This window comes from Trichomycterus rosablanca, chromosome 6 (assembly GCF_030014385.1).
Source record: "Trichomycterus rosablanca isolate fTriRos1 chromosome 6, fTriRos1.hap1, whole genome shotgun sequence".
NCBI classification, from domain to species: Eukaryota; Metazoa; Chordata; class Actinopteri; order Siluriformes; family Trichomycteridae; genus Trichomycterus; species Trichomycterus rosablanca.
Genome location: NC_085993.1, coordinates 37,872,407 through 37,981,316, shown reverse-complemented (window position 1 = coordinate 37,981,316; position 108,910 = coordinate 37,872,407). Strand labels below are relative to the sequence as shown.

General features: G+C 39.0%; 4 protein-coding genes across 6 annotated transcripts; 2 read left to right on the top strand and 2 right to left on the bottom strand.

Moving 5' to 3' along the window:
• Positions 1-28,320: 28,320 nt before the first annotated feature.
• On the bottom strand, positions 28,321-35,374 carry rps19bp1 (ribosomal protein S19 binding protein 1). 2 transcript variants are annotated; one of them, XM_062997793.1, is made up of 4 exons: positions 35,040-35,374; positions 30,403-30,558; positions 29,361-29,458; positions 28,321-28,609 (listed from the first exon to the last, which is right to left on the bottom strand). In XM_062997793.1, the coding sequence occupies exons 1-4, from the start codon at positions 35,083-35,085 to the stop codon at positions 28,472-28,474; spliced, it is 438 nt and encodes a 145-aa protein (XP_062853863.1). In that variant the 5' UTR covers positions 35,086-35,374; the 3' UTR covers positions 28,321-28,471. The 2 variants fall into 2 exon arrangements, with proteins under 2 accessions (XP_062853863.1, XP_062853862.1); XM_062997792.1 differs by lacking the exon at positions 35,040-35,374 and adding an exon at positions 32,316-32,474.
• LOC134317096 (3-mercaptopyruvate sulfurtransferase-like) lies at positions 34,925-42,806 on the top strand. Its single transcript, XM_062997790.1, has 2 exons — positions 34,925-35,519; positions 41,634-42,806. Exons 1-2 carry the CDS (start codon positions 34,937-34,939, stop codon positions 41,945-41,947), a joined length of 897 nt encoding a protein of 298 aa, XP_062853860.1. The 5' UTR covers positions 34,925-34,936; the 3' UTR covers positions 41,948-42,806.
• Positions 42,807-51,543: 8,737 nt separating this feature from the next.
• LOC134317302 (uncharacterized) lies at positions 51,544-69,326 on the bottom strand. The gene is made up of 10 exons (XM_062998118.1): positions 69,258-69,326; positions 62,697-62,792; positions 62,136-62,256; positions 60,929-61,025; positions 59,113-59,212; positions 58,424-58,557; positions 56,797-56,971; positions 56,304-56,409; positions 52,738-52,816; positions 51,544-52,300 (listed from the first exon to the last, which is right to left on the bottom strand). The coding sequence occupies exons 2-10, from the start codon at positions 62,767-62,769 to the stop codon at positions 51,608-51,610; spliced, it is 1,578 nt and encodes a 525-aa protein (XP_062854188.1). The 5' UTR covers positions 62,770-62,792; positions 69,258-69,326; the 3' UTR covers positions 51,544-51,607.
• Positions 69,327-88,499: 19,173 nt separating this feature from the next.
• Positions 88,500-103,405, top strand: LOC134316530 (transmembrane protease serine 6). 2 transcript variants are annotated; one of them, XM_062996918.1, is made up of 18 exons: positions 88,500-88,683; positions 90,061-90,190; positions 91,566-91,708; positions 93,160-93,227; positions 93,319-93,506; positions 93,618-93,659; positions 94,423-94,627; positions 95,539-95,675; positions 95,895-96,007; positions 96,260-96,369; positions 96,558-96,700; positions 96,790-96,888; positions 97,306-97,419; positions 98,121-98,237; positions 99,497-99,665; positions 100,777-101,048; positions 102,044-102,180; positions 102,915-103,405. In XM_062996918.1, exons 1-18 carry the CDS (start codon positions 88,615-88,617, stop codon positions 103,074-103,076), a joined length of 2,418 nt encoding a protein of 805 aa, XP_062852988.1. In that variant the 5' UTR covers positions 88,500-88,614; the 3' UTR covers positions 103,077-103,405. The 2 variants fall into 2 exon arrangements, with proteins under 2 accessions (XP_062852988.1, XP_062852989.1); XM_062996919.1 differs by lacking the exon at positions 93,618-93,659 and having other exon boundaries at positions 88,501-88,683.
• The last annotated feature ends 5,505 nt before the right edge of the window (positions 103,406-108,910 follow it).

The window sequence follows — 108,910 nt, the reverse complement described above, 5'->3', positions numbered from 1 at the left end:
GCCGTACTTCAAATTTTTGAATTCAGCTTCAGCATGGGCAGAGCTTGCTGTGATGCTGTCACTTTTGAAAAGTGGAACCATTACACCTGTCCAGAGAGGTAGATAAGAACCTAGTCTTATTAGATGGGGAATAAATTCTGGAAGAAAATGTAAATTATCCCGATCACCGTCGTGAACAGCCAGAATCTTGCTTTCCTCGCAGATGTCAATCACCCACTTCTTAACATCAGTGGTACATTCTGTCACAGGCTCCTGAGTCTTCACTGTGTCCAGACTGTCATCAGTGCATGTGAGTGGATCGTATCCATCAGCAATTCTTTTTTTCAGATTTGTTTTGCAAATCTCTGAGATGACAGGCATGCCCTTTTTGTCATTACCCTCAGACTCACTCAGTGCAACAATTGCAATAGAGTGTATGAGCTGCCTTGCATCCTGGATTGTCACAGACTGAAGAAGCTGTGCCATGGCTCTTAGATAAAAATCTTTAACCCGCCTTGCTTTCTTATGGAGACATTCCCATTGACTAATCATCTTTATGCAGTGTGCAACATCTACTCTGATGAAGCAAGGAGGCAGTTTTGTTGACTTCCAGCTGTTTAGTACACCAAAACACTCATTTATATAGGTCTTCAAATCAGAGTAAGGAGTAAAGGCCTTAACAAGACCACCCAGCAATGCAAGGGAGAAATCAGAAACAACTTCTTTTGGTACAGATGCTCCTGCTCTTAGCCATTCAGAGAGCCAGTTTGATATGGCATTAATGTCATGCCGCTCAGACAGCATTTGCACCACTGGGATATGAACAGAAGTATCTCCATGTGAGGACAGAACTCCTTGATACAAAAATATATGTCCTGATGTTTCTGTTGGTCTAGTGAGCCTTTTGACTACTGTACCTGTAGCATCAAAACTTACACTTGAACCTTGAGTCTTTACTAATGTTTTGTAGACTAGTAGTTGAGAGGGGGTCCAATAATGGCAAAAAAATTTGTCAAGGCCTATGTCATGAATACTGCCCCTATGAGGCACACTGTATTTTATCAGATGAAGGGAAAGGATGGGGTCTTTGTGTCCTAACTCCTTATCCCCTCTCTCTTGTTTTGCTTTTCTTAATGTATTCAGGCTTGGTAGGTGGCTAGGCTCTGGGTCACCGAGTGCCATTATTTTGTAAGCCTCTGCGGCTCGCCACACATGTGGCAGTTTTTTACCCTCCCAGAGTTCTTTAGAGACCTGCAGTCTTTTCTCTCCAGATAGCATGCGTTTTGCCTTCCCAGTATGAAGACTTTCATCAATGTTATCTATTCTGCATTTTAGCACTGCTGGTGTGCTCACCTCTGGTAGACTTTCACTGGAAATGCACAATTTTGCATTGCACTCAGTACAGTGGCCAGCGATGTCAATGCACTTAGATGCACTCTGTGGGTACACTTTTGCTCTTTTAAATCTAAGTGTGCAGGCTAATTTGGTCATGTTCCAGATCTTTTCATTTAGGACATTAGACCATGTGCCATGTTTCAAGATGGTGTAAGTTCTTTCATTTGACTGTGCAGCTTTGTTCTTGTAGACTGCTTCTTCTTGCCAGATGTCAGTCCACTCTTGAAAGGGGATGGTAAGTTCAAAGTTGATGTTATTTGTCTTTTGTGTGGAATGTTTATCAGAATCAGAGCTGTCACTGTCCTCATTTACTTGTATACCTAGGCTTTGCCAAATGTTGTGTCGATCCATCTTGACGAATGTGTACAAGCTTTTAGGAGTCATTTTTCCACCAAGCTGTTCACTAAGTTCTGTCCACACCTTTTCAGAGGGGTGGGCAATACACTGTGCTCTGACAATTGTATCCCTAGCAGCTTGGATGAGTTTTATGACATCATCCTTGTTACAAATTGGCAGCTTCGGCATCTATGTAAAAGAACATCAGTTATTTTTGATGCAATCATTTTCAGGTTTTTTTTTGTTCCACGTGTCTATTAATATATATGTACAGCATATGTTTGTTTTATATTTTTCACAGAACTGTCCAGTCTTGTTTTAAATGTCATTAATATGATTTAAATTCTCACAGGACTATTACAGGGTTTTATTAGAAGCAATAAATTACCTTGAAATGAGAATTATGTGTTTGTGTTATAAAAACACTTTCCTTTTTTGTCAACAGTCGCCTGAGGAGAGGACAAAAGAAAAGTATGCTCAGACCCTCAAACGTGACAATGAACTTTTTGTTGCTGGGACAATGTTCTTTTTTTTTTTTTTTTTTTTTTTTTTTTATTAAATAAAGGTTGCATAAAAAAATTTTTTTTATCATGCCTTGGATTGTTGAAGCCCAATTTACTGGCCAGTGAGCATAATTAAAATGTAGGTATTCATAATGTGGTAATGTGGTGTATAGTGGAGCAGAATGACATTCTGCCAGGGTTTTGGTGCAGCATGCTATCTAGTGAAAGGGTACAAAGTAAAGTACAAAATGAATGAGTGCAGTGTTATTAGACAAGACAGTGCATCTTAATACAATAAATATGCAGGGCAGCATGGTGGAAAGTATAAATGTGTAATCTATGAAGATGTGTGAAGACCTAACAGAACTGACAGCAAGTTGCACAGGGAGACAGATGGATAAATAAGTATAACCTGAATGACTAATATGACGTTATATGGTGAGGGTTATATATTTTTGTGTTTTGTAAGTGGATGCTGCAGTAAATTTTTGCTAACAATGTTAATGATCTAAGGATATTACTTCTTTCTAGTGTCATTACAGTGATACACATATGGGAATACATTGCCCCAAGCAATGACCATGAAAACTTGATAAATTTCCCACAGCAAACAATTTGCTGATCCCCATTAAACTGCATGACAAATCAAACATACATTGCATTTTTCATATAATATTTTCTGTATTTTATCACTGATGTTGAGTCTACTAGAGACTTTTCATTAAGTGACAAAGTCTAAAATCTTGAAAATAGGTTATGTTACTGTTATTTTAGTTATATTTTTACCTGGAAAAGAAATTTTGGGGGTTGGGAAGAACTGCTGTCTGAAAATGACTGCTTACAGTCAACAGGTCCCCACCCCTTTTCTGCATCTCGGACTGGGGTCCACATGGAAACATGGCTTAAAATAAAGATTCCCCTCATAAAGAAGTCACATAGAGAGAATAGGTTTATCACATAAGTTTTGACATTAAAATTATTGATGGTGGTGAATTATTGAAGTGTCATCACTTTACATATTATTTAGCCTATAACTCGAGAATTAAACCAGCACAAATATTTCTTTTAGCAGCACAAACCAGCACAAACGCAGCACAAACGAATGAGGTGCTTTTGATGCAATTTGGACGTTAATGGGGGGCTGGTGATGTCACAGGTGTAATATTTATAGCTTTATAACTTTAAAATTAAACCAGCACAAATATTTCTTTTAGCAGCACAAACCAGCACAAACGCAGCACAAACGAATGAGGTGCTTTTGGTGCAATTTGGACGTTAATGGGGGGCTGGTGACGTCACGGGTGTAATATTTATAGCGTAATAACTTGAGAATTAAAACAGCACAAATGTTTCTTTTAGCAGCACAAACCAGCACAAACGTAGCACAAACGAATTAAAGGGTTTTGGTGCAATTTGGACGTTAATGGGGGGGCTGGTGACGTCACGGGTGTAATATTTATAGCTTTATAACTTTAAAATTAAACCAGCACAAATATTTCTTTTAGCAGCACAAACCAGCACAAACGTAGCACAAACGAATTAAAGGGTTTTGGTGCAATTTGGACGTTAATGGGGGGCTGGTGATGTCACAGGTGTAATATTTATAGCTTTATAACTTTAAAATTAAACCAGCACAAATATTTCTTTTAGCAGCACAAACCAGCACAAACGTAGCACAAACGAATTAAAGGGTTTTGGTGCAATTTGGACGTTAATGGGGGGCTGGTGATGTCACAGGTGTAATATTTATAGCTTTATAACTTTAAAATTAAACCAGCACAAATATTTCTTTTAGTAGCACAAACCAGCACAAACGCAGCACAAACGAATGAGGTGCTTTTGGTGCAATTTGGACGTTAATGGGGGGCTGGTGATGTCACAGGTGTAATATTTATAGCTTTATAACTTTAAAATTAAACCAGCACAAATATTTCTTTTAGTAGCACAAACCAGCACAAACGCAGCACAAACGAATGAGATGCTTTTGATGCAATTTGGACGTTAATGGGGGGCTGGTGATGTCACAGGTGTAATATTTATAGCTTTATAACTTTAAAATTAAACCAGCACAAATATTTCTTTTAGCAGCACAAACCAGCACAAACGCAGCACAAACGAATGAGGTGCTTTTGGTGCAATTTGGACGTTAATGGGGGGGCTGGTGACGTCACGGGTGTAATATTTATAGCGTAATAACTTGAGAATTAAAAAAGCACAAATGTTTCTTTTAGCAGCACAAACCAGCACAAACGTAGCACAAACGAACGAGGTGGTTTTGGTGCAATTTGGACGTTAATGGGGGGCTGGTGACGTCACATGTGTAATATTTATAGCTTTATAACTTTAAAATGAAAAAAGCACAAATGTTTCTTTTAGCAGCACAAACCAGCACAAACGAAGCACAAACGAATGAGATGCTTTTGGTGCAATTTGGGCTCTGATGGGGGGCTGAGTGACGTCACGGGTAATAAAATATAATACTTAATTTCTCTAAAACGGTGCCAGCACAAACGATGATTCCTACGGCACAAACCAGCACAAACGCAGCACAAACGAATAATAATATTTATATTCCATTTCTGACCACATGGGGGGCCAGCTTCACGGAGGTATCACAAACAATGTAAATATCTAATCCAGTATCTTTATTCATACACTCCTTTTTTTCCTCACTGTTAGAGATAGGAACAGTGGCTATATGCATTCAAGTTATTAAGTCTAAATAAATCAAACAAAAGACATCGTTCACATCAGTGCCACCACTGTGAAGATTTAATACCTCAGAATTTGACGTCTCTGACATGAGAAGCAGATACTCAAAGGTCTCCTTGTCCTTCAGTAAAGGGGTACGTGTTTCAGCCTTCACATCTGCTCTATTTGGGGGCGTCAGACTTTGTAAGTGTCGTACCTTGGAATGGTCAGGGGGTGGTGGACGAGCTGGACGTTTGGCACACTTGGGACTTGATTTCTGATAATACATAATTATATAGACATGTGTGATTCAACATGCTGAACAATGTTTTAAAAGAGTATCTGAGAGTCTTTGTACTTTACACTCTCAAGCTTTTGTTTCTAAAATCTCTGTCAGTAAATGATAGTGACTCTCTGGTTTCTGCAGTTGCCAGGAGAATCATTTGAGTTTGTCAAATTCTCATCTTGTTTCCAGTTTTCTGAGATCCTCTCTTTTCTCTCTCTGGTTAGCGGTTGGGTTCTAATTCGCCAGTGGATTAAGTCCAGTGGTACTATTGTGGTGGTCTATCTGGTTACCAGTGGTCTATCTTCTGTTTTCTCAGGTGTGGGGTTGCACCTAACAAGGCACTGTCTATTCTCTGACATTCACATTGTTTAATGATAAATAATAACAAATATAAATAATGATTTAGGTAAAATTACAAGTGGGCTGTCACAGCACAGAGGTGCCCACATTTGCCTAGTGCAAATGACACCCTGGACCTGGATACAGTTTAAAGTCAGTAAGAAGGTTAATAAAATGAGTGAGTGACAGCCGCTCAGGTGGCGCAGCAGTAAAGTACGCTAGTGCACCAGAGTTGGGGTTTCGAATATATCGTATCAAATCTCAGCTCTGCCTTCCGACTGGGCTGGGCGGCTGCATGAACAACGATTGGCTGTTGTTCAGGGTTGGGGGTAAAAAGTCGGATCATAGGTCCTCATAACTGGTGCAACTAATGGCCCGGCACAGGGCTGAGGAATAATGCTGATGGGGGTGTGGCCCTCCATACACAGTGCCCGTCGGTGTATGAACTCGACTCGTGCAGGTGAAAAATGCACTATCTGTACTGACTGTACGTGCCGGAGTATGTCAGTTGAGAGGCATCCTCAGTCAGCGGTGAAGGGTCGAATCAGTATAGAGGACGCAATCAGGGTAAATTAACACGACTAGATTAGGGGGGGAAAAAGTGGGAAAATTTATAAAAAAATGAGTGAGTGAATAAATAAGTACAGAATTTAATCCTCATACTTCATTGTACAAGCTTTGTAGCTCCAGTACAAACTTAAGGAATCAATATGAGAATGCCAAATAAATGTTAGTTGATCAAACACATTTGGGGTAAGTGGAAAACTGGGTAAATTAAAAAATATATTTGTTTAAAATAACATACAATAAAAGGTTATAACCTGAAATGTAAAATGCAAAACATGAAACCAAGCAACTAAGATATAAGATATTACATATATTTATATACAGTATATACCTGCATGGTCTTGTACAGTAATACTTAATTACCTTAATACTTTTTACTTTAACATACCTTGAGCTGATGTAATACCTGACTGTTTGTCTATCTATCTGTCTATCTATCTGTCTGTCTGTCTATCTATGTCTATCTATCTGTCTATATCTATCTATCTGTCTGTCTATCTATGTCTATCTGTCTGTATCTATCTGTCTGTCTGTCTATCTATGTCTATCCATGTCTGTTTGTCTGTTTATCTGTCTCTCTATCTATCTGTCTGTCTTTATGTCTGTCTGTATCTATCTTTCTGTCTATCTATCTATGTCTGTCTGTCTATGTCTGTCTGTTTATCTCTGTCTGTCTGTCTGTCTGTCTGTCTATCTATCTATCTATCTATCTATGTCTGTCTGTCTATCTGTCTGTCTATCTATGTCTGTCTGTCTGTCTATGTCTGTCTATCTATGTCTGTTTGTCTGTCTGTCTTTCTGTCTGTCTATGTCTGTCTATCTATGTCTGTTTGTCTGTCTGTCTATCCATCTATCTGTATATGTCTGTCTGTTTATCTATGTCTGTTTGTCTGTCTGTCTGTCTATGTCTGTCTATCTATGACTGTTTGTCTGTTTGTCTATCTATCTATCTATCTATCTATCTATCTATCTATCTATCTATCTATCTATCTATCTATCTATCTATCTATCTATCTATCTGTATATGTCTGTCTGTCTATTTGTCCGCCTGTCTATCTATCTGTCTGTCTATCTATCTATGTATCTGTCTATCTATTTATCTGTCTGCCTGCTTGTCTATCTATCTATCTATCTATCTATCTATCTATCTATCTATCTATCTATCTATCTATCTATCTATCTATCTATCTAGCTAGCTAGCTAGCTAGCTGTCTGTCTGTCTGTCTGTCTATATATCTATCTGTCTGTCTGTCTGCCTGTCTGTCTATCTATCTATATATTTGTCTGTCTATCTATCTATGTCTGTCTGTCTATCTATCTATATATTTGTCTGTCTATCTATCTATGTCTGTCTGTCTATCTATTTGTGTATTTATGCAGTGTGTAATACTGAAACTAAACAATTATGTTATTTACCCATGTATTGCTACTTCTGTACACACTGGACGGTTCACTCCATGAGCGATAGGGAACATAGCCTTTTTTGGTTTGAACTGCAGACAGGCTACTTATCTTTTCATTATCATCTTCATCTTCTTTATTCTGTAGAATGTAATGTATGTTATTTTTCAAACAGAAACATCAACAAGCTTAGTGCTCCTTAGGTATTTTAAACACGTGTAAATCCAGCATTTCTGCATTCCTCATCCTGTATTTATGTTCATTAATGCATGCTGATTACCTCTGGCAGCACATCTTCTATGAACTCATAAACATGTTCCACAGGCTCGACTATGGCTGACTGGGAAAGGAGAGGCCTTCTAGGTGGTAACATTGCAGACCGAGGTGGAGCAGGAAGAAGAGGAGGTTTTAGAGGTGTGGTACAATCCTGTTGATGGGTGAGACCAAATATAATTAAGTCTTAAAGTTTGCATAAACACATCATGACATTAAAATACTAAATAATATATTTTATAATATCCATTCATTTAGAAATTACACCTACTAATAAAACATATCAGGGCAGTGGTAGCTCACTGTTTAAAGTTATGTACTAGTGATTAGAATGTTGCTGATTCAAACCCCACCACTGCCAAGTTGCCACTCTTGGGCATCTGAGCATGGCCCTGAACCTTTAACTGCTTGCATTGCATTTGGTCACAATTATAAAGTGTCCAGTAAATGCTTTACATGTGTTAATAAAGTGTAAAGCCTTACACATGTAAGCCTGTTAAGGATTTTAATCGCTTATGATTCCTTAAGCCTGATAAACCAATCAAAAGAAAACCAAAATAGGTCTTTTATTTTTATACAGTTGTCTCATACTAGCCAACTAGTCCTACTAGCAATAGATTAAACAATATTATTTATTGCTTTATTTAGATTTTTAAATGCATTTTCTCCCCATTTTCCTCCCGATTTAGTGCACTAAATTTTTCTTCCGCTACTGAGGGATACCCGATTGCATCCAAGGAGAGTACATTGCTGTACACGCCTCTTCTGACACGTGCACAGCCCTCCACTTGTTGCCCCTGCATTCTGCATAGGCATCTCTTCCGCCAATCAGGGTCCTTACACAGCGTATGAAGACCCACCCACACACACATAGTCTGGCCCCAACTCTGCCAATTGTGCCTGCCAGATGGCGCCCAGCCGACCGGTGGCAACGCCGGGTTTTAAACCGAGGAGTTTAGGAGCAGGAGACTTTTACCTAAACCAGTTTTATGTTTATTGGTGGTCTTTAGTTACAGCAGCACTTAATTATTAGTGCAGTATTAGGAATTTATTGGCAATCTACTTTATCTTAGTCACATGATTAAAACACAACCATTAAATACATTTACACAGTCTAATCTAATTAATCTAATTCAGCTTCCCAACTGATTCCCAACCATGTTGCTGCATTTTTATTAAATAATATTGTCATAGAAAAATTATTGAGTACAATATCATGTACATAGTGTTAGATTATATGATCAGCTTCTTTAACAACAGACCTGTGATAACATTTCATTAATCACAAAATAACCAAGGCATAATGGTGGCAACATTACACCTTAGTAAAACACCATCTGAACAGCAAAGAATGGACGTTTGCAGCAGTTTGTGGCTGATTGCAACCATGCTGCTACATTCTTATTAAATCATTTGTAGTCAGGTTGTGTAAGTCAGTATGTGCTTCTGCCATTTTGGATCAACTGTGCATCCTTGTGAAGCACTGACACCAAAGAGGTCAGCAGAACAGATCAGTTGTGTTACTGGTGTTTAAGCCCTGCTGAATTAAACACAACGTATCAAATCATTAACTTACCGTAAATCTTATTTCCTCCTGAAGAACATCATCATACAGTAGAACAGCTGTGGTTGCACTACCATTCATGTTATCCCAAGATCTTTCTGAAGCTCTGATGTCGGGTGTCTTTGCAAAAACACGACAGGATGAATAAATGCTGAAAATCAAACATTTTTACGGCTTATTCAACATATTTAAAACACTCACCGGTGTCTCTGTGCTTTGTGAGACATCCTTTCTCCACATTGTAGAAGCAGTTGGAAGCACAGCAGGAGTTACAGCCTACCAACAACATACATTTCAGTAATATTAATCCTAATGCAAAAAGTTTAGGCACCTCATGCCAAATGACATATATTGTTAACTGTGAGAAGAAAAACACTTTTTAAGAATAAATTATTGTAAATGCAAATGATGTGGCATAGTTACAGTACCTCAACAGTGGGTATCCCAGGCAGGACAATGACATACTCAGGGATGTCCAGGTCATTTGGTAATGGATTATATGTTTGCACTTCTTCTGACTGAAGAGGCTTTAACCTTTGTAAATGTTGTACCTTTGAGGGGTTGGGTGGTGGTGGGCGAGCTGGACGTACATGACTCTTAGCACTTGCTCCCTAATAATACACATTTACACAGTCATGCATGTAATTTTTAGTTGATATAAAGAGTAACTCAAAGATTTGTTGTACTATAGTAATACTAATAAATAAAGTTTTTTTTTTCCATTTTCAGTTTACTCTTATATAACTGCAGTATAATGCTAAAAACTAAATAAAATTTCCTTATTTGGTAAGTCAAATCAAGAACCTAGTCAACCGACAGCAGTTAAGATCACCCAGTCATAGAAGTGACACGGATTAAAATGTTCAATTGCATTTAATTTCACATTACAAAAACAGTTTTCATTTTATTCTAGTCTAGTGAAAAAATTTAGTTCAAATATTCTTTTAGATCAAAGCACAAGTGTCATGAAAGTCTGCATCGTCTTGTACCACACGTGATTTACCCTTGTGTAGAGCTGGGCGGTATGACGCTACATTCGGTATACCGGCTTTGATTCCACATACAGTATGGATTTTTCGCCATACCGTAGCACAGTTAATTCAACAGCTGTAAGCTTCAGTAGGCAGCAAATCATATAATATTGTCTGCTGCTAAAAGCGCTATAGAGCATTGTGCAGATTAGATACAGCTCACTTGTTAACCAGGTACCGTTGGCATAACAGTGTTACAAGATGAGAAGGGCTTCCTCAATACGGTGGAAAAGTCGTCCAGTTTTTACAACAGACCTGTGATCAAGTTGTACAATCAGTGGAGTCACACCTCAGTATAACGGTGTAACTGTGCACTTCATCAGTGGTGACTGGAAGGCTGCAAACTTCATTTTATTTGTTAAAGGGAGAGCTAACGGTAATTGTATAATACTTAAATATTATATTAATAATAAACATCATATATATTGCATGCGTAACGATTCCATCATATAGTACTCAAAACCATATATATATATACATGGTGAAATGAAAATGCTTATATGTACTTATGACAGTAAAATCAGCGCACAGACATATAAAAAGTCCCAGTCATACAAAAAAATAAAACATACCATGATATACCGTGAAACTTTCAGAATCTTAAAAAATACCGTGATACAAATTTTTGGTCATACCGCCCAGCCCTAGCCTTGTGCTGTTGTCTACATACACACTTGACTGTTCTATCATGATTTTATAAAAGTCAGTGCTGGTTTAGGTGCTTTAACCATTGTGTTCTGTTGACAGTGACTTTATTGGCTTGTTCTTTGGGGTCCAAGAGACCTCAGTGTTGTGTGGGTGAAATAAAATAACACTGAGTTCAAAATAAACTAAATGAATGAAGTCAAATCAACTGGAGAAAAAGAAAGAAAGAGAGCGAGAGGGAGAGAGCGAGAGGTGGGAGATTTTGTAAAGTGTTTCAAAGTATTAATACTCTTAATCTAATGATTTTCATCACATATTCTCTGAGACCCCAGACAAAAGTATATAAATTAGGGGGTGTTTGGAACACAATATGAATATAAAAACAACATTTTATTATTTTACCTAAAAGTAGGAAAAGTCATGAAGTTTCAATCTGATTGATAAAGACTAAGGATTTTTTATGAGCTGTTAAAGAGGCTCTGGGCTCTCAGGGACTTCAAACAGAACATAAGGGTTAAACATATGCAGAAAATATATATTCTTATTAACTGATTGCAATACATGTGGCATACCTCTGACAGCACATCTTCTATGCATTCATAAACATGTTCCTCAGGTGCTATTGTGGCTACCTGGGACAAAATAGGCCTTCTAGGTCGTGCAACTGGAAACTGATGTAAGGTAACTGGTTTAGGATGAAGAGGAGGAGGTTTTAAAAGTGTGATAAGATCCTGTTAATGGGTGAGACAAAAAGTTAAGTGTTAATTTAGCATATCCTTAGAATTAAAATACCAAGTAATTACAACGTAAATATAATTCATAATAACAACACATTTAATACTAGAATTAATTAATGTTTCAAATTAATTAATGGTTAAAATTCACCAGGTTTTGACTGCTGAGTTCCACCATTCATTTATATGTAGAAAAAGTCAAATTTGAATGTTTTCAATCAGAAAAAATGCAATTTCTTATAATTTTAGCTACACTGTTGCAATATATAGCTTTTTCTTCTTGCTAAAACAAGCAGGGACATCCCAGATCTTGAGCTCATTTTAAAAACTCCACAATGAAACTCTGTCTGTAACTCAGAATAAGTGTCCAGTTTATTACAGGGAGGATGGAGTTTATATAGAAGAGACAACATGTGTATGTGAGAATATGAGCCTATGTTCAAGCTTAGTGGTGGTTATAGGTGTTGGGGTTGTTAACATTTAGAGGGGGAACCTGCTGAGACAGGTTCTGTTGTTAACTATTACTGAAATGAGCACCTCTGTTGTAACACAGGGGTCAGAGGAGAAAAACAAGTTACCAAAAGTTACTGGACACCTTGATATTTTACCTAACAGTTGTATAAAAAGTAATATTAAATCAAATAAAGAACGTTTTATATATTACAGTACCTTATCAGAGGACGTCTCAGGCACGACACGTACATAGGCAGAGGTATCCTGGTCCTCCAAAGACGGATTCTTTGTTCCAGTCATACAAAAAAATAAAACATACCATGATATACCGTGAAACTTTCAGAATCTTAAAAAATACCGTGATACAAATTTTTGGTCATACCGCCCAGCCCTAGCCTTGTGCTGTTGTCTACATACACACTTGACTGTTCTATCATGATTTTATAAAAGTCAGTGCTGGTTTAGGTGCTTTAACCATTGTGTTCTGTTGACAGTGACTTTATTGGCTTGTTCTTTGGGGTCCAAGAGACCTCAGTGTTGTGTGGGTGAAATAAAATAACATTGAGTTCAAAATAAACTAAATGAATTAAGTCAAATCAACTGGAGAAAAAGAAAGAAAGAGGGAGAGAGCGAGAGGTGGGAGATTTTGTAAAGTGTTTCAAAGTATTAATACTCTTAATCTAATGATTTTCATCACATATTCTCTGAGACCCCAGACAAAAGTATATAAATTAGGGGGTGTTTGGAACACAATATGAATATAAAAACAACATTTTATTATTTTACCTAAAAGTAGGAAAAGTCATGAAGTTTCAATCTGATTGATAAAGACTAAGGATTTTTTATGAGCTGTTAAAGAGGCTCTGGGCTCTCTGGGACTTCAAACAGAACATAAGGGTTAAACATATGCAGAAAATATATATTCTTATTAACTGATTGCAATACATGTGGCATACCTCTGACAGCACATCTTCTATGCATTCATAAACATGTTCTTCAGGTGCTATTGTGGCTACCTGGGACAAAATAGGCCTTCTAGGTCGTGCAACTGGAAACTGATGTAAGGTAACTGGTTTAGGATGAAGAGGAGGAGGTTTTAAAAGTGTGATAAGATCCTGTTAATGGGTGAGACAAAAAGTTAAGTGTTAATTTAGTATATCCTTAGAATTAAAATACCAAGTAATTACAACGTAAATATAATTCATAATAACAACACATTTAATACTAGAATTAATTAATGTTTCAAATTAATTAATGGTTAAAATTCACCAGGTTTTGACTGCTGAGTTCCACCATTCATTTATATGTAGAAAAAGTCAAATTTGAATGTTTTCAATCAGAAAAGATGCAATTTCTTATCATTTTAGCTACACTGTTGCAATATATGGCTTATTCTTCTTGCTAAAACAAGCAGGGACATCCCAGATCTTGAGCTCATTTTAAAAACTCCACAATGAAACTCTGTCTGTAACTCAGAATAAGTGTCCAGTTTATTACAGGGAGGATGGAGTTTATATAGAAGAGACAACATGTGTATGTGAGAATATGAGCCTATGTTCAAGCTTAGGGGTGGTTATAGGTTTTGGGGTTGTTAACATTCAAGGGGCCTGCTGAGACAGGTTCTGTGGTTAACTATTACTGAAATGAGCACCTCTGTTTTAACACAGGGGTCAGAGGAGAAGGACAAGTTACCAAAAGTTACTGGACACCTTGATATTTTACCTAACAGTTGTACAGCGGTGGCAACCTACAATGACTCTCACTGGTGCAAGAGAAGGACGCAGAACCTATAATAACAATACCCACGAAGACAATAAACCTACTACTTGATCACTTGGTACTACCTGTTCCACAATTTACACATAGTACTATTTTATTTGCACAGCTTTAAATTGCACAATGTCTGTAACTGCACCTTTAGGCTCCCCCCTTTTTAGTTTTTGTTCTGTTAGATGTTTTATATTCTTATTTTTTAAAATTATTATATTGTATTTTCTTTTTTTATATATTTTTTAGATTTTATATCTTAGTTTTTATTCTTTCCCACCTCATTGTAATGTCGTTGTGTGATGATTGTAATAATTGTAATTGCTGCTGCTACACTGCAATTTCCCTTCGGGGATCAATAAAGTAAATCAATCAATCAATCAATCAATAAAAAGTACTATTAAATCAAATAAATAACGTTTTATATATTACAGTACCTTATCAGAGGACGTCTCAGGCACGACACATACATAGGCAGAGGTATCCTGGTCCTCCAAAGACTGATTATTTGTTCCAGTTTGTACCTTAGCTTGGTGGAGGGGTGTCAGTGTTCGTAAGTGTTGTACCCTTGAGGGGTCGGGTGGTGGTGGACGACCTGGACGTTCAAGGATCTCAGGACTTGCTCCCTGACAATACAAGTTTACACAGTTATACCAGTGGGTAGCACTGTCGCCTCACAGCAACAAGGTCCTGGGTTCGATCCCCAGGTGGGGCGGTCCGGGTCCTTTCTGTGTGGAGTTTGCATGTTCTCCCCGTGTCTGTGTGGGTTTCCTCCGGGAGCTCCGGTTTCCTCCCACAGTCCAACAACGTGCAAGTGAGGTGAATTGGGGATATAAAATTGTCCATGACTGTGTTTGACATTAAACTTGTGAACTGATGAATCTTGTGTAACGAATAACTACCGTTCCTGTCATGAATGTAATTTAAGTGTAAAACATGATGTTAAAATCCTAAGAAATAAACAAACACATTCATACATGTGTGATGCAACATTTTATACAATGTACTGTTGTCTAAACTGACGTTTGACTGTTTTGTTTTTGTGTAGACATATTTTCTGTTTGTATCTTAATAAAGTCTGAAACGTAAATACTGATGGTCATTAAAACTTTGCTAGATAGATTCTAGATTCTGGAAACAGTAATAAAGATTAAACAACTCACCTGTGACATTCCTTCTTTCCACCATCAAATAATTCCTGTCATACTGTAGTAGACTTAACTCTTCTGTCTTGAATTACTTTATCTAAAATCATTGCTCGCCTCCAGTCGTCATCACCACCAGACGTTTTATTTTAAACTTACGTCTCTGTATGAAAAACCTGTTTAGCTGCCTGTGTCAGAAACTGCGCATTTGTAGTCTTAGCTAGTCTTTTTTCATTTAGAATCTTAATCCTTTACAACTACCAGAAGAATACCACAGACCATGCCCGGAGCTGAAGTTCTACACAATATAAATTTTGAGCAATATTTACTGTAAATTTAAGGTTTTGTTTTGCTGTTGTGTCCTTTAGTGGACAACATGAGTACAGTAACAATGCGGACGAGTCACATTCCAATAGTTGTAACACCTTTTTGCCAGCTTCTTAAGGGAATAAGTCCCTGTTATATGGCAAATAAACCCCCAACAAGACAAAAAGAAACTACACCAACCCCCAGAAAGCCCAACATACAGTTTGTTTGTTTGTTTATTACACTCAAAAAACAAAGAATTGGCATTCGTTCTTGTTAAGCAAACAAATCAAATTGATATTAATTGATTTGACCCATTTTTAAAATGTACTTAAAATATCTGTGTTAATACAACGTAATTATCCTAATTGTTAAATTGACCTAAATCAATCAACTGAAATAAAAGAGAATAAATTGAGTGTATCCAACTCTCGCGAGGTTTTATATTCATTAAACAAAAAAATTACTTTTGATTAACTTAAAAAAGTTAAGTAATTGAACAGAAAACCCCTCCCATAAACGTGTAAGTCCGCTCCTTTTCAGCTGTTTGTGAATCAAAAATGATTTTCGGGTAGCCATTTTTTCTTGTGTTCGGGTAGTCATTTGTTTTAACTTTTGTAACCTGCAAATTACTTTTTACTTTTCATTTAAGGCTTTTTGTAAAAGTAAACGTGTCTTTCTCGAATATCTTTTGGAAAGTAGAACCTTTGTTAAACTAAGTCGACGAACTTTATTCCCCCGACTGTGCTGTGTTTGAGTAGCATGTACACCACCAGTCTGACGGAGCTTTTTCATCTTTCATCCGTTAACCCAACTCCAGTCTAATGTTGGTAAGTGTTGTACTATACTTAACAATTTTGTTTAAAATAAATGATCTTAATGTTGACACTAAATAAATAATCAAACAGCGCTGCTTTATTTGCCGTATTTAGGCTACATGTTAGCATGCTAGCCTTCATACGAAGCAAAGAGTGTGCTGGCTTGTTTTATTGTAATCCTTAAATGAACGCTATTAATGTTGATATTAATATTTTTGTTTCTTGTTTCTTTGTTTTGTTTTAGAGAGCTGCCAGCCAAACGTTAAGAAATCAGCTTGCCGTGTGAAACAGTACAGGTTCATGGTTACTGTAAAGAGCTGTTTGTGCTTTCATACAGTCTGTACAGTTTTTAATGTTTCCTTGACATGTTGTATTTTAAGTAAATACTTCTGAAGTGAAATAAAAAGAGAAGAATTTTATGATTGTCTGTTTTTCTATAAATAAACATTTCTAATTGATATTTAAAATGTGTTTAACATAAACTATTTTTTTAAATTGAGCTCAAGCTAAGTAGAATTATTGGGAAAAGCAGTTGGTATAACAAAAAAAAGAAAGTTTAATCAACTTGCCTTTTATGTGTAATAACTTAATGTTTTAAAATCATAAGTTAAATCAACAAAATTAACTTAATTGTTACATCAATTTTAGTACAATTAGTAGAACCAACGTAAGTAAAATAAGTTAAATCAACATGGTTTGGAACAACTTAAATGAAATAAGTTGCATCAACTTAAGGAAAATAAGTTGGATCAACAATAGAAAATCTTGTCCAGATTACCTTAATGAGTTGAGTCAAACTTAACAGATCAAATTAAGTTTAGACTACTTAAATAAATTGTGTTGGATAAACAAAATTGCTTTATGTCCAAAGAAATAAATACAATTGTGTGGAAATACTTTCCATAATTCAATTAAGTTCAGCCAAATAATTTTTTTTTTGAGTGTAGAATTTTAACGTCATGTTTTTTCACTTTGGTTACATTCATGACAGGAACAGTAGTTACTCATTACACATAATTCATCAGTTCACAAGGTTATACCGAACACAGTCATGGACAATTTAGTATCTCCAATTCACCTCACTTGCATGTCTTTGGACTGTGGGAGGAAACCAGAGCACCCGAGAGAACATGCAAACTCCACACAGAAAGGACCCGGACCGCCCCACCTGGGGATCGAACCCAGGACCTTCTTGCTGTGAGGCGACAGTGCTACCCACTTAGCCAGCGTGCCCCCCCCCCAACATACAGTAGACCCTTCACTTACGAATTAAATTGGTTCCAAAGGGCTGTTCTTAAGTCAAAGTGTTCGTTAGTTAAACCTATTTTTCCCATAAGAAATCATGTAAATAGAATTAACTCGTGCCAGACCTCCCAAACCGCCCCCTTACCTAACCTTTCTAATGTCTTAAATGGTCTTTTTTGTTATAAATACAAGTATATTTTCCCTTAAATCTTAATTATAGAATAGACAGTCCTGTAATAAACAATAATAAACAACACCACACAGTAGTACTGTACATAAAACACACACCACATTTCAGACACAGGGGTCAGAGGAGAAGGACAAGTTACCAAAAGTTACTGGACACCTTGATATTTTACCTAACAGTTGTACAGCGGTGGCAACCTACAATGACCCTCACTGGTGCAAGAGAAGGACGCAGAACCTATAATAACAATACCCACGAAGACAATAAACCTACTACTTTATGTACTTACTGTACATAAAACACACACCACATTTCAGTACAGTACGTGTGCTGTACCATACACCATAACACATGAGATACATTAGATACATTATAAAATTTATCTACCAGAAACAACAATAACACTCATATTTCTATATTATTTCCTTCTTTATTTCAATAGTGTTGTATTTTGTAGGTGTAATTGCAATAAAGAAAGAATACTTTACTGAGTCGAATTCCTTCTTCTCTCTCACTCACTGTCCCCTCTGTCTGACACACAGTGACAGCTACTGGCAGGAGTAATTATACAACAACAAATAGTGATTTTTTTTCATTTTCTCACCACTGCGCTTCCTCTGCACCTTCTTTGGGGACATTTTAATATTGAATTTAACAAAATATGAAGAAAACACTGGAAAAAACGTCCGCTGTCCGAATGTTTGCTCACTGTATATATATATATATAGAGAGAGCAAGACGGTTGGAGTCAACTTGTTTGTGATAACATTAGTCATTTATTTCAGCTTTTTTCGACCCCCTGTGTTAAAAAGAAGGTTTATTATTCTTCTTGCTCATGGGCAATTTGGTGTATATCTTGGTATTTTCTGATTTTGGTTAATGAGGTAAGTCTAAAATGAGGTTCTTTAAAATAGATGAATATAACATCACCAGAGATCTTCCCTACTCCAATAGCCTATTGATTTTCATGTCCCACCCAGTGTTGCCAACTCCTCAGTAAGGAAAGTAGCTATTGGCTGTCCTAAAAGTCGCTAGAAGTCGCTAAATGACGTCATTGCCTAATTTGCATATGATCCATTTGCATGTAATTGACGCTGTAGAAGAGAGGAATAACATCGTGGGAGAGACAAAAAGTGGGTAAAAACACCCTAAATATGTTTAGAACTACAAATGAACTTTCGTCTGTTAATTCGTGGTTTGTTTTTGTTTTTTAAGAAAATACTGAGCTACTCTGGGCAGGGTTGCCAGATTGCGACAGTAATTTTCAGCCAAAGTGCATGAAAAAACGCCCAAAACACAGGATAAGCAGATGGTGTTTAGCATTTCACAAATAATAAACCAGTTAAACCATCATGACCTACAAATTAATATCTTAAAATGTACAGATCAGTAATTATACATTATAAAGGACAAATTTTTAGTAGCCTGCCAAGTTTGTAAAATGCATTATTTGTTAGGACACACAACCCTTTGCATGTAAATAAAAATAAACTTGCAAGCAATGAAAGTTTTCCCTTTCGTACATATGAGAGGTTGTATGTACAAGACTTGCTTACCTTCATATTCAACTCAAATCACTTGTCTAACATATGAATCACTGTATTGATGGGCGTGGCAACAGTGTCTTGGACTGGAAAGAATAACCTGTCAATCAAACTTTTGACAACGGGTTGGATGTAGTGGGAGAAGGTAGGGAGAAGGGAGACCTATTTATATTCCACCTGCTTTAGCAATAGCTTTTTTTATTTATATTTTAAGCTGCCAAAATAATTACAAACCAGCCCAAATTTTGTCCACCTGCCAAAGTGTGTTTTTCCCTGCCAATTTCCAACAAAATCCGCTCATTTTGGTGGAAACCCGCCCAATCTGGCAACAGTGACTGTGATACTGACCGCTCGTGCTTGAGGACAGTAACTGCAGAACAATGTGTGTTTTCACGTTCGAGTCTCCAATAACACCAGAAAAAGTCGCTAGATTTGTCGCTAGTCGCTTTTTTGAAAAAAAGTCGCTAGAGGGGTCTGAAAAGTCGCTAAATATAGCGACAAAGTCGCTAAGTTGGCAACACTGGTCCCACCACGTGTGATTATTTCTACTCCTAATGAAATACAACAGGGCCTCCCTCAGGGCTCAATGAGGCCCCCTAGTGGGCAGCACTAATATAATTCATCTTAATCCAGACACTTGTGGTATTTAATCTATCCATCATGTGCATATATGGCCAGAAGCACATCTCTCTGAACTCAGTACAGACTGCAAAAAAGTCTAAAATTGCACCTTAAAACAAAAGATTTCCCTCACAATGTGTTAATTACAACTAATGTTAAGTATTTAAAGGCTTAAATCATCAAATTTTCCTGTTAAGCTTTTATCTATACTAAACCCATAAAGGCAGCAGCTTACTGAGACTCACTGAAAATACACTTTCTCAAAAGGTATCATTAATACAGAGAAATACAGTAGATCCTTGACTTACAAATTTAATTGGTTCCAAAGGGCTGTTCTTAAGTCAAAATGTTTGTTAGTTAAGCCTATTTTTCCCATAAGAAATCATGTAAATAGAATTAATCCGTGCCAGACCTCCCAAACCACCCCCTTACCTAACCTTTCTAATGTCTTAAATGCTCTTTTATAAGTATAGCATTAAATTAAATCTTAAATTATAGAATAAATATTCCTGTAATAAACAATAATAAACAATACACAGTAGTACTGTACTGTACATAAACACACATCACATTTCAGTACAGTACGTGTGCTTTACCATACACCATAATAAATTTCCTTCTTTTTTTTATACAATGTATCTACCAGAAACAACTCTCATATTTCTCTATTATTTCCTTATTTATTTTAATAGTGTTGTATTTTGTAGGTGTAATTGCTTAAAAGAAAGAATACTTTACTGAGCCGAATTCCTTCTTCTCTGTCACTCACTGCCCCCTCTGTCTGACACACAGCGACAGCTACTGGCAGGAGTAATTATACAACAACAAATGTCTTAGATTTTCTCATCACCACACTATCTTTGCACATTCTTTGGGGACATTTTAATATTGAATTTTACAACATATAAAGAAAACACCGGAAAACTCTGTCCGCATGATCGCATATATATATATATACAGTGTATCACAAAAGTGAGTACACCCCTCACATTTCTGCAAATATTTTATTATATCTTTTCATGGGACAACACTATAGAACTAAAACTTGGATATAACTTAGAGTAGTCAGTGTACAGCTTGTATAGCAGTGTAGATTTACTGTCTTCTGAAAATAACTCAACACACAGCCATTAATGTCTAAATAGCTGGCAACATAAGTGAGTACACCCCACAGTGAACATGTCCAAATTGTGCCCAAAGTGTCAATATTTTGTGTGACCACCATTATTATCCAGCACTGCCTTAACCCTCCTGGGCATGGAATTCACCAGAGCTGCACAGGTTGCTACTGGAATCCTCTTCCACTCCTCCATGACATCACGGAGCTGGTGGATGTTAGACACCTTGAACTCCTCCACCTTCCACTTGAGGATGCGCCACAGGTGCTCAATTGGGTTTAGTCCATCACCTTTACCTTCAGCTTCCTCAGCAAGACAGTTGTCATCTTGGAGGTTGTGTTTGGGGTCGTTATCCTGTTGGAAAACTGCCATGAGGCCCAGTTTTCGAAGGGAGGGGATCATGCTCTGTTTCAGAATGTCACAGTACATGTTGGAATTCATGTTTCCCTCAATGAACTGCAGCTCCCCAGTGCCAGCAACACTCATGTAGCCCAAGACCATGATGCTACCACCACCATGCTTGACTGTAGGCAAGATACAGTTGTCTTGGTACTTCTCACCAGGGCGCCGCCACACATGCTGGACACCATCTGAGCCAAACAAGTTTATCTTGGTCTCGTCAGACCACAGGGCATTCCAGTAATCCATGTTCTTGGACTGCTTGTCTTCAGCAAACTGTTTGCGGGCTTTCTTGTGCGTCAGCTTCCTTCTGGGATGACGACCATGCAGACCGAGTTGATGCAGTGTGCGGCGTATGGTCTGAGCACTGACAGGCTGACCTCCCACGTCTTCAACCTCTGCGGCAATGCTGGCAGCACTCATGTGTCTATTTTTTAAAGCCAACCTCTGGATATGACGCCGAACACGTGGACTCAACTTCTTTGGTCCACCCTGGCGAAGCCTGTTCCGAGTGGAACCTGTCCTGGAAAACCGCTGTATGACCTTGGCCACCATGCTGTAGCTCAGTTTCAGGGTGTTAGCAATCTTCTTATAGCCCAGGCCATCTTTGTGGAGAGCAACAATTCTATTTCTCACATCCTCAGAGAGTTCTTTGCCATGAGGTGCCATGTTGAATATCCAGTGGCCAGTATGAGAGAATTGTACCCAAAACAACAAATTTAACAGCCCTGCTCCCCATTTACACCTGGGACCTTGACACATGACACCAGGGAGGGACAACGACACATTTGGGCACAATTTGGACATGTTCACTGTGGGGTGTACTCACTTATGTTGCCAGCTATTTAGACATTAATGGCTGTGTGTTGAGTTATTTTCAGAAGACAGTAAATCTACACTGCTATACAAGTTGTACACTGACTACTCTAAGTTATATCCAAGTGTCATGTCTATAGTGTTGTCCCATGAAAAGATATAATGAAATATCTGCAGAAATGTGAGGGGTGTACTCACTTTTGTGATACACTGTATATACTGTATATATATGGGTGAAAGACGAATAGTGTGTTCCAAGTACCAAAAAAATAAAATGGTTAAATTGTATAGTTTTTTCATTTAATATTGTGCACAAATGTGTCACCTATGTAAATATGTATTTTTTTTCTCAGCATTTTGCTTATTTGATAATTTTAGTGTTGTTGACACACAACAAGGACACAAAAATGTCATTCAGTTCAACGACTAATTCATGAAAAATTACACACACAAGGAACAATCTTAGCCATTTCAAATTTATAAGTTTAGTATATCTCTTACAAAAGATTTAAAACCTCAGAAGAAACTGTACTTACTCTGTTTTGAATTTTCTGTGCATTGTTTGTACTCTAATGCGTCTTGGGATTTTGTTTATTTGTATACAAGACGTTTTTGCTACACATTCTATTCTATTTGAAACCCAATCAAACTCCGTTTTTTTATGAAGCAGGCCTTGATTCCCTTGCATTTACATGAAAAAAAATATATAATAATTACTTATTACAGTTATTTTAAGCAAATGTTTTTGTTGCACTGTATGATGATTTTATGTTGCACTGAATGACATACTCCAAATTATCCTGTTACATCAGAATATTTGTGACTTAATTTGTTTTTAAGTTCTTTATTGATTGAAGTAGCAGTAGTAGAATGAAAATATGCCACACCAGTGGCAAGTATGTGTTATAATATTACTACATCATGAAAAAAGTAAGGCAATCAAAAACGTAAACTTTATTCTAAAATAAAACAAGAAACTTGCATAAAAGTGATGTAACATAAGATCATTTGAAGTCCTCAGTCATAGCATGAAAAAATGGTTGCTGTTAAAGCATTTCAATATATTCATAAAGCATTTTAATATTAAAACATAGCTAATGAAGCCATCATCACAACCTGTAAGGCACCAGAACAGTGTGGAAGTGTGGAATTTGTGTCATAACACGTGAAAAAGTTGCTGCAGTAAATCTAAATTCATTCAGCAGTAAAAACCATTTGAAGTCACATTTTATTTCATGAACTGAACAAATGTTTTCCAGTCTTTTGTTGTTAACCTTGAGGTTCTTGCTGTACATGGCTTTGGTTCTGCGATTACGATTTTGACATCAGACTTAAGGTAGTAAATTTCATCAGGTGGATTTGGCCACAGGAATTTCTGTTTCAATTTTGTAGCATGCAGCTAACTTGCAGCTCATCTCCTACAGACAGCAGCCAACAAATGGCGAACAAAATCTCAGGGACCGCTTCATCATACTTCATCAAAAACATAATTATTAATATTCATTGTAATTACTGCTCTTATTAAGGAAGCCTAGAATGAAAAAAAAAAGTGGTTTTAATATTTAAAAATAATTTTAAAACATTATAAAGTCAGTATAACAATGTCATTGTCAATTTAGTGCAACAGCGAAATTCTGTTGCACTAAATGACTGTTGTTGTACTGAATGACAGATATTTTACTTTAGCACATTTTACAGTTATCCCAGTGGTTAGCCAAAGCTAACGTTGACCTTAGCTCAAAGACATTTCTACACATATTCACATTTAAATGTTAATAACCTTGTTTGTTTACAAGAGTAACCGTAATATTATGTTTTCTGGGTTGTACTGAATGACACTCAGTTTTGTTCTTTAATGTAGTGTCAGTAAAAAGACATTTTTATCAAATAATGTTAAAATGCATTGACCTCGTGTGTGTGCTGAAGGGTCCCCAGGAGTCTTCTTTTGTTGTTATAATTGGTCACATGACTGCAGTAGCTTGATTGCATATTAAAATAAGGCTTTTTATTAACGTTGTGCTGAATGACAACTGAAGATTGGGAAAATGGGGACTGAAAGTATCCTGAATATTATTAATATTAAAAAACACATCTGATTGAATATTATTTAATATGTCACACATGACATTTGTACAATTATGCCAAAGCAGTAAATTTTAAGTTTTACTTAAGATTAATTTTATTCCTTAAAAAGGTAGGGGGACCGTTGCACTGAATGACATTTTGGGGGTTTCAAGGGTTATTTTTTCAAAAATCATAAATTTTCTGTAAAAATTACTTTAAGTTTCAGTAAACATGTACAAATGGAGTAGATTGAAGGTATATCCACTTATATTAATATAATTGTATATTATATCAAGTGGGGACACTAAAAAGTTACGTCTTGTCTTTGACCCATATATATATATACAGTGCCTTGCAAAAGTATTCACCCCCTTGACTTTTTACCTCTTTTGAATGTTTATTTAATCTGAATTTTATGTAATAGATCTGCACAAAGTAATTTAAGTTGGTGAGGTGAAATGAGAAAAAAATATATATGTATATAAAAATTTTAAATAATAAACTGGAAAATGGCGCGTGCGTATGTATTCACCCCCTTTGCTATGAAGCCCCTAAAAAGTTCTGGTGCAACCAATTACCTTCAGAAGTCACATAATTAGTGAAATAAAGTTCACCTGTGTGCAATCTATGTGTCACATGATCTGTCAGTATCTACACACCTTTTCTAAAAGGACCCAGAGGCTGCAATACCACTAAGCAAGAGGCACCACTAACCAAACAAAACCATGAAGACCAAGGAGCTCTCCACACAAGTCAGGGATAAAGTTGTTGAGAAGTACAAGTCAGGGTTGGGTTATAAAAAAATTTCCAAATTTTTGATGATCCCCCGAAGCACAATCAAATCCATCATCATCAAATGGAAAGAACATGGTACCACAACAAATCTGCCAAGAGGGGGCCGTCCACCACAACTCACAGACCGGGCAAGGAGGGCAATAATCAGAGAGGCAATACAGAGACCACAGGTAACCCTGAAGGAGCTGCAGAGTTCCACAGCAGAGACTGGAGTATCTGTCCATAGGACCACAATAAGCCGTACACTCCACAGAGCTGGGCTATATGGAAGGGTGGCCAGAAAAAAGCCATTACTTAAAGATAAAAATAGGAAAGAACGTTTTGAGTTTGCCAAAAAGCATGTGAAAGACTCCCCAAATGTATGGAGAAAGGTGCTCTGGTCAGATGAGACTAAAATTGAACTTTTTGGCCACCAAGGAAAACGCTATGTCTGGCGCAAACCCAACACATCTCATCACCCCAAGAACACCATTCCCACAGTGAAACATGGTGGTGGCAGCATCATGCTGTGGGGATGTTTCTCAGCAGCAGGGACTGGGAAACTGGTCAGAATTGAGGGAAAGATGGATGGTGCTAAATACAGGGATATTCTTGAGCAAAATCTGTTTCAGTCTGCCAGTGATTTGAGACTGGGACGGAGGTTTACCTTTCAGCAGGACAATGACCCTAAGCATACTGCAAAAGCAACACTTGAGTGGTTTAAGGTGAAACATTTAAATGTGTTGGAATGGCCTAGTCAAAACCCAGACCTTAATCCAATTGAGAATCTGTGGTCAGACTTGAAGATTGCTGTTCACCAGCGGAAACCATCCAGCTTGAAAGAGCTGGAGCAGTTTTGCCTTGAGGAATGGGCAAAAATCCCAGTGGCTAGATGTGGCAAACTCATACAGACTTATCCAAAGCGACTTGCAGCTATAATTTCTGCAAAAGGTGGCTCTACAAAGTACTGACATTAGGGGGGTGAATAGTTATGCACATTGACGTTTTCTGTTATTTTGTCTTATTTGTTGTTTGCTTCACAATAAAAAAAAATTCACATCTTCAAAGGTGTAGGCCTGTTCTGTAAATGAAATGATGCAAACCCCCAAACAATCCATTTTAATTTCACGTTGTGAGCCAACAAAACACGAAAAATGCTCAGGGGGGTGAATACTTTTGCAAGGCACTGTATATATATATACATACAGTGTATCACAAAAGTGAGTACACCCCTCACATTTCTGCAAATATTTTATTATATCTTTTCATGGGACAACACTATAGAAATAAAACTTGGATATAACTTAGAGTAGTCAGTGTACAACTTGTATAGCAGTGTAGATTTACTGTCTTCTGAAAATAACTCAACACACAGCCATTAATGTCTAAATGGCTGGCAACATAAGTGAGTACACCCCACAGTGAACATGTCCAAATTGTGCCCAAAGTGTCAATATTTTGTGTGACCACCATTATTATCTAGCACTGCCTTAACCCTCCTGGGCATGGAATTCACCAGAGCTGCACAGGTTGCTACTGGAATCCTCTTCCACTCCTCCATGATGACATCACGGAGCTGGTGGATGTTAGACACCTTGAACTCCTCCACCTTCCACTTGAGGATGCGCCACAGGTGCTCAATTGGGTTTAGTCCATCACCTTTACCTTCAGCTTCCTCAGCAAGGCAGTTGTCATCTTGGAGGTTGTGTTTGGGGTCGTTATCCTGTTGGAAAACTGCCATGAGGCCCAGTTTTCGAAGGGAGGGGATCATGCTCTGTTTCAGAATGTCACAGTACATGTTGGAATTCATGTTTCCCTCAATGAACTGCAGCTCCCCAGTGCCAGCAACACTCATGCAGCCCAAGACCATGATGCTACCACCACCATGCTTGACTGTAGGCAAGATACAGTTGTCTTGGTACTTCTCACCAGGCCGCCGCCACACATGCTGGACACCATCTGAGCCAAACAAGTTTATCTTGGTCTCGTCAGACCACAGGGCATTCCAGTAATCCATGTTCTTGGACTGCTTGTCTTCAGCAAACTGTTTGCGGGCTTTCTTGTGCGTCAGCTTCCTTCTGGGATGACGACCATGCAGACCGAGTTGATGCAGTGTGCGGCGTATGGTCTGAGCACTGACAGGCTGACCTCCCACGTCTTCAACCTCTGCAGCAATGCTGGCAGCACTCATGTGTCTATTTTTTAAAGCCAACCTCTGGATATGACGCCAAACACGTGGACTCAACTTCTTTGGTTGACCCTGGTGAAGCCTGTTCCGAGTGGAACCTGTCCTGGAAAACCGCTGTATGACCTTGGCCACCATGCTGTAGCTCAGTTTCAGGGTGTTAGCAATCTTCTTATAGCCCAGGCCATCTTTGTGGAGAGCAACAATTCTATTTCTCACATCCTCAGAGAGTTCTTTGCCATGAGGTGCCATGTTGAATATCCAGTGGCCAGTATGAGAGAATTGTACCCAAAACACCAAATTTAACAGCCCTGCTCCCCATTTACACCTGGGACCTTGACACATGACACCAGGGAGGGACAACAACACATTTGGGCACAATTTGGACATGTTCACTGTGGGGTGTACTCACTTATGTTGCCAGCTATTTAGACATTAATGGCTGTGTGTTGAGTTATTTTCAGAAGACAGTAAATCTACACTGCTATACAAGCTGTACACTGACTACTCTAAGTTATATCCAAGTTTCATGTCTATAGTGTTGTCCCATGAAAATATATAATGAAATATTTGCAGAAATGTGAGGGGTGTACTCACTTTTGTGATACACTGTATATATATATATATATATATATATAGAGAGAGAGAGAGAGAGAGAGAGAGAGAGAGACGATCAGTGTGAACTTGTTAGTGACATCATGTGTTTTGTGAATTTCGGTTCGTATTCCGAATTTTTTTTTCGTACGTCAAGTTGAAAAAGATCGTTTGTAACCCAAAATGTTCGTATGGTAAACCGTTCGTAACTCAAGGGTCTACTGATTCATCAGTTCAAGGTTTTAATGTCGAACACAGTCATGGACAATTTCGTATCTCCAATTCACCTCACTTGCATGTCATTGGACTGTGGAAGGAAACTGAAGCTCCCGGAGGAAACCCATGCAGACACGGAGAGAACATGCAAACTCCACACAGAAAAGGCCCGGCCCGCTTCACCTGGGAATCGAACCCAGGACCTTCTTGCTGTAAGGCGACAGTGCTACCCACCGAGCCACCGTGCCGCCCGTTCTGCATAGTTAAAAGATAATTTCATGTAAACAATGTTCTGCAGCTTCACAGCAGATCTTTCCACTCACATTCTGCAAAACCATAAGACCGTTTATTTGCAAGAAAACAAACAAAAAACGTATTCACATTCATGCACACAAATTACAAACATATGTTTGCATTTACTGGATTAATCTATTACATCAGACACAAAAAGCCTCCACAATTGTCCATGTTCATATTAAAGAGAAGAGAAATATTCTTTCTGGAACTTCTGGAATTCCTCTTCTGTAAAAATGGATTTTTCCTGAACGGATTGTTTTTGAACAGGTTTGTCTGGCTGGTTACGGGACTGACGACCAGCGTTCTGATGCAGAATCTGAAAAAGAAAGATTATTATTAGATAAAAACTTTTTGGGGTTTTTGTATAATGCAACACAAATTTGGGACATTGGGACATTTTATAAAACGCCATAAAAGCAACAATGTGTAATTAATTCTCTTGAACCTTTATTAAACTGACTAATTGTATTGTGTGAATATATAAAGGAAAGCAGAATTTGATGCCTGCAACACACTCAAAAAAGTTGGGACATGTTTACTGGGACAGATCAATCACACATTTTAATAGGCGACAGATCAATCACACACTCTTCTGTAGCACATGCACAATAAGGCAGGGCATTGTCTTGCTGAAATAATCATTGATTTCTTGGGAAATTTCCACTGTCTTTCAGTTCACCTGATATGAAGCTGGGGGCTAAAAAACCCAGGTGTTTCTGCATACAACTGATGTATTGCTTTCTCTTAGTTGGTACAACTGCTCAGGTGGTCTCAATCCACTTATTTGCGTACCAGAGCTCAAACGGAATTGTTCACACATACTGTAATGACCTGCACTAACAAAGCAATCGCACCAGAATTTGTTAAACAAAGCTAAGAAGTATAAACACCTCCTAAGTGTGCTAATTTAGTTTTCTACAAACATTATTTGCAAAGAAATTTAAAGCTTTATATTTAAAGCACATTTTATCATAAAATTAAAACACATTAAATCATAAAAACAGCATTCTCAGATTTCTTCAGATTGGAGTACAGATTTGAAGTGTGAACTAGGACTCAGTTGTTACCTTGTTTGTGTAACTGTTCTGTGTTGTATAGCCGGATCCCAGAAAATAGTGCAGGTTTGTGCTGAGCTGACTTTTCTTCTGCTTCTTTCTGTATTCCTCTGCAGACACACAACACACAGAGTGATTTAGTTCAAATCATGTCCTACATGTCCATACACATTTGACAAGTTCTGGAGATGAACAGCCTGACAAGGAGCACTAATCTTTATGTGCTTTGCTACACACAGCCGTTATAAAAAAATGTAGGATTTTAAAGTCATGCTTTACACACTTTGGTTACATCCATGACAGGACAGGTAATTACTGGTTACCAAGATTCATCAGTTTAAGTTTAATGTCAAACACAGTCAATTTTGTATCTCCAATTCACCTCACTTGCATGTCTTTGGGCTGTGGGAGGAAACCAAAGCTCCCAGAAAAAACCCCACACAGAAACAATTCAGACCACTCCGACATGGGAATCAAACCCAGGACCTTCTTGCTGTGAAGTGACAGTGCTACCCACCAAGAATGAAATGATAATCTTCCCATTAGGATTATAAACTGGTGAGTAAAAATGGCAAAACACTGTCAGTGATAGAAAATTTGTCACTCAAGAAAAAGAAAGTGTAATTGTTAGTAATCAGGTATGTCTATTATATTTTATAAGAGTCTGTGGCCTATGTTTGCATGTTTTTTACTCCATCTGACTCCAACAAGAAAACTTTGGACACCCCTGGTTTATTGGATATGTTCTTAAGTGCACAATCAGCTGGTTTAAACAAATGCAAATGCTCCTTAAGGTACAGCTGTGTGCTAGTTTGTGTGATTGATGGCAGCTAAACACTTCTTACATGTTTCCAGCTCTTGCAGTGATATCCACTGTATAGTGACATTGCTTCTATACAAACCTGAACAGCATACCCTGCTATTTATTGCAAGATAAAGGCACACCATTTTAATGAATCAAAAACAAAAATGTTCAAAGTATAAACTTTCTTATTGGATGTGGTGGTAAATGTGGAATTACTTTAGACTAATCCATTTGTTTAACGTCACTCACCTACTGCATTTTTAACGTGCTTGTCCTTTACTGTGGATTTGTTCTTTCCAGCTCTTTTGTGGGTTTGCGACCGCTGGACTGGCTTCTTAACACCTTGCTTATTAGAGCTCATTGCACTGCCCTGCTTGACACTTTTCTTCTTACCCTTACCTACTTCTATAGAGAGAAAGAAAAAAGAGAGTGAGAGAGAAAAAATGTATTAAAATTTGCACTTAAAACCTATAATACCAGCACTCAATATTTACCCTGCAAATTCAAATACTAATGTAATCTGCATTGTATAGCAACACTATATAATGATAAGCCAAAACATTAGGACCACAGGCCTAACATTATTTCAAAACATCTCTTACCCACATACCAGCAGATCCTTCCACCTTGCACTGTGCCATTACTTACGAATGTGAACAAAGCACACGTGCCCGAATGCTGACATAATATCTGAGAAAACAGGATGTGTCTGACCAGTCAACCTTCTTCTGCCTACTGTAGGTGCATTAAACAGTGGACAGGAGGTAGCATGGGGACTCTGACTGGCCTACCGCTTTCGCAGAAAGGTGATACTGAGACCCCATAACGTTTTATGGACAGACAACAGCTGGTGATGGTGGAGCTTGATTGTGGTCTTGGAAACAAAGATACAATAGGCGAACACAAGGCTGAAGTACCAACACGTCTTAAGAAAGCGTAAAGCAAGAAGGAGGAGTTGATGGATTAGAAAAGAAGTGTCTGTGAAGGACACTATGGGCTCTGGGAAAAATGGGGGAAAGGAAAGAACAGTGTTTGAGTGGGTTTCCTCCGAGTGCTCCGGTTTTCTCCTACAGTCTGACATGCAGTCAGGTTAATTGGAGATATGAAATGAAGTATGAATGTGTGTGTGAATTGGATAAAGCAGTGGTAAAACAGACAATTAATGGATGACAACAGTACCATTAATCTGGCAACCTATGGAGCTTGATTAATACTACACCCTGCTTGTATGAAGGTGTCCTTGCCTTGTGATCACTGATCCCCAGGTGAAAAAGCGTAGTCAAAACAACAGGAATAATATCTACCTGTAGTCAACAGGTTATGGGAAAGCAAATAACTGTCTTAAAACGTTGGCACTTGTGCGGGTTATTTGCAAACATTTGTTTGTTTGTTTGCTTTATTAGGATTTTAACATCATGTTTTACACTTTTGGTTACATTCATGACAGAACAGGTAGTTACTTATTACACAAGGTTCATCACTTCACAAGTTTTATGTCTAACACAGTCATGAACAATGTAGTATCTCCAATTCACCTCACTTGCATGCCTTTGGACTGTGGGAGGAAACCGGAGCGACCGGAGTAAACCCACGCAGGCACGGGGAGAACATGCAAACTCCACACAGACCGAGCCACCTGGGGATCAAACCCAGGACCTTCTTGCTGTGAGGCGACAGTGCTACCCATTGAGCCACCGTGCCGCCCTATTTGCAAGCACAGGGAAGGAATAAACACAGTTTGTTAGTTTATTAGGATTTTAATGTCATGTTTTACACTTTGGTTACATTCATGACAGAAACGGTAGTTACTCATTACACAAGATTCATCAGTTCACAAGGTTATATCAAACACAGTCATGGACAATTATGTATCTCTAATTCACCCCACTTGCACGTCTTTGGACTGTGGGAGGAAACCGGAGCATCCAGAGGAAACCCACGCGGACTCGGAATAAACACACAACGTAAAATCGCGGTGGCTGGAAAGCTCCATAGTTTTATAAAGATTAATCTCAACATCACTTCCCTGAAGTTGTAAAGAAAACTGCCTAATGCTGCAAACATGGATCATTCACACAGCGCTGACGGCCATTATCAAACTTCCCAATACCAACTGCTAGCTAACAAATGCGCAGTTACCTGACAAAGTAAAGATTGTTTACCTTTTAGATCATGATTTACCAAGTCTAATCCTCTTCTTAACAGTGAAGCAGACATTGTACACTTTTTCTAAACCGGTTATTAAACACTATATTATGTAAATGTGTATTTAAATATATTTATTCACAGCGCTTCAGAAAATCATCGTGGACGCTGCAACGTGTTTTCTTCTTTGGCTTTTTACAGCATTACATTTAAACAGCTGGCGCCACCTGCTGGCCAGTTTGAAAAAGACGCTTCTACTGTATGTACCTACTACAGTGGATTATGGAGCAGATTTTAACTAGTTTATCTTTTAATTATTGACACCACACGGCTATTCTAACCTTATAAGTAGGGGTGGGCGGATCGATCCAAATATAGATACTTCAGTTTTACTTTTTCTGCGCTACATTCAGTACATTTCTACTGTTTCAGTAAACAAACAGTAAAACCAAGTAAAAGCTCACCTTTTAAAGGTCATTCTGAACGTTTTATGTAAACTGAAAAAAAATCTTAAGGAAGCTGTACATTTCCTTTAAACTTTATTAATCACAACTACCGTGTAACTGCGTTTTTATGGTGCATAAATTACCTGTTTTCTTTATAATGGGTTGTAATGTGATACATTATTTATTTATTTATTTATTATTTTTACACTGTATTGCTACTATCAAATCAGCTTAGCGCTCTTTTCCTGGAAATATGTTGAATAAAAACGTGTTTTCCCATATACTTAATGGGTGTGTTCGAAAAGCTAGTGAGCTCTCTACATAGACAGCATTTTACGTCATCTTACGTGCGCTCCCGAGAAGGAGACTGTTCGAAATCCTAGATGCCTTAATAAGCTGTCTAGTTAGGCATCTTAAAATTTCAATGTCATTTTGACTCAAGAACGAGTGAGCATCGGAAGCGTCCTTAGTGATCAAGGCAATCCCAGCATTCAGTGCGGCAGCTCTTCTCTCACAGAAAAATTAAAAAAACATGGCTGACGGTGCAGAGAAACGAATGGAGTTATGTTCAAACGTAAATAAATTAGTACTGATTTTTAACTTGTATGAACTTGTACACGTGTTTTTATTTGCAAGTTCAGGCTTGTCAGCGAATTTAGCTGTTTTCGGTACACGAAGGGAGATGTTATATTGACATGCTAGCGCGCTGTGCCACCCCATCCCATTGGTTTGAATGCCAAGATGCTAACTGTTAGCTTAGTAAGCTAAACCTGATGTTATCGCTGTCTAAGTAGCGTGTTCGAATAACCTGCCTTATAAATCATTGGCTTATTAGAATCCTCTCTACTAAGGCAGCTGCCTATGTAGGCAGTAAGACAGCAAGGCAGCTCCCTGGGTATTCGAACCCAAACAATATCAGCAGCATTTTAAAGACATTTCGACTTGACATTTAATCTGTACATGTTTATTTTTATAGACCCACAGTATTTTGTTTTTCTGTTTTTTTTATTATATTGGTGTGAGTGTGGGTGATTGTTAATATTCTTAAGATTGAGTCCTATTAATCTGCCCCTCAATTAGTCAAACAAAATAAACCTGTCAAATAAAAAAAAGCTTTTTCCATTATTTTTCTGCTTTTTGTTGGTGAATGTTGTATAGACGTAGGCTACTTTATTTTAAATTTACATTTTTATTTCCATCAGAATGTACCTGCCACAAAATGTATGTACTTTCTCATTTATTCATTTTCCCTGACTGATTCAGTCTGGTCAAACACTTGTGCATGTATGCATTTTACATCACCAGTACATCACAATTCAATACACTTGTATACATTTACTCACTCAGAGGAGCCAGTCCAACCTCTGCATTTTTTGGGAGGTAGACGTGATCCAAAAAGAAAGCTATGTGGACAAGGAGAATACACAAAAAATACAGAACCCATACCCTTTGGACCCATATTGCTTTGCAGCTTCCACACTACCAGTTGCCCTGTGCTGTCCAGTTTTTGTACCTTGAGTATGTAAAACATGACATGCAGCCTATACAGTGGCACATTCATAGTGTAAGTGTTGCACAGCTCAAGGATCCTGGAGACCTGGATTCAAAATTCGTATCAGGTTCAGAAAAGCAAAGTCTGTGTTGAGTTTGGTATGTTCTGTATTTATCTGCTTGCTGTTTCTTTCACTTTCCCAAACATGCCAGTAGGTGGATTGGCTGTCCTCCACATCACTTTTAGGTATGAGTAAGAAAATTAATATGTAAGTAAAGCTCAGCACTAAGCTTAGGATCCTGCCCTGTGCGTATTCCTTTGTCTTGTGTCCGGTCGGATAGGATTTGGACCCAGCGTGACCCTGAAGCAGTTTCGGAAGTTAAATATATTTTAAATATAAATACAGAAAACAGTAAACGTACTGAGCTATAACACCTACCCATCCTTTAATGACACATATTGTTGAGTAACTACATTAATTAATAAATACATTTTAAAAAATCCAATTCATATCAACATGTACCCAAACGCAATATGTGTAATAAAGGCCTGTTTCTGTGTAATGGTTTGCGAATCGATTCCTGAAACGTCTTTAAATGAGTCGTTTTAAAAGAGCCGACACATTTATGAATCACTAGGGTATGTAAGTGCCGGCAGTTTAACACAGGTTAATGGAATTCCCCCCGTTTATGACCCCACAATGTCTCTGCATAGTAGAGCGCTGGTCACGACCAAGTGGCTCTTCGATGCCCTTAAAGCGCGCCCGAATAACCTACGGGTCCTGGATGCGTCCTGGTACTTACCCAAACTGAGGCGCAACTCTGCCAGTGACTTTAGGAAGGGGCACATTCCGGGAGCGGTGTATTTAGACCTGATCCGGTGCTGTGATCAGACCTCCCCGCTGGATCACATGCTCCCCTCGGCTGAAGATTTCTCCGAGTACGCGTCGCGTCTCGGGATTCCCAACAGCGCGCATGTGGTGGTGTATGACGGGAGCGAGCAAGGAGTGTTCTCTGCGCCGCGGGTCTGGTGGATGTTTCGGGTGTTCGGGCACCGAGACGTGTCCGTGCTGGACGGGGGGCTAAATGGCTGGGTGCGGGATGGCTACCCAGTGACCGAGGAGCGCGATAAACCGGAGCCCACCGAGTACCAAGCCGCCTTCAACCGAACCTGGGTGAAAACATACGAGGAGATTTTGGATAATATAGAGACCAAAGAGTTTCAGGTGGTGGATGCGCGACCTGCCGGGAGGTTCAGAGGAACCGAACCCGAACCGAGAGACAGTAAGTGCGCGTGTCTATGTGCGCTTATTACATCAAATATATGAACAATGAGCCTTATGTGTTTTACTTATGAGTCATTCTATAATTTGGGGTACATTCCATGTCCAATGATAACAATTATATTTATTCTAACTATTTTCTTTAAAAATGTCATATTTTACCTATTAATGGAAAACATGTTGTAATATCACACAAACATTATGTGCATCATATGCTTCATTTAGCTTGAAATTTGTCATGATGTTCCTTAAATGAAGTTTTTGCTGTGTCTGTTTTTTAAGTTGAGGGTGCCTTGGTTTCAAAATAATGAATAAAATCATTAAGGGTTTAAATTAGGGCTGTCAAACGATTAAATTTTTTAATCGCGATTAATCTCAGAATTTCATATAGTTAATCGCGATTAATCGCATTAAATAAAATCTGTGTAAATGTTATAGAAAACAAGGTTTTTTAAGTGAAATGTGAAAAGTGGACGTTTCTACACGAAGTGAGTGTGTTTTGACCCTTTTGGGGCTTCCATAGTTCATGGACAACGTGCTTGACTCCGGTATTCAGTGCCGTAACAGATTAAGTTAATAAAGTGTTTTGCTCCCGATAACTTGTGAATATACCGTGTATTTATTTCTTTATTATGCAAGTGCATCCCTACGACGCTCAGTTATATTATTTTAACAAACCGCAAATGAACAACGGTGGCAAGTCCGACATTAAAACGTTGGTTCTACCAGTCAAGTCTCAACATGAACTAGAATTTGAGTTAACGGCACTATTTTTTTAAATCGCGTTAAATTGAGATCGCGTTAATGCGTTATTATCGCGTTAACTTCGACAGCCCTAGTTTAAATACTAAAGAAAAATAATATTTTTTTAAATTGAGTTTCTCTTTTAAATAATTTAAATATCTTTATTTATTAATGTCCGCAAAAGTTCTCCAACTATGTTACTAACAGAACTCCACTCAGCAACTCAAAAATGGTTTGTTCTAAAACTATGTGACCAGCATTACATGATATCATTTTTCTCTGTGGAGGGTATATTGAACAAACTGTGGTGAATGTCCTCTTATTTTTTAAAATATTTTATCTATAATAGAACATTGTCAATGAGTATATTAATTGACCGTCAACTAGGTTACATACATTGTCATGGTTACAATTTTTTTTATAATTTTAATTCAAATGTATGTTCAAATTAGACATTATTCTGTTCAAGAAATGACATGTGTTCAGCCAGGCAAGGTCTACCACTGAAGTTGGTCAAATAGTGATCAAAATAGGGAAATTGTCAACTATGTTACCTGTCAACTAAGTTACCTAGTAGTCTACATCTACTGTCCCTTTAATATAAAAATAAAAAAATTAATGTTTAAGCTTTGCAAATAGTGGATATATTACACTAAAGGAATATATTAACTTGAATCACTCATTGTTTTATTGAGAAAGAACATGTGTTTTTGTATGTGAAATGTACCCCAAATTATAGAATGACCCTTATACTGTGTCACTAGCCATTTTATCATGATCAGGGACGTGGTGGGCCCAGCGCCACTTGGATAAATGTAGTGCAAGGCAAAAAATGCACCTTAACAGGGCACCACACACATACGCAAGCCCACACCCGCATTTACTCACATACTCTCAATTACCCTCAGTTAGTTACTAACACCCTTCTAACAACGTCCACTTTCTAGTCTACATGCAAAGCTGAAAGGCAATTTAAGCCAACACATAGAGACCATGCAAAACTCATAATCAGAGGTGAGAATTAAACCTTGGACTCCCAGATTGTTCCAGCTGAGCCTCCGTGGCTCCCATGAAGATAAATATGTGAAATATTTATTCATTTATTCAATTTTAGTAAGTGTTTTTCAGTAAGTTTCACTATGGTGCATTCTAATGAAATGTGTATGTTCATCAAGTGATAATGAACACACATGCCAGATATTTAGCATATACAGTATAGCATATACTGTATATATATACAGTGTATCACAAAAGTGAGTACACCCCTCACATTTCTGCAGATATTTAAGTATATCTTTTCATGGGACAACACTGACAAAATGACACTTTGACACAATGAAAAGTAGTCTGTGTGCAGCTTATATAACAGTGTAAATTTATTCTTCCCTCAAAATAACTCAATATACAGCCATTAATGTCTAAACCACCGGCAACAAAAGTGAGTACACCCCTTAGTGAAAGTTCCTGAAGTGTCAATATTTTGTGTGGCCACCATTATTTCCCAGAACTGCCTTAACTCTCCTGGGCATGGAGTTTACCAGAGCTTCACAGGTTGCCACTGGAATGCTTTTCCACTCCTCCATGACGACATCATGGAGCTGGCGGATATTCGAGACTTTGCGCTCCTCCACCTTCCGCTTGAGGATGCCCCAAAGATGTTCTATTGGGTTTAGGTCTGGAGACATGCTTGGCCAGTCAATCACCTTTACCCTCAGCCTCTTCAATAAAGCAGTGGTCGTCTTAGAGGTGTGTTTGGGGTCATTATCATGCTGGAACACTGCCCTGCGACCCAGTTTCCGTAGGGAGGGGATCATGCTCTGCTTCAGTATTTCACAGTACATATTGGAGTTCATGTGTCCCTCAATGAAGTGTAACTCCCCAACACCTGCTGCACTCATGCAGCCCCAGACCATGGCATTCCCACCACCATGCTTGACTGTAGGCATGACACACTTATCTTTGTACTCCTCACCTGATTGCCGCCACACATGCTTGAGACCATCTGAACCAAACAAATTAATCTTGGTCTCATCAGACCATAGGACATGGTTCCAGTAATCCATGTCCTTTGTTGACATGTCTTCAGCAAACTGTTTGCGGGCTTTCTTGTGTAGAGACTTCAGAAGAGGCTTCCTTCTGGGGTGACAGCCATGCAGACCAATTTGATGTAGTGTGCGGCGTATGGTCTGAGCACTGACAGGCTGACCCCCCACCTTTTCAATCTCTGCAGCAATGCTGACAGCACTCCTGCGCCTATCTTTCAAAGACAGCAGTTGGATGTGACGCTGAGCACGTGCACTCAGCTTCTTTGGACGACCAACGCGAGGTCTGTTCTGAGTGGACCCTGCTCTTTTAAAACGCTGGATGATCTTGGCCACTGTGCTGCAGCTCAGTTTCAGGGTGTTGGCAATCTTCTTGTAGCCTTGGCCATCTTCATGTAGCGCAACAATTCGTCTTTTAAGATCCTCAGAGAGTTCTTTGCCATGTTGGAACTTTCAGTGACCAGTATGAGAGAGTGTGAGAGCTGTACTACTAAATTGAACACACCTGCTCCCTATGCACACCTGAGACCTAGTAACACTAACAAATCACATGACATTTTGGAGGGAAAATGACAAGCAGTGCTCAATTTGGACATTTAGGGGTGTAGTCTCTTAGGGGTGTACTCACTTTTGTTGCCGGTGGTTTAGACATTAATGGCTGTATATTGAGTTATTTTGAGGGAAGAATAAATTTACACTGTTATATAAGCTGCACACAGACTACTTTTCATTGTGTCAAAGTGTCATTTTGTCAGTGTTGTCCCATGAAAAGATATACTTAAATATCTGCAGAAATGTGAGGGGTGTACTCACTTTTGTGATACACTGTATATATATATATATATATATATATATATATATATATATATTTTAGTGAGTGAGTTAAAGCCGTAATGCCCGATTGCTTGGTCCGCTCTGTTTTTTTACTGACTTTGGATGGTCAGTATTCAGGAGATCGGAATGACCCAATTGTGCCACTCCATCCCTGTTCCCAGGGCTCCAGGGCTAAGAGACACCTGTAAATCGACTTAGTGTACAGAGGAAGCATGTGTACCATGGCCAGGGTATCTACCCATTAAGGGCTGACACCGGGCGGTGCAAAACGTTCCCTTACTGTTCTCCTAAGAACAATCCAGTTTTTAATTCTGCACTATCCTTTTCAGTCCACTTTCTCTGTTGCAGGATGTTGACATTGCATTTTGTTCCTTTATTTCTTTGATACTTTTTACTTATTAGTTGGTCATTTTATTATCTGAAATTCTTTCCATTTAGTTTGTAGCTTTTTAGCTACAGTTCTATTCTACCTTGAATGGAGAATCTGCACAGGGGTTCTATCTTCTTCTCTACTAGTTGTGTGGGGATTCGCCTCACTCTCTCTCTCTAGTTATGGGTGTCCTTGCCTGTTACAGTGTTACAGTAGGTATGTTCCTCATGAGGCTGCTTCAATAAAATATATTGCAGTTGGGTTTTAAACATAAAGCGTGTATTAGATGGCACTTAGGTGGCAATTCTGTTTGACCAATCACAGTCTGCACTGTTTATCATTCATATGGCCCACTTGGTTACCCACTCTGGTCAGGAAGGGTAACCAAATTTACCACAGGTACATAAGTACAGTACGGGTTACTTGAAATGGACACAACCACTAAAATGTGGAATAAAGGGTTTAAAAATATTGTACCTTTGGGTACCATGGAGTGAAAACCAGTATCTGATTCATGTACAGAATCTTAACATTTACATTCAGTATTTAGCAGACACCTTTACAGTATACATTGCAAGCAATTGAGGGTCTTGCTCAAGGGTCCAACAGTGGCAAGCTGGCAGATGTGGAGCTTAAACCAGAGACCTTCTGATTACTAGTTCAGTACCTTAACCACTGAGCTATCCCTGTCTGTTTTTGTTTGGTGATCCCAGACAAAAATCTGCTCAACCGATCTTAATATGTCAGGTTGGTTAATGTGCACCAATCTTAAACATGGCAGTCCTATCTGGACTTTGAGTAAATTAAAGGGTTTAGGATTATACAGACTGAGAAGATAACTGTCAGATGACCAGCCTGAAAATCAGGACACCTCTCTGATTGATTGAAAAGGCAAATCAGCCCTGAAATCAGCCTACTAATCCTGTAATGTGAACCAGAGGTATGTTTTGCTGAACTGGACGATGTTATCAGTGTGAGTTAATGAAACACAGTTTGATCAGATATTGTTCACAGTGTTGATCTGCCTGCTGTCCATCACATGTACGTGCTGCCATGCACTGATCCAGAGTCCAGGGGTCCAGGGGTCATGTGCTGCTTTTTAAATCCGTTCAGTAAATAAATATGAGAACATTGTGTATGGGGTTGAAGTGAACCCAGATCTATTCAATCTTTTTAGTGCCATTATCAGATTTAGAGTGGGTGCATAGCTTTAGGGTTCCAGCGACCGGAATTCCTCAAGTTTGGGCACTGTCTGTAAGCTTTCCTCTTTGTACTTATGGTAGTAATAGATGCTCTAATTTGTCCTAGATGTGCATGAGTACATGAAGGTGTAATCTTGTGTTTGTACAATTTAATAAAACAGTATCAAGTTCAAGAGTTCAAGTTTAAGAGAAGTTGAATTGTCATTTCAGCTACGTATACAAGTACATATTAAAACAAGACAAGTTCCCCTAGGACCAGGGTGCACCACGAGTGCAAGACAATACAATATACACAGTGCAAATTTAAAAAACAGTGCAGTAAATACAAAAACCTACAATAAATACAAAAGACATTTCTAGTCTAAAGGAGTTCAGGGGGACAAGAATAGAGCCAAGTGTAGTGTTGATCAGTACATGGTACTAAGTAAATAGTAATAGAGGTAAAAAACATATTTCGACATACACTATATGGCCAATAGTATGCAGACATCAGAAAACAAGCCTGTTAGACATCCAATTTTAAAAACATGGATATTAATATGGAGTTGCCCCCACATCTGAGGCCATAACAGCCTATATTCTTGTGAGATAGCCCTTTAAAATATTTGTCCATATTGTTAAAAGGGCATTTCTGAGGTTAGGCACTGATGTTTAATAATGTCTGACTAGTATTAGAAGATTAGTATAAAATCATTGATCATCTTAGCAATGGGTGTGGATGACGTAAGTAAGTAATTCGGAGGTGTGTCCACATGACCACATAGTGCATGTCATAGTCAGACAGGATCCAGTTTTGGTCTTTTTAATAATAAATCTGTTTTGCATTAAATATATTATTTGTATTGTTTTGGTTATGTGAGCCGTAAGGGACATTATCACTGACCTGTATTACTCTCTTTTTCTCCCATGTGCATGGACATCAGACACTGAACCTGGCCACATCCCTGGTTCCATCAACATACCTTTCACAACTTTGCTGGCCCCCTCGGGTCAGTTTCTTCCTCTGGATGAACTAAGGACACGGTTTCAGCAGGCTGGCGTGGACCTGCGACGTCCACTGTGTGTAACATGTGGTGCAGCCGTGACAGCGTGCCACATCGCCCTGGCGGCTCACGTATGCGGCCAGCCCAACGTCAGCATCTATGACGGAGGCTGGTCTGAGTTTTACACTCGGGCTGCACCTGAACAGGTCATTTCAGAGGGACGAGGGAAACGCCGGCAATATACAGCAAGATGAAGAACAGATGGTGGATTTAAATACCAGTATATTTTGGTACACAGACAACACAAAACCTCATAAACTTTATTTCTATACAAATAAAAGCTTCTGTTGGAACAGCATTAAACATCCAGTTTGTTACAGCTAAATACTTGATTTTACAAAACTGCTGTTCAGAATTTTGACTTCTTTACACAATTGGGTACTGCCTATATCCCATATTGCACAACAAAAGAGTGTTGTATAATGGGTAGCCAGGAATCTAACTAGCCTGTATGGTAAACATGCCTATTAGACTGTGCTTAACTATCACAATTAGCAGTATCACCATTAACAAATGAGCTCGGTGACGTTATGAATACAGGCACTAACCATAGATTTTTCTTAAACCTTTACAGCAAACCCAACACATCCTAAAACATTATTTACAGATGGATGGACACAGATGCAGTGCCTGGCCTCACAAATGCTCTCTCTTGATCGAAGAGGCACAAATTTCCAGTTTCATTTTTCACTACACTCTTTCTTCTAACACTGTGACTTAGATGTCAAATATCCTCTTTGCTCTTATTTTCCCTTACATTTTTAATATCTGTGCAAATCTGACTGCTTTGGGTTTAAAACTCTCTTTGCTCTCCCCTCAGTGAGGCTTTGCTGCTAATTCTTTATTTTGTTTAAACAAATAAATTAAATCTTGTTATTTTATGGTGCCCCTAAAGCCAAATTTGGTTAATAGTATTTTGATTACTGTAACTCACTACATGCAGTAGGAAAGCATCTATAATATGCTTAATAATTGTAATGAACAATGTGCATTGGTTCATATGTTACAAGTTAAATAAACCATTAAAAGTATTAAACTCACTGTTATCATTCAGACATGATTAGTTTTGATTGTTAGCTAATACATTTATTTTTGTTTTGTTTGTGAAATTGGTACAAGTATTATTTCGTACTAGAGATTAGTTTGTGCTAGATAACACAACTTTTGGAGCAGCCGGGTTCAATGGGTTATCTTGACCCTCAATATTATTGCATGGACTGGCTTTAAGAGATACCAGCCACTAAAATGGCCACACCCTTTTTAAACAAGCACACCCATCCACCCTCCCACCCACCCACTAACCCACACACACACACCTTTTTTCCTTTGTCACAGAAAACTCCTTTTTCCAGAAAACAAGCTAAAACTTTGACTTATCCGACCAAAAAACACATTTCCACTGTCTTTCAGTCCATCTGAGATGAGCTTGGGCCCAGAGAACTCTGTGGCTGAGAAGGCTTTTTCTTTGTGTAATAAAAAAGTGGCAGGTTGTGTTTCTTTATACAGTGGCAGACTGTGTTAAACCACAGTTTTCTGAAGTAACTGTTATTAAAACGGCTTACGTAAAGAAACCGAATCATTGTTGTCATGTCAGTCATGTTGATAAAAAGTGTACCTTTATAGGAAAACTGGTTTCACTGTGTGCATAACCAGTTACAATTTTCTGATAATGGTATACCATCTCACTTCTAACTTCTATTACATATTTGTCATAGTAGTACAACGGTTATAATATTGTCTGAGGTCACGCACATGCAGTGCGACTGAGATTTCTCCAGAGTCCCTTGAATCTTTTCATAATATTATACAAGTTAGAAAGTAAAAGACCTAAATTATTTGGAATCTTGGATTGAAAAATGTTCTTTTTGAACTGATTGATAATTCTGAAATGCAGTTTGGAACACAGTTGTTAGCCTCAATCCATCATTGCTTGTACTGACTGATCCTTTGGATTATCACAATCAAGATTCTCTGACTTGTTCCCAATTCACCTGCTCTTAGTGAATGTTATAAAACACTGTACCTTGAATACTCTATCAACTGTTCATGCTTACTTTGTCTCTGTTCCACCTTTTTAAAATGTTTTGCAGGCATCTAATTTTAGTTCATGACAGTGATGCCATAGTTACCTTGAAAAAGTAATCTGATTACTGATTACTCCTTTAAAAAGTAACTTAGTTACTTTATGGATTACTTGATTTTAAAAGTAACTAAGTAAGATTACAAGTTACTTTATTAGTTACATTCAGCAGCTGCCGTAATGCAACTGGAGCTGTGTCGGCGATTAAAGCGGAATAAGAAACAAGAAAGACGCGGAAAAAGAGTCCTCTGTTCACAAGTGTAAGTAAGTTAAATAACAAATTTTTTTTTAAAGACAAATAAATAACAAAAAGACGATAAATATCCTACATTTTGGCGAGTGGGATTTGTAATGAGTCTGTAACTATGGTGACTATGGTGATATTACGTCATCACGTCCCCGTCGGGCTGCGTCCAAAATTACTACTTTCATACTGAAAAGTATGCAGTTATTAATCATTTTTAAGCATTAAGCATTTATTAAGCAGTACACGAAAAATATCCGAATAATTTACTGCTTGGGCAGCATTTTTTGTGTATGCGAACAAAGCACACTTGCGTACTAATAGAGCTTACTTCTGTACCGGCAAGCAGTGCGCACTACCTCTAATTTAACTATGCGATTTTGGACACAGCCATCGTTTTTCGGTTGTCACTACATTATAAATGTCACCGCGTCACCTGCAGCTGTGGAGCAGACGCAACAGGCAAAACGAAACCGCTAGAAGTATGCCAGCTTGTAAGCTTGCGAAGGCGCGTTCGGCTTCGCGCAACGCTCGCGAATTTAGTTTCGCTGGAAGTATGCTGAGGCCTTAAGTATGCGATTCCGGAGACGCAAAAAGAAAGCAAATATATATCTTTTTACTAAGGAAAATGACAAAAATTGTAACGCACAGTAACTTGGATAAGTAACTTTAATCTGATTACTGGATTGGAAATAGTAACGCGTTAGATTACTCGTTACTGAAAAATGTGGTCAGATTAGAGTAATTTACGTGACATCAGTGGTTCATGAGTGAAAACATTGAAAATCTTTTCTTTCTACTTTTATCAGTTAAATAAAGATTCAAGATAATTAACAAATTACAAATTTGTCTTTGTATTGTGCCTTACAAAACGTCCCAACTTTTCTGGAAATGAGGTTTGCACACCGATCAGCCATAACATTAAAACCACCTCCTTGTTTCTACACACACTGTCCATTTTATCAGCTCCACTTACCATATAGAAGCACTTTGTAGTTCTACAATTACTGACTGTAGTCCATCTGTTTCTGTGCATGCTTTGTTAGCCCCTTTCATGCAGTTCTTCTGCTGTTTCATGCTGGTCAGGACTCTCCCAGGACCACCACAGAGCAGGTATTATTTGGGTGGTGGATCATTCTCAGCACTGCAATGACATGGTGGTGGTGTGTTATCGGTGTTGTGCTGGTATGAGTGGATCAGACACAGCAATGCTGATGGAGTTTTTAAACACCTCACTGTCACTGCTGGACTGAGAATAGTCCACCAACCAAAAATATATCTAGCCAACAGCACCCTGTGGGCAGGGTCATGTGACCACTGATGAAGGTCTAGAAGATGACCAACTCAAACAGCAGCAATAGATGAGCGATCGTCTCTGACTTTACGTCTACAAGGTGGACCAGCTAGGTAGGAGTGTCTAATAGAGTGGACAGTGAGTGGACACAGTATTTAAAAACTCCAGCAGCGCTGCTGGGTCTGATCCAGTTATACCAGCACAACCCACACTAACACACCACCACCATGTCAGTGTCACTGCAGTGCTGAGAATGATCCACCACCTAAATAATACCTGCTCTGTGGTGGTCCTGACCATTGAAGAACAGGGTGAAAGCAGGTTAAAATGATATGTAGATAAATAGATATTCTACAGTCAGTAATTGTAGAACTTTAAAGTGTTTCTATGTGGTAAGTGGAGCTGATAAAATGGACAGTGAGTGTAGAAACGAGGTGGTTTTAATGTCTCCACCGTCTCCATACAAGAGAAAGACCCGACTAGTGTTTATGCAGTAAGTCATTGTTCCACAAGAGGTCAGCACATCACTGAACAGCTTTTAGTTGTTTATTTAATTAGGATTTTAACGTCGTGTTTTACACTTTGGTTACATTCATGACAGGAACGGTAGTTACTCATTACACAAGGTTCATTACTTAACAAGGTTATATCGAACACAGTCATGGACAATTTAGTATCTCCAATTTACCTCACTTGCTTGTTTTTGGACTGTGGGAGGAAACCGGAGCTCCCGGAGGGAACCCACGCAGACATGGGGAGAACATGCAAACACCACACACCACACTTTCTGAAGAAACGAGAGAAATGTACTGAATGTAGCGGAGAAAAAGTAAAACTAAAGTATCGATCCGATACCAATAAAAACATTGGTATCGATAGTATCGATATTTGGATCGATACGCCCACCACTAGTTACAATTCAATGTCAAACACACTCATGGACAATTTTGTTTATTAGGATTTTAATGTCATGTTTTACACTTTGGTTACATTCATGACAGAAACAGTAGTTACTCATTACACAAGGTTCATCAGTTCACACAAGTTTTTATCAAACACATTAATGGACAATTGTCTCCAATTAACCTGACTGCATGTCTTTGGACTGTGGGAGGAAACCGGAGCACCCGGAGTAAACCCACACAGACACGGAGAACATGCAAACTCCACACAGAAAGGACCCGGACCGCCCCACCTGGGGATCGAACCCAGGACCTTTTTGCTGTGAGGCGACAGTGCTACCCACTAAGCCACCACAATAACAGTAGTAATAGAAAACAGAAAATATACAATATATAAAAATTAAAGATATACATATAAACGGCCATGTCCATCTAGCTCTCAATGGCCAGGTTGTGTGCGCTCAGTCTGTACCTCATCAAGGTGTTTCTCAATTTAGGATCAGACACTATGCTCAGATAATCTGCTGCACTGTAGTGTCTGTTTAGGGCCAAATAGCACTGCATTTTACTTTGGACTTCAGTTTTAGTTTCCCAATAACTCCGAGTGTTTGTGTCATTTGGTTCATTCTAACTGGGTTTGCAGATTTCTCCTGTTCCTGAGTCTTTACTGTGTTAGTGTGTGTTAGTGGTGTATCGGTGTGTGTTAGTGATGTCTGTGTGTGTACGTGGTGTGTCGGTGTGTGTTAGTAGTGTGTGGATGCAGTGACTCAGGACCAGTTGGATGAGGTGACTGGTGTCTTTGCTCAGCTCTTGGCGTTTCAAGCTTTATAATGATAAGATTGTGGGCCTTCAATATTCACTACTGTTTTGCTTGTAATAATCAATACATTTACATTTTTGGCATTTAGCAGACACTTTTATCCAAAGCGACTTACAATACAGTTACAGTAAACAGTCTGAGCAATTGAGGGTTAAGGGCCTTGCTCAAGGGCCGAACAGCAGCAACCTGGCAGCTGCGAGGCTTGAACCAGTGACCTTCTGATTACTAGTCCAGTATCTTAACCACTAGGCTACAGCTTGCCCATACTCAATACTCTGAGTAGGGGGCATGTGTGAAGCACAACTGAATCAATGAGCTTTTCCTTGAGTTGTTTGTAAAAACATGTCTGCAAAAGTTACATACAGTACTTCCACTAAGATTAACACTGATTTTAAAGAAAGAAAGAGAGAGCTAATGATTTAACTGTTGATTAGTCAGCTTAAATCTGCATGTAAAATATAAACATACAGTTTTGTGTAAATAATAATGATGTCTCATCATTACAGAGAATTGGAACTGGTTATGCACACAGTGAAACCAGTTTTCTAATAAAGTACACTTTTTATCAACACAAGTCTATCCTAAAATGATTCGGTTTCTTTACATAAGTCGTTTCACAGAATTACAGGCTTTTTTAAAGTAAAACAAACAGTTTTTACATTGTCAGAACTGTTGCTGACGTTGTTGCTTCATTCATGGAAACCCAGAGTGCTGTGAACTTACTGTGAAAGGAAACCAAACCTTTTCCTTTCTTGCATGCTGACTCATTACATGTAGTTTACACTGTTTTCGTTTTAATGAGTAGTACGTAGCATTTATGTGAAAACAGAACATCATTTGAGCAAACAAAACTGTTTCTGAAGCTGTAAAACTGAAGTATGCAATCTGGTCCATTAAGGCGTGACATGGCTGTAGTTTTTTATTACAACCAAGTAGGAATTACAGACAAAGAGTGTGCAGTCAGAGTAAACCCAGCACAATCTTCATAAAGTATGAAGTGTATTGTTCAGGCTAACACACTAGCTTACCATTGCTGAGACCTTGATCTTGAGTTTGAATCTCAACTGTGCTGTCGACCAGACCAGGCTTTCAATAATACAGCCAAAATTAGCTGTCTGGGTGAGGGATGTCTGGATTTCTCATGCTGGCTGATCAAAACACGTCAAAGAGCAGAACATTATACACCGGCAAGGCATAACATTATGACCACTGACAGGTGAATAACCCTGATTATAGTGTGTGGGATATATTAGGCAGCAAGTGAACATTTTATCCTCAAAGTTGATGTCTGCAGTGGTCAGTATCTATCAAAAGTGGTCCAAGGAAGGAACAGTGGTAAACCAGCGAAAGGGTCATGGGCAGCCAGGGCTCAGTGATGCATGTGGGAAGCGAAGGCTGGCCCGTGTGGTCCGATCCAACAGACGAGCTACTGTAGCTCAAATTGCTGAAGAAGTTAATGCTGGTTCTGATAGAAAGGTGTCAGAATACACAATGCATCACACTGCTGCTAACATCTTGGTGCCAGATACCACAGCACACCTTCAGGGGTCTAATGGAGTCCATGCCACGACTGTTTTGGCAGCAAAATGGGGACCAACACAATATTAGGAAGGTGATCATAATGTTATGCTTGATCGGTGTGACAAGAAACAGCTAGCAACAATGCACATTTCAGAGTGGGCATGTGAAAGTCTCTCTTTGGCTCTCCTTAATCAGGTGCAAGCAACAAAAGTATTACAATCAGAGATTGAAAAAAGTGTTCCTTGCTGTTCCCTTCAAAAATAAAAGCTTTTTCTCACTTCAGTTGTTAAAGGAACCCAAAAATGGTCTCTTGTACTCTTTTACAAAGCTTTTAAAATATTTTTACAATTGTGTTTGTTTATTAGGATTTTAACGTCATGTTTTACACTTTGGTTACATTCATGACAGGAACGGTAGTTACTCGTTACACAAGACTCCTCAGTTCACAAGGTTATATCAAACACAGTCATGGACAATTTAGTATCACCAATTCATCTCACTTGCAAACTCCACACAGAAAAGACCCGAAATGCCCCACCTGGAAATCAGACCCAGGACCTTCTATTTTCGCAGTTAAAGGCAATGAAAACACTTGTGTAGTATTATATTGTTTATTAATAATCAATCATTTTTAACTAGTCAAAGCTTTCATTGACACATATTACAAAATGGTACACAATCAGTTCTTTCATTTGGAAGCCTGACATTAATCAGATTTAAAGGAAATAAAATAGTAAAAAAAGCAGCAATATCACACTAATGGAAAATACTGCAAACTTTCTATTCAACATTTAGACTGTCGGTGTTTAGACGCACAAAAATAAATAGCAAAATTCTTTGCACAAGATTCAGAGGCAAATATCAAGTAAAATGTTATATGAATCGTAGACTTTAAATGCAACATAAATGCAAATACACCCTTTAAAATGTTAAATATATACAAAATGACATTGTAACAGTAAATAAAACAAAGTTTGGTATAATTTCTATATAATATGTTAATATAAGATTTGTAGGCCTATAAATACTCATGTATTCTATTGGCAGTGTTACTATAGACCTACAAATATTTAAAAAGTAATACAAACATAAATGCATTTTTTTCCATGCTTAAATACATAAAAATATTTTCTCCCCACTGTGCTTTTAACAACCATTGTGCCTAGAATGCCTTAATGCAGGTAGTAAGTAAAGACTTGGTCCCAGTCTGTATTGACCTGTATAGACATCTGTACAGTGTAAGCTCAGATATTGTAGAGATGCCAGTAAAGGGTATCATGCCATACTCAGAGCTATCAGTGACCTACAGAACTGTGATTTTTAAAAATGAGATTGAAAAAAGCCTTACTTTTTATTACTTCATAAAACATCATCACAACATTAAAGGTTTAATTTTATTACATGATTTGGGTTAGGTGACGTGTAGTACTAGGGCCCATAGAATGAATCAAATTCCTTTGTTATAAAATGTACAAACTTTTACATTTGCAACACTGTGATAAACAAATGGTTTTTTTTATGTAGTCATTGATTTTTTTTTTAGCTCCTCCAACATTGTGTAATAACACTGAATAAGGTAAAATTTGAATTTTAATCATAAACATTCCCTTCTAGCCGAACAGCCTACTAGTAAGCCTTGATTGCTAAAAAAATAGGTAAACAGGTACACTAATACAAATTGGCTGGTCGGTAGCACTGTAATAGACTGCTGCCCCATTCAAGAGTGGCAAATATTCACTCACTCACTCACTGTCACTGTCTTATCGCTTAACGCTTATCCAATCAGAGTCGCGGGTTTGGGTGCTGGAGCCTATCCCAGCTTTTCAATGGGCGCAAGGCACACAGTAACACCCTGGATGTGGCGTCAGTCCATCGCAGGGCAGACACACATACATACTCACACACACATACACACCCATTCAGTGTCTCCAATTAACCCGACTGCATGTTTTTGGACTGTGGGAGGAAACCGTAGCTCCCGATGGAAACCCACGCAGACACGGGGAGAACATGCAAACTCCATACAGAAAGGACCCGGACCGCCTTGCCTGGGGATCGAACCCAGGACCTTTTTGCTGTGAGGCGACAGTGCTACCCGCTTAGCCACTGTGCCGCCTGGCAAATATTAATATATATATAAAATATTTGAACACATTTTCATATATAGATATTGAAAGGATTGGCTTAGCAACCATAACCTTCACTGTAAATGTTATGGAAGCTCACAGTACAGTATGCAGGTTTAAGCGTTATAATGTAAAACTATGTTACTAGCGCTTTGTGCATTAGTAAAGATTACCTGAATAAAGTGATGTAGCAGAAAATTTTCCCCCAACAATTATTCTCACTGGGCAATAAACTACAGCTGGAGAGAACTTTTTGGAGAGGCATTTTACCAGAACAACAACTTGAAGTGGCTTCCTGGCTTTTTTTTTTACATTAGATGTAATTGCAAACATGGCTTGGCAACAAAGAACTAATGTTACACATTTCTGGTGTCTGAATAATAATAAAGAGTCTTTTAAACAAAGCAAGTATATAAAAGTTAGCATTGGCGTAAAAACTAGCCTTATAGCTTCAATTTACACTGATCAGCCATAACATCAAAACCAGCTCCTTGTTTCTACACTCACTGTCCATTTTATCAGCTCCACTTACCATATAGAAGCACTTTGTAGTTCTACAATTACTGACTGTAGTCCATCTGTTTCTCTGCATGCTTTGTTAGCCCCCTTTCATGCTGTTCTTCAATGGTCAGGACCACCACAGGGCCACCACAGAGCAGGTTTTATTTAGGTGGTGGATGATTCTCAGCACTGCAGTGACACTGACATGGTGGTGGTGTGTTAGTGTGTGTTGTGCTGGTATGAGTGGATCAGACACAGCAGCACTGCAGAAGCTTAAATATTGAAATTTAATTTATTCCACTTAAGGCAAACACCACATAAATCAGTCTTTGCACTTGTCCTATAATCGATCATCAGTGCTAATGATCATTCCTGTACCTTCTTCACAGGCGTATAGTCATCACTACAAGGCTCCAACATCCCAGAGCAAGCCACAAGGTCAGAGTTTCCAATCAGTAAACTAGAGAAGATACTATGGGGCAGATTTGGAGATGTTTGGTTATTCCAAAAGTTCCACTCCAATTTGGGTTGGATCAACTGGTGATGGAATCCCCCTAATTGAGGAACTGGGCATGGCAGGACACGGCCGATGGGCAGAGTGTTGTCTACCACAGGCGGACTGGGTAGTCCTTCACTCCCAGACTCATCCTGGCTTTCATGGTCGATGCTGCTGCCAGCAAATCCAGAGTCTGGGCTCTGAACTTCCAGTCTGAGCTTCTGTAGCTGCTCGTCAAAGGATGATTTCTCCAGAGGGCTGTTCACATCACTCTCTGATTCTTCTTCATTATAAAGACTGACTGAAGCAGTTTGCTTCTGTTTATCATTGCCTCCCGCTGGCCCATACGGACTCTCTGAAGAACATGGCTCCAACTGATCTGTAACAAGACATTTGGAGCTCTTGGACAAAAAGTAAGTGGAATTGGAAAAACTGGAGGTGTCACTTGAAGTAGCAAATTTGTCAAACTTTCTGGAGGGTATATCAGAGTCAAAGACTTTGTAGACCTTGACAGGTGAAATGGACTCTTCAGGCTTAAGCAGCAACCCAGGACCCAGGCACATCTGAGGAGGAGAAGGAGACAGGATTAACATTGATGTCTGACATCCTTTTCTTTTGAAATAGAAGCCAATACACAGTGCAAATCACTGATCTTTTTTAAATTATTTTTGTTTATGCATTTTCTCCCCCTTTTTCTCCCGACTTTTAGCGTATCAAATTACCCAATTGCATTATGCTTCCTCTCTACTGATGCCGATCCCCACCCTGATTGAGGAGAGCGAGTTGGATGACGTAAAATGCTGTCTATGTAGAGCACTAGGTTTTCGAACACACCTAAGTAGTCCATGACTTATTAGAATCCTCTCTACTGAGGCAGATGCCTATGTAGGCATTAAGAGAGCAAGATAGCTCCCTAGGTTTTTGAACACACCTGTGAGTGTCTGTGAGTGGTCTCAGGCCAAGAAGTTGACTATAAAGTTTAGAAATTCAAACAACTTACTTTTAAATCTCCTTGATGGGGAGAAAACAGCTTATCAAAATATGTAGAGTGTTTGGGTACAAATATACCCTTTAGAGAACTAAAAAACAAACAAACAGGGAAAAAATATTAGTTGTTTTAGCAGAATGTTTGCAGATGGACACATGAATTTAGCATAAATAATGTCATTATACTGTACAATTCTTCAATATACTGCTGTCCAATGTACATTTTACTTCATGTTTTGAACGCTGAATCACCTCAGATTAATAAGAAAACCATGCTATTCCTACACAAAGGAAACTTACACAACAAGTTCCTTTATTTAGGAGACAGTAATTAAACACCTATATCAAACTTACTATATCACTTATATCAAGATAACTACTCTTCTAATAACTGGTTTCATCACCTTTTACTTACTACAAATAAGCCTTTTCATAAAATGTATCCGACTGGTTTGAAACCACTATAGATACATAGCGCACTTATCATTCTAAGACTTATTTAATTTAAAATTAGAAATTAATTAAGAAGTTAATTTACACTAGAAATATAAACACAATGAATTACTACTTAGAAAATGTAGATTACTTAGGGCATTTTTGCCAGTAGTCATATTCCAAGAATACTGCTACAATAGAATCTTACTGGATGTCTACATGGTGTACGTAATAAGAAGTACGTCAGTTGCATTGTATGACCTCCAAACCCCAGTTCTAGCTAATTTAGACCAGTTCCTGTGTTAACTGTGGAATCTTCCTCTGTCCTAGAAGGTCACTGACAACAGTATAAAAAGATGTCTACTACTACTTCTCTTTTGCATTCAAGTAAGAACCTTGACTAGACCGCGCAGAATGTTAGTGCTGTTTATTTTTAGCCATTTAAATGTAATCTTGCTGTTATATTTTGCTTAGTTTGCAGTCTGTATTTAGTACTTGTGTTACAACTTTGCTTCAGCTCATAGAAGAAAAAGTAGAATTCATTCTTTTCTCCAAAGACGTGCAAGTGAGGTGAATTGGAGACACTAAATTGTCCATGACTGTGTTAGATATAACCTCGTGAACTGATAAACCTTGTGTAATGAGTAACTACCGTTCCTGTCATGAATGTAACCAAAGTGCAAAACATGATGTTAAAATCCTAATAAACAAACAAACAAACAAACATCCTTTTCTCATAAAGTCCTGATGCAGCAAAGCACCCCTGCAAAACCATAATTTAACCACCGTATTGGTAGGACATTTTTACTAATACAAGCTATGCTTTTCCAGGCTAAATAAGACAATTGCTTAAAAAATCTACTTCCAAGCAATAATGGTTCTCTGTGTTAGCAGTAGTTTCTTTTTTGCTCCCCTGACATGAATGTATTGCTTCTTAGTCTTATCTGTACTGTAGATTTACCAGCACTGAGTCTAGCTAGATACATCAACAGTTTTAAAAACATTTTGACTGATTTGTCACTAAGCTCTGCAATCTTTTGTAAATTGCTGCATGAGTTGTTGCTAAGTTTTGAGAGAGAGCAGGCAAACAAGGGAGGATTTACCACTCTTCTATTTCCCCCTATTTAGAGATAATGGCTCTCAATTAGCGCTTTTCCACCAAAAGAGCTCGGGTTCTTGAACCGGTTCTGTTCAGGTTTTTAGTTAGAGAACCGACCCGCGTTTCCACCAGTTTTTGGGAACCAAGCCTGCTTCATCAACGGTGGGTGTTACATAAAGAAAGTAAAGAGTATTATTATGATGGTGGAGCGTATAGATTATGTGCGAGCATTTGTGCTGTTGTTACAGATGTTCATTTTTATGCAAAAAGCATTGCTCAACTATTGGTGATAAGAAGACGTAGACGTGTTTGTCACAGTTGTTGTTTTCTTTAGTTCATTGACGTGAGAAGTGTTTTGCGCTTCGCTCTCTGCGCAAATAGCCGATTTGCTCAGTGCTCGGCTTGAGCGATAAAACATCACTAAAGTTCCATGACACGAACAACCATTTGTGTGAAATAACCATCAAATCCACTCTAAAAGCTCCACATGTATTAACTTCATGTGTGGTGTTTTTGCGGCTCGGGGTTCTGAAAAACTGCTTCGGGAGAGTCAGAAATGCTTTACGTAAAAAAAACGTAATGTGGCTTAATGTACTACAAGTACGACACAGAAACACTAAATTTCTCTCCATTATTACTGCTTATATGCGCTCTGTACTGCTCAAATTCATCGGCCATTGTTCTAGTACAACAAGCCATGTTAAGCTTTATTTTTCACGTTAAGCATTTTTCGTATTGTCAGGGTCACTTTTACCACGTCATATCACACAGTTCATCTCTTTAAAAATATCAGCGAATATCAGCGGCAAACTGTATTAAAATTTAATCAGGTTATCTTTAAAAGATGGAAGTTTATGAAAGCACCCAAACCTCCACACTGTGACATGCCCAGTAGTGGTGTTAAATTCGGTTCATTTTATGGACTCGGGTTAATCTGAGTCACTCAGTAATGTGATCCGGTTCACTTGGGTCAATAGAGTCACTTGAGTCACTTGTACTGACATTCTGATTGCGATTGATTTACTGCATGAAAATGCATCCAAATATCACTTGTCTTCCGTGCACTCATCTTCTGTAAATAAATCCTTCTCTCTTAATTCTCTTGGCCCCTCACACTTCTCTTGTCAGTGACAAGTTGACACTTTTTTCTAAGTGAAACCTTGATCATGCGGGAGAGGGGGGTGGACTCACCTACCAATCAGATGGGTATATTAATGGGTCAAGGGTTTAAAATTACCATGGGGGCTATGATACTCCTTAAGTTGTACAGTACTAAAGTAGCCTGTAAGCATTTGCATTTTAATAATAATAAAACTATATTTTGTTGTTGTTTTGCTTACAAGAAAATATGCTGCATTACTAATCTATACCACTACTACTACTAATAATAGCGTGTATAAAATGTGCATAAAATCAACCACATAACGAACACCAGTAAGTTTAACCACTTGTTTATTGAAATATTTAACTTGTTACTTAGATTCACAGACTGGAGTGAAGTCGGTTCAGCCAAATCATCTGAGTCTGCAGGGTTTCCAGTGAGCCTGCTCACCTGACTCGTAGGATCCGGGTTAATTGAGATTTCGGACTCGTGATTCCCGATTCAGTACAAAGATTCGAATCATTAACCCAGGTGATTCAGGAACTGGCCAGCTCTAATGCCCACAGATGAAGGCACGGTTCGTGCTGAAAAACCAAGTATTCTGTGGTGCCAGGTTAGGACGCAAGTTTGCTGTCTGGAACTTCTTTTTTTTCAGTGGAAACACGCAGAACCGGTTTAAAATCAAGTTTGCACACTAGAAAGGAGCCAGATCCGTGTCGGTGGAAAAGGGGTAAATGTGGTTTGGTGAAGTTTTCTTTTTCTTTATCTTAGCTTTTCTGTAATTTCCTCAAACCATGCACAACAGTGTTCCTGTAGTAACATTAATGTGACAGCTTTAATGTTATAAGTTTTATGTTTATGAGTACTTGGCAAAAGGGCATTTTTTTATACCACTGTATATTGATTTACTGGTATATAATCATGGATCATGGACACTACTCACCTTTTATAGTGACGGATGCAGAGGAAAACTAGTATGATGATTATAGCTGCTATGAATACTGCAATGCTCGTCATACCAGTGATTCCAAATAACAGGTCTTTGGGATCTTTTAATAAAATAAATAAATAAATAAAACAATGAAGGTAAGAAAAGAGATTATGCAATTAACTTAACAATTAAGTTAAAAAAAACAAACTAAAATTAAAAATCTAAGTAAAACAAAGTACAAATTTGAAGTAAAAGACATTGCTAAAAGAAAAACAACACTAAGGAAAGAATAGAAATGCCAAACAACTCTAATTACTTGGGTTCAATCATTGCCTGTGTGGAGTTAGGCATGTTTGGCATGTGCGTGAAAGATCTGTTTAATTAGATTTTTCTTTTTTCTGTACAGCAGTTTGTTGGTTATTGTTTCAAAGTCAACACAAAGCTTTTAGTTAGATACATTAAAACAAATCCATCAAACCAAAGTGTCTTGGTGTTCAGTACCTACCAAGTGAAGCAGAAGGTGAATCCAGTGTAAACCGCGTGATGGGACTCCACTCGCTCCAGAACTTTTGATTGTTGAAGGCAGTGGATCGAACTCTGATCTCATAGGTGCTCCCTGAGGTAAGGCTCTCAATGGGTAACTCCCAGCGTTTCTCCTGTACCAGCAACCTTTTCTTAACCTATGGACACACAAAAAGAGGGACAGTTGTAGCTCAGCTTAAGGTACTGGACTAGTAATCAGAAGGTTGCTGGTTTAAGCCTTAACTGCCAAGTTGTCACTGTTGGGCCCCTGAGCAAGGCCCTTAACCCTCAATTGCTCACATTATATTCAGTCATAATTGTAAGTTACTTTGGATAAAAGCATCTGCTAAATGGATCAAATGTAAATGTAAACACAGACTTCAGTACCAGGTAAAATCCTGCAATAGAGAAAAGAACTGGCAAAATCACCAATGAAAACTCTAAACTCCAATAGGTTGTTATTTAATTGAAAACAACACAAAACACAAGATTTCTTAATTTAATGATTTTGATTGAATTTCCCAAATAAGTTTTTTGAATTAAATAATAAGAAAGGCCATGCCAAAAAAAAGCTTTAGTTTAAGAACAATATTTCTCAATGCAGGATTGCAAAAAATAAATATTTTACGATAAAGTCCATCAGAGAAACCTTGTGAGTGAAGGGAAAGACAAAATCAACAATAAATGCTAGTGTCCTTCGATCTCTCAAACGACACCATACCATACATTTTTTAATGACCACATGGTCTTGGGAGTACTTCAAACAAATGCATTGTACTTTGCAAGGATGTAGTTAATCATTATTAGTATTGAAATAATAATAATAATAATGATAACTTTTACTTTTAATAATTTGTCACGAATCAAGCCTCTTTGTGCCCCTGGAGCCATGTTTATGTACCACGCCCCTTTCTCTTCAGGAGCACATGTTAGAGGTGGTTTGTTTAGGTGGTCAAGTCAACACCCCCTTATGATGATTGGTCCACAGCCAATTATCCACAGCTGCACCTTGTTTCAGGGACAATGCTCATAACATAGGGTTCATGTTTAGCGTTAGCATTGTTCATGTGTGTTTAGATTAGCATTTAGCTTAGGGAATTTGTTAGTGTGTCTTGTACTACTGTCTACTTCTACTACTTTTTACCTACACTGTTTCCACTTGCAATTATGGTGCTACCAATATCACCACTACTCAGAGCAATGCTGCTCTATATATTATTGTAGTACTATTTTATATATATTTATTTTATTATATATTTTTTAAAATTTTCTGTTATTGCATTTTCTGTTCAATAATTGTCCTGACTCTTACAGACATACAGCCTATCAAGTGTCTGCATAGGCATCTGGTCGGCTGACAGCACAGCTGAGATTCAAACTCGAGAGCGGTGGGCTAGTGTATTTTACCATTGTGCCACCCAAGCACTTATTTTATTATACAAAAATTATTTAAAATATACTTTAATATATTAATATAAATATATATATATTTATTACAACCACCTCCAGAATTATTGGTACCATATAACTACTACTACTACTGACCCAGTAGTAATGTTATTATTACATCACCCTATTACTACTACTGCTTGATGGGTACACAGGCTTACCTCCCAGTTGTCCACCAGCTTTCTCCATTGCACCTCAAACAAATACTTCTTGATGTACTCTGGAAAAGGAGAGCCAATTTCCCAGGTAACATTTTCTTTCTCAACCAATGGCTTACTAGGTGGATACAACTTAACTATCAAACACACACACACACACACACACACACACACACACCCACACACACACACACACACACACAATAAGAAAGTGTACAATTTCTTAAAATAAAATGAAAAGTGATATTAATAGCTATTATAATTGTTAGATTACTTTTAACCTCATTGTGTTTGGGTTTTTTTGTGAATCAGCTGTTGTCAGTATTTAAGTGGGCATTGAACAAAAATGAATGCTTTAAATTTTAGAGAAGAGAAGTACAGATTATGAGAAGGCAATAAACACAAACAAGCAGTGGCGTAACTAGGAGCTCATGTGCCCCAGTATATATATATTTATATATATATATATATATATATATATATATATATATATATATATATAATGTATCTGTATATATAAATGGTATATCAGAATAAATGAAAGTAAAATTAAAATAAAAACAATGTGATTTATTGTAGTTTCTAGTTTTTGGACAATCTCTTATTAAAAAATCAATCAATTAATCAATCAATCTACTGTGTTTATCTATCAACATTGCATAGTCTAGTTTAATTATAGTAAAATTCCTTACCATTCTTCATTGGATAATATTTTGGGTCCTCCTGCACTGGCTTAGTCATGTTTCCACAAAACACTTTCAGTGGTAGACTTGGGGAACCATAACTTAAAGTCTAAAGTGGTCAGATTAAATTAGATTATAATTAGTTATTATAACATAACCACAGTGTTCAAGGGTAGAAATACGGAAATGTACATCTGCTTATTACTGGGTTGGTATCTTAGTATGTCTGTAGTGAAATATGGATTGCAGTATCATGCCCACCTGCCATGCCACTAATTGGTGAATGAAGACAAACAAGACTGACAGTGCCGGTTCTTTTAATAGTCAGTCTCTGCACTTCATTAAGCATTCATTTTGCTTTAGCTGGAAGAGTCCCTTTAAATCCTGGCCTCATTGCCAGATCTTTGCAGGCTTCTCTGTTTACCTACCCTTCATCTCTCACTGATGCTGTCATGCTGGGCTTGAACTGGCCCTGGTTTGCTGCCTGCATGTATGTAGGCATACTTTTATCTTATTCATGGGGTACTCAGTCAGCCATGCGGCACTAATTTTGGCTTTGGTCCTTTTTGCCGCACCATAGAAACTGCTTTGAACATGAGCTGCCTCCAGGGGAGGTTTGACAGCATTCCTATTAGTGGACTGCACACAGAAATCTATGCTTGATAAGTGGTGTCAGTAGGTGGAGAGGCTGTTCTGCTCTGTCTCTTCCCTTTTGTAGCTGCTGCCAGATTTAATCAGTTTCCTCTTTTTATCCTTTTTTTAGAGAACATAGCGAGGCATGCTGTGTCCAATTACAGACTTATATGATCTATTTGAATATGCACCTTCAAGATTACCACCACAGTGGCAAGCAAATATACACCGATCAGCCATAACATTAAAGCCACCTCCTTGTCTCTCACTGTCCATTTTATCAGCTCCACTTACCATCTAGAAGTGTTTGGTAGTTATACAATTACTGATTGTAGTCCATCTGTTTCTCTACATGCTTTGTTAGCCCCCTTTCATGCTGTTCTTCAATAGTCAGGACTCTCCCAGGACTACCACAGAGTAGGTATTATTTGGGTGGTGGGTCAATTTCAGCACTGCAGTGACACTGACATGGTGGTGGTGTGTTAGTGTGTGTTGTGCTGGTATGAGTGAATAAGACACATCAATGCTGATGGAGTTTTTAAACACCTCACTGTCACTGCTGGACTGAGAATAGTTCACCAACCAAAAATATATCCAGCCAACAGCACCCCGTGGGCAGCGTCTTGTGACCACTGATGAAGATCTCAAAGATGACCAACTCAAACAGCAGCAATAGATGAGCGATCATCTCTGACTTTACATCTACAAGGTGGACCAACTAGGTAGGAGTGTCTAATAGAGTGGACAGTGAGTGGACACAATATTTAAAAACTCCAGCATTGCTGCTGTGTCTGATTTACTCATACCAGCACAACACACACTAACACACCACCATCATGTCATCGTCAGTGCAGTTGATCCACTGAGAATGATCCACCACCTAAATAATACCTGCTCTGTGGTGGTCCTGTAGGGGTCCTGACCATTGAAGAACAGGGTGAACGCAGGTTAAAAAGGTATGTAGAGAAACAGATAGACTTCAGTCAGTAATTGTAGAGCAGTAAAGTGCTTCTATATGGTAAGTGGAGCTGATAAAATGGACAGTGTGTGTAGCAACAAGGAGGTGGTTTTAATGTTATGGCTGATCGGTGTTTATAAGCAACGTAAAGAATACTACCACAGTGACAAGCAAATATAAATTTCAGTACTTTCACTATTAACACACACACCAAAGCATGAATTATTTTCTCACCTTATTCAAAAACGTAAGTGTCGCTTCCTGTAATTTGATCTGTGAGTTTCCAACAGGAACAAAGTCACTTTGACGAATTTGAGGATATTCTTTATAGCTGTAATGCAAGATGAAGCATAATTACATTGGTGTTTTAGCAACAATTTTTGATAATCCTGGTGTCACAGTCACTGGTGTCACACCATGTGGGTAACATTGAATACTACAATAAGCAATTTGGTAGGTTTAAGGATAATGTGCTGTCATTGGTGTTCCAAAGAGTTTCAGAAATTGTATCATTATTATTTAATAATTTTTAACTTATTACATTTACTTTTATTTATTTGTTTTCCTATAAAAAATGCTGCACGATTTGTCAATTTCCCCCTTTAATTGTTATTTTAATTATGAGCGCAACAGCTCTGTCTAACATGTTGGCCCAAAATGTAGATATTTACTGGGGAATATCATAAGGTTTACGTTATTTTAGCCGCTCAGGTGGCGCAGCGGTAAAGTACGCTAGCTCACCAGAGTTGGGGTTTCGAATACATCGTATCGAATCTCAGCTTTGCCTTTCCAACTAGGCTGGGAGGCTGTATGAACAACGATTGGCTGTTGTTTAGGGTTGTCCAGGTAAGAAAATCGGACCGTAGGTCCTCATAACTGATGCGACTGCGGCCCCTGCTGGCTGACTGATGGCGCCTGCACAGGGCTGAGGAATAATGCTGATGGGGGTGTGGCCTTCCATGCACAGTGCCTGTCAAGTGTATGAACTCGACTCGTGCAGGTAAAAAATGCACTATCTGTACTGACTGTGTGTACCGGAGGGGGCACAAGTCAGTTGAGAGGCATCCTCAGTCAGTGGTGAAGGGTCGAATCAGTATAGAGGACGCATTCAGAGTAATTGGACATGACTAGACTGGGAGATAAAAATTGGCGGGGAAAATGTAAATAAAAAATAAAAAAGTTTACGTTATTTTGACCATAAATAAACCATTCACTCATGATAACTTTGCATTGATTTGTAGTGGCCTTTCCCTCTAAATAGACCAGTGACATCAACTGCAATTATTTTAATTAATGTATTTATGGTTTTGCCTTTAACCTGCCACACTTCTGTATGTCTGATGATATTTAAAGCGACTATCTGCACATAGTGTTAGACCAGTGACGAAAATGACACAATTGAGTCAGGCTGTTTGTGTTTTGCTCGTAAATGATACAGTACTCATTGAATTCGGCGTGAAGTGAGCAGTTGGTGGTTGGTGCTATGTGAAACCTCTCCTCCGCTGCTGTTCTGTTCCATTCACATATTATGATGTCCAATAAGTCGCTGTAGCACAACAGTCCTACACACAGCAATTCGCATTCAGATTAGCAAAGTGCCTTACTAATAAAAGAATAGAACTTGAGTATGTAAAAGCAAATATCAGGTCAAAATCAAGCAAAAGAAAAGAAATAAAGTAGGACCTTATATAGGGATGAAGACTTGAAATGATGGTTTGTTTTATTCAGACTATATATTGTGCCTGTTCAAACAGTTCTTGTATAATTAATTAATCAAGTGTCCTAACAAAGCCAAGGAATTTCACATATTTGGTTCTACTAAAGTTATGCATTGATTAAAACTACAACTCCAATAATGCAATGCTCCAGCTAGCTAATGAAGACCTGTCCACCTATCAGTGTTTATATTTGGAAGATTAGAGGCCAAATCCTGGTTAGAGATTAACAGAACCTATAGCATTTCTATGGGCGAACAAACAAAAATCTTTAGTGCAGTCCTTACTGGCATTGGTTGAAGATATAAATGACATCATCACCAGCAGCAAAACCTGACCAATCAGCAAATTCCTCTTCATCCTAAATACTGGAGGCAGGTCACCTAATCCAGAGAACAGAGAGCAGAGTTTATGAGCTTTTCATATTAGTTAAACATATCATCCATGATATTCTACATGACCAGACATATGTGGACACCCCTCCTAATTAATGAGTTCAGTATTAGTCAGACACTTTGCTATCAGGTGTATGAAATAAATTCTGTGCTTCCAGCTTTCTGGCAACAGTTTGGAAAAAGCCTTTAGGATAAAAAGCCAACATCTAAAGTCGTAGATAGCCAACAAGCTCGTGGTCAGATGTCCAGACATTTTACGCTTGGTACAGTGTATCACAAAAGTGAGTACACCCCTCACATTTCTGCAAATATTTCATTATATCTTTTCATGGGACAACACTATAGAAATAAAACTTGGATATAACTTAGAGTAGTCAGTGTACAGCTTGTATAGCAGTGTAGATTTACTGTCTTCTGAAAATAACTCAACACACAGCCATTAATGTCTAAATAGCTGGCAACATAAGTGAGTACACCCCACAGTGAACATGTCCAAATTGTGCCCAAAGTGTCAATATTTTGTGTGACCGCCATTATTATCCAGCACTGCCTTAACCCTCCTGGGCATGGAATTCACCAGAGCTGCACAGGTTGCTACTGGAATCCTCTTCCACTCCTCCATGATGACATCACGGAGCTGGTGGATGGATGCGCCACAGGTGCTCAATTGGGTTTAGTCCATCACCTTTACCTTCAGCTTCCTCAGCAAGGCAGTTGTCATCTTGGAGGTTGTGTTTGGGGTCGTTATCCTGTTGGAAAACTGCCATGAGGCCCAGTTTTCGAAGGGAGGGGATCATGCTCTGTTTCAGAATGTCACAGTACATGTTGGAATTCATGTTTCCCTCAATGAACTGTAGCTCCCCAGTGCCGGCAACACTCATGCAGCCCAAGACCATGATGCTACCACCACCATGCTTGACTGTAGGCAAGGGCCTACATAGCTCAGTGATAGCTCAGTGGTTAAGGTACTGAACTAGTAAACAGAAGGTTGCCGGTTCAAGCCCTGCCACCACAAAAAAAAAAGTTGCCACTGTTGGGTCCCTGAGCAAGACCCTTAACCCTCAATTGCTCACTGTGTAAGTCGCTTTGGATAAAAGCGTCTGCTAAATGCTGAAAATGTAAATGTAAATGATACAGTTGTCTTGGTACTTCTCACCAGGGCGCCGCCACACATGCTGGACACCATCTGAGCCAAACAAGTTTATCTTGGTCTCATCAGACAACAGGGCATTCCAGTAATCCATGTTCTTGGACTGCTTGTCTTCAGCAAACTGTTTGCGGGCTTTCTTGTGCGTCAGCTTCCTTCTGGGATGACGACCATGCAGACCGAGTTGATGCAGTGTGCGGCGTATGGTCTGAGCACTGACAGGCTGACCTCCCACGTCTTCAACCTCTGCAGCAATGCTGGCAGCACTCATGTGTCTATTTTTTAATTAATGGCTGTGTGTTGAGTTATTTTCAGAAGACAGTAAATCTACACTGCTATACAAGCTGTACACTGACTACTCTAAGTTATATCCAAGTTTCATGTCTATAGTGTTGTCCCATGAAAAGATATAATGAAATATTTGCAGAAATGTGAGGGGTGTACTCACTTTTGTGATACACTGTAAATTTGCTTTCTAGAGGACAAACCTTACTGCACAACTGTGGCTATGTTTTATTTGCTCCCTGTTTAGCTTTTTTTACAATCTGCTGTCACACATCAGTCTTTTTTATTAGCAAAGAGGTCACAGCATCCTGTGTGGAAAATACTGAAACCACAATGAGAACATAAATATCCACCCACAAAGTGAGAGTAGAATGTGCTGAATGTCACACATATACTGCTTATCTTTTTCTTATCAAAAAGAAGTGTATTTTTTAACCGGATGCATTAAGCCTCAAATCACTAGTTAGTTTAAAGTGTTTTAGGGTGTATTGGCACCCCTTCACTACATCTCTTGTTTATTTCATGTGTTTCAGCCACAACAATTGCTAATGGGTATACAGACATCCCAAGTTGCAAAAACTCATTTCAGGGAGGTACCCCCGGACTCGGACCTCGACCCTGACCCCCCCAAGACCCCCCCCCCCCCCCCCCCAAGCTAACTTCGCATCACAAACACATACTACATAGTGCACTAGATAGTGTGAAAGATAATAGATTTATGTTTCCTACATAGTGCACTAGATTGTATATTAGAAAAGAATTTATGTTCCTTACTTAGTGCACTAGATAGTGTACTAGATAATAGACTTATGTGTCTTACATAATGCTTTAGGTAGCGTTTTAGTTAACGGATTTAGGTTCCCTACAAAGTGCACTAAATTGTATATCAGATAACGGATTTATGTTCCCTACATAGTGCACTAGATAGTATTTTAGATTTGAATTTATGTTCCCTACGTAGTGCACTAGATAGTGAATTAGACAATTGGTTTATGTTCCCTACACAGTGCGCTAGATTGTATATCAGATCACGGATTTATGTTCCCTACATAGTGCACTAGAAAGTATAACTAGATGATGATTTGTGTTCCTTACATAGTGCACTAGATAGTGTATTACATAATTATGTTCCCTACATAGTGCACTAAATTGTATATCAGATAACGCATTCATGTTCACTACATAGTGCACTAGACAGTATATTAGACAACTGATTTATGTTCCCTACACAGTGCGCTAGATTGTATATCAGATATCGGATTTAATACGTGATCGGGGAAAAAAGTCTGTGTCGTCTGTGTCGCCTGCATGTGCGTGTGTGTGTGTCGCTCTTGGCCGCTCGTTCTAGATCCCGGGAAATTTTATCTGACTTGCGGGCATCAGGGAGCTGCTATGTATATGCGGGAGACTCCCGGAACTTCTGGGAGACTTGGGATGTCTGGGTATAATAAATTAATTATATAAAGGAAATTATAAGCTTCTAACTTTGCTGCGACAGTTTAGGGAAGGCCCTGAACTGCACAAAGCAAAGTCTATACAGATATGAAGAAAAGCTTGATTTATTAAAGAAACTCCAGTGCTCTGCACAGAGCCCTGACCTCCGCCCCACTGAACAGCTTTGAAATTAACTGGAACATCAATTGAGGCTTTCACAGTTATACAAATGCCCCTTTGACTAAATAGGCACAAATTCCTACAGACATACTTCAAGGTCTCAGAAGAGCGGCTGTTGTTATGTCACTTTATTTTAATACCATTTGTTTTTGATGTGGGATATCCAACAAGCTCATAATCAGGTGTCCAGATAGTAACAGCAGTAATTACAGTACAAATAATTTTTGCATTACAATATTTGTGGACACAGTATATCAAAAAATATCAATCACTTGGGATATTAATTGTGCTAGCAAACCTCTGCTCAGAACTGGGTTGAGTCTGGGAATCGTTACTAGCCTAGATGGGCTCTTTACAGACACAGTTGGCCATGTCTGAAGGAAGAAAGGCTAGATGGGGTAATCCTTTGCCAGCACAGGCGACAAAGGATTACATGTTTATCTGTGCATGTTACTCTCTATGCAGGAGCCTGCCGATGTCTTCACATGCCCATCTGTGTATTTTTTAAAATGTTGACAGCACAGTGGTTCATCTGTTCCTAATTATTTCTAGGTGTAATTAAGTGAGTGAGTGAATGAATGAATGTGTGAGTGATGCCCTGCAATAGATAAACACCCTGTCCACTGGAGTTTATTAACAATGGCATTGCACACAGTCTTTTTGGGTGGCATTTGGGTGGAACCTGCGTATTCAACACAAAGTGTGCAAAAGGTCAATAGGTCTGAATACTTTCTGATTCTGCTGTAAGTCTGATGCCATCTAGAAACATTGGGCATGAATCACACACTCACATCATGAGGCAACTTGCAATTAGAGCTGCCAATTCACCTACTGCCAAGGTTCAAATCATTGAGTGTACACAGTATAGAGGGTACATAGAATTAAGGGTACATGGTACTAAAGGTACATAATATTAAGGTGATTATTAAGGTGAAAAAATATTAATTTTGGGGTGGTTTCTCTTTTAAAGACTCTGCAACCATGTTAGTCTTAATCATGTTAACATATGTATATGGCATCATAGACTTAAAATAATACCAGGAGATTTTAAATAAAAACCTGGCAACCTCTGTCAGGAAGCTATGTAGTAGTAATGGGAATTATGGCTCTTTGAAGGGAGCCGAATCTTTTGTCTCCGTTCCTTTTAAAGAGCCATTCAAATAAATGGCTCTTCGTTCTTTTTTTTTTTTCAGGCAGCGGGAGGGTAAACTATAAGACAGCCCCGATATTAATATCAATGATGAACACCTAGCCTTAAATGTAGGGCTAATGCAAACAACACTTAAATGAGAAAAAAAATTTTTATTTAAAAAGTATACGAATTGACAGGCCATATAGGGTGTGTTCGAAAAAGAGCTGCCTTGCTGTCTTACTGTCTACACAGGCAGCTGCCTCAGTAGAGAGGATTCTAATAAGTCATTGACTTTTGAGGCAGGTTATTCGAACGCGCTACTTAGACAGCGATTCCATCGGCTTGCTTACACAGTTAGCATCTTGCCATTCAAACCAATGGGATGGGGTGGCACAGCGTGCTAGCATGTCAACAAACATCTCCCTTTGTGTAGTGAAAACGGTTAAATTCGCTGACAAGCCCCAACTTGCAAATAAATACACTTGTGCAAGTTTATACAAGTTAAAAATCAATATTAATTTCTTTACATTAGAAAATAACTCCAGCCATGTTATTTGTATTTCTCTGTGAGAGAAGAGCTACCGCACTGAATGCTGGGATTGCCTTGATCACTAAGGACACTTCCGATGCTCACTCGTTTTTGAGTCAAAATAACATTGAAATTTTAAGATGCCTAACTAGACAGCATATTAAGGCATCTAGGATTTCAAACAGCATCATTCTCGGGAGCGCGCATAGGATGACGTAAAATGCTGTCTATGTAGAGAGCTCACTAGCTTTTCGAACACACCCTATAGTATACACATGAATGGAAAAAAGTCTCTCACAGGCAAAGATGTGCCTGTTTCTGCTTTAAAACATAAGCACCATGAAAGAATCAGAGTTAACATAATCAAACAAGTTTATTTCTCAATTATTTGTCCTTATCCTACTAGCACTGCTCATTTTCTGCATGTTCTCTTGGTTATGGTTCTCTCTCTCTCTCCACGTGGAGGAGGGTGCGATACTAAGTATTTTCTGATTTGAATTTCGACAATTAACAGCTCTCATTATGAGTAATTGATTCCCTCTACTGATGCGAAGCATAATGGGTGGATTACAGCTGATAAGATATAAATACAAAAATATATACAACGGCTCCCAGAGGCGTGACTCGATTACTTTCGTTCATTTAAAAAAGCCGTTCAATAGAATCGGATTGTTTGCGAATGACCCATCACTACTAAGTAGGGGTTATGACAGGATCCTTTAGCAGAACTGGTCCTTGCCAGTCCCCTGAAATAAACTGTAATAAAATAAATAGTACTCACATATATAAAGGCCCCCATAATGCTAAGATGTATAAGAAACATGTACATTGCCGTCTAGATGCCGTCTACGCTTTTTATAACATGATGACCTAAAACGGCAGCATGGTGGCTCGGTGGGTAGCACTGTCGCCTCACAGCAAGAAGGTCCTGGGTTTGATCCCTAGGTGAAGCGGTCTGGGTCCTTTCTGTGTGGAGTTTGCATGTTCTCCTCGTGTCTGCATGGGTTTCCTCCAGGAGCTCTGGTTTCCTCCCACAATACAAAGACATGCAAGTGAGGTGAACTGAAGATACAAAATTGTCCATGACTGTGTTTGACATAAATCTTGTGTAACCAGTAACTACCTGTCATGAATGTAGGGAGGGTGTGGGTGCTGGACTGGACTGTCTGAAGCCCAGACCCGACCTCTATTAAACATGTGTGGCTAATTATCAAGTGCTAAATGGCACAACAGTGTTTGTAGTCGAAAGGGGACATACAGACGTGAGTTTGTACCTCTAACTCTTTAAAATACACACAAGTGATAGCAGTTTTTGGAAGGTTAGATGCAGTCCAAGCACCATCACAAACAGAAAGCTGCAGACACAGGTGACACTGTCCAGAGTCACACAAGCTTTACATCAGCATGTGCTTAGAGGCTGCAGTGCAAAAAAGAAGCTCTTGCTCATCAGATGAACCTCAGACCTTTTTTCATGAGAAAAAGCCTTTAAAGGCACGTTGGCTCAGTGGGTAGCACTGTTGCTTGGGTTCGATTCCCAGGTGGAGCGGTTCGCGTCCTGTATGTATAGAGTTTGCATGGGTTTCCTCCCATAGTACAAAGACATGCAAGTGAGGTGAATTACAAATACAATACAAAACTGTCCATGACTGTGTTTGACATTAAATTATTATGTAACTGATGAATCTTGTGTAACCAGTAACTACCGTTCCTGTCATGTAATAAATAAATAATTTAAATAAAGCTCACCTGACTGTGAACAGTGTGACCTGTGTTAAGGCAGTTTTTGACACACCTGTTTACCTGGTTCTGTTAATTATAAAAAACAAACAAACAAGGAATTAGGAGGCCAAGGCTCAAAGTTAAATAATTATATAATTATACGTTTTTAAGTTGCTGTAAAAGAAAGATTCAGTCATTCAGTAACCAGAAATAAGAACGACTTGCATAGATGACTGTCACATGTCCCTTACAAGTACATGTATAACATTTTACATCAATTGTACACAACAAGACAGGTGAAAATCTTATATTAACTCACCTTTTATGACTGGATGAAGCATCTGTTCAACCTTGAAATAAAGAAAAATAAAGAACGTTTTGTAATAGACAGTTTTCTATATAGGCGACTCCATTACTGAGGCCATGTGAGGTAGTTGTAAATTCTAAATCCCTTTCTGTTCCTCTCTCTCTCTCTCTCTCTCTCTCTCTCTCTCTCACACACACACACACACACACACACACACACACACACACACACACACACACACACACACACACACACACACACACACATAGACACACACACTACCCTTCAGCGGTGTTGTCCCAAATTAACCGCAACACCCATTTTCTGTAAGTGTAACGTCGCTACCTGAAAAGGAAATCGTGGGAAGGGGGGAGGCGGGCATTTTAACCTATCATTTATCATCATTGTTTTTTTTTGTCTTCTTCCTTCTCTGTCTCTTCAAATGACTTTTACCTTATATACATTCTCTTACCTTTTCTTTTAGTCTTTGAGGTTATCTCTTGACCTCAATACCTCCATCGTACTAAAAAAAGAAACAGAATATGCTGAATTATTGTTGAGCTTGGGTGTTTTAGACACATCTAACACACCCTAGGATATCAGGTACAATTATATATATAATTGTTTCTACACTCACTGTCCATTTTATCAGCTCCACTTACCATATAGAAGCACTTTGTAGTTCTACAATTACTGACTGTAGTCCATCTGTTTCTCAGCATGCTTTGTTAGCCCCCTTTTATGCTGTTCTTCAATGGTCAGGACTCCCACAGGACCACCACAGAGCAGGTATTATTTGGGTGGTGGATCATTCTCAGCACTGCAGTGACACTGACATGGTGGTGGTGTGTTAGTGTGTGTTGTGCTGGTATGAGTGGATCAGACACAGCAGCACTGATGGAGTTTTTAAACACCTCACGGTCACTGCTGGGCTGAGAATAGTACACCAACCAAAAATATCCAGCCAACAGCGTTCTGTGGGCAGAGTCCTGTGACCACTGATGAAGGTCTAGAAGATGACCAACTCAAACAGCAGCAATATATGAGCGATCATCTCTGACTTTACATCCACAAGGTGGACGAACTGTGGACACGGTATTTAAAAACTCCAGCAGCGCTGCAGTGTCTGATCCACTCATACCAGCACAACACACACTAACACACCACCACCAAGGCATTGTCACTGCAGTGCTGAGAATGATCCACCACCTAAATAATACCTGCTCTGTGGTGGTCCTGACCATTGAAGAACAGGGTGAAAGCAGGCTAACAAAATATGTAGAAAAACAGATGGACTACAGTCAGTAATTGTAGAACTACAAAGTGCTTCTATATGGTAAGTGGAGCAGATAAAATGGACAGTGAGTGTAGAAACAAGGAGGTGGTTTTAATGTTATGGCTGATCAGTGTATACTTTTATTTTTGTGGTAACAGTTTTAAAAAGAGCAAAATGTACTGGACTAGTAATCAGAACGTTGCTGGTTTAAGCCCTAACACCACCAAGCTGGCTCTGTTTGGTCCCAGCTCTCAGCCCTTAGTTGCTTGAGTGTAGGAAAGGCTCTGTTTTTAAATTATGCATAAAAACAAGGACTAGAAAGGCGTGGTATGACTAGTTTGTTGGTGAAGAACTCCAGTGGCTTGCGCAGAACCCTGCGGGCATTATATTACCCACATCTTGGGGTAATTCAGAAGACGGTCCATCTTCATTTTAGTGTTGTTTAACCTACTTCATATCACTTATTTTTCTCTTTCCCTCTCATCATCACATCTCTGTGGGTGGGTGAGTGGGTGCAGTGCTATTTGGCCACATTTACAAAATTTTTTTTAGGTATCGCCTGTCACAATCTTTCCCTTGGACCTCACAGATGCAGAAAATGACCTTTTCTTGCTGTTATACAGAAGTACTCTTTTAGCTGTACTAAGAAAAAATAGTGTAATCTAGTTTTTAGCTGCTCAACCCATTTCCTGTAATAGGAGGAACTGGAATGGACAACAGCTTATGAACTGTAGTAAACTTATTTACAGTAATATGCAACATAAAACATGACAGACACAGATCACCACCAGAGACATATAGCCCAGACACAGATGAAGATACAATACATGAACATCAGCATCGCCACAGCTGATCCTTCATCTATTTTTGTCTGTTTTTATCAGCGCTTTATTGTGGTCAGGGTCACGATGGGTCTGATTTATTAGGCAATGCAGACTAATTGGCCAAACTGCATATCTTTAGACTTGTGGGAGGAAATCCACAGGGACATTGGAATAATATGCAAACTCCACATAGAAAAGACTACACGAGTTGAACCCAGGCCTTTTTTGGGGCGAGGCAACAGCACTTCTCTTCTTTTGTCCACTCATTTGATCTGATCAAGTTTTTTTTTTTTTTTTTTTTATGCCAAAATGCTCCTCCTTATGCAACCAATTTATCCACACTTGGGACTGTCACTAGGGGTCACCAAAATGTGCCATCCAGTGGCTAAGTTTACATAATGCAATGCATCTTCTATATTTGTGAGTGCAACCCTGGATTCGAACCCCCAGCACAGCTGTTATCATTACAACACACAAGTTCACAGAAACTACAAACCAATAACTAATGGAAATAGAGCCAAGGACAATAAATAAACAATAAGCACAGAGAAAACACATAGAATAGAATGCCTTTGTCATATATACTGCACATATACAGTTTGGGGTCAGGGCGCAGGTTCAGTGATTGCACGGCAACCCTGGAGCAGACAGGGTTAAAGGCCTTGCTCAGGGACCCAACAGTGGCTGCATGGCATCTCAACTTTCAAATGATAACCCAAAGCTCTACCCACTAGGCTCCCACTGGCCCATGGATATAACTTAACAATTGAATCAAGAAACATGATACGAGGAAAACAGAGATAACCAGAAAACAGAATCAAGGAACAAAGAGAGCACTAGTAAATAACCAAAAATGTAGAAATAAAGAAACCAGGAACAAGGAGAGCACTAGTAAATAACCAAAATGTGGAAACAAGGAAACCAGGAACAAGGAGAGCACTAGGAAATAACCAGATTATGGAATCAAGAAACCAGGAACAAGGAGAGCACTAGTAAATAACCAAAAATGTAGAAATAAAGAAACCAGGAACAAGGAGAGCACTAGTAAATAACCAAAAATGTAGAAATAAAGAAACCAGGAACAAGGAGAGCACTAGTAAATAACCAAAATGTGGAAACAAGGAAACCAGGAACAAGGAGAGCACTAGGAAATAACCAGATTATGGAATCAAGAAACCAGGAACAAGGAGAGCACTAGGAAATAACCAAAATGTGGAAATAAAGACACCATGAACAAGGAGAGCACTAGTTAATAAGAGGACACTATGAAATAACCAGAGCTTGGAGTCAAGAAACCAGGAACAAGGAGAGCACTACAAAATAACCAAAATTTAGACATCAAGAAACAATGAAAGCTCTAAGAAAAAATGAGGAATTAAAAAAAGTCCTACATAAGAGGACGTTGACTACAGCACAACACTGTGCCGGAAGTCGCTTGAGGTGAGGGTATTTGTAGAAGGCTTAATGACCTAGAAAATAAGTGTCAGGTGGGAAGATCAGGTGCTCTGGGGATGGTCAGGTGACATGCTGTGAAGAGCATTATGGGGCTTGTAGTTGTTACATGTCCTAAGCCTATGGATAAGAAAGGGAGATTACAGATGCAATAGTGACCATCGTCTTGTAGTCTAATGGCAAACCTTAATCTATGTTAGTTCTGGAGGACCAATAAACTCCAAATTGTAATGCCTTTATTGTACATTTGCAGACAGTATGAAAATGGTCCATTCAGAAGTAGTAAGGCAGCATTTACAGAATGGATCAAACTGTTCTACAACCCCAAACCCAAAAAAGTTGGGACAGAATGGAAAATGCTAATAAAATAAAAATGCAGTGTTCCTTACATTTACTTTGACTTTTATTTGATTGCAGACAGGATGCACCTGATATATTTCATGTTTTACAGTGCCTTGCAAAAGTATTCAGCCCCCTTGAACTTTTCAACCTTTTGCCACATTTCAGGCTTCAAACATAACGATATGAAATTGTAATTTTTTGTGAAGAATCAACAACAAGTGGGACACAATCGTGAAGTAGAACGAAATTTATTGGATATTTTAAACTTTTTTTAGAAATAAAAAACTAAAAAGTGGGGCGTGCAATATTATTCAGCCCCTTTACTTTCAGTGCAGCAAACTCACTCCAGAAGTTCAGTGAGGATCTCTGAATGATCCAATGTTGACCTAAATGACTGATGGTGATAAATAGAATCCACCATTGTGTAATCAAGTCTCCGTATAAATGCACCTGCTCTGTGACAGTCTCAGAGTTCTGTTTAAAGCGCAGAGAGCATCATGAAGACCAAGGAACACACCAGGCAGGTCCGAGATACTGTTGTGGAGAAGTTTAAAGCCGGATTTGGATACAAAAAGATTTCCCAAGCTTTAAACATCTCAAGGAGCACTGTGCAAGCGATCATATTGAAATGGAAGGAGTATCAGACCACTGCAAATCTACCAAGACCCGGCCGTCCCTCTAAACTTTCAGCTCAAACAAGGAGAAGACTGATCAGAGATGCAGCCAAGAGGCCCATGATCACTCTGAATGAACTGCAGAGATCTACAGCTGAGGTGGGAGACTCTGTCCATAGGACACAATCAGTCGTACACCGCACAAATCTGGCCTTTATGGAAGAGTGGCAAGAAGAAAGCCATTTCTCAAAGATATCTATAAAAAGTCACCTGGGAGACACACCAAACATGTGGAAGAAGGTGCTCTGGTCAGATGAAACCAAAATCGAACTTTTTGGCCACAATGCAAAACGTTATGTTTGGCGTAAAAGCAACACAGCTCATCACCCTGAACACACCATCCCCACTGTCAAACATGGTGGTGGCAGCATCATGGTTTGGGCCTGCTTTTCTTCAGCAGGGACAGGGAAGATGGTTAAAATTGATGGGAAGATGGATGGAGCCAAATACAGGACCATTCTGGAAGAAAACCTGTTGCAGTCTGCAAAAGACCTGAGACTGGGACGGAGATTTATCTTCCAACAAGACAATGATCCAAAACATAAAGCAAAATCTACAATGGAATGGTTCACAAATAAACGTATCCAGGTGTTAGAATGGCCAAGTCAAAGTCCAGACCTGAATCCCATCGAGAATCTGTGGAAAGAGCTGAAAACTGCTGTTCACAAACGCTCTCCATCCAACCTCACTGAGCTCGAGCTGTTTTGCAAGGAAGAATGGGCAAAAATTTCTGTCTCTCGATGTGCAAAACTGATAGAGACATACCCCAAGCGACTTGCAGCTGTAATCGCAGCAAAAGGTGGCGCTACAAAGTATTAACGCAAGGGGGCTGAATAATATTGCACGCCCCACTTTTCAGTTTTTTATTTCTAAAAAAAGTTTAAAATATCCAATAAATTTCGTTCCACTTCACGATTGTGTCCCACTTGTTGTTGATTCTTCACAAAAAATTACAATTTCATATCGTTATGTTTGAAGCCTGAAATGTGGCAAAAGGTTGAAAAGTTCAAGGGGGCTGAATACTTTTGCAAGGCACTGTATCTGCTCAACTTCATTTCATTTGTTAATATACCTCCATTCCTGCATTTCAGGCCTGCAACACATTTAAAAAAAAGTTGGGACAGGGGCAATTTAGGGTTAGTAATGAGGTGAAAAAACAGTAATGATGGGATTCCAAACAGGTGATTGTAATCATTGTTTGATACAAAAAAAGCAGCATCCAGGAAAGGCTTTGTTTCTTTGATGAGCAAAGATGATCAGAGGATCTCCAGTTTGTCAACAAATGCGTGAGAAAATGATTGAAATGTTTAAAAACACTGTACCTCAAAGAAAGATTGGAAGAGATTTGCATATTTCTCCCTCTACAGTGCATAAAAATCGGGAGGAATTTCAGTGCGTAAAGGCCAAGGGCGCAAGCTTAAGCTGAAAGCCCGTGATCTTCAATCCCTCAGACGGCACTGCATCTAGAACCACCACTCAACAATAGCTGATATAACCACATGGGTGAGGGATTTCTTTGGCAAACCTTTGTCAAGCACTACAATACAGAGTTACTGCACAAATGCCACTTAAAACTTTACTGTGCAAAAAAGAAGCCTTATGTTAACCATGTCCAGAAGCGGCGTTGACTTCTCTGGGCTAGGAGGCATCTAGGATAGACCATCGCACAGTGGAAACATGTATTGTGGTCAGATGAATCAGCATTCCAGGTCTTTTTTGGGAAAAATAGATGCCTCTGTTTGCATATTCTCTAAATATGAAGGCATACAGTATATAGAGAAAATGTAAAAAGAATAGTTTGTAAAATCAAAATATGTGCTGTTTTACTTCTATACTATTAAAATTACAGGTTTTAATCTCATAGGTTTTCTAAAAAAAATATGTCTGACATAACTTAAATGTTTCCATAATTCAGTCACAGTATGGTTGCAAAAATGATTGAAATTGAATTGAATTGAGATACAAAATTGTCCATGACTGTGTTTGACATTAAACTGTCGTGAATGTAACCAAAGTGTGTGAAACATCATGTTAAAATCCTAATAAATAAATAACAAATAAAACCCCAGGACTTTCTAGACATTCATGTGCTTTACAAAAGTATGTTTTTGTAACCGTACCTCTCAGCTCAAACTAAGGCAATAAAGTATCTAGTCGTCTATTGACTATTTTACACTATCGTCCTTCTGCCTCCTATTTCTCTGTGTACAGTGTAAGGAAAGCGTGCGATGAATTAAGCAAGTTGTTTGCATTAGCCTCTATGTTGTAAGCGTCATTCAACACTAAAGTAGTAAATACAGATTTCTTCGGGTGCTGTTTTTCACATCGGTTCCACCTGTTTTTGTTCTAGAAAAAGGTCAGCTAGCCACAGTAAGGAAACCGACCGTTTGTGGTTTCAGGTGTGATGGCGGAGTTTTATGAGCTCAATCACAAAAACAAAACTTGTGCAGGGACAGCTGACATTTTTAAACTAATATTTATAAGTAAGAGTACAAATATTTTTCTAAAATGTAAATGATATTCTGCTAATTACGGATTTTACCATGCAGGAACAAATCTGTGCAGACGTTTAGAAAACGTAGTTACAAACCTATTGTTTCTACACTCACTGTCCATTTTATCAGCTCCACTTACCATATAGGATCACTTTGTAGTTCTACAATTACTGAATGTAGTCCATCTGTTTCTCTGCATGCTTTGTTTGCTCCTTTCATGCTGTTCTGCAATGGTCAGGACCCCCACAGGACCACAACAGAGCAAGTATTATTTAGGTAGTGGATCATTTTCAGCACTGCAGTAACAATGACATGGTGGTGGTGTGTTAGTGTGTGTTGTGCTGGGATGAGTGGATCAGACACAGCAACGCTGCTGGAGTTTTTAAATCATGTGTCCACTCACTGTCCACTCTATTAGACCCTCCGACCTAGTTGGTCCCACTTGTAGATATAAAGTCAGTCATCTGTTGCAGCAGCTTGAGTAGATCATCTTCTAGACCTTCATCAGTGGTCACAGGATGCTGCCCGCGGGCAGACATAAGGTCACACAACAGAGTGTTATTGTTAAGTATTATGTAAGTATTGTGAATTTTTTAATTCATGTGTGTCAGCCTCAACAGGTCATAGATTATATAAAGGAAATTACATTTACATTTTCGGCATTTAGCAGACGCTTTTTATCCAGAGCGACTTACAGTACTGTGACAGTATATTGTCTAAGCAACTGAGGGTTAAGGGTCTTGCTCAAGAGCCCAACAGTGGCAACCTGGCAGTGGTGGGGCTTGAACCAGCAACATTTTAAATTCCAGTCCAGTACCTTAACCATTAGGCTACAACTGCCCTATGCTTCCAACTCAGTCTTCAGTTCCTGTCCCAAAGTGACCGTGCCCCTGTGCACAAAGCAAGGTCTATAAAGACATGAAGAAAAGCTTGGTTTAAAGAAACTCCTGACCTCAGCCCCACTGAATATCATTGCAATGAACTGGAACATCAGTTGTGGCTTTCCTGACCAACATTAGTGCCCAAGCATACAAATGATCCTTTGTCTGAATGGGCACAAATTTCCAAATTTCTCTTGTGAGAAGCCTTCCATAGAAGAGTGGCTGCTGTCATAGCTGAAACGATCACTAAGAGTTCACTCTATTTTAATACAATTTCTTTTGGAAACAGGATTTCCAACAAGCTCACATTCAGGTGTCCAAATATGTTTGGTCATGTAGTGTTTATATAATGTGTTATTTGTGTTTTTTTTACTCAGCAGTCACATCTTCAGAAACCCACATCCGTCCTAAACCATATCCTTTCCATCCTAATTATGTTAATGCACACTCGTGTTGAAGCTCTAGATGTCGTAAAACCTCAGCCATGTCATATCCTTTGCAAAACTACTTCTTCAACATTGTAAACATGGTTTATTTCTGACCTAACAGTTTGTCTTATTTCTAGAATAAGACCCTAATAAATAAAAAAGAACAATTCTATATACTATTAAAATCCTCAAACTGCAATAATGTCTTACCTTTAACTACAAACACAGCCTGCATACACAATAAATGTTATGTGTATAAAATGTTTGTTTGTTTATTAGGATTTTATTGTCATGTTTTACACTCTTTGGTTACATTCATGACATGAACGGTAGTTACTCATTACACAAGGTTCATCAGTCATGGACAATTTTGTATCTCCAATTCACCAACTTGCATGTCTCTGGACTGGAAACCAGAGCTCCCGGAGAAAACCCACGCAGACATGGGGAGAACATGCAAACTCCACACAGAAAGGACCCGCCCCACCTAGGGATCAAACCAGGACCTTCTTGCTGTGTCATTTCTTTTTTTTAAATCTGCTATTTTTTTTTTTTTACCTTTCATTCAATTCAGTTATGTCCAACTAGAACTACTCCCATGCTTGAGCAAGAAGAGCAGAGGCTGTCACATGCTCCCTCTGACATGCGTGCAGCCATGGATAACTTCTTTTCACCTGCCAGGAAAGGGGTCTCACAGAGCGTGGTATCGTGTGCATAGAGCCATGTAATGCTGTGCATGATCAGCCACCCCCGGTGCAGGTGATAGCAGGGCTGAGATTCCAAATTGAGAGCTTGAGATCTCAGCATTAGTGAGCTAGTGTGTTTTACTGCTACCCCACCCGAACGCTTTTTCATTTCCTTTTTTATTTAAAAAAAAGGAAATATATCTTTCTCTGTTTTACTGAGGTGGGAAGAACGGGTGTAATACGTCTAGACATTTACAGAAATTCCTGGCAGTAAAATGAACCAACAGCACAGTTACTCCAGCAACAGAAACCAAACATTATTCTCTCATTTACATTCCAAACATTTTAAGGTTGAGCTCAGAGTATTTGGCAGAATTGTCAATATTTTATCTGTTATTTATATTAATCAGTGTTTTTATTAAAGGATCTAGGTTATATATAGAAATAATAGAACCTTTTTGCATATATGCACATGCACATTCTTGCCCCTTCCCAATTTCTTAGATTTTTGCTCATCTATGACATTTAAATGTTTCAGATCTTCCAGCTAATTTATACAACAGATAAAGACTTCATTGAAAAAGTAATTGCCCCCTAGCTATTAAATCAACCAGTTAACCAAATTCAATTAACACTTAGATTCAGTTTCACTAGCAACATCCAGGCATTTACATTTACAGCATTTAGCAGACGCCTTTATCCAAAGCGACTTATATTACAGTTACAGTATACAGTCTGAGCAACTGAGGGTTAAGGGCCTTGCTCAAGGGCCTCAACAGCAGCAACCTGGCAGTGGTGGGGCTTGAACCAGCAACTTTCTGGTTACTAGTCCAGTACCTTAACCACTAGGCTACAGCTTGCAGGCATGAATACTTCCAGATTAACTTAAACACATCTTTTCTTGTAACAAAGTTATTTTTCCTTTTATATATAATAACATCACTTATTTACGTTTTTGCTTGTAGAAAGTTTCATTAAGTGTTTTGAATAATTTTTACAAACTTCTCAGTCTTACAGTCTCAGTCTTGCTCTTGCTTGTGTTAACTTTTTGGAATGTGTTGCAGCATTAAAGGTGGATTCATCTGACCATTCACTTTTGGTTTGTCTGAGAATACCTCAGGCCCAGAGAATTCGGTTCTACATAAAATTTAAGTCTGGCTTTCTTTTTGCGTAATGCATTTTTAGGTTGAGGTGTTCTGTGTTCATTGAAAATGGTTTTCTGAAATACTTTTGACACCATGTTGCTGTATGCATCACAGTATCATGACAATTTCTCACACAGTGTCATCTGATGGCTCGAAGGTCATGCACACTCAACAGTGGTAAATAATTAGATTAGTAAGCCAAAGTCATTACTTTATAGTTTTAGAATTTATTATCTCACAGATTATTTTTATTGCATTTTAAGGCTGTCAGAAAAGCTACCAGTATTGGTAACATTACACGTTACCTGTTTAGACAATTCATAGCAGCATGTGATATTTGTCATAATAGACATGAGTCATTATAATGATCATGGGTTTAACCCTTGTGTGGTGTCTGGGTCTGTGGGACCTGTTTTCAACATTTACTAAAAGAAAAACCTCAGACTCCTTGCCTTTGGCTTATTTTGTGTGAAGAACATATAAAATAACACGTTTTATTGAGTTCACACTGTACACCCCCCTACACATTTATATTACACATGTGGTGATCGGGTCCACTGAACCCACAGGTATATAAGTGTGTTCCTTTACTCTGTCCTGTTACAACATGTCCTGCTGTAAATGTGTGTGTGTGTGTGTGTGTGTGTGTGTGAGAGAGAGATACAGACAGAGAGAGAGGCAGACACACAGAAAGAAAGACAGAGAGAAACAGACAGACACAGAATGAGAGAAAGACAGACAGAAAGAAACAGACGGACAGACAGAGAAAAACAGAGATACAGGCAGAGAGATAGAGAGAGAAAAAAACAGACAGAGAGAAACGGAGAGACAGACAGACAGATTAAAACAGACAGGCAGGCAGAGACAGAGAGAAACAGACAGAGACACACAGAGAAAGACAGGCAGACAGAGAGAAACAGACAGACAGGCAGAGAGACAGAGAGAGAAACAGACAAACAGGCAGAGACAGACAGATTAAAACAGACAGGCAGTCAGAGAGAGAGAGAGAGACAGACAGACAGAGAGACAGGAAGGCAGACAGACACAGCAATGTATGCAACACACACACACACACTGTAAAGCTGACCCTCTGTGTTCTCTGGGACTGATGTGTAGACTTATGTGTAGACTGATATAGATAATGTATCTGTTCAGGCTGGTGTTTCTTACACTGACAAATGGTTGTTTCATTTCGATTTGTTCAAAGTAAACACGTTTTTCCAGCCGTATTTTGATAGTGATTTTTTCTTTTTTATATTTGATCACAACAAACGGATGGCACTGTTATTTATAAATATGATCCAACATAGGTAAATAGTAAATGTTAACCAAATATGCTGTCTTTATTGCTTGTATTGCTTGCTCGCTGATATTTTGTATGTTAAATAAGTTATAGCTGTATTCATTTAAAAACACAATAATGCAGTGGGTCCACCAGACCCTCAAGCATTGGCTGAGTTTCAAAACTATGAACACCACACAAGGGTTAAATAAAGGGTTTGAGTAAACATGGGCTTTTTGATTTGTTATTAATAATGAAAAAGAAGTGGAAACAGAATCAGTCCTGGGTGAGAAATAGAAATTCCCATGTCTGTACAGAACAGCAGCTGTACAGAAGCTTACGTTTTCCTTTTGTAGCATTTAGCTAGTCTTAACATAGTGTGATTGTTTCAGCATGACCATCACGGTTTCTAAACATAACACTCTCGAGGAAGTGAAATAACTTTGTGGAAAGCACCAATGACAGAACAATAACTAAAATCCAGCTCTATTTTTATTTGGCAGATGTTTTATCCAAATTTGTGAGCTACTAAGCTACTCACATCTGCGGCAGTACCTACACTATATTGCCAAAAGTATTTACTCACCCATCCAAACTATTGAATTCAGGTGTTCCAATCACTTCCATGGCCACAGGTGTATAAAGGTTTGGTGGTTGCCAGAAGAATGGTACTTGTCTGACTGCATTGTGCCAAGTGTAAAATTTGGTGGAGGGGGGATTATGGTGTGGGGTTGTTTTTCATGAGTTGGTAGTTCCAGTGAAAGGAACTCTTCAGCATACCAAGAGATTTTAGACAATTTCATGCTCCCAACTTTGTGGGAACAGTTTGGAGATGGCCCCTTCCTGTTCGAACATGACTGCGCACCAGTGCACAAAGCAAGGTCCATAAAGACATGGATGAGTGAGTTTGGTGTGGAAGAACTCTTGTGAAATGCCTTCTCAGAAGACTGGATGCAGCAAATAGTCAAGTCATGTACTAGTATTTTTTTTGAAAGGAAAACATGAGCTATAAGCTGTTATCATACAATATGGCATGGCATTTGCCAACACACAAACATCACAGTGTTATAACACTTGAATGTTTTACACACACACACACACACACACACACGTTGTGAAATGACTTCTTAGCAAATGCAGACTGTACGCAGCAAAAAGGGGTCAACTTCAATATAACACATTCACTCACTCACACCTTGGTTTTAAAATGGGGTGTCTGACCAAATTATGGTCAGTTGGCCAAAGATGAGCTTTAAAGGCCTAGGGTATGTAACACTTACTGGCACACGTGTTTTGTTTCTTTCTTTCTCTGCTTGTGTGGTTGTGGTTGTGTTTATATGTGCCAGTTCAGTGTGTGGGAAGGGTTGGCAGGGTGAGGGGGGTATAAGTAAAAAAAAAACACACAAATAAAAAGGAGCTGAGTGTAAAAAACTACCTATAAAACAGGTAATGTTTAAGCATTTATCTATACAGCACTGCAGTGACACTGACATGGTGGTGGTGTGTTAGGATGTCAGAAGATGACCAACTCAAACAGCAGCAATAGATGAGTGATCGTCTCTGACTTTACATCTACAAGGTGGACCAACTAGGTAGGAGTGTCTACTAGAGTGGGCAGTGTGTAGACACGGTATTTAAGAACTGCTGTGTCTGATCCACTCATACCAGCACAACACACACTAACACACCACCACCATGTCAGTGTCACTGCAGTGCTGAGAATGATCCACCACCTAAATAATACCTGCTCTGTGGTGTTCCTGTGTATGACTGTTTTTACAAAAGCATTGTTAGCGTTATAAGTGAGCAGTCATGAGTTACTTATTTTCCTTTTTACTTTTGCATGTAATAAGCATAAAAAAATAGTAAACACTAACCTGTACACAGGTTTTGAATGATCATCCCAACAGATACAGCACACTCTCCACTATTTAATAAAGTGGACAGTGAGTGGACAAGGTATTTAAGAACTGCTGTGTCTGATCCACTCATACCAGCACAACACACACTAACACACCGCCACCATGTCAGTGTCACTGCAGTGCTGAGAATGATCCACCACATAATAATACCTGCTCTGTGGTGGTCCTGTGGGGGTCCTGACCATTGAAGAACAGGGTGAAAGGTTGCTAACAAAGCATGCAGAGAAACAGATGGACTACAGTCAGTAATTGTAGAACTACAAAGTGCTTCTATATGGTAAGTGGAGCTGATAAAATGGACAGTGAGATTAGAAACAAGGAGGTGGTTTTAATGTTATGGCTGATCAGTGTGTATATACGTATATATCACATCTAATAAAACCCAAACTTCAAAAACCACACACACACACACACACACACACACACACACACACACACACACACACACACACACAGAGCAACTGCTGCTACTTCCTTTCCTTTTCTTGAAACCGCTTATCTGTTGCTCCATTGCTTATCTTGCACAAACCACTAACTGATTAAAAGAAGGTACTCCCACATCTCATACAACATGCTTCACCTGAGAAAACTGACAAGGCAACAAATAAACAAGCAATTTAATAATTTAATCATTTTTAACAGATTACATTAGAAATAATTGAGATTTTCCTCTTACCTGACAGCGATTACTCAAAGAAAATGACCACAATAATTACCTGCTACTCCGTTCTGAAGTTAAAAGATCTGGGGTTTTTTTTTCATGTGGTGGTTTAACTCTCACTTCTGTGGAAACCGGATGACGTTGAGGCTGCCTACCTGTAGGACTCACTTCCCCTGGCCTAACAAATTCCCCTCCATACAAAATTGCCTTTTCATTACTAAAGCTGTTTTTTATGACCTTTAAATCTTCAGAAACGGAATCGCAGTAATCTTTTTTACGTGTTTTTTTTAAAAAGGAAATGAAAATGTGAAACATGGTCATGCAACACATAGTCACTAGTCACTCCTTCCTTTTTTACACAGATATTATACAGATGTTATTTTTAAGGAGCTTACAATGATTACAGAAAGTATATTTACCATCCCTTTTTAAGCAGTATATATTGCATTCACTAATATATATATATACTGTATATATATATATATATATATATATATATATATATATTAGGGCTGTCGAAGTTAACGCGATAATAACGCATTAACGCGATCTCAATTTAACACGATAAAAAAAAATAGTGCCGTTAACGCAAATTCTATACAGGAAAAATTTACCTATACAGGCAGTGAGTGCCATGTAGAATTACATCACGAAGACCCGCATTGTTATGTTTTGTACTTAACCACGAAATACAAATGACACTAGTTATGTGGAGAACGTGTTGTCTTTATTGCTTGATCCACAACTTGGAGCATCACACTTAAACATAACACGCCGTTACCCGCTGGTCACCTGATACATATATCAGCTCAGTGACGTACAGTGGTAACGTGATACTCAGATCACATAAATGATATACAGTATATCACACGCATGATAATAATAATAAGCTTTTTTCTCTCTTAATTTTCCCTGACAAGTGAAAAACCAAAATATAGCAACCTTAACATTATGAGGAAGAATTTCAAAGATATTCCTTTGCAATACTTTATCATTTCAAGAATATGATACAGACTGACCAACACTATTAAGCCAAATCAGCATTGAAAATTGACTTTACTTTTAATAGCCTTCTACAATGCTGGTGCTTCTTAAAACTGAATATTTTCTTTTAAACAGAAGTGTTATTTAAATGCTATTAAATTTTTGTGTATGTTAGTGTATGTACACCGATCAGCCATAACATTAAAACCACCTCCTTTTTTTAAAAAAATGCGATTAATTGCGATTAACTATATGAAATTCTGAGATTAATCGCGATTAAAAATTTTAATCGTTTGACAGCCCTAATATACTGTATATATATATATACACTGTATATATATATATTTCTTTCTTTATTTATACCCTTGGAGCAGTGGTAGCGTAGTGATTAGAGCTTTGGGCTATAAATTGAAAAGTTGAGAGTTTAAATCCCAGCTCTGCATTTCAGCCACTGTTGGGCCCTTGAGCAAGGCCTTTAACCCTTTCTGCTCCAGGAACGCCGCACAAAACCTGACCCTGTGCTCTGACCCCAGCTGCCAAACAAGCTGGGATATGTGACAACAGAATTTTATTTGATCGTACACCTGTACGTATATGTATATACAATGTTTAGGCATAATATTATGACCACCTTCCTAATATTGTGTTGATCCCCCTTTTGCTGCCAAAACAGCCCTGCAACTGTGATGCCTGTGTATTCTGACACCTTTCTATCAGAACCAGCACTAACTTCTTCAGCAATTTGAGCTACAGTAGCTGGTCTGTTTGATCGGACCACACGGGCCAGCCTTCGCTCCCCACGTGCATCAATAAGCCTTGGCCGCCAGCAACCCTGTTGTCGGTTTACCACTGTACCTTCCTTTGAGCACTTTTGATAGATACTGACCACTGCAGACTGGGAACACCCCACAAGAGCTGCAGTTTTGGAGATGCTCTGACCCAGTCGTCTAGCCATCACAATTTGGCCCTTGTCAAACTAGCTCAAATCCTTACGCTCCCCCATTTTTCCTGCTTCTAACACATCAACTTTGAGGATAAAATGTTCACTTGCTGTCTAATATATCCCACCCACTAACAGGTGCCGTGAAGCGAATCAGTGTTATTCACTTCACCGGTCAGTGGTCATAATGTAATGTTGGCTTTATTATTATTATTATTATACCAACAGACCAACAGTACACCTCTGTTGTGAGGTTCTCCCACCCTGTAACAGTCTGCTCATTTTCCTTTATCTTTATTATTATAAGAGCACACCTGTCCAAGGACAATTGGTCCAATAAACTTAGCTCTTACCTAAACCTTTCCTCTTTAACATGATTGCTAGTAATATTAATATTTAAACAGTATAAATGAAAATTGTTATGCTGATTTTTGTATCGTTGATCTTTACATGAAATCATTTTGAATGTAGTGACTTTTTAATATATAATAGTGCTACATTCACAGTGGTCATGTGCAGTATACGTTTAGGACTACATTTCTATAAGGTTGATTTTCTATTTGTAATTCTATAACTGAACAGTCCTGTGGTAATGACAGTAATGTTTTTTCAAAAGCATTGTTAACGTTATAAGTGAGCAGTCATGAGTTCCTTATTTTCCTTTTTACTTTTGCATGTAATAAACATTAAAAAATAGTAAACACTAACCTGTACACAGTTTTGAATGATCATCCCAACAGATACAGCACACTCTCCACTGTTTAATCATAACCATTTCTCTGAATTTTGGTCGTGACTGTCCATCTAAATTATTTATGGACATGAAGAACTAAAACTGTGGGTATTTCCTAAGGGGAAATGTGGATCATCATGTGACTTGCTTTTTCCTAGCACTAAGGAACTTAACTGAATGGCACAATGTGAGTCAATGTGATTATAACTGACCCACTTTAGCTTTTCTGTTGGTTCATATGTAATGCCAATGCCTTTATGTCCTCTAAGATCAGTGAGCATTTACCACTCAACCCCCTGGATGTGGTTTGTGGTGTGTCTCTTATGTGACCGTTGTTGGTGGGTACTTGTTAAAGCTGCCTGGGAGCAGACCTTGCTGTTCCCGAAATCTAGTCTTCCATCCAGTTGTCTGGTTATAATACGAGTGGTCTTCAAAAAGTTTCCGCACTTTTATATTTTTGTTGGAAACGGTGAGGGCGGGAGGAGTAGTAATCGGTCATGTCTGAGAGACTGAGAGAGAGAGAGCTTATAGTCCGGATTTAGCGCCATCTGATTTCCACCTTTTTGGACGCTCAAAGAAGCTTTAAGGGGAGGAAGATTTTCATGTGATGATGTGAAAGCAGCGGTGCATTTGTGGCTACGCGTTTTTACTGATGGCATTAAAAAGTTGGTTCGACACTGGGAAAAAAGCATCGGAAGGTGACTGTAGAAAAGTGATGTCATTTGTTTTTGCAATTCTTACTAAATAGAGTTTAAAAAAGTGTGGGCGCCCAGGTGGCACAGCGGGATATTCCGCTATCACACCAACTCAGAGATTCTGAACTCCTCGGTTCGAAACTCGGAATTGCCACCGGTCGGCTGGGCACCATCTAGCGGGCATAATTGGCAGTGCCTGCAGCAGACATGTCTCTGCTAGGCCGAGATGACTGGACTATGTGGGTGGGGTCTTTAAACGCTGTGTAAGAACCCTGATTGGCAGATAGAGAGGCGCCTGTGCAGAGTGCATAGGTGACAAAGGGTTCCACTAAGGGCACTAAGGGCACGGGTCGGAAGAGGCGTGAGAAGCAATATACATACCTCGACTGCAATCAGGGACCCCCAGCAGTGGAAGACAAATTTACTACACTAAATTGGGAGACAATGGGAGACAATGCATACATAAAAATAATAAAAAGTGCGGAAACTTTTTGAAGAACCTTTGTATTTTGGCATTTATCAAAGTCTGTAAGGCTGCCGATATCTGCTGCATTTAAAAGGTTTCCTACAAGTAACTACCCATCAGCCTTATATTTAATATAGCCCTAACCATGACATGCACAATTGTTTTGGAATAGGCATTTCTATTAGAATTTTCAGCATGGTCATAATATTTTGGCTCAACAGTCAATTGCATAGTTTTGATGAACACCAGTTTGAAGTCGTACCACATTCACGATTCACCAGAATTAAAAATCATTGAACATTAATGGGAAGGTAAATAGTGCAGTCTGTAAAATACATGTAAACTTCCTTTAACATTTAGAGCAGTGGTCCCCGACCACCGGGCTACAGACCGGTACTGGTCCGTGGGTCATTATTACCAGGAGGCACAGACAATCGCACTCTGAAAGACGTTTTATTTTAAAAACTGTATTCTCTTTTAATAACATCTGTCTGTTCCTCTTGACACGTTTGACACGCACCTATTTCAGTCACATCGTATCATTTTATTTTAAATCCTCCCGCCTCCGCCGGTATGTAAAATTATATATTATATCTTATATGAAACCAGTCTGTGGTGCAAAAAAGGTTGGAGACCGCTGATTTAGAGAAGGCTTCAATCTGTTTTGAAGGCAAAGGTTCCTGCTTATTAGCATTGTATTTAAATCTCCGTACATGTCTCCTTAGACACCAGAAGCCCAAGGGATGCAGGTAAAATCCCTGTATGCAACCTAGGCTACCAGTTCCCAGTCTTTCATATGCTGTGCACCTGTGACTCATTGCTAGGAGTTGTTGACTACATAGTACACATCACGCAACACTCTTTGATTATTGTCTGTATGCTTATACAGGTTGGTTAAAGCCAGTAACAGCCTATTTCTAACAGGTATATATCACCAGCCAGGCCAAACACTCTGTTACAGAGACCAGAAGATATTGATTTACGCTGAACCTTGGATTTGTAAATAAAATCACATTGGAGCAGCTCTTCTTTCTCTCTGTAGTCATTCAGCTCGCCAACATGTCTAGACACAGGTGGCACCACGGCATGTGGAACCGTCATAAATGATATAATCTGTTTTTGCGGCTCAAGGAATGGATTGAGAGACAATTTTTCCAGAAATGTGCTGGCTTGGAATATTAATGCTATAGCATGGAGCTTGAGAGTACTGCAAGCACGAAGAAGCAAGCAGGTGGAGAACCAGCAAGTCCAGCGTCACAAGTATGTACATTTTCTGTTTGGATTTAGAAACAGCATTTCTGGAAAACCATTTTGGAGAATGCATTTAAAATAAAAATCTGTCATTTGTTTGTTTTTTGGATTGTTATTTAAAAGACAAAAGCACAAAAATTGTAAATATTAGCAAATTTTGATTTTGTTGCCTGTGACACCCAAAGAAAAGTTAGGACAGGGGCAAAATAAGAATAAGAATATTAAAATATTGAAATTACACCATTTTGAAATGTTCCACAATAAGCAGGTCAGCTGCTAAGATGTATCTTGATTATGTATAAAAGGAACCTAAGGTTCAGTCTTTGCTGTGGGGAAATTGTTGTTGTAAGTTCACAAAAAATTGTATTTCTCAATGCAAAATTACAAAACAATTGCGTCTTTCACCATCTACTATATATAACAATGTAAAAAGATTTAGGAAATTCAGAGAAAACCTGGTCAGTGTAGGTCAAGGTCAGAAACCACTGTTAAATGTGTGACTTTCAAGCCCTGGCATTGCATGAGAAATCCATCATGCTTTTGTGATAAATAAAGCCACATGGACTCTGAAGTATTTTGGAAAACTGTTGTCACTTAACACAGTCTGCTGCTCCATCAGGAAGTGCAACCTGAAATTGTACTATATTGTGCAAAGAGAAAGCCCATTATCTGGTCTATAGTGGTAGCTTAGCAGGTAGAGCTTTGGGCTATCAATCGAAAGGTTGGAGTTCGAATCCCAGCTCTGTCATGCAGCCACTGTTGGGCCCTTGAGCAAGGTCCTTAACCCTCTTGACCGTACAATGGCTGAAAGTGTTTCTTCTTCTATAATCCACCCAGAACTAGAGGAAGACATGCATCAAGGCTTTACTCTTTGCACTTAGGTACTTACTAATGCTCTTATTTATTTCTTGCATAAAAATACCTTTGGTTCTGCTTCAACTAGAGTAAGGTAATGTTACTATAGAAACACTTCACTTTGGATAAGAGCATTTGCTAAATGCCAAAAATGTAAATGTCTATGCAGAAGAAAATGTAAGTTTTAATTGTGTTTTACCCAAGTTCCCATTTTGCTTAATAAACTGAAATCATTCAGTGAAAATGTATTTATAGACCGGACCATATTCAAATGATCTGAAAGACCTTAGATTAGTCAAATTAATAAATGATAGCTGTTGACCACTGATTTGGGTTTGGTGTAAATGTAAATGGCATAGACACTGAATCATCATTAAGCTTTTCTCATACTGTATCATGTCAGTTATCAAAATAAAAAAGGTCAAATAAATTGTGAGTGTAGATGTTTAAAAAATCATTGTCTGAATTTGTTTTGAAGGTTGTGCTATTGTGCTATTTGTATAATCTTTATATTGTGTTACCTGTCCACAGGTGGCCTCTGATAAAATCCTTTTACCAACATTCACACATAACAGGCTGCCACACCGGACTGTCGCTCTGATCGTCATCATCCTCATTCTGATCCTGGCTGCCATTTCAATACTATCCTGGTACTTTCTAGGTAAAAACATGACCATGTGTCAAGATCTTTGTTCATGTGTTTTTCAAACTGGTTTATATAACTTTGTATTATTAGCAATACTGAATTTGAGATAATGTAGATGTGGCAGATTTATAGATGAGGAAATTCATGGCACAAAAAAGGAATAAAGAATTATTTTTGGTAAATGGACACCACAGGATGGATGTATAAATTTAATATGTGTGAAATTGGCATGCCAATTTGTGTATTTATTAACATAATCTGAAGGTGGCGTGTGCCCACACTTTCATGGCTTGAGATCTACTATTTCAGTCAACAGGTCATGGCGATCTACTTGGTAGCTTTTTTTTAAAAATACGCTTCAGTTGCCTATATTAATATTCAGCATTACAGGGCAAACAACTAAAAAATCACACTAACCTTATTCTGATAATTTGCTCTGAATGGTTTATGTAGTCTGGACGATAGCTGCTGATACCAATTCTCAATCAGGCTTCCAAGTGTTTATCAGTATGGGTGGACCGATACTTAGACTTAATTCTTTTCATGTAGGAAAAGGCTGATTTTCACAAGTAGGTTGATCCAAAAATGCTGTCAGATATGTGGCACATTTTCTTATTGTTCCTCAGCCAGCAAGTTTCAAAATTGTTCATATGAATGTCAGATTGTAGGTTCAAATTTCTCCCTCAGCTTCTTCCATGTATAAACGCAACAGCGTCTTTGCAGTGTTCTTGTCTGAATAGAACCGTTTTTGGTTTCTTTGTTCTTGGTTGTGCACACATCTTCTTAAACAGCGTATGTTACATAAGGAAAAAAATGCAAAATTGGCGCAAACTGGCTACTGATGAATGAAAACTTTGTAGATTAGCAGTGCTATAGATGGGCTGAGGCATTGCTATGGTAACAAACTGCAAATTAAAGAAATAGTGGCCACATTTCATGTCAGTCACGTTGACCTGTTTGAATGAGGCGCGATCTACCAGTGTGCACTAGGCGATCGGCTGGTTGATCGCAATCGATGTATTGGGCACCCCTGTATTAAAAGAACAGCAATTACTGACAATCAGTAAAAAGCAATTTGTGTGAAATAATTGATAAATGACCTTATAAACTTTCCAATATAATATGGTCTTAAGAACCTATTAGAAATGTTAATATTTAAACTCATTCATAAATTCATCAGCTCCATGTTATGATTACAGATTAAATATGTGTACACAATGTCATAGTTTTTTAGTTCTTTATTTGTCATATATACATATACAGTTGTACAGTACAATAAAATTCTTTTTTCTGTAAAGCTGTTTATTCATACGGCCTCAGCAGTGTCAAACCAGTTCTTAATACCAGTTTGGGAATGTTGATGGGATCTCTCCTTGCTTTCTTTCTTTAGTGTACAGAGTTTGGGTACAGGAGGAGAGGGTAGAGCAGCAGTACATCGGTCAGATCTCCATCATGAACAGGAATTTCTCCACTGCTCTCTCATTACACACCAGCCGAGTTTTCAAGGAGGAGGCTCGGATAGTGCAGGAGTGGGTCGGTACACACTACACATTCCACTTTCACAACGACATTCCAAGTATTGTTTATGGGGCCAATGTATGAGAAGATATGTATAGGAAAAGAAAGAGGGACATGACCATATAGCCAATATCGAGTAAGGTTCAACTATAAATGAAAGTAGGCAAATACACTTTATACAAACATTAAAATAGACGGTCACCACCCTGCCTATTGGTTAAGGTACTGGACTAGTAATCAGAAGCTTACTGGTTCAAGCCCCACCATTGCCAGGTTGCCACTGAGCTCTTGAGCAAGGCCCTTAACCCTCAATTGCTTAGTGGTCCCCAACCATTGGGCCGCGGGTCATTTATTACCGGGCCGCACAGATAGAATAAACAATTAGAGATCGCTACAAGAGCAATTCAATTTCAAACACTCTTCGAGTGTTATTGTGTCCAATCACCACTAGGTGAGAGCAGCATCTTGTTGCATTGAAAAAAGCTCAAGGTTCCCACCGATTTTCCATTCTATAGTTAGTCTAAAATAAATCGTCCCACCCCACCGGTCCGTGAAATTATATCTTATATGAAATCAATGGTGCAAAAAATGTTGGGGAGCTCTGGCTTAGACATTAGAAATTAGAAATTACAATTAACATTTACATTAAATGAACTTTTTTAAATGCATTTTCTCCCTTTTTTTTCCCAAATTTTTGCTTGTCCAATTTTTTACCCAATTGTGTTATGCTTCCTCTCTACTGGTGATGCGGGGGCCTCAGTTGAGGAAAGGGATGACACACGCCCCCTTCGACACATGCGCAATAGCCAACTGCATCTTTTCACCGGCACGAGTTCATATGCGGATCAGCCTTGTGCACAGAGAGCCACACCCTGATCGCATTATTCCTCTACTCTGTGCAGACACCATCAATCAGCCAGCAGAGGTCGTAATTGCATTAGTTATGATGTCCCAATCCGGCTCCCTCCCTGAATGAACAACTGGCAAACATTGTTCATATAGCCGCCAAGCCCAGCCAGATGGCAGAGCTGAGATTCGATACGATGTATTCAAAATCCCGGCTCTGGTGTGCTAGCGTTTTTTACCGCTGCGCTACCTGAGCGGCCAAATCACAGATTCTTTATTGAGATAAATTTTATTGCATTTTACAAAATGTCCCAACTTTTATGGAAGTGGGGTTTGTATTTAAATTAGTAAAACCAATTGATTAGTCTAGTGAGTCTAACGAAAATTTCAAATAGTAGTTTATAACGTTAAGCTTACAAATGTGATGTTTCTTAATGTAGACAGGATTGTTTATGTTGTACCTAAACCACTTACTTTAGTAAAAATATAAATCATACTTTAATTACATTTACTAATTTTAATAAGTCTTTCTATTTTCACTTAAATGTACTACTTTGTCAGAGAGTGAATGATTTTTTGAGCGCTACTGACCATGCTATAATTACATATATATTTCTCAGCTCGAGAAGCTCATAAAGTCTTCTGATATGTCCCGTTATTTTCAATCCACCACCATCTTTGCTTTTAGGTGAGAATAATCCTATTTCCTTTCTAATTCTCTGGACATTCTACATTTGAGCATTTTGATGTAAATTTTTTATGTTTTTGGTTTTCCTTAGTGAAGGAAGTGTGGTGGCACACTTTTGGCTGATCCTCTCCATCCCTGAGAGTCATGCTCCGACGATCACCATGCAGAAAGTAAACGAGAGCTTGTTAGGAACCCTGCAAAGCTTTAAAGCAACAAGTGTCGAGGTTACTGTGAGCTATTCTGGCTACCTGTTTCTCCTGTCCTCGTTCTCTATTTCAGGTATTAAATGACAGTATTTATTACATATTATTTTTTATAGTTTATTTATTGCATTTATTTGCTTTTATTGCATTTCTTTTTTAAGATACATTCTGACTTTTGCTTTTGCAGAAACCAAACCAAAAGTTATAGTTTTGTTGCAAGCATCATTTGGTACGACATATTCTCATTAATTTTTATGCATGCCTAATTTAATCTGAACAATCTAGAAGCTGGAATCCCTGTGGTAGTGGGTTACCATGTAATAAATTCAGTTGACCTTTATATATAATTCATTTAATTGATCTTAATTCAGTACAAGACAAAATGCATTTTAATTCAGCTCTTTTTACTTATGTTTAATATCAATACAATTTAGTTAGCTTCAGTCCAATTCAATTTATTTTACATTAACAACACTGCAGGCCGCTCAGGCGGCGCAGCGGTAAAAACACACGCTGGAACCAGAGCTGGATCTCGAATACATCGTATCGAATCTCAGCTCTGCCTACCGGCTAAGGCTGAGCGGCCACATAAGCAACGATTGGCCTGTTGTTCAGATGGGCGGGACTAAGCCGGATGGGGTCTCTCTATCTCATGACTGGTGCAATTACGACCTCTGCTGGCTGATTGATGGCGCCTGCACAGAGATGAGAAAAGAGTGCTCTCAGGGTGTGTCTCTCCGTACACAACGCTGAGCTGCACTGCACTCGTCAAAGTGTAGGTGATAAGATGCATACGGCATGCTTCCCACGTGTCGGAGGGGGCGTGGGTTAGCTTCGTTCTCCTCAATCAGAGCAGGGATCGGCATTGGTGGAGAGGAAGCATGATGCAATCGGGCAATTGGACGTGCTAAAAGGGAGAAAAAGGGGAGAAAATGCATAAAGAAAATATATTTTTAAAAAACAACAACACTGCATGTCACTCTCTATCTCAGATTGTTATCGGTACCAGTCTGTGCCCACCAGCGGCCCTGTGGTTCTGAGGGGGCCAAACACTCAGCGCTCTTCTTGTCTGTGGCACTTGAAGGCTCCTGATGGCTACCAGTTAGAGCTAAGGGTGGAGTGGCTGCTACCTGAGTGTCGAGATCGGCTGGTCCTTTACGATTCGCTGACTCCTGCTGATTCGTTACTTATTACCTCGTGAGTCTTTACTCTCACAGCCAGTTTAGTTTGTAAATGTTTTTATTATTACTGGTTTTTAAGACAGAAGGCAATAAGCTCTTTTATTTTTAGTCTGTAGCATAAAAAAAATGATGTTAAATGACTATCAAAGTGCCAATGATTTGCAGGTTTTGAGTAATGTGAATGATTCCTGATGACCTGGATTATTAATTATTAATGGGGTGGTAGAACATTCTCAACACTGCAGTGACACAACAGTAATACAGTCTTTAATTACAGGACCATGTTGGTGTCATTGCAGGGCTGAGAATCGTCCATCAAACAAACAATGTCTGGTCAGTGGGTTTCTACGGGGTGTGACAAAGTAAATGAAGCAACAGATGTACTATGGTTAGTGATTGTATGCCCACAAGAAGCATGTATGTGGTAGGAATAGCTTGGGCAGTGAATGCATTTACAGTGTGTGAACCTGATAAAGTGGTTGGTAAATAAACATATACCTTATATAAACTTTTTACTTTAACAGTAATTCAGAAAGCTTTAGTTTAGCATTAAACATCCATTACCATCCCACCACACCCAAAATTAATTTTGTGCAAATGTTTAGGAAAATCAAAGTCATGGTTTGATTACTTTGTTACACTGACCTGACCACTAAAAACCTTTAGAATAAATTAAAACGATTTCAGGATCTCCTTGTCAAACATCGTTGCTTGACAAATGCTATTTTGACTGAATTAACAATGCTACGCCCAGTGGAGGTTGTTATAGACACAGGGAATAGTGGGTGGTCAACTCCATAATAAGCCCATGGCCAAGTGTCCACATACATTTGACTATTTAGTATAGTTTTTACAAAATCTTGTGTGACCCTGTTCTTTTATCACTTTATTTAAATTCTGAAAATGTAAATGTTTCCCCTTGTTTAGACTGTATGGGTGTAGCAGGGATGAAACGGTGGTACAGGTTTTATCCTCTGCTGATTGGATGACGGTGTTATGGAAGCAAGGGCAGTACAACTATAAAGATCCCTTCTCTCTCACCGCTCAGGCCTGGCCCAATGCAAGTGAGAGGCTCACATTTACCCCTGCATTTCACGTATAAATGGTTTTGTTGCTATCAATCAGCTATCAATCAGCTGTTATTATTATTACGTTTGTTTTAATACAGATATGATGCTGTTTTTTTATTCTTGGTATTCCAATGAATAAATTAAAATTACATCTACTAGTGATTAATTGTACAATTGCTTATGTATAGATTACGATATTGGTTTCTTCCATAGACTGTTCCTCCAACACTGTCTTAGAGAATAAGGACGGCAATCAGGGAACCTTACAGACTCCATATTTCCCCAACTACTACCCACCCAATACCAACTGTACCTGGCAATTTACTGTAAGTTACACACAGGGGAAGATACCCTAGCTTAAACTGATAATGTGAATGGATGAAAAATGGATTGATAGATAAATTAATGAAAGAATGGATGGATGGATGGTTGGAACAGTGAATAGTGGATGGATGTAAAAGTGGGTGGACAGACTGACATGTCCCTAAATGAGATGGTTAAATGGGTTTGTTAATTATGTCTATTTGTTTGTGTTTGTATGTGTGTGTGTGTGTGTGTGTGTGTGTTTGTCTGTGTAGGTGCCATCAGTGGATTATGGGCTGACACTGGAATTTGAGGGGTATGAGCTAAATCGAGCTGGCTACAATCAGGCCTGCACACAGGGCCAATGGCTCATTCAGAACCGCCGGTAAGGTCTGATGTGTAAGAAATAAAGTCCAAGTCCCTTACCTCAGATGGCTTTTAGATTTTGGTTTCTATGGTTACTTGTACATATTTGTGATGCTGCATACAGACTGCTTTAATTCAAATACATTTAACTATACAAGAGTAAACCTAGCACTTTAATAATCATGTGTTATGTGCATGTGTGCATAGAATGTGTGGTATGCGTGCTTTGCAGCCATATGCTGAACGTCTGTACCTGCACTCCCCTACCATCACTATTACTATGACATCAGAAGTGTCGCTCACAGGGCCTGGCCTCCGTGTCCACTACAGCATCTTCAACCAATCAGATCGTGAGTTTTTCAATGACCTACATGCTCTATGGATTTTTTGAATATGTTTGGATATGTGTGTAATTGTATTTATCTCTGGGTGTGTTCAGCATGTCCTGGTCAGTTTCTGTGCAATGTTAACGGACTGTGTGTATCAGCGTGTGATGGTATATCAGATTGTCCCAATGGTCTGGATGAGAGAAACTGCGGTAAGAGCTTTCTTTGGCAAGAAACACAGTATGTGTACTATACTACTTGATTAGATCAAAAACCAAGGGCAATAATGTGGAGTCAGTCCCACACTGCTGGTATTTAACTTACACGTTTTAGTTGCTTGGATGACAGCTTGGATTTACTTCTATAGGATTCACCTATAAGCAATAGTTGTTAGTAAAATAGCAGGACCAACTATGAAGAGGTGGACAGTATATTATTAAGTTCTAATCCTAATAATTATTGAGTTTAGGTGTTTCAGCCACACCCATTGCTAGGGGGTGTATACAATTAAAACATATCATATAATAATATAAATGAAATATTTCTAACTTTTTTGTGAATTCAACTATCATTGTGTATTTACTGATGTGTATTTGAACTTCAGTGTGAGTAGTCTGTTTGTATTGCAGTGTGTGTTGCACAGTACCAATGTCAGGAAGACAGTCAATGTGTGGACTACTACAAGCTGTGTGACCAGCATCAGGACTGCAGCGAGGGGAGCGACGAAAATAACTGCACAATAGGTGCAACGCATAAACACACATAACATAAACACACACACAAGTGACATGTATGCTATGGTAGTCCTGGGATTTCACTCATTTCTGCAATTGTTTTTTTTGTGGCAAAAAATTCTAACCTTTTTACCTTTTCTATATATTTAGATTAGAAAATTGACCCCTAGTATAAATAAGGCTAGATTGATTGCACATGTTAAATACAGTTGATAAATAATCGGTACAGTCATCTGGAATGTCATTGGGGAGAATTTGTACAGTAAGTAAATTCATTTCCCAAGATCATCTGTACAAGCAACTGTTAGTAAATCCCAAGCATATGAAACAGTGGTCTCACTGGAAATCAGATAGAAAACCATACCGTATACCCAAGCCCACTGCAATGTCAAGTTTATTTGACTGTAGACAGTGTCATTTGTGTTCTAGATGCTTCTTATTTATATCATACCTGTTCTGGTACATCTGACCACTAGACACATTTCCTCTCAGCATAAGGTGACAGTTTTGGTTTCCCCCCTGACCTTGTTAATAGTCCACTGCCCCATTGACCTTTTAACGGTTGCAGTCAACCTAGCCCTATTTATACAGGCACAGACAAGAATAAGGAAGCCACATTGCTGTATATACATTTTTGGCCTAGTACATTTTGCCATATTTTTCAAAAACCAAGAACAAACTTGTGTGTGTGTGTGTGTGTGTGTGTGTAGGTGTTCCATGTACTGATAGGATGTATATGTGTGCTGATGGTACGTGTCTGAAAAAGCCGAACCCTGCATGTGATTTAATCACAGACTGTCCTGATGCCTCTGATGAAAAACAGTGTGGTGAGAGAGATGTGCACACACACACACTTGTATGTATGTATATATGTATGTACACCAATCAGCCATAACATTAAAACCACCTCCTTGTTTCTCCACTCACTGTCCATTTTATCAGCTCCACTTACCATATAGAAGCACTTTGTAGTTCTACAATTACTGACGGTAGTCCATCTGTTTCTCTACAACCATTTAGCCTGTTTTTTACCCTGTTCTTCAATGGTCAGGACCACCACAGAGTAGGTATTATTTAGGTGGTGGATGATTCTCAGCACTGCAGTGACACTGACATGGTGGTGTGTTAGTGTGTGTTGTGCTGGTATAAATGGATCAGACACAGCATTTCTGTATCTATTTAACCTTTTTTGTGTGGATTTACTGGTATGTATTAGATCAGGGTCCTTCTAAAAGATCAATTTACTACAAACATTTAGCTTACTGGTCAGATATTAGTTTATAAGTCATTTAAAATCTTCTAGTTCTTAACTCCTAGTCTAGAAAGCAAATATCTCTCAATTTCAAAGCCTTTACAGAAAAAAAACATTCAAAAACCTCTCAGATCTTTAAATAAACATGCCAAAACATGGTCTATATTTTTGTGATAATTTTAGTGGTTAAATTTTGGTAAAATTTTCTAGAAGATTGCTAACAGAAACATGATATCTAAATGTAAATTTGGAGATTACCATCTTTTAGCTCAGAGATTAAGGTAGTGGACTAGTGATCAGAAGGTCATTAGTTGTGCTTAAATTGTTTTAGTCACAATTATTAGTTACTTTGGATTAAAGTGTCTGCTAAATACCATACATGTAAATGTTGTTTAGCCTTTCAGTGTTAGCGCTTTCGTCCTCTTTTATACAGGTTTTAGATGTTTTAAATGTTGTTTATGTGCTATTTATGTGTAGCCAATTTTCCTGTTATAAATAGGATTATATTATGTTGATTAGTTATTACTAACGAACTCAATGCAGTTTTTTATAACTATGAAGGAGCTGTCAGTCATTGTTTTTAGCAGACGCCTTTATTCAAATCGACTTACAGTACTGTGACAGTATACAGTCTGAGCAACTGAGGGTTAAGGGCCTTGCTCAAAGGCCCACAGCGGCAACCTGGCAGTGGTGGAGCTTGAACCATTGACCTTCTGATTACTCGTGCAGTACCTTAACCACTAGAGTGTGCAAAAACAAACTTTGGAGGCAAAACAACTCCTTTTATTAAAGGTCAACAAAATGTGTCTAATTCTAAACCGAATTGTTTTGCAGACTGTGGCCTGAGGCAGTTCAGTACGCGGGTGGTGGGCGGAGTTGATGCACTGGTGGGGGAGTGGCCATGGCAGGCCAGTCTGCAGATCAGTGGGCAGCATATCTGTGGTGGAGCGCTAATCTCCCCTCAGTGGGTGGTGTCTGCAGCACACTGCTTTGATGATGACCAGTAAGTCTATTACATGGAAAATACACAAAATGTAAATTCATATTCCATACTCAAAATTTTGTCAAATAAATTTGTACATCCCAGTCAATCCAGAAGCTGTGTATGTAAAGTATATGAGTCAAAACAATATTAAAGATAGTAAAGCCAGTAACGCATGATTGCAAGAGTACTAACTGTAGAAAATATTTAACATTTATGAGAATTTCTTCAGAAATCCCTTGTGTCCTTGTGTACAGAAATCAGCTCAATAATAATGAAACTATAACATAGTTATTCATTCATTAAATAAATCACAAAATCCTTTTGATGGGCCACTCAGGTGGTGCAGCGGTAAAACCTGCTAGCACACCAGAGCTGACATTTCAAACTCGCCAGTTCAAAACTCAGCTCTGCCATCTGGCTGGGCTGGGCAGCTACATGATCAACGATTGGCTTGTTGTTCATACAGGGAGAGAGGAGCCAGATAGGGACCTCATAACTGATGCAATTACGACCTCTGCTGGCTGATTGATGGCGCCTGCACAGAGACGAGGAATAATGCGTTGATCAGGGTGTGTCTCTCTGTACACAAAGCTGATCCGCATATAAACTCGCCTCGTGCAGGTGAAAAGATACAGTCGGCTACTGCACGTGTCAGAGGGGGCGTGTGTCAGTTTGCTCTCCTTAATCGGGGCGGGGGTCAGCACCAGTAGAGAGGGAGAAAATGCAGTTGCATGAGTTTTTTATTTACGTTTTTAAATGGTTAATAGTAAATAGTAATATAAATGTGCAGAAGAGATCAAGATACAAACAGGATCTGGCAGTTGCCAAACCCAAAATTGCACTCATTAAAATGAAATATTTTGAGGGTACTGTTTAACTGAATTTTACAGTTTCCAGCTTTTTCCACCAAACACTTCACTGCAACAAGTACTGACAAGCATATAGTGGCACATGTCTTAATGTTATATTATCTTACCACTTGCTAATTTTCTGATCAATGATTTGTTGTTACCCAATGTAGTAGGCCTGTTTTTAACAGTTTGTACCATACCTAAGATCAACAGGGATCCACAAACTGTATTATAAGTTATTTTTATGTTTAAATGTTTATGAATTTCTGTGTGTACAGGTTATACTCTCCCTCCGTATGGACAGTCTATCTGGGTAAACTACATCTAAAATCTTCTACTCAGACCGAGGAAGCTCTGCGGGTATCACACATTCACTTGCACCCGTACTACGATTACGAGAACCATGACTATGACTTGGCGCTGCTCAGGCTAGAAAGACCCGTCTCAGCAGGCACACTGGCACTGCCGGCCTGCCTGCCTGAATCCACACACCAGTTTGAACCTGACCTGCTGTGCTGGGTCACTGGATGGGGGGCACTTAAAGAGGGAGGTAAGGGTATACACGTCATATTTACACACTGACATTGTAGATGAAAAAGAAATACATAATTAAATTTATTTTTATATTTTACAAAATATTTATTTACTTAAATTTAAAACAAAATGTCTTTGGACTTTTTACCTATAAAAAACAATGTATTTCTCAGTATAAATATATAGTTCATATACTGTATATAAAGATATGTTTAAAAAACTGATAAAGTAAACTGATAAAAGTATTCAAATCCTAAAATAATACAGTAATTAATAACATTAATTATAAATATTTTAACAATAATACATTACTGCAAAGTCATTGTAGCTATCTGGAGTTATCACACAGAAATGAGAACTGTTGTCATAATAGGACAGGCTGCTCCAGCTGTTTATGACAACTCAGTTCTTAGAATAAAAGGAAAGATAGGAAACCTTCATAACCAGCCAGGGCAAGCACCCCAACCCCACCAACAGGCACAGCCCTAGATGTCATGGGTATTCCGTTCTCCAATAGTGCTTCTGTTCATGAGGACCAAACCCTGTGACACCAGGTGATCATGATACTGGGATCAGAGCGAGTCCAGTATCATGGCTTTAGAGAAATAGCATGTTTGCCAACAATGAAGCTGGCAAACCTGAGAGGTAGAAACCATGATATATAAATGGACTTCCACCTGAAGCGAATTAATGTTAACTAGGCACAGACTGACAAGACTGTCAGTTAAAAGAAACAGACACATCAATCATCCGTGCCTCCGTGCTCCCTCTGATGGACACGACTTTCTGATGATTTCAGGTCATTCTGTAAATTTTATCAAGTCATTCTGCCATCTCTTTTACCTTACATATATTAAGTCTAAAACAACCTGTAAATTCTTGAATTTCTTTTGAATTATGAGTTCTGTGAAATTGTTGTTGATTTGAGCGATGTAATGTATATTAAATTACAAAAACAAAATTGCTTGAGTACTTGTTTCCCCTCACTGTATCTGTGTGTTTTTCTCTCAGGCGGTCCAAGTAATACCCTGCAGAAAGTTGATGTGCGGTTGGTCAGTGAGGCGGCTTGCATCCGTTCCTATGGATATGTTATCACCCCCAGGATGCTATGCGCTGGTTATCGCAGTGGAAAAAAAGATGCATGCCAGGTAAGACACATGCTTCTGATTTATTTTCTGAAATAGTGTTGTATTTCTAATGGAATTGCAAAGTAACAGGCAATTTCATCATACAAGCAGTGAAGGGTTAACATTATTACTAATTAACATGATACAAAAACATCTGCAGCCAGCAACAGAGAAAGTGGATAGAACAGGGGTAGCGCAGAAATGAGAACTGGTTGTTTCAAGATGACGGCTGCTCAATGCGTTTTTAATGACTCGGTTCTCAAAAAAAGGAAAGGTGGCATTGTGATCTAAGCAGTGCGTTTAACCTGGCCCAAAGTTAGTCATGCTTAATTCCCCAAAGCACAAAGCCTTCCATCTTTCAGAGCTGGCTAACTGTGTCTTCAAAGAGCCCGACCAGGCCAGTGACAATGCTTAAACTTAAACACGGGTCTTAGAGGTGGTTGGCTGTATCACAAATGGACTTTTACCATAATGCATACTATACTTATACTTAAAAAATAAGCAATGTAAAGTATTGCAGCGTGTAGTTTGCGACACACCAAAGTGGTTTTAGAGAAAATAAGCTCTTAATGTGCTCATTACACTCACATTAATTTTACCTCCAGATACATTAAAATAAAAAGTCATTAAAAGTATAAATAAATATTTAATATATCTCAAATGGGATTGTGTTTTATACTAAAAGAGAAATATTTTTGTCAAATGCAAAGATGTTAAAACCAACCTACTGTCTGTTTCCTCATCTTATTTCTCAGGGGGACTCTGGAGGACCATTGGTCTGTCAAGAGATGTCTGGGCGCTGGTTCCTGGCTGGTGTTGTGAGCTGGGGACGGGGTTGTGGCAGACCTGATTATTATGGTGTCTATACACGCATCACTAAACTGACTAACTGGATCAAACAGATCATCATCTCTTAATCATCAACTGTTCCTAGAATATCAAGGAGCTACTCTGCTATTACCTGGTCTTGAGTCACACTGATCAGATGTGTAGTCTTGGTGGAAACTGACACATTTGCAGGCAAACAAAGTGCTGTAAGGCATTTCGAACTAGTCTGAATTGACTACTGTACCATGGACAATGAAGTTCAAAAGGTGGATGGTATTTCTGACGTGTGCGTGAAATACGTTACTGTAGTGTATTAAATGGTGCAGTGAATGTAATAATGCTTTGCTGTCTTGATGTATTATTGTAAGCTTATATGTATCATGGAAAACATTAAAATACATATTTAAAAAGAAAAAAATTATTTTACTTAATACAACATGACCCTCAGTTTTATGATTTTCCAGTTCATCATTTATATACACCAATCAACCATAACATTAAACCACCTCCTTGTTTCTACACTCACTGCCCATTTTATCAGCTCCCCTTACCATATAGGAGCACTTTGAAGTTCTACAATTACTGACTGTAGTCCATCTGTTTCTCTACATACTTTTTTAGCCTGCTTTCACCCTGCTCTTCAATGGTCAGGACCACCACAAGGCAGGTATTATTTGGGTGTTGGATGATTCTCAGCATTGCAGTGACACTGATGTGGTGGTGGTGTGTTAGTGGATAAGACACAGCAATGCTGCTGGAGTTTTTAAACACCTCACTGTCCCTGCTGGACTGAGAATAGTCCACCAACCAAAAATATCCAGCCAACAGCGTCCTGTGGGCGGCGTCCTGTGACCACTGATGAAGGTCTCAGACTCAGACTCAGCTTTATTGTCATTCAACCACGTACATGATAGAACGAAATACAGTTTCCCAGGTCTCGGTGTGTGTGACATGAAGGAAATAAAATAGAATAAAATATAGAATAATATAGAATAAACTATGATAAGTAATAAAAATTTAGAACAAACTGAGAAACTAAAAAGAGTACAAGTACAAAGTATTTACAAGTATTGCACAACAACTGCAGCAGCTTATGTTTACTAAAGTGCGTGATTGCAAAGGTGTAGCAGCAAAAACTAGCAGCAACAATCCCAAGATTGTCAAAGTGACAGTGTGCCAGTTGTGTCCAGTATGGTAGATTGTGTTGATAAGATGTTCAGTATATGGGGAGTAGAAGAGTTCAACAGTCTGACTGCATCCGGGTAGAAGCTGTTTTTCAGTCTAGATGTTTTTACCTGGATGCAGCGCAGCCTCCTTCCGCAGGGAAGGGGGGTGAAAAGTCCATGTGCAGGGTGGGTGGGGTCACGGAGGATGCAGGTGGCTCTTTCCCTACATCTGGTTGTGTAAATGTCACTGATGGGTGGTAGGCTGCATCCGATTGTCCTCTGTGCAGACTTAACCACTCTCTGCAGCGCCTCCTTCTCTGCCACAGTGCAGCCAGAATACCACACAGTGAGGCAGGTGGTCAGGGTGCTCTCCACCACACAGCTGTAGAAGGACCTGAGGATGTCTGTGTGAAGACCTGCCCTCCTCAGCTTCCTCAGGAAATACAAGCGTTGGTTGGCTTTCTTTGTGACAGCTGTGGTGTTGGTGCGCCAGGTGAGTGTGTCGGTCAGGTGTACCCTGAGGTACCTGACAGAGGGGACCATCTCCACAGCTGCACCATCGATGTAGAGGGAAGGGGGGGGGCGTGCCAGACCTGCGGAAATCCACAACCATCTCCTTGGTCTTCTGGACGTTGAGGATGAGGTTGTTAACCCTACACCACCATGTCAGGTCCTCTACCTCCCGCCTGTATGCCGACTCGTCTCCGTGAGTGATGAGTCCGGCCACCACTGTGTCGTCTGCGAACTTAACCACGAGGTTGTTCTTAAATTGAGCTTTGCAGTCGTGGGTCATCATAGTGAACAACAGTGGGCTAAGCACACATCCCTGGGGGGAGCCGGTGTTCAGGATAATAGTGGAGGATGTGTTGTTGTTGATCCTGACACTTTGTGGCCTGCAGGTCAGGAAATCCAGGACCCAGTTGCACAGGGATGAGGCAGTTCCCAGTGATTTCAGCTTGGACACCAGTTTCTGCGGGATGATGGTATTAAATGCAGAACTGAAATACAGAAACAGCAGTCTCACGTAGGAGTCCTTATTCTCCAGGTGGCTGAGGGCCTGATGAGTTATAGCAGCGATGGCATCAGCTGTGGACCGGTTACGTCTGTATGCGTACTGGTGTAAATCCCCCGCTACATTAATAGTCTGTTTCAGATGCCTCGACACCAACCTCTCGAAGCACTTCATGATGACAGGAGTAAGTGCAACAGGGCGATAATCGTTAAGGCACGATGCTGAAGAGGACTTAGGTACGGGGATGATTGTGGATGTCTTGAGGCATGATGGAACTCTAGCCTGGGACAGTGAAATATTAAATATGTCCGTCAGGACCTCAGACAGCTGGTGTGCACAGTCTCTCAGAACTCTACCTGAGATCCCATCAGGGCCAGGGGCCTTCCGGGGGTTGACTTTCTGCAATGTTCTTCTCACCTCTGCTGTTGTTATGCTAATGGATAGGGGCTCGTCCGGGGAGGGGGTGATCCGGGAGGGGGAGGTGGTGTTGGAGACTTCAAAGCGAGCGTAAAAGGTGTTTAAGGTGTCGGGGAGATCTGGGTCCTCAGGGCATTGTGCATCATTCTTCTTGTAGTCTGTGATACATCTAATGCCCTTCCACATGCTCTTTGGGTCATTCGAGTTGAAGTGGTCCTAGATCTTGAGAGCATATGTGGACTTTGCCCTCTTTATGCCCACCGTCAAGTTTCTTCTGGCTGCTCTAAGTGCTGCTGCATCACCATCCCTGAATGCAGCATCACGGGTCCTCAGCAGGTGTCTAGAAGATGACCAACTCAAACAGCAGCAATAGATGAGTGATCGCCTCTGACTTTACATCTACAGGGTGGACCAACTAGGTAGGAGTGTCTAATAGAATGGACAGTGAGTGGACACGGTGTTTAAAAACTCCAGCAGCGCCGTTGTGTCTGATCCACTCATACCAGCACAACACACACTAACACACCACCACCATGTCATTGTCGCTGCAGTGCTGAGAATCATCTACCACCTAAATAATACCTGCTCTGTGGTGGATCCTGACCATTAAGGAACAGGGTGAAAGCAGGCTAAAATGTATGTAGAGAAACAGATGGACTACAGTTAATAATTGTAGAACTACAAAGTGCTTCTATATGGTAAGTGGAGGTCATAAAATGGACAGTTTGTGTAGAAACAAAGAGGTGGTTTTAATGTTATGCCTGATCGGTGTATGTTTAGTGTACAAAATGCTATGTAGTCAACAGCAATGAATGACTTGCACAGTAGAAGTTAAAAGTATCAAGACAATTAGACCTTTTTGCTTTATTTTATTTCCTTCTATGTTTTAATCCACCCCAGTCAGCACCACCCTCCACTGAGTCTTATCTCTCAGATGCCAGTCACCAATGTAGTAAGTCATGCTAACAAAGGCTTTCTCCGTTTGTGACAGATCCATATAGCCAGAACTTCTCACATGGCTTTTGCAGCTATAACACCATCCACTTTAAGGGAAGGCTTTGAATTGTGTATTTGTGGCTGTAGTAATTTGAACCCATTAAGTTTTACATAGTAGAAGTAGTGAAGAGACATGAGCACTGCTGTGTTTTTCCTGTCCTGAGAAGACCTAGACCTCTGTGAGGGGATGACGTTTATTATAAAAATGTGGCTCACTACTGCCATCCACTGGACCAATTGCTACCTCACAGAGTATGCCTCTAATTCATTCCTTTAAATTATTTTTCGTTTTTATCTAGGTCACTGTTCCACTTACACCTAGAAGCAATTTAAAGCAGTCAATCCACTTACTAAATGTTTTAGGAGATGGAAGGACCTGGGCACCTAGAAGTAACCCATGTAGACGTGAGGATTAAACCCAGGTTCTCATAACACGAATTGCTTGAAAGCACCTATTCTTTTAGCTGTGTCACTGTGCCACCCTCCTCAAATACAATTTTAGCAACATAATAGGTGGTTATAAGATTAAATACTGAGTTTACAGAGGAACGAAAAAGTTAATCACAATCAATATCTAAGAATTCCTAAACCGCTCCAGAGTTGGGGTTTCGAATACATCGTATCGAATTTCAGCTCTGCCTTTCCGACTAGGCTGGGCGGCAGCATGAACAACGATTGGCTGTTGTTCAGGGTTAGTGGTAAAAAGTCGGATCATAGGTCCTCATAACTGGTGCAGTTGTGGCCCCTGCTGGCTGACTGATGGTGCCTGCACAGGGCTGAGGAATAATGCTGATGGGGGTGTGTCCCTCCGTGCACAGTGCCCGTCAAGTATATGAACTCGACTCGTGCGGGTGAAAAAATGCAGTCTGTACTGACTGTGCGTACCGGAGGGGGCGCATGTCAGTTGAGAGGCGTCCTCAGTCAACGGTGAAGGGTCGAATCAGTATAGAGGACGCAATCAGGGTAATTGGACACGACTAGACTGGGGGATAAAAATTGGGGGAAAAAAGAGGGGGAAAAATATAAATAATAAAAAAAAAAATCTAAGAATTCGTGAGGGAAGGCCATGAGATTTAGTTAAATGACAGTGTACAACTTTATATACCATTAAGTTAATAAACTGTAATCATTCTGACCCACCATTAAAAAAAAAAAAAAAAAACAACAATAAATTAATTAAAAAAAAATTCAAACTTGTTATTAAAAAATAACAGTTGCAACAAAGCCTGCCATCAGATGTTCCTCACAAGTGTATGTAAACTTTTGACTATAAAAATAAAAATAAATTGTTTTCGGACTTTCAATTACGCAAGGAAAAAATTTTTCTATTCATTTAGAACAGGGGTGTTAAATTAATTTTCACCGAGGGCCACGTCAGCATCATGGTGTAACATTTGCAACATATCCGGCTGCAATTGCGGCCTGCCAAATTTATAATGTATATCTATTATTGCACTCCTTTACCACAGACATGGCCTCAAAACACACAAGACGGCAAGAAGGTCCTGGGTTCGATCCCCGGGTGGGGCTGTCCGGGTCCTTTCTGTGTGGAGTTTGCATGTTCTCCCCGTGTCCGCGTGGGTTTTCTCCGGGTGCTCCGGTGTCCTCCCACAGTCCAAAGACATGCAAGTGAGGTGAATTAGAGACATTAAATTGTCCTAGACTGTGTTTGATATAACCTTGTGAACTGATGAACCTTGTGTGATGAGTAACTACCGTTTCCTGTCATGAATGTAACCAAAGTGTAAAACATGACGTTAAAATCCTAATAAACAAACAAACAAACACACAAGACAATCCGGTTTTACTTCTTGAAGCACAAACTTATATTTGCTTTCCCATCTTTCACTAAATTCCCTTCCTTCTGCTTCAATTTGTCTCTTCTTGGACATTTTGGGATTATTTGTAGAAATTTCTCAACTTCACTTGTTTAAAACCCGCCTTAGTTAAACGCTGATGTGGAAACACCGTCATCTAGTGGCAGGATATGGTCACTTCACGGGTCACAAAATCGACATGCATTGTGGAAGATGTAGTTTATGTACGATTTTACACTATATTTTAGGACAATCATAATCCTTTTAAGCCCTCACGGGCCACATAAAATGACGTGGCGGGCCGGATTCTGCCTTGAGTTTGACACGTGATTTAGAAAAACACAATACTAGTGTTTTAACTTATGAAGAGTCCAGAAATCAATATTTAGTGGAATCACTTCTATTCTCAATTAATTTTATGCCACTTTATACCCAAGATTGGGCTTGCCATGACAGGGTCTTAATCTGGTGGACTTCCGTCCACACCTTGATTGGCCTGGCTGTGTGTCTTCACA

Coding starts and splice junctions, on each gene's coding strand:
- rps19bp1 (XM_062997792.1), bottom strand. CDS start 32,370: ATGTCTGCTTCACTGTTAAGAAGAGGATTAGACTTGGTAAATCATGAT. Junction 29,459..30,402: donor GCACGTTAAAAATGCAGTAG/GTGAGTGACGTT, acceptor GTGTGTCTGCAG/AGGAATACAGAAAGAAGCAG. Junction 28,610..29,360: donor AGAACAGTTACACAAACAAG/GTAACAACTGAG, acceptor TTTCTTTTTCAG/ATTCTGCATCAGAACGCTGG.
- LOC134317096 (XM_062997790.1), top strand. CDS start 34,937: ATGTCTCTGCATAGTAGAGCGCTGGTCACGACCAAGTGGCTCTTCGAT. Junction 35,520..41,633: donor CGAACCCGAACCGAGAGACA/GTAAGTGCGCGT, acceptor CATGGACATCAG/ACACTGAACCTGGCCACATC.
- LOC134317302 (XM_062998118.1), bottom strand. CDS start 62,769: ATGAAGAGGAATTTGCTGATTGGTCAGGTTTTGCTGCTGGTGATGATG. Junction 58,558..59,112: donor ATATTATCCAATGAAGAATG/GTAAGGAATTTT, acceptor TGTGTTTGATAG/TTAAGTTGTATCCACCTAGT. Junction 52,817..56,303: donor TGCATCCGTCACTATAAAAG/GTGAGTAGTGTC, acceptor TTTGTTTTTTAG/TTCTCTAAAGGGTATATTTG.
- LOC134316530 (XM_062996918.1), top strand. CDS start 88,615: ATGGAGCTTGAGAGTACTGCAAGCACGAAGAAGCAAGCAGGTGGAGAA. Junction 96,701..96,789: donor CATCTTCAACCAATCAGATC/GTGAGTTTTTCA, acceptor GGGTGTGTTCAG/CATGTCCTGGTCAGTTTCTG. Junction 98,238..99,496: donor CTCTGATGAAAAACAGTGTG/GTGAGAGAGATG, acceptor ATTGTTTTGCAG/ACTGTGGCCTGAGGCAGTTC.